This window comes from Carica papaya, chromosome 3 (genome assembly GCF_054855325.1).
Source record: "Carica papaya isolate Zhongbai chromosome 3, ASM5485532v1, whole genome shotgun sequence".
Lineage (NCBI taxonomy): Eukaryota > Viridiplantae > Streptophyta > Magnoliopsida > Brassicales > Caricaceae > Carica > Carica papaya.
The window spans coordinates 34,458,348-34,560,255 of NC_142311.1; the positions used below are offsets into that span (position 1 = coordinate 34,458,348).

The 101,908-nt window shown below is 34.6% G+C and overlaps 5 protein-coding genes and 1 pseudogene across 8 annotated transcripts; 2 read left to right on the forward strand and 4 right to left on the reverse strand.

The window, feature by feature from the left end:
• Window positions 1-10,112: 10,112 nt before the first annotated feature.
• LOC110818180 (protein AGENET DOMAIN (AGD)-CONTAINING P1-like) lies at window positions 10,113-13,552 on the reverse strand (annotated as a pseudogene).
• Window positions 13,553-40,520: 26,968 nt separating this feature from the next.
• On the reverse strand, window positions 40,521-44,211 carry LOC110814743 (protein AGENET DOMAIN (AGD)-CONTAINING P1-like). Its single transcript, XM_022042299.2, has 3 exons — window positions 43,799-44,211; window positions 43,581-43,632; window positions 40,521-40,943 (listed from the first exon to the last, which is right to left on the reverse strand). Exons 1-3 carry the CDS (start codon window positions 44,209-44,211, stop codon window positions 40,521-40,523), a joined length of 888 nt encoding a protein of 295 aa, XP_021897991.2.
• Window positions 44,212-63,085: 18,874 nt separating this feature from the next.
• On the reverse strand, window positions 63,086-63,556 carry LOC148268599 (protein AGENET DOMAIN (AGD)-CONTAINING P1-like). The gene has a single exon (XM_088216110.1). It carries the CDS (start codon window positions 63,554-63,556, stop codon window positions 63,086-63,088), a length of 471 nt encoding a protein of 156 aa, XP_088072236.1.
• Window positions 63,557-67,949: 4,393 nt separating this feature from the next.
• On the forward strand, window positions 67,950-69,192 carry LOC110814835 (Heavy metal transport/detoxification superfamily protein). Its single transcript, XM_022042420.2, has 3 exons — window positions 67,950-68,153; window positions 68,422-68,497; window positions 68,594-69,192. Exons 1-3 carry the CDS (start codon window positions 68,145-68,147, stop codon window positions 68,944-68,946), a joined length of 438 nt encoding a protein of 145 aa, XP_021898112.2. The 5' UTR covers window positions 67,950-68,144; the 3' UTR covers window positions 68,947-69,192.
• Window positions 69,193-71,877: 2,685 nt separating this feature from the next.
• MAX2 (RNI-like superfamily protein) lies at window positions 71,878-74,455 on the forward strand. The gene has a single exon (XM_022042339.2). The coding sequence runs from the start codon at window positions 72,197-72,199 to the stop codon at window positions 74,282-74,284; it is 2,088 nt and encodes a 695-aa protein (XP_021898031.2). The 5' UTR covers window positions 71,878-72,196; the 3' UTR covers window positions 74,285-74,455.
• Window positions 74,456-74,463: 8 nt separating this feature from the next.
• LOC110814742 (Mitogen activated protein kinase kinase kinase-like protein) lies at window positions 74,464-91,059 on the reverse strand. 4 transcript variants are annotated; one of them, XM_088216741.1, is made up of 17 exons: window positions 90,802-91,059; window positions 89,096-89,500; window positions 87,601-87,804; window positions 86,310-86,507; window positions 85,898-86,157; window positions 84,641-84,760; window positions 84,380-84,469; window positions 84,042-84,137; window positions 81,955-82,041; window positions 80,875-80,995; window positions 79,870-80,170; window positions 78,432-78,555; window positions 78,284-78,303; window positions 77,972-78,128; window positions 75,045-75,333; window positions 74,875-74,947; window positions 74,464-74,761 (listed from the first exon to the last, which is right to left on the reverse strand). In XM_088216741.1, exons 2-17 carry the CDS (start codon window positions 89,345-89,347, stop codon window positions 74,679-74,681), a joined length of 2,475 nt encoding a protein of 824 aa, XP_088072867.1. In that variant the 5' UTR covers window positions 89,348-89,500; window positions 90,802-91,059; the 3' UTR covers window positions 74,464-74,678. The 4 variants fall into 4 exon arrangements, with proteins under 4 accessions (XP_088072867.1, XP_088072866.1, XP_088072869.1 ...); XM_088216740.1 differs by having other exon boundaries at window positions 81,955-82,047; XM_088216743.1 differs by lacking the exon at window positions 84,380-84,469.
• Between the last annotated feature and the right edge of the window lie 10,849 nt (window positions 91,060-101,908).

The window sequence follows — 101,908 nt, forward strand, 5'->3', positions numbered from 1 at the left end:
TGTGACTTTATTCAACACCCTATAGCCGAGTCATAATCTCAGGGTCCCATTCCCTTTCTTTGCAAACGTGATCCAAGCACCCCCAAGGAGACACATTGTGTCAGATTAACTCACTATCCTACAATGTTTTGATTTATTTCTTCAGTTCTTCCATTTCTACACGACTCATACAGTAAGGAGCAACTGAAATAGGCTGGGTGTCAGACTGAAGGTCTATGGTGAACTCAACTTCCCTAATTGTCTGGGTAGTTCATCAGAAAATACATCTAGGAATTCCTGAACCACAGGGATCTCTTGAATGCAAACTTCTTTCTTAGGTTTGCCTAGTGTGATATTCTTACTGGGTTAGTGTAGCTCACTCTTTTATTAACTATTTTAGATCAAGAAGACCAAGATCCAGATCCTGATCAGCAAGAGAGTTGTGAGTAGTTTACCTCCCGGACTCCCTTCAAGTGCTCGTGGAGGTTAACCCCCTAGAACCACTATAGTAGGGACATTCCAATAGCCCTATTGGGCATTCTAATTTACTATATAAGGAATGAAAACCCTAACTATATCGTCTGCTTCCGCAATTAAAATATAAATTTATTTCCTTTTAGTTTTCGGGCCTTTACAATCCAAGAGGCATGTTTAAACCCTAAATAAATACTCACTACAAAAGAAATAATTAACCTTAAATACTGTTCGAATTAAAATAAAAATAAAGCAATCTCCTTGTAAATCTCTCACTGTTCAAGAGAGGGATTCTGATTATTCTGATCTGGAAAAAAATGAATAATGCATAGAGTGAGTTTAATATGCTCAGTAACCGTATAAGTACCAACAAATAATAGGATAATCCATCTAATTTGGTAGAAAATATAAAACAAATGACAGAGAGAGTTTAAAAACACTTTTCTTTTTAATTTCGAAAACACATATTTCTACATCCTAACTCATTCACTAAACATTCTAAATCAATCTATTTAATAAACATTCAGAATTCATAATTTCAGTATTATAACTCAGGGCATAAACAATTAAGTAAACATTAAAATTTAGTATTTCAGTATCACAATTTAAGCAGTAAATAATTCAGTAAACATCAATTTAGTATTTCAGTATCATAAACTTTATACATGAGTTTATATTCATTTTGATTGGTTTACGTCCTATTAAAAATAGTTTCATCGCATGATACTATTTTAGCCAGTATCAATGAGAGTAGTAAGGATCCCTCTGTACCTCATGGATACATCACAGTTCACAGTTCACAGTTCATTTCACAGTTCATAGTCACACATTACTTATCATTTAGCTATGTTTGGCTGAAACCGTATCCATGGGTAGGGTTCACCACAGTCACATGCCAAATTGGCCACATACACGCACCCACCCCTCATTGATAATGATTAAATGAGTTTTTAAAGTCATTTCTTTATTTTCACTCTGTAATAAATTGTTTAAATTTGTTATTTAATTATTCTTATAACCACATCACACATACTATACATACTCATCAAACTAGTGTCCTTTATGTATCCTTAATATCTTAACAGTTCATACAATGATAAGCAGCACATATAAGAATTCAATTACCAAATAGAGTATAACAATTCATTAGTAAATTCAATAATAAACATAAAAAAATACAAAAATTAATAATAAAATTCTATGAGAATCCTACACTAATTTATAATTTAATGATAAATTTACTAATTATTAGACGCCATAATTTTGATTTCTTAAACATACTAAACTACATTTATAAGCATTTCTACACATGCCTAATTTTTGCCTAGATCTCCTTCATGAAATTATTCACAAGATGCAAAATCAACTTGTTTCAGTGATATTCGTCTCGAGTTCGTAGTGAACTAGGCATCTCCTAACTTTGAATACTCGTTTACATCCGCAAACGTAGTCCAAAGAGGCCTTAGCTTACCCAACCTCTTACCATAGCCTACCGATGCTACCACATATAACCTTATCATAGGTTTATCAATTTTCATCTCCAAAGCTAAGCTCCTGTAAGAAAATGACAGCAAAAAGGCAAGCAACAACAAATGAAACTCAAAGAATAATAATCACAAAGTGACAGCTAGAAGACAATCAAAAAGAAATATGCAAATAGATTCAGAAAAAAAAAATGAACTTAAAAAACGATGAAGAAGAGAAGATTAACGTCACCCAAATTTGTAAGAGATCCACTTTTCTTCAACCCAATCGAGATGAAATCTCAACTTCTCAATATTAGAGGAAAGGATCCTCCCTCTAGTGGTAGTAAAATGCACAACATACTCAGACCCTGTCTTTTTGGTGATAGTTCCACTCCACCAGCCATCATTGTCAAAGGTGTTAATTTTTTCGCCCAGAGATAAATGTTTAATCAGGAAAGGAACCACTAGCGACTTCGACCTAATCTTGTTGATGGTGAACATCTCTTTCAAGGGTCCTAACTTGTCATCCTTGATCAGATTCTTGTACTCCACAATGTACATAGTTTTGTTGATATTCTTAGACACTGTTGCTTCGTAATAGGAGCCAAGGTAACCCTGCTCTCCATTTCTCACTTCAATTTTGTCTTCTCTCTTGAATTTCATTTTTCCTAAAAATCTAGGAAAAAGTTTGAATTTTTTGGATTTTATAGCTGTTAGGGTAGGTGGAATTATACATATGCAAAATTTCATGGTGGTTTTCTCGATAGATATGCAAAAATTCTTAGTCGTCTTTCCTAATATGCCAACTATTGATGATTTCTTTCCAAAAATATGCTAATTAATCCATTGAATTATATTGTTATTTTAAAAATTTTTAAGTTATTTGATATAATATTAATAAATTTAAATGTAAAAAACTTGATAATTAATGAATTTAATATTAATAGATGTGATATTGCGAATGTATTGTGATATTTCGAGTATGATTGTGATTTAAAAGGAGAACAAAAATTAGTTTATAAGAGTGAGGATTAGATTATGTTTTGTGTGATGATTTGTTTTGTTGTGTATTTTGATGTGATGCTTGTTTGACATTTTTTTTAATGATCAAAATTATTATATATTATATATTGCATGAATGTATATACGTAAGTCTCCATTATAGAATCTTTTTTCTTACTGACTTCGTAAAGCTCACCCCAATTCACCCCCATCCAGGTCATAGGAGAAGAGAAACAAGTCCAAATCAGTAGAAGATGGTGAAGAAAACCTTGTTAGTTTCTATTTTAGATTTATAAATTAATTTAGATGTCTTAATTATTTGTAAACAAATAATTATTCTATCACAAGGAATGTATATTAAAGTGTAGTTTCACTGCATATTTAATACTTATATGTTCCACTAGTTGGAAATATTGTGTTAACGTCCATACCCATCGACATCGGGGTTCGGGGTGTTACAATAATTACGTTTGATTATCTAATTATCATAGACACAGTGGTCTAATGGCTAATATTTTTGTACTTCATTTTAAAATCATAAGTTTAAATTCACTAAAAATATAGAATTTACCATTTTGTAAGTGTATTATGTGTTGCTAATAGTCGATCTATAATACTTTATACAAATAGGTTAAATATTTAAATTATTATTATATTAGTGAAGCTATAATGAGTGAGTTAGATTTATTTCCAATGAGTCATTACATATTCGAATAAAAAATATATTATATAACAATTAGATTCCCTTAATTGGAGTAGTCATAATGAAACAAAAATCTAATATAACCTTCTTTTTTTTATTACAAGAGAGACAAAGGCCTAAAGTACATAAGAGTTTTTCATGCACATTCGAGGCCAAGAGTCACCTATGATATCATTCAAGTGAAGGTGTTGGAGATCACTAAGCACCCAAACATGTTGATGGAGACCTAGCTGTAAGGAGAAACCAGCATTCACCAATAGGTTTCTGCATTTGTTCCCTTCACGGTAAGTGTGTTGAATACGGACACACCAATCATGTCGAAACAAGTTCTTGATTTCTAAAGAAGGGCAGTATGCGCATTAGTGCAATGATCTTCCTTGGTAAGCAGACGTATAGCTAGAGAGATATCCATTTCAAAGATAATGTTTCGGTGCCCGGTCTCTAAGCAAGTTGAAGACTGCCAAAGGCCCCCTAAAGCTCCACCTATAAAATTGAACAACTACCAATCTTTCTGCTAAAGCTCTCCAAGCAAACCCCATCCTCATCTCTGATTAGGCCACCACAGCAGGAGAGGTTTATGGTAGCATGATATGCTCTATCTGTGTTCACTTTGACCCACCTTGTGGGGGGTTTTTACCAAGCAATAAGGTCCTCAGATCTGCAAGTCATACTTGGAAGAAAAAAGAGATTCATAGAGTTAGACATAAAAGTATAATCATACATGAGAGATACCTCCTTAGCTAGCTCGTTGACACTACTACCACTCCCCTAGAAGATAGAGTTATTTCAATGATTCCAAAGTTTCTAACAAGTCAGGCCAAAGGTCAATCTCCAATCCTGAAATTTCTTACACTAGGACCATCAATTCTTGATATTCAATATGAACCAATCATTCGCAGCACCACCAAAAAAGGTTATTTGGGCTTCAGGAAGAATGATTCTTAACCAAAGTAGTTTAGCCATGCTACACTTACGGAGGACATGGTCCAAATCTTCAATAGGATTGCCATATATACTATATCCCACATTTTAGGTCATATATAACTGGCATCTCTTCCAATTCATGAAGAGTTTTCCCTTCGCTACCAGCCAAAATAAGGTGTGCACACGTTAGGCTCCTAGATAATGCCAAATTTCTCTCCATATTCACTCCTCTAGGTGTCAATGCTCACTCTCTAGAAGGCCATAAGCAGAGCTAATAAAGAAATTTTCTGAGCTCGTCATAACCCAATAGTAAGAAATTGGGATGTTATCATCCTTAGGAGTTTGTACCGTAGCCATCTGGAGCAGCGTACCCATTGGTAATACATGGTGTAGGACCTCCCAATCCCACTAGCCAGATAATATAACATAATCTGTAGCAGCCCCGGAAATTTAAAATGGAATTTATATTCAAAAATATCAAATGCGGAAGCGAGATCAAAATTTCAGTTAACATCCCTTACACGAAAACAAAAAACGTGCTCAAAATATAAAAGATTAAACTAACAAAAAAAAGAAACTTGAAAGTAAAGCTATGAGTATGACTATGGAGTCTCTAGGCATCCCCTTCGTCGTCCTCCTGCGGAACGGGCTCGGGAACCATGTCTTCCTGATCTGAAATGATTAAATAAGGAATGAGCTACACTATCCCAGTAAGGACATCACGATATCTCACCGTCACGGAGGTAAAGGTGGGTAGAAAACACAAAAGACCAATGGAGCATGATTTACGACAAATCCTTTTATTAATAATAAAACCTTTACCATCCACTTACCTCGGTGGAATTTATAAAACAATATACGAAAGCAATAACATTATCATAATCATGGAATCATATAAACTGTAAAACATAACACTTATCACGCCTTTTGTAATTCAATCATTATACAACATATCTTTTCCTCATTTACCAGCCTACTAGTATCCGTGGGGGTCCATAGGGGTCCCGCTACCCGTTAACCTTTAACATTCGTCATCAGATTCCAGGGCCGTCCCCATACCCCGTCCGGTATGGGCGCCAAAATCATAAACCTCAATACCCCGTCCGGTATGAGGGTGAAATGGGCCGTCCCCATACCCCGTCCGGTATGGGCGCCAAAATCATAAACCTCAATACCCCGTCCGGTATGAGGGTGAAACGGGCCATCCCCATACCCCGTCCGGTATGGGCGCCAAAACACATAAGATCTCCATACCCCGTCCGGTATGGGAGACCACAATCCCGGTAGGGTTCCCTACGGACCCGGTCCGTCCACCATCTCCCAGGATATCTAGTCAGGCTGAACATATTATACAATTTCCATTTACATAATCTTTCATTCTCCTTTTCCCTCAGTCAGCATTATCAATCACATACAAACAAGCAAAACGATAATTTATGCCAAACAGACAACATACAGCATCAATATCCCGGTCATTCAATCCATAATCAATAAAACAGTAAAATATGCACACGAAACTATAAAATGAAAACATCGAACCTCATGCTGCATTTAAAACTGTAAAACAGGCCAAATAACAGTTAACCGACAAACACACTAGACTCGGGCTCCATTAGCGACCTTAAGCAATTTCACACATTCGTTGATTCATGAAATACCGTTTTATCATTTATTGGACTTTAAAACCGTGATAGGAAATAGGGGAGGGGTCCTTACTCGTTTCGGGATCCGAACACGGCTTCACAGTGTGCTTGCAGGCTGTCCCTAATTTTTCCTGAATTTCCTCGGGGAACTGAAACGCACTACTGGTACCTGTACATGTTCCAAAAAAAATCCCAAATTAGGCCCAGGGCCCCTTTCGGCCCAAATCGCAACTCCGGCACGGCGGCTCCGCCGTGCTCCGGCGACGGTGCCGCCGCTGGCGGCGGCGATTCACCTCGGATTGGCTGTTTTCGGTCGTTTCCGGCCGAATTCGGCCACACTCGCATCGGTCCCTGCGAGAAAACAACCCTAGGGCCCTCGGGGGGCCAAAAAATCACAAAAAAATGGACCTTACCGGCGGCGGCGCTCTCGGGTGCGGCAGCTCTCCAGCGAGGTTTGTGTTTTGGTGATTCGGCTCCGGTCAACCTGTAGAGAAAAAAATGGTGATCACGGTGATATAAAAATTGCATCAAACAGAGGCCGGGAAGGGCCTCATCGGAGGCAAAAACCGAGAAGGGGCGCGGCGGCGCCGCTGGGCTTCGGCCGTGTATTCCGGCCATTTGGCTGGGGTTTTGGCTCCGATTTGGCCACAGGAGGAATCAGCGTGGAAAAACGAGTCGGGGTTACGAAATTTACCTCGATCGGCGGTCGGAAATTCCTCCGGTGCGGCGGCGGGTGGCGGCGGCCGGCTTCTGGTTCGTCTTCTCCGGCGAGCGGCACGCGGCTAGGGTTTGTGGTCTGGTGTGGGGGTTCTATTTATAACCCTTTGCCTTTTGATCTCAGCCGTCCATTTTGTTTTAATCTGGGTCGTCCGTTTTTGATTAAATCTGGGTCGTCCGTGCGTTTAAATCTGGGCCGTCCGATCACACGCTTGATCTGGGCCGTCCGATCGCGCCTACGCGGATCGCCAACGTGGCCCTTTTTGGAACGACATGGTCTTGCCATGTGGCAGGTCCCGGTTGGCCGGGACTGCTGACCGAGCCTGCTGACGTGGCTGCCGACGTGGCCCCTTTTTTTTTTTTTTTCGGCCCCTTTCCGGGCGCTACATAATCCCTGACACACTTCTAAAGTTCTTGCTCCTCAATAGGTGTGTAAGCTAGTAGCTTAAGCAGCCTCATATCTACTAATCAGTAGTCCTCCCAAAACTTAACATTTTTTTCAGAACCAATGGACCATTTGATGCCAACTTAGAGATCCGTCCAAAGATGGTTAAGGTTGTGCCAAAGATGAGAGGCTGGCCCATTAGACTTGTAGCTCCAGGATAACCTTGGCCATTTATACTTGTGGGTGAGAACCTGAACTCAAAGAAAACTAGGCTTAACAACCATTGCAAAGCCCAATTTCATCAGAATGGCTTTGTTCTGGTTGTAGGTAGATCGAAGACCACTCCTTCACAAGGCATACACATTTCCTCTCAATTAACCATGCTAGTTTTTCTATTACCATTTACCTAGCCCCAAACAAAATTTCTGACCACCAAGTCAATCTAATTGCACAAAGCTTTAGGTAAGGTCGTGGTCTGCATGACATATGTAGAGATGGTCAAAAGAACATACTAAAATCATACTAATGAAATTAAAAAATGGATTCATATTGCTTCATTGTATATTTCATCACTATTATAGAGGATCAATTAGTTACTATATATACTACATAGGCATATGTACTTATCAATGGTTCCCTATGCACAAGAATATGAAACGACATACATGGGTACCTTAAAACACTACTACCCCCCGAACACGGAATGGTCATGGCATGCAGATCACACTGATTTCTCATACACCCGAACACAAAACAACATTTTTGGGTGCATAGTTATCACTTTGCCAATACACCCCAACACGGAACGATATGTATATATACACTAAAGTCTAGTATAATGCATGTGCTTTTAGAACAACCAATTTTCATAATGAGTGATGCACATATATGAAAATCACATTTAGAAAAAAAATATAATAACATTTATGTCGAAGTAAAACTTTAACAAATACTCACTTAGCACATACGAAAGAACAAATTAAATATTTTTCAAACATATATAAGGTATAATATCACAAAATCTACTTATACTTTTTTATACTGAAAATACGTAAAATACTTCAAATCTACGTAAGTTAATGAATCCATATTACCTACTTACCTTAGGTCCTTGGCAATCATACTTTAAATACTTCATTTTATCTATCGCTTTATTTATCCACTTAGATAGAATCTCCCCTTATATTGCTTCAATTTCCTTGTAGAACACATAATCTCAATTGTGACATAGTTCCAATTTCATTTATGATCTTTTCCTCTAAAAAATTTGACAGAGTTTCGAGATAATTTTGGTCACTTTTTTCTCACGGTTTATAACCTCCTTTTGACTGTGAGGATTTTTTCCTCTTCTCTTTCTTTTTCTTTTTTCTCATAATTTCAATAGAGTTTTTTCAACATTTTTATCTAAAAAACCTCACCTCTATGCTTCTCACTATTTCTCTCCCATCCATAATTTTCCTTCCTCCATTCCCCCATCTCCTATTTATAGGAGTGGGAGCCATGAGAGAAAGTTTGTCACCCTTCCACCATGCTACTTCATCTAACAGGTTATCACTTTTCATATGTCACTTCATCTAAAAGAATTACCACTTTTCACATGTCATTTCATCTAAAATATTATCATTTTTCACACGCTACTTTATCTAAAAGGTTACAACTTTTCACATGCTACTTCATTTAAAAGGTCACCACCTTTCATCATGCCACCTCATCTAAAAGGCTCCTACCTTTTTTTATGCTTCCTCATGTTTATTCTAATTTTTTCCACACCTTTCCACTTGTTTTCCCATTGCTATCCATCATTTAGCTATTTGCTATCTAAATTTGATCTGAAATGGAGCCTAATAGACTCCCTTAGGCCCACCTAAGCTCATAAGACCAAAATAGCAAGTATCAACTTCTCCACATGTCTCTTAGTTTTCTTTCCATTTAACTCTAAAATATGTCTTTAACCTTATTATATATTTTCAAACTCATATAAATGCTAAATTAAATATATCAAACACAAGAAATTAATTCGGGAGTATTTCTGAGCTATCACATTCTCAACTATTGTTATAATCAAATCTCCAATTTCTTGGTAGTTAAGGATAACATCAAGAATTGACCTATAATAATTGTTTCAATAAAAAGAGTTTTTAAATTGATTTTTTTACTTTTAATGATGAAAAAAAGTCATTGGACATCAAAAGAGATATAAATTCTTAAAGGGTGTTTGAGACTTCAACTATGTCTAATAATATTATATCTGGATTATGATGAATAAAAGGTTGAAATTTTTCAACATTTCCTGAAGTCTTTAAAATTTTAACTAAAAAATATTTATTCATATGTGACATAATAATAACCATAATTATTTTAATATGTTCAAAAAATGAAAAAATACATTTAAAAAAATTGAACCTGAAAAACGATGAAGAAGAAAAGATTAAAAATACCCAAACTTGGTAAAGACCTATTTTTCTTCAACCTAATCCAAATGAATCCTCAACTTCTCAGTATTAGGGAAAGTGATGGTTTGTGTGCATTGTGGAGTACAAAAATCTAATAAAGGGTGATGGGTAAGGACCTTTGAGAGAGATTATCGGCATTAACGAGATTAGGTCATTTCTTTCCTAGCCAGAGATTTATCTCCGGGTGATAAAGTTGACGCCTTTAACAATGATTGTTGGTGGAGCGAAACTATTAAGGAAATTGGTAATTCCGCTCCACCAACCATCATTGTCAAAGGCATCAACTTTATTGCCCGGAGATAAATCTCCAGCCAAGAAAGGAATGACCATTGGCCTCAACCTAATCTCATTGATGCTGGTAATCTCTCAGAGGTCCTGAACCATCATCTTGATCAAATTCTTATACTCCATACTGTACATAGTTTTTCTTATCTTCTTGGACAATGTTGCTTCATAATAGGAGCCCAGGAAACCTTCCTCTCAGTTGCTCCATTCGATTTCGTCTCCTCTTTTAAATTTCATTTTTCTCGAAAATCTAGGGAAAAGTTTGGATTTTTTGGATGATTTACTTTTGGGTTTGCAGTATTTTGTAGTTGTTTTGAAGATGGATATGGGAAGTGTAGCATACAGTGGGATATAGCTGTTAGGGAAGGTCGCATTACACACATGCAAAATTCCAAGGTGATAGTCTGGATAGATATGCCAAATTTCCTTTTTTTTTCTTTCCTAATATGACTAGTTTCAATGTTTTGTTTCCAAAGTTATACTTACTAATGCATTAAGTTATATATCTAATTCTAATTTTAATATTAATAAATAATAAATTCAAATGTAAAAAGACTTGGTAATCTATTAATAAATTTAATATTAATTGATAATTTTGTCTTTTTTCCTTATAAAACATCTTAAATTTTCGAATTATAATTTACTATAAAAATAAATATTTTTCTTTTTTTCACCCGACAATTTACTTCTTTTAATTTTTTCTTTTTTAATATTCCATTAAAAAAAGAAAAGTATCACTATTTTTTCTGTCCACATTCATTTCCTTCATTTTTCTTCTTCTTTTAACTCCATTTCCTTATTAGTGTGACTTCATGATATTTTCTTTTATAGAGATCTTTTACCTAAGAAAGATATATTTGTTTTAACATTAAATTTTTGCCATTTATTTTTTATATAGATACATATATAGTTAGACTTACTAATTCTTGTTTTAAAATTTTTTAATCATAATTATTTTCATTTGTGATTAAAAAAAATTGTACTATTCAATTGTACTATATTATAAACATTATTTATTAAGTAGAAGAATTTATGAAATTGAAGCATGTTGAAATAGAACATACACATTAAAATATAAGATAAATTGAAGTATGTTACAATTTTCTTGCAATATTTTAATTTTAACAGAAGAAAAAAAATTATTTAAGTCTTATTTGGCCAACATATCAAGCAAAAAACTTGCGAACAAAATGAAAAGAAAAAAGAAAACAAATGGAAATTCTTTCATGCATACACTCAAAGCACAAAATGTTTTTAAAAAATCTAAAATTTTTGCCTTAAAAAATCCAAAAATATATAATTTGCCATTTTATAGGTGTATTATGTACTTGAGGTAGCCAAACTCTCATCTTGAGTCTTGATCATATACACATCATATAATGATAAAATAATTTATAGAAATATCTCGAGTTATAAATCTTAAAATAATAAAAACACTTCTCTTACATATTTAGTTCAAAATATCTAATATCCATGAGGCATGTCTAAACTCTAAATAAATACTTACTATAAAAGAAATAATTAACCTTAAATAATGTTTGAATTAAAATAAAAATAAAGCGATCTCCTATCAAATTTCTCACTGTTCAGGAGTGGGATTCTGATTATTCTGATATGGAAAAAAAATTAATAATGAATAGGGTGAGTTTAATATGCTCAGTAACCATGTAAGTACCAACAAATAATAGGATAATCCATACAAGTTGGTAGAAAATATAAAACAACTGACAAAGAAAGTTTAAAAACACTTTTCTTTTTAATTCTGAAAACACATGGTATCTAAATCCTAATTCATTCACTAAACATTCTAAATCGGTTTATTTAATAAACATTCAGAATTCATTATTTCAGTATTATAACTCAGGGCATAAATAGTTAAGTAAACATTAAAATTCAGTATTTTATTATCACAAATTAAGCAATAAATAATTCAGTAAACATCAATTTAGTATTTTAGTATCGTAAATGTTAGACATAAGTTTATATTCATTTTTATTGGTTTACATCCTATTAAAAATAGTTTCATCGCATGATACTATTTTCGCCGATATCAACAAGAGCAATAAGGATCCCGATCTACCTTTTGGATACATCACAGTTCATTTCATAGTTCACAGTCATATATTACTTATTACTTAGCTATGACTAGCTAAAACTGTATCTATGGGTAGGGTTCACCACAGTCACATGCTAAATTGGCCACATACACACACCCACCCCTCATTGAAAATGATTAAATGAGTTTTCAAAATCTTTTAATATTATTTCTTTATTTTCACTCTGTGATAAATTTTTTAAATTTGTTCTTAAATTATTCTTATACCCACATCACACATACTATACATACTTATCAAATTTTTAAATTTGTTCTTTAATTATTCTTATACCCACATCACACATACTATACATACTTATCAAATTTTTAAATTTGTTCTTTAATTATTCTTATACCCACATCACACATACTATACATACTTATCAAAATAGTGCCCTTTATGTATCCTTAATATCTGAACTATTCATATAATGATAAGCAGCACATATAAGAATTCATTTACCAAATAGAGTATAGTGAATCATTAGTAAATTCAATAATAAAAATAAAAATAAAAACACAAAAATCAATAATAAAATTCTGTTAGAATCCTACACTAATTTATAATTTAATAATAAACTTTTTATTTATTAGATGCCATAATTTTAATTTCTTAGACATACTAAACTATATTTGTTAGCACTTACACACTTGCCTAATTTTTGCCTAGATCTCCGTCACGAAATTATTCACGAGATGCAAAATCAACTTGTTACAGTGATATTCGTCTCGAGTTCGTAGTGAACTAGGCATCTCCTAACTTTGAATACTCGTTTACATATGCAAACGTAGTCCAAAGAGGCCTTAGCTTACCCAAACCTCTTACCATAGCCTACCAATGCTGCCACATACAACCTGATCCTAGGTTTACCAGTTTTCATCTGCAAAGCTAGGCTCCTGCAAGAAAATGATAGTAGAAAGGCAAGCAACAGCAAATGAAACTCAAAGAATAATAATCGCAAAGTGACAGCTAAAAGACTATCGAAAAGAAACGAAGAGAAGATTAAAGTTACCCAAACTTGGAAGAGACCCACTTTTCTTCAACCCAGTCGAGATGAAATCTCAACTTCTCAATACTAGAGGAAGGGATCGTCTCTCCAGTGGTAGGAAAATGCATAACATACTCAGACCCTATCTTTTTGGTGATAGTTCCACTCCACCAGCCATCATTGTCAAAGGCGTCAATTTTGTCGCCCGGAGATAAATCTTTAATCGGGAAAGGAACCACTAGCAGCTTCGGCCTGATCTCGTTGATGGTGAGCATCTCTTTTAACGGTCCTGACTCGTCATCCTTTATCAGATTCTTGTACTCCACAATGTACATAGTTTTGTTGATCTCCTTGGACACTATTGCTTCGTAATAGGAGCCCAGGTAACCCTGCTCTCCGTTGCCCACGTCGATTTCGTCTCCTCTCCTTATTTTCATTTTTCCTGAAATTTTGAGGAAAAGTTTGGATTTTTTCGATGATTTGCTTATGAGTTTTGTAGGATTTTATAGTTGTTAGGGTAGGTGGCATTATACATATGCAAAATTTCAAGGTGATTTTCTGGATAAATATGCCAACATTTCTAGTCGTCTTTCCTAATATGCCAACTACTGATGATTTCTTTCCAAAATTATGCTAATTAATCCATTGAATCTTATTATTATTTAGAAAATTTGTAAGTTATTTAACATAATAAATAATAAAATTAAATGTAAAAAGACTTGATAATTAATGAATTTAATATTAATAGGTAGCTTTGTCTTTTTTTCCCCATAAAACCTCTTAATTTTTTCAAATTTTAATTACTATAGAAATATATATATTTCTTGTTTTCACCCAATAATTTATTACTTTTTAAATTTTTCCTTTTTTTATATCCAGCCAAAAACCAAAAAAAAATAAAGAAAGATATCACCATTCTTTTCCATCATTCATCTTCTTTAATTTTCTTCTCCTTTAACTCCATTTCCTTACTTGTGTGACCTCATGAGATTTTTTGTTTGTTTATAGAGATATTTTTACTTAATAAAGATAGATTTGTTTTAACATTAAATTTTTGTCCTTTATGTTGTATATATGTGTATACAAAGTTAGATTTAGTAACCTCTTATTTTTAAATTTTTAATAACAAACTTTATTGTATTTATGGTTTAAAAAATTATATTGATATCCTCGTACTATATTATACTTTAACATTTTTTATTAAATATAATAATTCTATGGAATTGAAGTACCTCGAAGTATGACCTACATAATAAAATATAAGATAACTTATTTTATCTTGTTAGCTTAATAACCGATTACATTTCATGCTACAATTTAATTTCCTTTATTTCAACATAACTAAAACTTAAAACTCATTTCAAGATACAAAATTTTCTTATTTTAAAAGGGAAAGAAAAAGTTATATGTATCTTATATATTCATCTGAGACAAGCTTCGTCTACAATCTTCGAAGCATGGGCTTGTCGGGAGGTGTTAAGGATATCTATCTTCCGCTAACTACCCTCTCTATGCTTATCCTATATCAGCTTATAGTTATCATGTATACGTTATCTCTTATCTTATAGCTATCCATCTCATGTAGCACATTATATATTATATAAATCATAATGAGAATACAACATTGACACTTTTTCCCAAACCTGTGTAAACATAACACTTAGTTGTTAAGAATAACATCAATTGTAACGGCCCCGGAATTTTGAAATGAAATATGTGTATTAAAAAGGGCAAATGCAGAAGTGGAATAAAAATTTAATTAACATCCCTTACACTAAAACAAAAAACGTGCTCAAAGTATAAAAGAACAAACTAACTAAAAGAGAAACTCGGAAATAAAAGCTATAAATATAACTACGGAGTCTTCAGGCGTCCCCTTCGCCGTCTTCCTGTGGAACGGGCTTGGGAATAATGTCTTCCTGATCTGAAATGATTAAATAAGGAATGAGCTACACCAGCCCAGTAAAGACATCACACTATCTCACCGTCACGGAGGTAAAGGTGGGTAGAAAACACAAAAAGACCAATGGAGCATAATTTACAATAAACTCGTTTATTAACATAAAAACCTTTACTATCCACTTACCTCGGTGAAATTCATAAAACAATATACGAAAGCAGTAACATTATCATTATCATGAAATCATATGAGCTGTATAACATAATACTTATCACACATTTGCAATTCAATCATTACACAACATATTTTTCCTCATTTACCAGCCTACTAGTATCCATGAGGATCCATAGGGGTCCTGCTACCCGTGAACCCTTAACACTTGTAATCAGATTCCAAGGTCGTCCTCATACCCCATCCGGTATGGGTGCCAAAACTATAAACCTCAATACCCCGTCCGGTATGAGGGTGAAATGGGCCGTCCCCATACCCCGTCCTGTATGGGCGCCAATGAGAGACCACAATCCTGGTAGGGTTCCCTACGGACCCGGTCCGTCCACCATCTCCCAGGATATCTAGTCAGGCTGACCACATTATACAATTATCAATTTATATAACCTTTTATTCCCCTTTTTCCTCAGTCAGCATCATCAAATCACACACAAACAAGCAAACCAGTAATTTATGCCAAACAAGACAACAGACAACATCAGGTTCTCAGTCATTCAACCCATAATCAATAAAACAGTGATATATGCACACGAAACTATGAAATGAAAACATCAGACCTCATACTGTATTTAAAACCGTAAAATAGGCGAAAAACAGCTAACAGACAAACACACCAGACTCGGGCTCCATTAGCGACCTTAAACAATTTCACACATCTGCTGATTCATGAAATACCGTTTTATCATTTATTGAACTTTAATATTGTGATAAGAAATAAGGTGAGGGGTCCTTACTTGTTTCAGGGTCCGAATACGGCTCTACAGTGCGCCTGCAGGCTGTCCCTAATTTTCCTGAATTTTTTCTGGGGAACTGAAACGTACTACTGGTACCTGCACGTGTCTCAAAAAATCCCAAATTAGACCCAGGGCCCCTTTTGGCTAATATCGCAATTCCAGCACGGCGGCTCCACCGTGCTCCGGCGAGGGCGCCGCCGCAAGCGGCAGCGATTCGCCTCGGGTAAGCCATTTTCGGCCGTTTTCGGCCGAATTCGGCCACACTTGCATCGGTCCCTGTGATAAAACAACCCTAGGGCCCTCGGGGGGCCAAAAAATTACGAAAAACCGAAGCTTACCGGCGGCGGTGCTCTCGGGTGCGGCGGCTCTCCGGCGAGCTTCGTGTTTTGGTGATTTGGCTCCGATCAACCTGTAGAGAAAAGAATGGTGATCACGGTGATATAAAAATTGTATCAAACGGAGGCCGGGAAGGGCCTCATCGGAGGCAAAAACTGAGGAGGGGCGCGGCGGTGCCCTTGGATTTCGGCTGTGTTTTTCGGCCGTTTGGCCGGTGGTTTGGCTCTGATTTGGCCATAGGCGGACTCAGCGTCGAAAAACGAGCAAGGGGGAGAAAAATTACCTCGATCGGCGATCGGAAACTTCCCCAGTGCGGTGGCGGGTGGCGGCAGCTGGCTCCTCTGGCTTCTGGTTCTTCTTCTCCGGCGAGCACTGGCGGCTAGGGTTTCTTTGGTCAGGTGTGGGTGGGGGTATTTATACCCTTTGCCTTTTAATCTTGACCGTCCATCAAGATTGAATCTGGGCCGTTTGATCACGATTTAATTGAGATTAAATCTGGACCGTTCATCACGATGCAATCTGGGCCGTCCGTGCAGGTGAATCTGGGCCGTCTGTGCGCGTGAGTCTGGGCCGTCCGTGCGCACGTTTGATCTGGGCCGTCCGTGCGCGCGGGAACGGATCTGGGCCGTCCGGTCGCGCGCACGCGGATCGCCCTCGTGGCCCGTCCCCTGGTCAGCGTGTCCTTGCCACGCGGCGCGTCCTGGTTTGCCGGGGCTGCTGACCGGGCCGCTGACGTGGCTGCTGACGTGGCACAACTTTTCTAAATTACGTTTTGACCCCCGGTTTCCGATTTTCTTTTCAAAAATACCCCCAGAATCCAAATTTTCACCCCTTTTTTCCAAAATCAATTTCAATTAAATCCAAATAATATTTTTACCCAATTTTATCATTATAATTATTTTTATTTTCATTGAATTAAATTAAATTAAATTAAATTAAATAAAAATCCAAATAAAAAAATAAAAATAAATAAATAAAGTATTTATTTTCATTTGGGTGTTACACACGCACCCCTCTCTTGTTGATAACGGTTAAATGAGTTTTCAAAGTCTTTTAATATTATTTCTTTATTTTTACTCTGTAATAAATTTTCAAAATTTATTATTTAATTATTCTTATACCCACATCACACATACTATATATACTCATCAAACTAGTGTCCTTTATGTAACCTTAATATCCTAACAGTTGATACCATGACAACTAACACATATAAGAATTTAGTTACCAAATAGAGTATAGCGATTCATCAGTAAATTCAGTAATAAATATAAAAAAACACAAAAATCAATAATAAAATTCTGTCAGAATCCTGCATTAATTTATGATTTAATAATAAATTTATTAATTATTAGATGCCATAATTTTAATTTCTTAAACCTACTAAATTACATTTATAAGCACTTACACACTTACCTAATTTCTATCTAGATCTGTTTCATGAAATTATTCACGAAATGCAAACTTAACTTGTTGCAGTGATATTCGTCTTGAGTTAGTAGTAAACTAGGCATCTCCTAATTTTAAATACCCGTACTAAAACTTAACCCACATTTTAAATTAGGTAGCCAATTTACCATTATTAAAATTTTATTAAACTTAAATCCTAAAACATAAAGCACGTCACGGTTTTGAACTCACCTACCCGAATTGAGTGTCAGGACTTACAGTGCACAACCACAGAAAGACCGTGTGCCTCTGCACACATTGTTGCCTGACGGTCACATGCTGCCGCCGAATCGCCATTCACCGTCATCGGAACCACCATTCGCCACCGCAAACTGACTAGAACTCTTCGTATAACACACCACGCACTCAAACCAAACAGAAATATGGTGGAATCACACTGAAAAACGGTGTGGATGTGCAAAATTGCACAATGGTAGTTGTGCTCTGATCATCTTCTCTGGCATTACTCCGTCGTGCGCAGCTCCTCTTCTGGCTCATATACGCACAGGGTGAAGTCACTTCGACCATCATACGCTTTTGTCGTGATACGCATCACATAGTTCATATCTACCGCGACTCTCTCTCTATCTATCTATCTATCTCTCTCTCTCTTGTACATTGTATCTCAGTTTCCATAAAATGATTTTATAATTCACTTACTACTAGCATATTCTTCAAAGCTAGAATATCTGATATTGGTTTTTCAAGGAAAAAAAATACTTTTAAATAGCAACCCATATACAAAAACTTAATGATCTATATAGTATAATTCGTATATGAAAATTTAACAAATTACAATGATATTAATATTATTGATTTTCATATTTGAATCACTTTCATTTTAGTTTGAATTTCTCTACAATTTTATTTCCTACTTTTATTTCATTCTATTGTTAGTCCTAATAATACATAAGTACCAACAAATGCTTAAAATCTATTTAGCTAAAATATACTCTAAGATACCAGGAGGTTAAGACAAACAAGAATGTTTATTCATTCTATAAAACACTCATGTTATATAGACATCTACATGACTTATTAAACATTGTTTTTCTTTTTACATATGAATAAAATTTACTATAAATATTCTTTTAATTAAATCTGAGACCCTAACATCCACATGATTATTATTGTTACAATTCTATGATTGTGATTTGATTTTGTCAACCCATGTTTCCTCTATATTTCTAATCACTCTCTAATTATATTAAATCAAGTTAATATTATAATTATAATTTCTAATTATCATATCAAATTTTTATAACTATTGCATATATCACAAAAAAATCCAAAATTTCATGAATTCGTATTATAGGAGAGAGAAATGCACAAGAACAACAATACATTTTCGACACATGTTACCCAACTATTGTCGTAGTTGAATCTCCTCCTTAATCGTTGAGAATAACATCAAAAACTAATCTATAATAATTGTCTCAATAAAAAAATTAAATTGATTGTTTTTACTTTAAATGATGAAAAATGGTCATGTAAGTTAAAGAGATCTAAATTCTTAAAGGGTGTATACGACTTTAACTGTCTAATAATCTTATATATAGATCGTGATTCATAGATTATAGAAAAATTCGCACATTTCTTAAAATCTTTAAAAATTCAACTAAAAAATATTTATTCATATTTAATGTTATAATAACGACAGAGAAAACAATAATAATAACGTCAATTATAATAACAATAATAATAATAAACCCGTAAATTGGTAATTTTTTGACCATTTTCATATATATATATATGTGTGTGTGTATATATATATAAACCTTATCTCCTAAACATTATTTAAAGAAGTCTAAGAGACCTTAGCTTACCCACCCTCTTACCCTAGCCTACCGATCCTACCACATATAACCTGATCTTATGTTTACCAGTTTATACCTGCAAACCTAAGCTCAAGCAAGAAAATGACAGCAGAAAGGCAAGCAACAGCGAATGAAACTCAAAGAAAAATAATCACAAAATCACAGCTAAAAACTATCAAACAGAAATGCAAAAAATAGACGAAAAAAAAAAACAAAATTGAACTTGAAAAACGATGAAGAAGATAAGATAAAAAATACCCAAACTTGGTAGAGACCCATTTTTCATCAACCCAGTCCAGATGAATCCACAACTTCTCAGTATCAGGGAAAGTGATGATCTCTCCAGTGGTGTGAAAATACACAACATATCCAGAATCTTTCTTTTCACAAATAGTCCCACTCCACCAACCATCATTGTTATAGGAGTCAAACGTTATCGTCTGGAGATAAATCTTCAGCTAGGAAAAGAACCACCGGCGGCCTCGGCCTTATCGCGTTGATGTCGATAATCTCTCTCAGAGGTCCTGACCCATCATCCTTGATCAAATTCTTATACTCCACAATGTACATAGTTTTGCTAATCTTCCTGGACACTGTTGCTTCATAATAGGAGCCCAGGTAACCGTGCTCCGCTGCTCACTTTGATTTCGTCTCCTCTATTGATTTTTATTTTTCTTGAAAATCTGAGGAAAAGTCTGGATGATTTGCTTATGAGTTTATAGGATTTTATAGCTGTTAGGGTAGGTGGCATTATACATACACAAAATTTCAAGGTGATTTTCTGGATAAATATGCCAAATTCCTAGTCGTCTTTCCTAATATGCCAAGTATTGATGATTTCTTTCCAAAATTATGCTAATTAATCTATTGAATCTTATTATTATTTAGAAAATTTGTAAGTTATTTAATATAATAAATAATAAATTTAAATGTAAAAAGATTTGATAATTAATGAATTTAATATTAATAGATAGCTTTGTCTTTTTTTCCCCCATAAAACATCTTAATTTTTCAAATTATAATTACTATAAAAATAGATATATTTCTTGTTTTCACCCAATAATTTATTTTTTATTTTTTATTTTTTCCTTTTTTATATCCAGCAAAAAATAAAGAAAAATATCACCATTCTTTTCCATCATTCATCTTCTTTAATTTTCTTCTCCTTCAACTCCATTTCCTTACTTGTGTGACCTCATGTGATTTTCTGTTTGTTTAAAGAGATACTTTTACTTAATAAAAACAGATTTGATTTAACATTAAATTTTTGTCATTTATGTTGTATATATGTATATACATAGTTAGATTTAGTAACCTCTTATTTTTAAATTTGTGTGACCTCATGGGCTTGCTGGGGGGTGTTAAGGATATCTATCTTCTACTTATGCTTATCGTGTAACAGTTTATAGTTATCATGTATATGTTATCTCCTAACTTATAGTTATTCATCTCATGTATTGTATTATGTATTATACAAATCATAATGAGAATACAACATTGACACTTTTTCCCAGATCTTTGTAAGCATAACACTTCAATCGGGAAAGGAACCACTGGCGGCTTCAGCCTGATCTCGTTGATGGTGAGCATCTCTTTTAAGGGTTCTGACCTATCATCCTTTATCAGATTCTTGTATTTCACAATATACAGTTTTGTTGAGCTTCCTGGTCACTGTTGCTTCTGGGTTCGCAGGATTTTATAATGGTTTTGAAGACAGATTTGGAAGTAGAGTGTGCAGTGGGATGTACGTAGCTGTTAGGGTAGGGGCCGTTATAGACATGCAAAATTTAAAGTCAGAATTTCTGGATAGATATGCCAAGTTTTGATTTTTTTTAATATAAAATTATACTAATTAATCCGTTGAATTATATAATTAATTTAAAAAATTTTAAGTTTTTAAATATTAATAAATAATAAATTTAAATATAAAAATATCACTATTAAATTTCATAATAATAGATAATTTTTCTTTTTTTATATTCTGACAAAAAAAAGAAAAATATCACTATTTTTTTGTCCGCACTCATTTCCTTCATTTTCTTCTCCTTTAACTCCAATTCCTTATTAGTGTTACCTCCCGAGATTTTCTATTTGTTTTACTATTTATTTTAGCATTAAATTCTTGACATTTAAATTTTATACATATACATATATAGTTAGATTTATTAATCCCTTATTTTTAAATTTGTTTTCATTTTCTTTTTGTATTTATGATTAGAAAAGTATACTATATCGTCGTACTATATTATAAATATTATTTAAGTCTTATTTGGCCAACATATCAAGCAAAGCAATTGCTAACAAAATGAAACTATTTCATTTATAGACTCAAACTCCAAAATATTAAAAAAAAATATTCAAAGTTTTTGCCTTCAAAACTTTTAACTAATTATTTGAGGTCTTTACATAGAAAACTTTTGATTGAACTCTTCAATCAAGACTTATCTTCTTAAAATTAATTATCTTATAAATTAAACTGTAAAGTTTACTTAGATATTGTAACGGTTCGGAACTTAAAAGAAAATAAAATCATAAATTGAATGCGGAAGTAGAATGATAAAATTACGGTTTACATTCCTTACACAATAATTTAGAATGCCCAAGAGAGTTACAAGAATGTCTCTTCTAAACGAAATTACGAAAATCAAGGAAATAAACAAAACGCCAATAACTGAGTATTCTATGACGGCCTTTACTAGCTTTTGAAGGGAGTTCGGGTGGTGAACTATAACGCCCCGAAATTTTGAAATGAAATATGTGTATTAAAAATGTCAAATGCGGAAGCGTAATAAAAATTTGATTAACATCCCTTACACTAAAATCAAAAACGTGCTCAAAGTATAAAAGAACAAACTAACTAAAAGAGAAACTCGAAAATAAAGCTATAAATATAATTACGGAGTCTTCAGGCGTCCCATTCGCCATCTTTCTGCGGAACGGACTCGGGAACAATGTCTTCCTGATCTGAAATTATTAAATAAGGAATGAGCTACACCACCCCAGTAAAGACATCACGCTATCTCATCGTCACGGAGGTAAAGATGGGTAGAAAACACAAAAAGACCAATGGAGCATAATTTACAACAAATTCTTTTATCAATAATAAAATCCTTTACTATCCACATACCTCGGTGAAATTCATAAAACAATATACGAAAGCAATAACATTATCATCATCATGAACTCATGTGAGCTGTATAACATGATACTTATCACGCCTTTTGTAATTCAATCATTACACAACATATTTTTCCTCGTTTACCAGCCTACTAGTATCCATGGGGATCCATAGGGGTCCCACTACCCGTGAACCTTTAACACTTGTAATCAGATTCCAGGGCCGTCCCCATACCCCGTCCGGTATGGGCGCCAAAACTATAAACCTCAATACTCCGTCCGGTATGAGGGTGAAACGGGCCGTCCCCATACCCCATCCGGTATGGGCGCCAAAACACATAAGGTCTCCATACCACGTCTGGTATGAGAGACCACAATCCCGGTAGGGTTCCCTACGGACCCGGTCCGTCCACCATCTCCCAAGATATCTAGTCAGGCTGACCACATTATGCAATTATCAATTCACATAACCTTTTATCCCTTTTTCTTTGGTCAGCATCATCAATTCACACACAAACAAGCAAACCAGTAATTTATGCCAAACAAGACAACATACAACATCGGGTTCTCAGTCATTCAACTCATAATCAATAAAACAGTAATATATGCACATGAAACTATGAAATAAAAACATCAGACCTCATACTGCATTTAAAACCGTAAAATAGGTCAAACAACAGCTAACCAACAAACACACCAGACTCGGGCTCCATTAGCGACCTTAAACAATTTCAGACATCTGTTGATTCATGAAATACCGTTTTATCATTTATTGAACTTTAATACCGTGATAGAAAATAGGGTGAGGGGTCCTTACTTGTTTCGGGGTCCAAATACGGCTCTACAATGCGCCTGCAAGCTGTCCTTAATTTTTTCTGAATTTTTCTCGGGGAACTGAAACGCACTACTGGTACATGCACGTCTCCCAAAAAATCCCAAATTAGACCCAGGGCCCCTTTCGGCCAATATCGCAATTCTGGCACGCCGGCTCTGCCGTGCTCCGGCGACTACGCCGCTGCTTGCGGCGACGATTCGCCTCGAGTTGGCCGTTTTCGGCCGAATTCGGCCACACTTGCATCGCTCCCTGTGATAAAACAACCATAGGGCCCTCGGGTGGCCAAAAAATTACGAAAAACCGAAGCTTACCGGCGGCGGTGCCCTCGGGTGCGGCGGCTCTCCGGCGAGGTTCGTGTTTTGGTGATTTGACTCCGATCAACCTGTAGAGAAAAGAATGGTGATCACGGTGATATAAAAATTGTATCAAACGGAGGCCGGGAAGGGCCTCATCGGAGGCAAAAACTGAGGAGGGGCGCGGCAGCGCCGCTGGGTTTCGGCCGTATTTTCCGGCCGTTTGGCCAGGATTTTGGCTCCGATTTGGCCACAGGAAAACTCAGCATTGAAAAACGAGACAGGGGTATGAAATTTACCTCGATCTGCCGTCGGAAAACTCCCCGGTACAGCGGCGGGTGGCAGCGGCTGGCTCCTCCGGTGTCTGGTTCGTCTTCTCCGGCGAAGGCAAGCGGCTAGGGTTTTTGTGGTCAGGTGTGGGGGTTCTATTTATACCCTTTTGCCTTTTGATCACAGCAGTCCATTTTGATTAAATTTGGACCGTCCGTGTGCGATTGAATCTGGGCCGTCCGTGCGCGTGCATCTGGGCCGTCCGTGCGCTTGCATCTGGACCGTCCGTGCGCGCGGGGACGCATCTGGGCCGTTCGATCGCGCACACAGGGATCGCCCACGTGGCCCGTTCCCGGGTCGACGTGGTCTTGCCACGCGGCAGGTCCTGGTTGGCCAGGGCTGCTGACTGGGCCGCTGACGTGGCTGCTGACGTGGCGCTGACGGGGCATAATTTTTTTAAATTGCGTTTTGACCCCCGGTTTCCGATTTTCTTTTCAAAAATACCCCCAGAATCCAAATTTTCACCCCTTTTTTCCCAAAATCAATTTCAATTAAATCCAAATAATATTTTTACCCAATTTTACAATTATTATTATTTTTATTATTATTATTATTATATTTTTTAAAAATTATAAATTAAACTAAATAAATAAAATAAATAAAAATTAAAATTAATAAAAATAATAATAATAATGCTAAAATTATTGGGTGTTACATGAACTTATTCACAACCCTCTTGTTGATCGGGATCTAGATCTTGATTATGTTCATCTAAAATAGTTAATAAAATGGTAAGCTATACTAAGCAAATAAGAATATCACACTACCCACCGATATAAAAACTGAATGTTGGTAAAAATCATATAAACAACCAATGGAGCTCTTGATTTAAGTAAATTCATTTATCATAAAGAAAAACCATTAATTGCATATATTTACTGTTGCGAAATTTTTAAAATCGACCTATACAAATATAATAATTCAAATAACATTCTAATATCATTTTCAACTGAGCAATAGCAATAACCTTCCATTTTTATTTACCTATTGGTATCCTTGAGAGCCCATAGGGATGTTCCACTACGCGTGAACCTATATCCAACATTGTCAACTAACTGGTCGTTCCCAAACCCTATCCGGTATAAGTGTCAAAAATATTATCCCTCAATACCCCTCTGATATAAGGATGAATCGGGCCATCTCCATACCCCGTCCGGTATGAGCACCAAAATTACCATTCCTCGATACTCCGTCCAGTATGAGTCAACGTTCACGGTAGGGTTCCCTATGTACCCGGTCTATCCATCATCTCTCAAGATATCTAGTAAGGTTACCATTCATTAATTCACATGACCAATCGATTTTCTATTTGCATATCAATTATCAATTTCACAAATCAACCGTAAATCACATAAGACAATCAATATATATATATATATCCAGGAGGCACAATTGAATCATTTAATAATTTCAGTATATCATCATTTATTTAAAGCTACAAATTCAACAATCAATTAAACAAGACAATAAATAAATGACTAACCAGTTTTCGACTCCATTTGTAACATGTAATTATTCTCAAAGTTTTCTAAATTACACAAAATACCATATTACCGATTATTAAGCTTCAATTCCATAACAGAGAATAAGGTGAGGGATTCTTACCCGAATCGGTATCCAAAATACCGAACTTTCTACTGCTCCTACTGGCAGTCTCTAGGTTTCCTAAATTTTCTTGCAGAGATTAAAACACGCTTCACGTACCTAAAAATACCCAAAATAAAATAAAAATTCAGTGTTAAAAATAATTTTTGGCCAATTTTAGAATTCCGGCACGGTGGCACACCGTGCTTTGGCGACGACGCCATCGTGCTCCAGCGATGGCACCTCCGCCTGCGACAGCGGTTTGCCTCGACTTGGCTGTTTTCGGCCAGTTTTGATGGTTTCGGCTAGTTTTATACCCCTCCCTACAAAAAAAACACATTAGGAGGCCTCAGTTGGTCGAAAAATCAAAATATGAAAACCTATCGACGGCAGAATTTTTCGGTGCGGCGGCTTCACTAGCTCACCTTCGCGGCTAGACATTTTTCTTCGGTCAACCTAGAGTAAACAAAACGGTGAACACAATGGTGGATAAATTGCACGAAACGGGAAAATGGATAGGGGCTCATTAGAAGTGGTTTTGGGTTTTTCCTGCTGCAGTGCCATCGGGCTTTGCTCTTAATTTTTGACTCATCCGTTGTTCCTTTTTCTCCAATTTGGCCACGGGAGTGCTTGGAATCAAATTTTGAGCAGATAGGAGAATTTTTACCGTTTTTAGTGATCGGAGGTGGCTCCAGTGCGGCGACAGGCGGCGATCAGGTCCCTTCTCCAGTGACTGGTTCTTCTTCTCCGGTCGGAGGCTGGTAGATAGGGTTTGGGTTCGGTGTGATGCGAGATATTTATACTCGTCACACTTAGATCTGGGTTATTCATCGCGTTTGATCTCGACCATCCGATCACGTTCAAAGAGAAAATGAATCTGGACCATTCATCGTAATTTGATCTCAACCGTCTGATCGTGTTTAAAGAGGGAACAAATTTGGATCGTTAATCGTATTTAATCGCGACTGTCTGATCGTGCTTGAGGAGGAAACGGATCTGGACCGTCCATGCACGCGAGGATGCATCCAGGCCGTCCGATCGCAGGCACACGGGTTGCCAGTGTGGCCTTCTGGGTGACACCGATTCAGCGTGCCTTGTCATGTGGCACGCTCCGGTTCGTTAGTACTGCTGACTAGGCGGTCCTACGTGGCGTAATTTTTTTTAATTGCGTTTTAAACTTTAATTTTTTATTTTGCTTTCAAAAACACCCTCCGACCCCAAATTTTCACTCCTTTTTCTCGAAATTATTTTTAATTTTATCCTCAATCCATTTTTTTTCCTAATTTCACATTAAATAAAAATTTATTAATTTCAAAATTATATTTTTATATATTTTTTTAAATTTTAAAATTAATGCAGGACTAAATTTCGAGCCCGAGTATTACAACTCTCCTCCCTAAAAAAAATTTAGTCCCTCAAATTTGTCTCTCTCTCACTCAATCAAACAGTTAGGGACACTGGGCTCTGAAGTCTGATTCTAGCACCTATATGGCCTCTCTCTGTGTGTGATTCTACCATAGGATCTTAACAAAGAGAATTTTTTGATTGCGGAGTACTCTACTCTTTCGGTCCACAATACCCACTAGTACCTCCTCATAAGACAAATCCTCCTGGAGTGAAAGGGGCTCGTGGGCCAAGATATGAAAGGGGTCCTAGTTGTACTTGCGTAACATGGACACATGAAACACATTATGGACTCTGCATAGTTCTGGAGGTAGTATCAGTCTGTAGGCGGCGGTACCAATTCTGTCTAAGATTTTAAATTACCTAATAAATCGAGAATTTAGTTTCTTTTTATTGTCAAACCTACTAATTCTCTTGAAATAAGTGACCTTAAGAAACACTCGATCACCTTTCTCAAATTCTAAATCCCTCCTCCAGGTGTCTGCATAGCTCTTATGCCTGCTCTGAGCTATCTGAATGTTCTTCCTGATCTTAACTATTTTGGTTGTAGTCTCCTCCACCAGATTTGGGTTGAATAATTTTTTATCAACCACCTCTTTTTAACAGATTGGTGATCTGCATTGGTGGTCATATAACGCCTTGTATGGAGCCATATCAATACTTGCTTGGTAGCTGTTATTATAGGTGAACTCTATTAAGGGTAAATGATCATCCCAATGGCCCCCAGAGTTAAAAACACAAGCTCAGAGCATATCCTCCAGTGTGCAAATTATCCTTTCTGATTGTCCATCGGTCTGAGGGTAAAATGCAGTACTAAGAGACAGTTTCATTCCCATGACTTGCTGAAAACTAGACCAGAATCAAGAAGTGAACCTAGGGTCCGCGTCAAATACTACTATCACTAGCACTCTATATAACCTGACTATCTCTCATATATAAATTCTTGGTAGCTTGTCCAAGGGGTCGATCATCTTGATGGCCAAGAAGCGAGAAAACTTGGTGAGTCAGTCAACAATTATCCAAATAGCATCATGTCTCGATAGTACCCTAGGCAATCCTATCACGAAATCTATTGTGATATATTCTCACTTCCACTCCATAATTAGTAATGGCTGAAGTAGCCCACCTGAGCGTTGATGCTCTGCCTTGACTTACTAACACACCAGACACTTGGAAATAAGTCAGCCACCTCTCTTTTCATCTTGTTCCACCAAAATCGAAGTCGCATATTTTGATACATCTTAGTGCTTATGGGATATATGGCAAACTTTGAGCTATGAGTCTCTATCATGATGTCCCTTTTTAACTGACTGTCACATGAAACACACACCCTATCTTGATATATGAGCAACCCATCGGCAGAGACTCAAAATTCTGAATTTACTCCTTGTTCTGCATCTTTTCTGAGGGCTGCTAGGGATGAATCGGCGGATTGAGCTTCCTTTATTCTTTAAATCAACTCTGGTTGAACAGTCAGGTGGGCCAAGCATGTAACTCTCTTCAGGTCCTGAAGTCGTACCTGTTGTGCGGCCCCTATTACCGTGCATTCTGAAACTATTAGGTGAACTAATATACCTGCATTTTTTTACTGAGTGCGTCGGCTACCACATTGCCCTTACCCGAGTGATACAAGATATTGCAATCGTAGTCCTTGAGGAGTTCTATCTATTGTCTCTTATGCATGTTGAGATCCTTTTAAGTGAATATATGTTTCAAACTCTTATGCTCAGTATAGATCTGAAAGGTCTCTCCATACAAATAATGGCACCAAATCAGCAAGGCGTAGATAATCGCGACAAATTCTAAGTCATGGGTGGGATAGTTTTTCTCATGACTCTTTAACTGCTTGGACCCATAAGCTATGACTTCCCATGCTGCATCATAATATAACCCAACCCTAGGTAGGAGGCATCACTATAAACTATATATCTACTTGTCCCACTTGGCAAGGCCAACACGGGTGCAGTTGTCAACCACTTCTTTAGTTCTGAAAAGCTCTTTTCACAGTTCTCATTTCACTCAAGCTTGACGTTCTTCTTTGTGAGTCAAGTCAAATGAGCAGCTAGGCTAGAAAATCCTTCCACAAACTTGCGGTAATAACCTATCATTCCCAGAAAGCTACAAATCTCCTTGATCGAGGTCAATTTCTCCTAACCAAGCATGTCTCAACTTTTTCAAGGTTCCTTGATACTCTGTCCCTTGATATGATGTGCCCTAGGAAGGTAGTCTACTCGAGTCAGAACCCACACTTACTCAACTTTGCATACAACTTCTTTTCTCTAAGAATCTGCAAAACCTGAGTCAGATAGTGAGTGTATTCCTCTCTGTTTTTTGAATAGACCAGGATATCATCTATAAATACAATGATAAATTGATTCAAAAATTATCTGAAAACCCTGTTCATCAAATCCATAAAGATGGCTGGTGTATTGGTTAGTCTAAATGGCATGACCAGGAACCTATAGTTTCCGTACTAAGTTTGGAAAGTTGTTTTGGGAATGTCTTCTGTCTTGATCTTTACCTTATGGTAACTTGAACGCAAGTCAATTTTGGAGAAGACTTGGGTACCCTGCAACTGATCAAAAAGGTCATCGATCTTGGGGAGGGGGTACTTGTTCTTGATCGTTACCATGTTCAGTCCCCTGTAGTCAATAAATAACCTTAACGTCTCATGCCCCTTCCTTGCAAATGTGACTCCAGCACCCTAAGGGGACACACTATGTCAGATGAACTCACTATATTGCAGTTCATTGATCTGTTTCCTCAACTCTTCCATCCCAACATGGCTCATGTAGTAAGGGGCAACCGAGATAGGATGGCTGTCTGGCTGAAGATCTATGGTGAATTCAACTTCTCTATCCACAGGCAGTCTGGGTAGTTCATCTGCAAATACATCCGGAAAGTCTCAGACTACTGAAATCTCTCGAACATAAATTTCTTTCTTAGGTTTGCCTAGTTAGAGAAAACAGCCAAGTAAAAGCACTTGCTAATAGGAAAATTACCATGAGGGAATGATATTTAAAGAATTTTATTAATTTATAAATAACTCTTCATTAGGATGGTTGAATACAAGTTTCTTGTGAAAATAATCTACAGTGGCGTGATACGCCGCTAGTTAGTTCATTACTAGGATTACATTAAAGTCCCCCATGTCAATCTCTATTAGGTCCACACTTAATTTTATATCTTCTATATCTATGATACAGGCTTTATATATAACATCCCCTGGTAGTCTCCTACTCCCATAATAGACACAAAAAATACAGAATCAAGTCTTTCAGGTAATACATTCAAGTTTGGTGTAAAAGCATGTGAAACAAATAAATGTGAGGCACTAGTATCAATCAAAATATGCGTAAGAAGATTACAGATAGTGTACGTACCCTTTATCATGTCTGAGTTGGCTTTTACATCTTGCTGAGTGAGGTTGTAAGCCCTGCCCTAGGTAGGAGGTTTGGCCTAGTTCTAATTTCTCGGGTACTTTCTCGCATAATCTTGGGCACTCCCATGTATATGGCAAGTATTGTTGATACCGCATCCTATTACTAGAATCTAAGGAGGAGCCTGAGTCACTGGTCTAGGTCTCTTATTCTGCTGAACAGGTGCAGTGGGTTCTAGTCTGCAGTGTGAAACTAAGGGCCTGAGGTTCCCTACTGCTGGAGGAAAAATGTGAAGGTTTCTTTCCACTAGTGTGCCTTGTCCAGAAAGATCGAGTAAGTACTGAGCTCGAACATATACAGTTGCTGTCTAATCTCATGACGGAGGCCCCACTCAAACTTTTTTGCCTTTCTGCTTTCATTCATCATGCTCTCAGGGGAATATCGGCCCAACTCTAGGAACTTTCGGGCATAATCTGACATAGTCATATCACCCTGGACCAGGTGTGCAAACTCTATTTTCATCAGATGTCGGAGATACTCAGGGAGGTACTCTACATTGAAGGCCATCAGGAACTGTTTTCAAGTGACTGGAATGGGCAGGGTGGCCTGCTTGAGTTGCCACTAGCGACTTGTCTCTCCTACCAGCATGTAGGTGGCAAGTATGATTCTCTGTTCGGGAACCACCCCAGGAATCGTGAAAGCCCATCTCTGTCCCAGCTAACCAGTACTCGACCTCTTTAAAGGGGGATGTCCCTGCAAAAGTAAATGGGCTTAATCTTTTGTACCTCTCAATGTAGCATGGGTCCATCATGGGTAGAACTGGGTCCTGTGGAAGAGGGACTGGATTGTGCTACAGAAAGACCGGATGGCCCTATGGTGGTACTAGATGATACGGTGGAGGCACCAGATTGTACTGTGGCAGTGTCGGGTGATGCGGTTAGGGCACCAGACCATATTGTGGTGGTGCCGGATAGTACTATAGAGGAGCAGAGTCATACCGGGGTGGCTTAAGATCCTCCCACTGCAGGGATGGCTCAAATTGTGGTAGCGGGAGAGGGTCTGGTAGCTCCCTCATTTCCTCCTGAGCCTGCTGGGAAACGATGAGTCTCTCCAGCATTTCAAATAGTTGGTCAACATCTTCTCGAAGTGAACTCTCCCAAGCTACTCATTTTAGTTGGGGTCTTCCTCTCTTCATCTATTTGTACCTACATTTCACAAGGAATGGTAGAGTGATAATCTATTTTTTTTATGTTTCCTAAGGTTTTTGTATAAGGAATGGTTCCGAGGAACTGGACTCTGATACCAACTGTAATGGCCTAGAACTTAAAAGAAAATAAAATCATAAATTGAATATGAAAGCGGAATGATAGAGTTAGGATTTACATTCCTTACACAATAATTTAGAATACCTAATAGGGTTACAGGAATATCTCTTCCAAAATAAATTACGAAAATTAAAGAAATAAATAAAACGCCAATAACTGAGTATTCTAGGACGGCCTTCACTAGCTTTTAAAGGGAGTCCAGGTAGTGAACTTATTCACAACCTTCTTGTTGATCGAGATCTGGATCTTGGTCTTTTTTATCTAAAATAGATAATGAAAGAGTGAGCTACATTAACCAAGTAAGAATATCACACTACTCACTGATACAGAAACTGAAAGTTGGTAAAAATCATATAAATAACCAATGAAACTCTTGATTTAAGTAAATTCATTTATCATAAGAAAAAATCATTTATTGCATATATTTACTGTTGCGAGATTTCCAAAATCGACCTATAGAGATACAGTAATTCAAATAACATTTTAACCTCATTTTCAACTGAGTAATAACAGTAACTTTTCCTTTTTATTTACCTATTAATATCCTTGGGGGCCCATAGAGATGTTCCACTACGCGTGAACTCATATCCAACATTGTCAACTAACCGGCCATCCCCATACCCCGTCCGGTATGAGCGCCAAAAATACCATCTCTCAATACTCTATCCGGTATGAACGCCAAAAATACCATTTCTCAATACCCGGTCCGGTATGAGGCAACGTTCATGGTAGGGTTCACTATGTATCGAGTCTGTCCACTATCTCGCAGGATATCCAGTAAGGCTACCATTCATTAATCCACATGACCAATCAATTTTTCGTTTGCATATCAATTACCAATTTTACAAATTAACCATAAATCATGCAAGACAAGCAATATATATATCTAGGAGGCACAATTGAATCATTTAACCAATTCAATATATTATCATGTATTTAAAACTGTAAATTCAATAATTAATTAAACAAGACAACAAATAAATGACTAACCGGTTTCTGACTCCATTGGTAACCTGTAATTATTCTCAAAGTTTTCTAAATTATACAAAATACCATATTACCATTTATTAAGCTTCAATTTCATAACAGAGAATAAGGTGAGAGATTCTTATTCGAATCGGTGTTCGAAATACCGAACTTTCTACTGCGCCTACTGGTGGTCCTCGAGTTTCCTGAATTTTTCTACGGAGATTAAAACACGTTTTATGTACCTAAAAATATCTCATAAAATACAAAATTAGTGTTAAAAATCTTTTTCAGCCAATTTTGGAATTCCAGCACGGCGACACCGTTGTGCTCCAGCGATGGCACTGCCGCCCGCGACGATGGTTTGCCTCGGTTTGGCCATTTTCAGGAAGTTTTTGCTGGTTTTGGTTGGTTTTATACCCATCCCTGTGAGAAAACATGTTAGGGGACCTCGGTTGGATGAAAAAAATCAAAATACGAAAACCTACCAACGGCAGGATTTTTCAATGCAGCGGCTCCGCCGGCTCACCTTCACGGCTGAGCATTTTTCTTCGGTCAACCTGTAGACAACAGAACGGTGAAGACAATGGTGAAAAAATTGTATAAAATAGGAAACATGAAGGGGCTCATCGGAGGTAGTTTCGGGTTTTTCCTACGGTGGCGCCGCGTTTTGCCTGCAATTTTCGGCTCATTCGTCATTCCTTTTATTCTGATTTGGTCATGGGGGTGCTCGAAATTAAATTTCGAGTGGATAGAAAAAATTTTACCTCTTTTGGCGGTCGAAGGTGGCTCCAGTGCGGCGGCGGGCGACGGTTGGCTCCCTTTTCCGGCGACTGGTTCTTCTTCTCCGACGAGAGGCTGGTGGCTAGGGTTTGGGTTCGATGTGATGCGAGATATTTATACCCGTCTCAGTTAGATATGGACCGTTCATCTCATTTGATCTCGACCATTCGATCACGTTTAAAGAAAAAATAAATATGGACCATTCATCACGATTTGATCTTGACCATCCAATCACATTTAAAGAGAGAAAGAATCTGAACTATTCATCGCGTTTAATCGCGACCATCCTATTGCACCTGAGGAGAGAACAGATCCGGACCATCCACACGCGCGAGAACGCATCTGAGCCGTCCGATCGCAGGTACGCATATTGCCAGCATTACCTCCTGCATGGCACCGAGTCAGCGTGCCTTGCCACGCGGTGCGCTCTAGTTCATCGAGACTGCTGACTGGGCAATTTTCTTAATTGCGTTTTAACCTCCTGTTTCTGATTTTTCTTTCAAAAACACCTTCCGAACCCAAATTTTCACCTTTTTTTTTCAAAATTATTTTCAATTTCATCCTCAACCCATATTTTTTCCTAATTTTCTATTAAATAAAAATTTATTAATTTTAAATTTATATTTTTATATATTTTTAAAAAATTTAAATTTAATTCCATGCCAAATTTTGAGTACGGGTATTACAGATATATTAAGCACATATGTGCTACCAGTAGCTGACCTATAATACTTGATACAAAAAGGTTGAAGATTTAACTTATTATTATATTGATGAAGTTACAGTGAATAAGTTAGGTTTAATCCCAATTAATCATAACATATCTAAATGAAAGAAACATCATGTAACAATTAGATTCTCTTAATTTAAGTAGTCACAATAGAATAAAAATCCACTCTAAATTTTTTATTTCTCAAAAAAAAAATTCAAATATCTCATTAACATTAAATTTACTAATCAATCGTACATATTAACATTACAGTTTGACGAACTATATTTGTTAACATATACTAATTTTCTGTGGTTTACCAGCCAATTTCCTCACCTTCTAGGAACACAGTTTCCATCAATCATTCTGTAAAACAACAATGAAGAACAAATTTAGGTTAGACAAATTAGTATAGAAATAGACAATGAAAATTCAGATCCCAAATTGAAGAAACAAGCAAATACAAAACCTTTCAATTGAAGGTAATAGAATGATTATCTCTATTCCTCAATTATAGAGTAGTAAATTTTAGCTCAGTTTCTATAAAATTATTTTTTAATTCACTTACTACTAGCATATTCTTCAAAACTAGAATGATATTGATATTGGTTTTTTTTATTAAAAAAATACTATTAAACAGTAACCCGTATACAAAAGCTTTATGATTTATAAAGTATAACTCATATATGAAAATTTTACAAATCAGAATTATATTAATATTATTGATTTTTTGCATTTGAATTGAATTTCTCTGAAATTTTAATTCCTACTTTTATTTCATTCTATTGTTAGTCATGATAATATACAAGTACTAGCAAATATTTAAAATCTGCCGAGTTAAAACATACTGTAAAACACCTAGAGGTCAAGGCAAACAAGAATGTTTATTTATACTGTAAAACACTCATGTTATATAGACATCTACATGTCTGAATTAACATTATTTTTATTATTATTTATGAATAAAACTTATTATAAACATTCTTTCAATTAAATCAAGTGCTTAACAACCACATAATTATGATTGTGATAATTCTATGATTATGATTAGTGGTTGTGTCAATCCATATTATTCCCTCTATATTTCTAATCACTCACTAACTATATTAAACTAATTTAATATTATGATTAAAATTTTTAATTCTCGTATCAAATCTTAACACTATAAAAGCTAACTATTGCATATATCACAAAAAATCCTAAAATACATAAATTCATGTCATAGGAGACAAATGCACAAGAATAACAATACCTTTTGCACATATGTTAGACAACTACTATCGTAGTCGAATCTTCACTTGTTTCTCAGTTGGTAAGGATAACATCAATAACTGGTCTCCAATAGTTATCTCAACTAAAGAAGCTTTTTATTTTAAATGACAAAAAAATATCATCGTATGTTAAAGTAATCTAAATTTTTAAAGGATTTATAAGAGTTCAAGTATATCTAATAATGTTCGATCTAGATTGTGATTGATAGATGGTAGAAATATTGTGACATTTTTTGAAGTCTTTTAAAGTTTAAATTAAAAACTATTTATTCATATGTGATAGTAATAATAACAACAAAAACAGCAGTAATAATTACAACAATTATTATATCCATACCAACAATAATAGTGGTATTAGAGATTAATAACTCTACCAACCCTTAAATAAGTAATTTCTTATCATTTTCATTTATATGTATATATATAAACCTTCTCTTCTAAACATTAATTGAAGTAGTTCAAGAGGCCTTAGTTTGTCCATCCTCTTACCCTAGCAACATACAACCTAATCTTAGGTTCACCAGCTTATATCTGCAAAGCTAAGCTCAAGCAAGAAAATGATAGTAGAAAGGTAAGCAACAACAAATGAAACTCAAAGAAAATAACCACAAAATCACATATAAAAAACCATCAAAAAGTAATGCGAAAATACGTGAAAAAGAAAAGGAAAAATTGAACTTGAAAAACAATGAAGACAAGATTGAAAATACCCAAACTTGGGAGAGACCCATTTTTCATCAATCCAATCCAGATGCATCCTCAATTTCTCAGTATCAGGGACAGTGACGGTCTCTCCAGTGGTATGAAAATGCACAACATACCCTAACCCTTTCTTTTCGCAGATGGTCCCAATCCACCAACCATCATTGTCGAAGGCGTCAACTTTATCGCCTGGAGATAAATCTTCAGTCGGAAAAGGAATGACGGGCGGCTTAGGCCTGATCTCATTGATGGCGGTAATCTCTGTCAGAGGTCCTGACCCATCATCTTCTATCAAATTCTTGTACTCCACAAGGCACGTAGTTTTGCTGATCTTCATAGCCACTGTTCCTTCATAATAGGAACCCAGGTAACCCTCCTCTCTGCTGCTCACTTCGATCTCGTCTCCTATCTTGAATTTCATTTTTCTTTAAAATCTAGGGAAATTTTTGGATTTTTTTTTTTGAGGATTTGCTTCTGGGTTTACAGAATTTTATAGCTATTAGGTAAGGTGGCATTATACATATGCAAAATTTTGACTCGATTTTCTCGATAGATATGAGAAAATTCTTAGTCGTCTTTTCCTAATATGCCAACTTTTGATGATTTTTTTTTAAAATTATACTAATTAATTCATTGAATTATATAGTTATTTTGAAAAATTTTAAGTCCTTTAATATTAATAAATAATAAATTCAAATGTAAAAAGACTTGGTAATCTACTAATGGATTTACATTTTGTCTTTTCGTTCCTTATAAAACATCTTAACTTTCCAAATTATAATTTACTATAAAAGTAGATATATTTCTTTTTTTCACCCAATAATTTATTTCTTTTAATCTTTCCACCATTCATCTTCTTTATTTTTCTTCTCCTTTAATTTCGTTTCCTTACTTGTGTGACCTCATGACATTTTCTGTTTGTTTATAGAGATTTTTTACCTAATAAAGAAATATTTGTTTTAACATTAAACTTTTGCCATTTATGTTGCATATATGTATATACATAGTTAGATTTAGTAACCTCTTATTTTTAAATTTTTTAATCATAAATTTTATTGTATTTATGGTTTAAAAAATTTTATTATATTCCTACTATACTATATTTTAAAATTATTTATTAAATATAAAAATTTCATGCAATTGAAGTAAGTCAAAGTAGGACTTACATAATAAAATATAAGATAAATTATTTTATCTTGTATTATAATTTAACTTCCACTATTTTAGCATAAACCAAACTTAAAACTCATTTCAAGTCACAAAATTTTCTTACAAGATTATAATCTTAACAGAAAAAATAATAAATTTTATACACTCGAAACACAAAATATTTTAAAAAAATCCAAAGTTCTTGCCTTCAAAAATTTCAATCAAGACTTATCTTCTTAAAATTAATTATCGTATAAATTAAATCTTAGAATTTACTTGATATATTAAACACAATTTTCGCATTTACTCAAAACTTAAAAAAGTAAGTTAATGTTTGTGACCAATTACATTTGATTATCATAGACAAAGTGGCCTAATGGTTAATATTTTTGTACTTTATTTGAAAATTATAAGTTCAAATTCACTGAAAATATAGAATATTCCATTTTATAAGTGTATTATATGCTACTGGTAGCCGACCTATAATATTTGATACAAAGAGGTTAAATATTTAAATTATTATTATATTAATGAAGCTACAATGAGCAAGTTAGATTTATTTCCAATGAGTCATGACATATTCGAACAAAAAAAAATATTGTATAACAATTAGATTCCCTTAATTGGAGTAGTCACAATGAAATAAAAATCTGATCTAACCTTTCTGTTTGTAAATAAAAAAGTTCAATTATCTTATTCACATTAAATTTACCAATGAATCACAGTGATTAACATTACAATTCGACGAACTATATCTGTTAACATGTACTAACTTCTTGTGGTTTACTAGTCAATTCCATCACTTTCTAAGAATTCGATTTCTTCCAATCACTCTAGTTCGTCCACTTGGTCCAGGGGAACATGACTGTGTCAGAATATACTCGTAAGTTCCTGTAGTTGGGCCGATACTCCCCTGAGACATTGTTGGATGAGGGCAGAAAGGGTAGGAGATTCCAGTGGGGCCTCCACCCAAAGATCAGACAGCATTTATTTGTACTGGAGCTCAAGATCTATTCGGCTGTTCTAGCCAAGGCACAGCTGGTGGAGAGGAGCTTCCACACCCTCCCTCAGGCAGGAGGGAACCTCAGACCCTTAACTCCACCTCGCAGACCAGCACCTACTGTGGCTGTCCAACAAAACAAGAGGCCCAGGCCAGTGATCCAGGCTCCCCCTCAAGCTCTAGTGGTAGGACGTGGTAAGATCTATCAGCATTGCGGCAGGGATCACGGGGACCGATCCTGCTACCTCCTCAACAACACCTCTCTCTCTCTCTCTCTCTCTCTCTCTCTCTCTCTCTCTCTCTCTCTCTCTCTCTCTCTCTCTCTCTCTCTCTCTCTCTCTCTCTCTCTCTCTTATTCTCTCTCTCCACAGTCTCTTTTTCTCTCTATTCGTGCTCGGGATCCCCCTCTCACACTATGACTCATTTTTTTAGGCGAGACCTAAGAGAGTCCCGCACGTTTCGCACTCCTTTTTTCGGTCCAATGTTAATCTTAGCTTCTTCTTCTTCATCCTCCTCAGCTTCCAAAGGTGTACACGCCTCTGCTTGTTTTGTTTTTTTTTTCTTTTTTTTTTTCTGATACCAGATTGGTTGGCCCCTATCTACCTAGGCCAAGGTGTTACATGTAATAACTAAATTTTCTTAATTGAAGTAGTTATAATGGAACAAAAGTGCGATTTATCCTTTTTAATTTGTTAAAAAAAGTATAGTTATCTCACTAACATGAAATTTATTAATGAATCACCCTGATTAATATTACAATTTTATGAACTATATTTGTTAACTTATACTAATTTTCTGTGGTTTACTAGCCAATTCCATCACCTTCTAAGAACTTAATTTCCTTTAATCACCCTGTAAAACAACAATGAAGAAAAAAATTACACAAGTTAGTATAGAAAATAAATAATGAAAATTCAAATCCCAAATTATAGAAACAAGGAAAGACAAACCTTTTAGTTGAAGGTAATAGAATGGTTATCTCCATTCCTCAATCACAGTTTCCAATATACATACATAGTATATTGTATCTCAGTTTCTATTAAATGCTTTTATAATTCACTTACTATTATCATATTCTTCAAAGCTAGAATATCTTATATTGGTTTTTCAAGAAAAGAAATATACTTTTAAATAGCAATTCATTTACAAAAACTTAACAATCTATATAGTATAACTCGTATATGAAAATTTTACAAATTATAATGATATTAATATTATTGATTTTTCATATTTGAATCACTTTCATTTTAGTTTGAGTTTCTCTAAAATTTTATTTCCTACTTTTATTTCATTCTATTGTTAGTCATGATAATACAGAAATGCCAACAAATGCTTAAAATTTGTTTAGCTAAAATATACTTTAAGATATCAGGAGGTTAAGACACACAAGAATGTTTATTCATTCTATAAAACACTCATGTTATATAAACATCTACATGACTTATTTAACATTGTTTTTACTATTACTTATGAATAAAACTTACTATAAATATTGTTACAATCCTATGATTGTGATTTGGTTTTGTCAACCCATGTTTCCTCTATATTTCTAATCACTCTCTAATTATATTAAATCAATTTAGTATTATAATTATAATTTCTAATTTCTAATTCTCATATCAAATTTTTATAGCTATTGCATATATCACAAAAAATCCAAAAATTCATGAATTCATATTGTAGGAGAGAGAAATGCACACGAACAACAATACATTTTCAACATATGTTACTCAACTATTGTCATAGTTGAATCTCCACCTTCTTAATCGTTAGAAATAACATCAACAACTAACCTATAATAATTGTTTCAATAAAAAAATTAAATTCATTTTGTTTTACTTTAAATGATGAAAAATGGTCATGTAAGTTAAAGAGATCTAAATTCTTAAAGGGTGTATAAGACTTTAACTATATCTAATAATCTTATATATAGATCGTGATTCATAAATTATAGAAATATTTGCTCATTTCTTAAGATCTTTAAAGATCTTGGTAGAGACCCATTTTTCATCAACCCAATCCAGATAAATTCTCAACTTCTCAGTATCAGTGAAAGTAATGGTCTCTTCAGTGGTGTGAAAATGCACAACATATCAAGACTCTTTCTTTTCGTAGATAATCCCACTCCACCAACCATCATTGTCATAGGAGTCAACTTTATCGCCTAGAGATAAATCTCCAACCGAGAAAGGAACCACCGGTAGCCTCGGCCTAATCTCGTTGATGTCAATAATCTCTCTCAGAGGTCGTGACCCATCATTCTTGATCAGATTCTTATACTCCACAATGTACATAGTTTTGTTGATCTTCTTGGACACTGTTGCTTCGTAATAGGAGCCTAGGTAACCCTGTTCTCTGCTGCTCACTTCGATTTTGTCTCCTTTCTTGAATTTCATTTTTTCTGAAAATATGAGGAAAACATTGAATTTCAAGGTAATTTTCTCGATAGATATGCCAAAATTCCTAGTCATCTTTCCTAATATGCCAACTATTGATGATTTCTTTCCAAACTTATGCTAATTAATCCATTGAATCATATTATTATTTAGAAAATTTTTAAGTTATTTAATATAATAAATAATAAATTTAAATGTAAAAAGACTTGATAATTAATGAATTTAATATTAATAGATAACTTTGTCTTTTTTTCCCTATAAAACATCTTAATTTTTCAAATTATAATTACTATAAAAATATATATTTCTTGTTTTCACCCAATAATTTATTATTTTTTTAATTTTTCCTTTTTTATATCCAGCAAAAAAAAATGAAAAATATCACCTTCTTTTCCACCATTCATCTTCTTTAATTTTCTTCTCCTTTAAGTCCATTTCCTTACTTGTGTGGCCTCATGAGATTTTCTGTTTGTTTATGGAGACATTTTTACTTTATAAAGACAGATTTGTTTTAACATTAAATTTTTGTCCTTTATATTGTATATATGTGTATACATAGTTAGATTTGGTAACTTCTTATTTTTAAATTTTTTAATAATAAATTTTATTGTATTTATGGTATAAAAAATTATATTGATATTGCCCTACTCTATTATACTAGTATAACGTTATTTATTAAATATAATAATTCTATGTTACCTCGAAACACGACCTGCATAATAAAATATAAGATAAATTATTTTATCTTATTAGCTTAATAACCGATTATATTTCATGTTACAATTTAACTTCCTCTGTTTCAATATAACTTAGACTTAAAACTCATTTCAAGATATAAAATTTTCTTATTTTAACAGAAAAAAAAAAAATTATCTGTGTCTTATTTGGCCAACATATCAAGCGAAGCACTTGCTAACCAAAAAAAAAAAAGCAAACAAATGGAACTCGAAATTTGTCACTTTATAAGTATATTGTGTACTGATGGTATCTGATATATAATAGTTTATACAAAAATATTAAATATGTAATTTATTATTATGTTAATAGAGTTACAGTGAATAAGTTAGGTTTAATTCTAATTGATCATTATATATTTAAACGAAAAAAAAACATGTAACAATTAAATTTTTTTAATTAGAGTAGTCAAAATGGAACAAAAGGCCGATCTAACTTTTTTACTTTTCATAAGAATAGTTCAATTATCTCATTAACATTAAATTTGTTAATGAATCACATTGATTAACATTACAATTCCACGAACTACAATTGCTAGCATGTTCTAATTTTCTGTGGTTTACCAGTCAATTCCATCACCTTCAATAAACTCAATTTCCTTCAATCACTCTGTAAAACAACAACGAAAAAAAAAAAAATTAGGATAGACAAGTTAGTATAGAAAATACATTATGAAAATTCATATCCCAAATTGAAGAAAAAGCAAATACAAACATTTCAATTGAAGCTAATAAAATGATTATCTCTAGTCCTCAATCACAAAATATATATATATATATACACACACACACATATGTAAAATTTTCTCTATTCCTCATATATATATATATATATATGAGTATATTTTATTTCAGTTTCCATAAAATTCTTTTTTAATTCACTTACTACAATCATATTCTACAAAGCTAGACTGATATTAATATTAATTTTTTTCAAAAGAAAAAAAACAAGTAACAGCCACATGTATACGAAAATGTTACCATTTATATAGTATAACCCATATATGAAAATTTTACGAAGCAGAATTATATTAATATTATCGACTTTCGCATTTGAGTCACATTCATTTTAGCTTGAATGTCTCTAAAATTTTAATTTGTTATTTTTATTTTATTCTATTGTTAGTCATGATAATATATAAGTATCAGCAAATATTTAAAACCTGCTTACCTAAAATATAGTGTAAAACACCAAGACATCAAGCATACAAGAATATTTTATAAATATTTTTTTCAGTTTAATCGAATGCTTAACAACTTCTTGATTATGATTGTAATAATTTTATGATTATGATTCATGATTGTGTCAAGGCATTGTTGTTTTCGCCGTATTTCTAATCACCAACTAGCTATATTAAATCATTTTAAAGTTATAATTAAAATTTCTAATCCTCGTATCAAATTTTATACCATAAAAACTTAACTATTGCATATATTACAAAAATTCTAAGATTCGTAAATTCTGTGTCGTAGGAGAGAAATGCACAAAAATAACAATATATTTTGCACATTTGTTGCTCAATTATTGTCATAGTCGAATCTTCACTTTCTCATTTGCTAAGGATAACATCAGCAAATTATTTCCATAATTGTCTCAAGTGAAGAAGTTTTTTAAATGGATTGTTGTTACTTTAAACAATGGAAAAATACCACCTTTTGTTAAAGAGAAAAATTCTTAAAGAGTTTATAAAACTTCAACTATATCTAATAACGTTATGTTTATATTATGATGCATAAATATTAAAATTTTTCGAATATCTTTTAAAATCTTTAAAGTTTCAACTAAAGAATGTTTATTCTTATATAATAATAGTAATAACAACAACAACAATAGTAATGATAATAACGATAATTATTATAATAATAGAAACAATAATAGTGATAGTAAAAAATAAATAACTCTTCTAACCCTTATGTCGATAATTTCTAACCATTTTCATATATATATATAACTTTCTGTCCTAAACATCAGTAAAAATAGTTTAGGAGGCCTTAGCTTACCCACTTTCTTACCCTAGCCTACCAATCCTATCACATATAACCTGATCTTACGTTTACCGTTTATATCAGCAAAGCTAAGCTCAAGCAAGAAAATGACAGCAGAAATGCAAGCAACGACGAATGGAACTCAAAGAATAAAAAAGTCACAGCTAAAAAACTACCAAACATAAATGCGAAAATAGATTTTTTAAAAAAAGCTCGGAACTTGAAAAACGATGAAGAAGAGAAAATTATAAATACCCAAAGTTGGCAGAGACCCATTTTCCTTCAACCCAGTCCAGATGAATTCTCAACTTCTCAGTATTAGGGAAAGTCATGGTCTCTCCAGTGGTATGAAAATGCACAACATACCCAAAACCTTTCTTTTCACAGATAGTTCCACGCCACCAACCATCATAATCAAAGGCGTCGACCTTATCACCTGGAGACAAATCTTCAACCGGAAAAGGAACCATCGGCGGCCTCGGCCTGATCTCACCTATGTCGATAACCTCTCTCAGAGGTCTTGACCCATCTTCTTCAACCAAAGTTTTGTACTCCACAACAAACATAGATTTGCTGATCTTCTTGGCCACTCTTGCTTCATAATAGGAGCCTAGATAACCCTGCTCTCCGCTGCTCACTTCGATTTCGTCTCCTCTTTTGAAATTCATTTTGTTCTTGAAAATCTAGGGCAAAGTTTGGATTTTTTGGATGATTTGCTTCTGAGTTTCCATGATTTTGTAGTGGTTTAGAAGATGGATTTGGAAAGTGGAGCGTACAGTGGGATGCATCTGTTAAGATAGGGCATTATACACATGCAAAATTTCAAGTCAATTTTCTGTATAGATATGACGAAATTCAAAGTCTGTCAGTCTTAATATGCCAAGTTTTGATATTTTCTTTTCAAAATTTATACTAATTAATCCGTTAAATTACACCATTAACTTTAATTTTTTTTAATTTTAATAAATTATAAATGTAAATGTGAAAAGACTTGATAAATCTACTAATAAATTTAATATTAATAGATAATTTTTCCCTTATAAAACATTTTAGATTTTTCAAATTATGATTTACTATAAAAGCATATATTTTTTTACCCAATAATTAATTTCTTTTTTATATTCCAGCAAATATATATATATATATATATATATCACCATTTTTTCTGTCCACATTCATTTCCTTGTGTGCTCTCATGAAATTTTCTGTATGTTTACAGATATCTTTTAACCTTATAAATACAGATTTGTCTTAACATTAAACTTTTGCCATTTATGTTGTGTATATACATGTATAGTTAGAATAAATATTCTCTTATTTTTAAGTTTTCTAATCATAAATTTCTTTTCTGTTTAAATTTAAAAAATTATATTATATCATCTTACTGTAATTTAAATATTATTTATTCAATAAAAAAGTTTCATGCAATTGAATTACGTCCAAGTAAAACCTACACAATAAATATAAGATAAAATAATTTTATCTTATTTATTTAACCACTATATTACAATGTAATTTTCTTTATTTTAACATCATTCAAACTTAAAATTCATATTAAGACAAAATTTTCTTACAAGATTATAATTTTAACAGAAAAAAAATATCAAGCAAAGCAATCTAACAAAATGAAAAAAAGAACAAATAAATAAAAGTTCTTACATATATGCATTCAAAGTCCAAAAATATTAGAAGAAAAAAACAAAGTTTTTGCCTTCAAAACTTTTGATTGAACTCTTCAATCAAGACATCTTCTTAAAATTAATTCTCTTATAAATTTAACCTTAAAATTTACTTGGGTACATTAAACACATAATTTATATACTTACTCAAAACTTAGAGAAAACATTATGTTAAGTTAATGTGTTTGACCAATTAAGTTTGATTAACTAATTACCATCAATACAATAGTTTAATGATTAAAGTTTTTATACCTCATTTGAATATCATAAGTTTAAACTTACTAAAAATATAATTCGTCACTTTATAAGTATATTGCATGTTGATGGTAGTCGATTTATAATATTTGATTCAATGAAATTAATGATTTAACTTATTAGTGGATTGTCAAAATTATAATAAGTAAGTTAGACTTAATCTTAACAAGTCAGAATGTATCATAATAGAATGTATATTTTGAGATAATTAGATTCACTTAATTAAAGTAGTCACAACGGAATAAAAGTTCAGTCTAATCTTTTTATTTCGTTAAAAAAAAAAATATTTTGATTATCTCATTAACATTAAATTTACTAATGAATCACATTTATTAACATTATACACTTACTGAAAACTTAGAGAAAAAATTATATTAAGTTAATGTGTTTGACCAATTAAGTTTTTGTACCTCATTTGAATGTCATAAGTCTAAACTTACTAAAAATGTAACGACCCCGGAAATGTGAAAATGAAATGAGTATTTAAACACATAAAATGCGGAAGCGAGATCAAAATTTCAGTTAACATCCCTTACACGAAAACCAAAAACGTACTTAAAATATAAAAGATTAAACTAACTAAAAGAGAAACTCGAAAATAAAACTATGAGTATGACTACAGAATCTCTAAGCATCCCCTTCGTCGTCCTCCTGCGGAACGGGCTCGGGAACCATGTCTTCCTGATCTGAAATGGTTAAATAAGGAGTGAGCTACACTAACCCAGTAAGAACATCACGATATCTCACCGTCACGGAGGTAAAGGTGGGTAGAAAAACACAAAAGACCAATGGAGCATGATTTACAACAAATCCTTTTATTCATGATAAAACCTTTACCATCCACTTACCTCGGTGGAATTCATGAAATAATATAAGAAAACAATAACATTATCACAATCATGGAATAATATAAGCTGTAAAACATAGCACTTATCACGCCTTTTGTAATTCAATCATTATACCACATATCCTTTTCTCATTTACCAGCCTACTAGTATCCATGGGGGTCCATAGGGGTCCCGCTACCCGTTAACCTTTAACATTCATAATCAGTTTCCAGGGCCGTCCCCATACCCCGTCCGGTATGGGCGCCAAAACCATAAACCTCAATACCCCGTCCGGTATGAGGGTGAAACGGGCCGTCCCCATACCCCGTCCGGTATGGGCGCCAAACCATAAGATCTCCATACCTCGTCCGGCATGTGAGACCACAATCCCGGTAGGGTTCCCTACGGACCCGGTCCGTCCACCATCTCTCAGGATATCTCGTCAGGCTGACTCCATCATACAATTATCAGTCTACACAATCTTTCATTTTCCTTTTTCTCAATAAGCATCATCAATTCATATTTAAACAAGCAAATCGTAATTCATGCCAAACAGACAACATACAGTATCAGTTCTTCAGTCTTTCAACCCATAATTAATAAAACAGTAATATATGCACTCGAAACTATAAAATGAATAAATCAAACCTCATAATGCATTTAAAGCTGTAAAACAGGCCAAATAACAGTAAATCATCAATCACACTAGACTTGGGCTCCATTAGCAACCTTAAGCAATTTCACACATGCGTTAATTCAAGAGATACCGTTTTATCATTTTGAACTTTAATACCGTGATAGGAAATAGGATGAGGGGTCCTTACTCGTTTCGGGGTCCGAACACGGCTTTGCAGTGCGCTTGCAGGCTATCCCTAATTTTTCCTGAATTTTCCTCGGGGAACTGAAACGCACTACTGGTATATGCACGTGTTCCAAAAAAATCCCAAATTAGGCCCAGGGCCCCTTTCGGCCCAAATCGCAACTCCGGCACGGCGGCTCCGCCGTGCTCCGGCGACGGCGCCGCCGCTGGCGGCGGCGAGTCGCCTCGGGTTGGCTGTTTTCGGCCGTTTCTGGCCGAATTCGGCCACACTCGCATCGGTCCCTGTGAGAAAACAACCCTAGAGCCCTCAGGGGGCCAAAAAATCACGGAAAAACGGAACTTACCGGCGGCGGCGCTCTCGGGTGCGGCGGCTCTCCGGCGAGGTTCGTGTTTTGGTGATTCGGCTCCGGTCAACCTGTAGAGAAAAGAATGGTGATCACGATGATATAAAAATTGCATCAAACGGAGGCCGGGAAAGGTCTCATCGGAGGCAAAAACCGAGAGGGGGCGCGGCGGCGCCGCTGGCCTTTGGCTGCTTATTCCGGCCGGCCACAAGAGGAATCAGCGTGGAAAAACGAGTCGGGGGTATGAAATTTACCTCGATCGGCGGTCGAAAATTTCCCCGGCGCGGCGGCGGGTGGCGGCGGCCGGCTTCTGGTTTGTCTTCTCCGGCGAGCGGCAGGCGGCTAGGGTTTGTGGTCTGGTGTGGGGGTTCTATTTATAACCCCTTGCCTTTTGATCTCAACCGTTCATTTTGTTTTAATCTGGGCCGTTCGTTTTTGATTGAATCTGAGCTGTCCGATCTCACCCACGCGGATCGCCAACGTGGCCCCTTTTCGGAGCGACGTGGTCTTGCCACGTGGCAGGCCCCGGTTCGTTTTTTTTTTTTTTTTTTTTCCTCCTTCTCGGTCCGGGCGCTACAAACAATATGTGATTCGTCACGTTAGTGGTATATTGCATGTTGATGATAGTCGGTTTATAATGTTTGATTCAATGATATTAATGATTTAATTTATTAGTGGGTTGTCGAAGTTATAATATGTAAGTTAGACTTAATCTCAATAAGTCAGAATGTATCATAATAGAACTCATGTCTTGCGATAATTAAATTCACTTAATTAAAGTAGTCACAACGAGATTAAAGTTCGGTCTAATCGTTTTATTTTGTCAAAAAAAAATATTTTGATTATCTCATTAACATTAAATTTACTAGTGAATCACATTTATTAACATTATACACTTACTCAAAAATTAGAGAAAAAATTATATTAAGTTAATGTGTTTGACCAATTAAGTTTTTATATCTCATTTGAATGTCATAAGTTTAAACTTACTAAAAATATATAATTCGTCACTTTATAGGTGTATTGCATGTTGATGATAGTCGGTTTATAATATTTGATTCAATAAAATTAATAATTTAATTTATTAGTGTATTGTCGAAGTTATAATAAGTAAGTTAGACTTAATCTCAATAAATCAGAATGTATCATAATAGAATGCATATCTTACGATAATTAAATTCACTTAATTAAAGTAGTCACAACGGAATAAAAGTTCGGTCTAATATTTTTATTTGTCAAAAAAAATATTTTGATTATCTCATTAACATTAAATTTACTAATTAATCACATTTATTAACATTACAATTTAATTAACTATATTTATTAATTGATTGTTCTTTGGCAGTACACACACATTATTTTATATCCATATACATGTAAATAGTTTAGATATTAATGTAGATAGCTTCACAATGTTTATACTAATAAAAAGTTGTTGGTTCTTTGATTATTTATTTGCAAGAAAAAAATCAACCTTAAGTCCTAAACGCTAAAAAAAATTCTTCATTAATTCTAAAACCTTTACTGAACATGACGTTTAATAAACTCAACAAGTAAGAATCTAATTATTTACAATTTCTTCTTATCCTGATTACTTAAATTGTTGAGTTTATTACGCGTCATGTATTCAAATTATAATAGTTAATAAACTCATTGGATATGATTCTTAGAATATAGATATGATTATATTCTACTTCATACTAATACACCTTTATGAAAGCATATACACTTTGAGTCAATACAATAAATTTGTCTTCAAATAATGACACATACAAACATTAGTATTAGATAAACACTCTTTGTGAATTATTTATCCATTATAATTCTATCTAGATTCGATGGTATTTAAGTCACAATAATCTTTTGAATGTCATCTTGATAAATTATAAACTCTCTCCCTAGATAATTGATATATTATAGCAATCGATCAATAAAGTACATAAATAGTATATAAAGAAATAGTCTTTTTTAAATTAAATTAACAAGTATAATATTTTATCATACGAAGTTTACTTAGGCTAACATATGATAAATTTTTTTTCTAAACAATAAATAAGTATATTTATCAATTAAAATATATATATACACATATATCAATCATAAGATAATAAAAAAAGTAACATACAAATAAAAATACATACAAAAAATATAATTAAACTCGAATTTATAACCTCTTATTACGTAATAAATTATAATTAGTATTATTAAAGGTAGGTTTGAAGAGAGAATAATAGTGTATGACTTTAATTATTGAGGTAAATATGAGGAGCTTCAAACAAGATCTGTCCCGACCGCAAGAATTCAATTATCAAATTCTTTAACGTCGTGGTTGAAATTTGAAAGTCATGGTCTCTCCAGTGGTATGAAAATGCACAACATACCCATACCCTTTCTTTTCACAGATAGTTCCACGCCACCAACCATCATAATCAAAGGCATCAACCATATCACCTGGAGACAAATCTTCAGCCGGAAAAGAAACCACCGGCGATCTCGGCCTGATCTTGCCTATGTCGATAACCTCTCTCAGAGGTCTTGACCCATCTTCTTCAACAAAAGTCTTGTACTCCACAACAAACATAGTTTTGTTGATCTTCTTAGCCACTCTTACTTCATAATAGGAGCCTAGATAACCCTGCTCTCCGCTGCTCACTTTGATTCGTCTCCTCTTTTGAAATTCATTTTGTTCTTGAAAATCTAGTGCAAAGTTTGGATTTTTTTTATGATTTGCTTCTGGGTTTCCATGATTTTGTAGTGGTTTTGAAGATGGATTTGGAAAGTGGAGCGTACAGTGGGATGTATCTGTTAAGATAGGGCATTATGCACATGCAAAGTTTCAAGTCAATTTTCTGTATAGATATGACGGAATTCAAAGTCTGTCAGTCCTAATAAGCCAAGTTTTGATATTTTCTTTTCAAAATTTTTACTAATTAATCCGTTAAATTACACCATTAACTTTAATTTTTTTAATTTTGATAAATTATAAATTTAAATGTGAAAAGACTTGATAAATCTACTAATAAATTTAATATTAATAGATAATTTTTTCCTTATAAAACATTTTAGATTTTTCAAATTATGATTTACTATAAAAGCAGATATTTTTTTACCCAATAATTAATTTCTTTTTTATATTCCAGCAAATATATATATATATATCACCATTTTTTCTGTCCACATTCATTTCCTTGTGTGCTCTCATGAAATTTTTTGTATGTTTATAGATATCTTTTTACCTTATAAATACAGATTTGTCTTAACATTAAACTTTTGCCATATATGTTGTGTACATATACATGTATAGTTAGAATAAATATTCTTTTATTTTTAAATTTTCTAATCATAAATTTTTTTTTGTTTAAGTTTAAAAAATTACATTATATCATCATACTATAATTTAAATATTATTTATTCAATAAAAAAGTTTCATGCAATTGAATTACGTTCGAAGTAAAACCTATACAATAAATAGAAAATAAAATTATTTTATCTTATTTATTTAACCACTATATTAAAATGTAATTTTCTTTATTTTAACATCATTCAAAATAAAAATTCATATCAAGACAAAATTTTCTTACAAGATTACAATTTTAACAGGAAAAAAAAAGCATATCAAGCAAAGCACTCACTAAAAAAATGAAAAAAAAAAAGACAATAAATAAAAATTCTTACATACATGCATTCAAAGTCAAAAAATATTAGAAAAAAAAATAATGTTTTTGCCTTCAAAACTTTTGATTGAACTCTTCAATCAAGACATCTTCTTAAAATTAATTCTCTTATAAATTAAACCTTAAAATTTACTTGGGTACATTGAACACATAATTTATACACTTACTCAAAATTTAGAGAAAACATTATGTTAAGTTAATGTGTTTGACCAATTAAGTTTGATTATCTAATTACCATTAATACAGTAGTTTAATGATTAAAGTTTTTATACCTCATTTGAATGTTATAAGTTTAAACTTACTAAAAATATATAATTCGTCTCTTTATAGGTGTATTGTATGTTGATGGTGTCAATTTATAATGTCTAATTTAATGAAATTAATGATTTAACTTATTAGTCGGTTGTCGAAGTTATAATAAATAAGTTAGACTTAATCTCAACAAATCATAATGTATCATAATAGAATGCATATCTTGCAATAATTAGATTCACTTAATTAAAGTAGTCACAACGGAATAAAAGTTCAATCTTGTAGCACCCGGAAAGGAGGAGGAAAAAAAAAAAAAAAAAAAAAAAAAAAAAAAAGGGGGGGCCACGTCAGCAGCCACGTCAGCAGCCGCGTCAGCAGCCACGTCAGCAGTCCCGGCCAACCAGGGCCTGCCACGTGGCAAGATCGCGTCACTCCGAAGGGAGCCACGTTGGAGATCCGCGTGGGTGCGATCCGACGGCCCAGATCAATCACGCGATCGGACGGCCCAGATTCAAACGCACGGACGGCCCAGATTCAATCAAAAACGAACGGCCCAGATTAAAACGAAATGAACGGCTGTGATCAAAAGGCAAGGGGTTATAAATAGAACCTCCACACCAGACCAAAAACCCTAGCCGCCAGCCGCTCGCCGGAGAAGACGAACCAGAGGCCGACCGCCGCCACCCGCCGCCACTCGCCGCCGCACCGGGGAAATTTCCGACCGCCGATTGAGGTAAATTTCATACCCCCGACTCGTTTTTCCCCGCTGATTCCTCCTATGGCCAAATCGAGGCCGAAATCCTGGCCAAACGGCCGGAATACGCGGCCGAAGCCCAGCGGCGCCGCCGCGCCCCCTCTCGGTTTTTGCCTCCGACGAGGCCCTTCCCGGCCTCCGTTCGATGCAATTTTTATATCACCGTGATCACCATTCTTTTCTCTACAGGTTGACCGGAGCCGAATCACCAAAACACGAACCTCGCCGGAGAGCCGCTGCACCCGAGAGCGCCGCCGCCGGTAAGCTCCGTTTTTCCGTGATTTTTTGGCCCCCCGAGGGCCCTAGGGTTGTTTTCTGACAAGGACCAATGCGAGTGTGGCCGAATTCGGCCGAAAACAGTCAACCCGAGGCGACTCGCCGCCGCCAGCGGCGGCGCCGTCGCCGGAGCACGGCGGAGCCGCCGTGCCGGAGTTGCGATTTGGTCCGAAAGGGGCCCTGGGCCTAATTTGGATTTTTTTTGGAACACGTGCAGGTACTGTTAGTGTGTTTCAGTTCCCCGGGAAAAATTCAGGGAAAATTAGGGACGGCCTGCAGGCGCACTGTGAATCGTATTCGGATCTCGAAAACAAGTAAGGACCCCTCACCCTATTTCCTATCACGGTATTAAAGTTCAAAATAATAAAATGGTATTCTTGAATTAACGCATGTGTGAAATTGCTTAAGGTTGCTAATGGAGCCCGAGTCTAGTGTGATTGATGATTTACTGTTATTTGGCCTGTTTTACAGCTTTAAATGCATTATGGGGTTTGATGTGTTCATTTTATAGTTTCGAATGCATATATTACTGTTTTATTAATTATGGGTTGAATGACTGAAGAAGTGATATTGTATGTTGTCTGTTCGGCATGAATTATGATTTGCTTGTTTAAATGTGAATTGATGATGCTTATTGAGGAAAAGTGAAATGAAACATTGTATAGACTGATAATTGTATGATGGGGTCAGCCTGACTAGATATCCTGGGAGATGGTGGACGGACCGGGTCCGTAGGGAACCCTACCGGGATTGTGGTCTCACATGCCGGACGGGGTATGGAGATCTTATGGTTTTGGCGCCCATACCGGACGGAGTATGGGGACGGCCCGTTTCACCCTCATACCGGACGGGGTATTGAGGTTTATGGTTTTGGCGCCCATACCGGACGGGGTATGGGGACGGCCCGTTTCACCCTCATACCGGACGGGGTAATGAGGTTCATGGTTTTGGCGCCCATACCGGACGGGGTATGGGGACGGCCCTGGAAACTGATTATGAATGTTAAAGGTTAACGGGTAGCGGGACCCCTAGGGACCCCCATGGATACTAGTAGGCTGGTAAATGAGAAAAGGATATGTTGTATAATGATTGAATTACAAAAGGCGTGATAAGTGCTATGTTTTACAGCTTATATTATTCCATGATTGTGATAATGTTATTATTTTTCTTATATTGTTTTCATAAATTCCACCGAGGTAAGTGGATGGTAAAGGTTTTCATGTTAATAAACGAGTTTATTGTAAATTATGCTCCATTGGTCTTTTTGTGTTTTTCTACCCACCTTTACCTCCGTGACGGTGAGATATCGTGATGTTCTTACTGGGCTAGTGTAGCTCACTCCTTAATTAACCATTTCAGATCAGGAAGACATGGTTCCCGAGCCCGTTCCGCAGGAGGACGACGAAGGGGATGCCTAGAGACTCTGTAGTCATACGCATAGTTTATTTTCGAGTTTTCTTTCTTAGTTAGTTTAACCTTTTATATTTTAAGTACGTTTTTTTGGTTTTTCGTGTAAGGGATGTTAACTGAAATTTTGATCTCGCTTCCGCATTCGATATATTTAAATACTCGTTTCATTTTAATATTTTCCGGGGACGTTACAGTTGGTATCAGAGCCGCATTTCCTCGGACCCATCCCTTACACTATAGTCCTTTAAAAAAAAAATACTCACCGATGGGTCGTTACTCAACCATTCCTTGTAAATGCAGGTACACAGAAATGAGGAGAGGAAGGCCCCCACTAAACCGAGCGGCCCAAGATAATTCGCTTCGGGAGGATTTGGACAGATTATATGAGATGGTGGAAGCTCTCGTAGCTGCCCAGCGAAGGCAAGAGGAGAGAAGGGAGTTACCCGGACCTCCTCCGCTAGCGCAGGTTGAGCCCCCGTTACAGCAGGCTGATCCCGAGCCACCCCGGCAGGAGCCTGTTCCTCCACAGTACCACCCGGCACCACAGCCGCGGTACGACCCGGTACCACAGCCACAGTACCAACAGGTACCGCCACAGCATATTCCAGTGCCCCCACCCCATCAGCAGGCGCCACCACAGGGTCCCCCAGTTCACCCTCAGCCGGCCCCAGTTCCTTTACCTCGGGACCCCGCTCCCTCCTTGATCGACCCCGGCTTCATAGAGAGGTACAGGAGACTGAACCCTTCTACTTTTTCAGGGGGATCCTCTTTCGAAGAGGCCCAATACTGGCTGGCGGAGACTGAGAGAGCATTTGAGACCTTGGGAGTAATTCCTGAGCAGAGGGCTGCCATTGCCTCCTACATGCTGGTAGGGGAAGCAGTACGCTGGTGGGAGCTCAAGCGGGCCACCTTGCCTGTACCAGTTACTTGGGAGCAGTTCCTAGCGGCTTTCCATGCGGAGTATCTCCCTAAGCACATCCAACATTTAAAGGAAATTGAATTTGCTCAGTTGGTCCAGGGTAATATGACAGTGTCGGAGTATGCCCGCAAGTTCCTGGAGCTGGGTCGACATGCCCCGGAGACATTGTTGGATGAGGGCCGAAAGGCCAGGAAATTCCAGTGGGGTCTCCGCCCGGAGATCAGACAGCACTTGTTGGTGATGGAGCTCGAGACATATTCGGCAGTCCTGGCAAAGGCGCAGATCATAGAAAGGAGCTTCGACACCCGCCCTCAGCTAACGGGAAGTTCCCGACCTTCAGCCCCGCTCCGCAGGCCAGCGCCTACCATGCCGGTCCAACCCAGTAAGAGACCCAGGCCTGCCGTTCAGGGCCCTCCTCAGGTTATGGGGGCAGCTCGTGGGAAGATCTGCCAGTACTGCGGTAGGGATCATGGGGACCGACCCTGCTACCGCCTCAACAACACCTGTCGCATATGCGGCAGTGCCCAGCACTATGCGAGGGAGTGCCCTAGGAACCAGAATCAAGGGAGGCCTCCAATCCAGGGCAGAGTTTACAACCTTACCCAGAAGGATGCCGATGCAGACCCGGACGTGGTACATGGTATGTATACTATCTCTGGCCACATTGCTCATATTTTGTTTGATACTGGTGCATCACATTCTTTTATTTCACATGTTCTTGCTTCCAAAATTTGTGTATCACCTGATAGACTAGATTCATTATTGTTTGTATCTACCGCTGGGGGGGAGACATTACTAGGAGAGGTTGTCTACAGGGCATGTGCCGTGGAGATAGCAGATAGGAAATTGAGGGTAGACCTGATAGGGTTAGACACAGGAGATTTTGATGTAATCCTAGGAATGGATTGGCTGGCGGCGTATCACGCCACCATAGACTGCTTTAATAAAAAGATTGTATTTAATCCTCCCAACGAGGAGCCATTTACAAGTTAATAAAATTATTCGGTACTGATTCTCCCTAATGACAAATTCTTTTCTTCTTAATTCCCAGTGCGTTGATATTGTATTTTCCCTAACTAGGTAAACCCAAGAAGGAAGTTTGTATCCAAGAGATTCCAGTAGTCCGAGACTTTCCAGACGTATTTCCGGATGAACTGCCCGGTCTACCAGGGGACAGAGAGGTCGAGTTCACCATAGACTTACAGCCAGGAACCCAACCCATCTCGGTAGCTCCTTACCGAATGAGCCGCATCGAAATGGAAGAGCTAAGGAAACAAATCACTGAGCTACAAAACAGTGGCTTCATTAGACACAGCATTTCCCCATGGGGTGCCGGGGTTACTTTTGCAAGGAAAGGAGATGGAACGTTGAGGCTGTGTATTGATTATAGAAGGATAAACAAGGTAACAATTAAAAACAAGTACCCTCTCCCCCGGATTGATGACCTTTTCGATCAGTTGCAGGGTGCACAGGTCTTTTCTAAAATAGATCTACGATCAGGTTACCATCAGGTAAAAGTGAGAGCAGAAGACATCCCCAAGACGGCATTCCGAACCAGGTACGGACACTATGAGTTCCTGGTTATGCCGTTTGGGCTAACCAACGCCCCGGCCATCTTTATGGATCTAATGAACAGAATCTTCAGAGAGTTCTTGGATAAATTTGTCATCGTGTTCATCGATGATATCTTAGTCTACTCAAAAAGTAGAGAAGAACATGCTCATCATCTTGCCCAAGTCCTCCAGGTACTCAGGGAAAAGAAGTTGTATGCAAAGTTGAGCAAGTGTGGATTTTGGCTCGAGCAAACCGCCTTCCTAGGACATGTTATATCGAAGGAAGGGGTGTCGGTGAACCCCGAAAAGGTTGAAGCGGTACTTGGTTGGAAAAGGCTGACAACAGTTAAGGAAATTCGCAGTTTCCTAGGGATGGCGGGTTATTACCGCCGGTTTGTCGAAGGGTTCTCCAGTCTAGCGGCCCCTCTAACCCGACTCACAAAGAAGAATGCAAAGTTTGATTGGAATGAGAACTGCGAAATGAGTTTTTCAGAATTGAAGAAGCGACTGACTACTGCACCCGTGCTGGCTCTACCGAGTGGATCAGGAGGGTATACAGTTTATAGTGATGCCTCCTATCTGGGCCTGGGTTGTGTCCTGATGCAGCATGGAAAGGTTATAGCATATGGGTCTAGACAGCTAAAGAATCATGAGAAGAACTATCCTACCCATGACTTGGAGCTTGCCGCAATCATACACGCCTTGAAAATCTGGCGCCATTATTTGTATGGAGAGACCTTTCAGATCTACACCGATCATAAGAGTTTGAAGCACATCTTCACTCAGAAGGATCTCAACATGCGTCAGAGAAGGTGGATGGAACTCCTCAAGGACTATGATTGCGACATCCTATACCATCCAGGTAAGGGCAACGTAGTAGCCGATGCCCTCAGTAGGAAGAGTGCAGGCACCCTAGCCCATCTGATGGTTTCGGAATGCAGGTCCATTGGGGCTACGCAGCAGGTTCGACTGCAAGATCTGAAGAGGGCCACATGTTTGAGCCACCTAGCAGTCCAACCCGAGTTAATCCAAAGAATAAAGGAAGCCCAGTCAATCGACCCCGCCCTAGTAAACCGCAAGAAGGATGCAGAACAAGGAGTGAACTCAGAATTTCAGATCTCTGCCGACGGATTGATTCGTTTCAAGGACAGAATGTGTGTCCCAGACGACAATGAATTAAAAAGAGACATCATGACAGAGTCCCATAGTTCAAGGTTCGCCATGCATCCAGGAAGTACAAAAATGTACCAAACTATGCGACCCCGATTCTGGTGGAATGGGATGAAGAGAGATATAGCCGACTTTGTATCTAAGTGCTTGGTATGTCAGCAGGTCAAGGCAGAACATCAACGCCCAGGGGGGTTGCTTCAGCCTTTACCGATTCCAGAATGGAAGTGGGAACACATCACCATGGACTTCGTATCGGGACTACCCAAGGCACGATCGGGACACGATGCCATATGGGTAATTGTTGATCGACTCACTAAGTCTTCCCACTTCCTGGCCATCAGAATGACTGATTCGTTAGACAAGTTGGCAAGAATGTATGTCCGGGAAATAGTCAGACTGCATGGGGTCCCAGTAACAGTGGTGTCCGACAGGGATCCCAGATTCACTTCTCGGTTCTGGAATAGTTTCCAGCAAGCTATGGGAACAAAGCTGTCCCTTAGTACTGCCTTCCACCCCCAAACCGATGGACAGTCAGAGAGGACAATCCGTACGCTGGAGGATATGCTCCGAGCTTGTGTCCTTGACTCCGGAGGCCATTGGGACGACCATCTACCCCTGATAGAGTTTGCCTACAACAACAGTTACCAAGCAAGCATCGGCATGGCCCCATACGAGGCGCTATACGGTCGTCCGTGCAGGTCACCGATTTGTTGGGAGGAAGTGGGCGATAGAAGATTGTTTGGCCCGGATTTGGTGGAAGAAACCACGTCCAAGATAGTTAAGATCAAGAAGAACATCCAGACGGCTCAGAGTAGGCAAAAGAGCTATGCTGATACCCGGAGGAGAGACCTGGCCTTTGAGAAAGGTGACCGGGTGTTTCTTAAAGTCACCCCCTTCAAGGGAATTAGTAGGTTCGGCAGAAGGGGAAAATTAAACCCCAGATACATTGGACCCTTTGAAATCTTAGACAAGATTGGTACCACTGCCTACAGACTTGCACTGCCCCCTGAGCTCTCCCGGGTTCACAATGTGTTTCATGTATCTATGCTGCGCAAGTACAATCCGGACCCTTCTCATGTCGTGGCTCATGAACCGCTTTCTCTCCGAGAGGACTTGTCTTATGAAGAAGTACCGGTCAGTATCACGGACAGAGAAAGCAGAACACTCCGTAACCGGGAAATATCATTTGTAAAAGTCTTGTGGCAGAACCACACGCCTAGGGAGGCGACTTGGGAGCTGGAATCAGAATTTAGGGCCCAATATCCTCATCTGTTTGATCAAGAGTAATGAGGCAAATTTGGGGACCAAATTTCTTTATGGGGGGGAGAGTTGTAGCACCCGGAAAGGAGGAGGAAAAAAAAAAAAAAAAAAAAAAAAAAAAAAAAGGGGGGGGGCCACGTCAGCAGCCACGTCAGCAGCCGCGTCAGCAGCCACGTCAGCAGTCCCGGCCAACCAGGGCCTGCCACGTGGCAAGATCGCGTCACTCCGAAGGGAGCCACGTTGGCGATCCGCGTGGGTGCGATCCGACGGCCCAGATCAATCACGCGATCGGACGGCCCAGATTCAAACGCACGGACGGCCCAGATTCAATCAAAAACGAACGGCCCAGATTAAAACGAAATGAACGGCTGTGATCAAAAGGCAAGGGGTTATAAATAGAACCTCCACACCAGACCAAAAACCCTAGCCGCCAGCCGCTCGCCGGAGAAGACGAACCAGAGGCCGACCGCCGCCACCCGCCGCCACTCGCCGCCGCACCGGGGAAATTTCCGACCGCCGATTGAGGTAAATTTCATACCCCCGACTCGTTTTTCCCCGCTGATTCCTCCTATGGCCAAATCGAGGCCGAAATCCTGGCCAAACGGCCGGAATACGCGGCCGAAGCCCAGCGGCGCCGCCGCGCCCCCTCTCGGTTTTTGCCTCCGACGAGGCCCTTCCCGGCCTCCGTTCGATGCAATTTTTATATCACCGTGATCACCATTCTTTTCTCTACAGGTTGACCGGAGCCGAATCACCAAAACATGAACCTCGCCGGAGAGCCGCTGCACCCGAGAGCGCCGCCGCCGGTAAGCTCCGTTTTTCCGTGATTTTTTGGCCCCCCGAGGGCCCTAGGGTTGTTTTCTGACAAGGACCAATGCGAGTGTGGCCGAATTCGGCCGAAAACAGTCAACCCGAGGCGACTCGCCGCCGCCAGCGGCGGCGCCGTCGCCGGAGCACGGCGGAGCCGCCGTGCCGGAGTTGCGATTTGGTCCGAAAGGGGCCCTGGGCCTAATTTGGATTTTTTTTGGAACACGTGCAGGTACTGTTAGTGTGTTTCAGTTCCCCGGGAAAAATTCAGGGAAAATTAGGGACGGCCTGCAGGCGCACTGTGAATCGTATTCGGATCTCGAAAACAAGTAAGGACCCCTCACCCTATTTCCTATCACGGTATTAAAGTTCAAAATAATAAAATGGTATTCTTGAATTAACGCATGTGTGAAATTGCTTAAGGTTGCTAATGGAGCCCGAGTCTAGTGTGATTGATGATTTACTGTTATTTGGCCTGTTTTACAGCTTTAAATGCATTATGGGGTTTGATGTGTTCATTTTATAGTTTCGAATGCATATATTACTGTTTTATTAATTATGGGTTGAATGACTGAAGAAGTGATATTGTATGTTGTCTGTTCGGCATGAATTATGATTTGCTTGTTTAAATGTGAATTGATGATGCTTATTGAGGAAAAGTGAAATGAAACATTGTATAGACTGATAATTGTATGATGGGGTCAGCCTGACTAGATATCCTGGGAGATGGTGGACGGACCGGGTCCGTAGGGAACCCTACCGGGATTGTGGTCTCACATGCCGGACGGGGTATGGAGATCTTATGGTTTTGGCGCCCATACCGGACGGGGTATGGGGACGGCCCGTTTCACCCTCATACCGGACGGGGTATTGAGGTTTATGGTTTTGGCGCCCATACCGGACGGGGTATGGGGACGGCCCGTTTCACCCTCATACCGGACGGGGTAATGAGGTTCATGGTTTTGGCGCCCATACCGGACGGGGTATGGGGACGGCCCTGGAAACTGATTATGAATGTTAAAGGTTAACGGGTAGCGGGACCCCTAGGGACCCCCATGGATACTAGTAGGCTGGTAAATGAGAAAAGGATATGTTGTATAATGATTGAATTACAAAAGGCGTGATAAGTGCTATGTTTTACAGCTTATATTATTCCATGATTGTGATAATGTTATTATTTTTCTTATATTGTTTTCATAAATTCCACCGAGGTAAGTGGATGGTAAAGGTTTTCATGTTAATAAACGAGTTTATTGTAAATTATGCTCTATTGGTCTTTTTGTGTTTTTCTACCCACCTTTACCTCCGTGACGGTGAGATATCGTGATGTTCTTACTGGGCTAGTGTAGCTCACTCCTTAATTAACCATTTCAGATCAGGAAGACATGGTTCCCGAGCCCGTTCCGCAGGAGGACGACGAAGGGGATGCCTAGAGACTCTGTAGTCATACGCATAGTTTATTTTCGAGTTTTCTTTCTTAGTTAGTTTAACCTTTTATATTTTAAGTACGTTTTTTTGGTTTTTCGTGTAAGGGATGTTAACTGAAATTTTGATCTCGCTTCCGCATTCGATATATTTAAATACTCGTTTCATTTTAATATTTTCCGGGGACGTTACAAATCTAATCTTTTTATTTTGTAAAAAAAATATTTTAATTATCTCATTAACATTAAATTTACTAATGAATCACATTTATTAACATTATACACTTACTGAAAAATTAGAGGAAAAATTATATTAAGTTAATGTGTTTGACCAATTAAGTTTTTGTATCTCATTTGAATGTCATAGGTCTAAACTTACTAAAAATATATAATTCGTCACTTTATAGGTGTATTGCATGTTGATGATAGTCGGTTTATAATGTTTGATTCAATGAAATTAATGATTTAACTTATTAGTGGGTTGTCGAAGTTATAATATGTAAGTTAGACTTAATCTCAATAAGTCAGAATGTATCATAATAGAACGCATATCTTGCGATAATTAAATTCACTTAATTAAAGTAGTCACAACGAAATAAAAGTCCAGTCTAATCGTTTTATTTTGTCAAAAAAAATATTTTGATTATCTCATTAACATTTACTAGTGAATCACATTTATTAACATTATACATTTACTCAAAACTTAGAGAAAAATTTATATTAAGTTAATGTGTTTGACCAATTAAGTTTTTATATCTCATTTGAATGTCATAAGTTTAAACTTACTAAAAATATATAATTCGTCACTTTATAGGTGTATTGTATGTTGATGATAGTCGGTTTATAATATTTGATTCAATAAAATTAATAATTTAATTTATTAGTGTATTGTCGAAGTTATAATAAGTAAGTTAGACTTAATCTCAATAAGTCAGAATGTATCATAATAGAATGCATATCTTATGATAATTAAATTCACTTAATTAAAGTAGTCACAACGGAATAAAAGTTCGGTTTAATCTTTTTATTTGTCAAAAAAAATATTTTGATTATCTCATTAACATTAAATTTACTAATTAATCACATTTATTAACATTACAATTTAATTAACTATATTTATTAATTGATTGTTCTTTGGCAGTACACACGCATTATTTTATATCCATATACATGTAAATAGTTTAGATATTAATGTAGATAGCTTCACAATGTTTATACTAATAAAAAGTTGTTAGTTCTTTGATTATTTATTTGCAAGAAAAAAATCAACCTTAAGTCCTAAACGCTAAAAAAAAATTCTTCATTAATTCTAAAACCTTTACTGAAAATTTTGAGTTTATTACATGTCAAGTAAGAATCTAATTATTTACAATTTCTTCTTATCCTGATTACTTAAATTGTTGAGTTTATTACGCGTCATGTATTCAAATTATAATAGTTAATAAACTCATTGGATATGATTCTTAGAATATAGATATGATTATATTCTACTTCATACTAATACACCTTTATGAAAGCATATACACTTTGAGTCAATACAATAAATTTGTCTTCAAATAATGACACATACAAACATTAGTATTAGATAAACACTCTTTGTGAATTATTTATTTATTATAATTCTATCTAGATTCAATGGTATTTAAGTCACAATAATCTTTTGAATGTCATCTTGATAAATTATAAACTCTCTCCCTAGATAATTGATATATTATAGCAATCGATCAATAAAGTACATAAATAGTATATAAAGAAATAGTCTTTTTTAAATTAAATTAACAAGTATAATATTTTATCATACGAAGTTTACTTAGGCTAACATATGATAAATTTTTTTTCTAAACAATAAATAAGTATATTTATCAATTAAAAAATATATATATATACACATATATCAATCATAAGATAATAAAAAAAGTAACATACAAATAAAAATACATACAAAAAATATAATTAAACTCGAATTTATAACCTCTTATTACGTAATAAATTATAATTAGTATTATTAAAGGTAGGTTTGAAGAGAGAATAATAGTGTATGACTTTAATTATTGAGGTAAATATGAGGAGCTTCAAACAAGATCTGTCCCAACCGCAAGAATTCAATTATCAAATTCTTTAACGTCGTGGTTGAAATTTGAAAGTCATGGTCTCTCCAGTAGTATGAAAATGCACAACATACCCATACCCTTTCTTTTCACAGATAGTTCCACGCCACCAACCATCATAATCAAAGGCATCAACCATATCACCTGGAGACAAATCTTCAGCCGGAAAAGGAACCACCGGCGGTCTCGGCCTGATCTTGCCTATGTCGATAACCTCTCTCAGAGGTCTTGACCCATCTTCTTCAACAAAAGTCTTGTACTCCACAACAAACATAGTTTTGTTGATTTTCTTGGCCACTCTTACTTCGTAATAGGAGCCTAGATAACCCTGCTCTCCGTTGCTCACTTTGATTCGTCTCCTCTTTTGAAATTCATTTTGTTCTTGAAAATCTAGTGCAAAGTTTGGATTTTTTGGATGATTTGCTTCTGGGTTTCCATGATTTTGTAGTGGTTTTGAAGATGGATTTGGAAAGTGGAGCATACAGTGGGATGTATCTGTTAAGATAGGGCATTATACACATGCAAAGTTTCAAGTCAATTTTCTGTATAGATATGACGAAATTCAAAGTCTGTCAGTCCTAATATGCCAAGTTTTGATATTTTCTTTTCAAAATTTATACTAATTAATCCGTTAAATTACACCATTAACTTTAATTTTTTTAATTTTGATAAATTATAAATTTAAATGTGAAAAGACTTGATAAATCTACTAATAAATTTAATATTAATAGATAATTTTTTCCTTATAAAACATTTTAGATTTTTCAAATTATGATTTACTATAAAAGCAGATATTTTTTTACCCAATAATTAATTTCTTTTTTATATTCCAGCAAATATATATATATATATCACCATTTTTTCTGTCCACATTCATTTCCTTGTGTGCTCTCATGAAATTTTTTGTATGTTTATAGATATCTTTTTACCTTATAAATACAGATTTGTCTTAACATTAAATTTTTGCCATATATGTTGTGTACATATACATGTATAGTTAGAATAAATATTCTTTTATTTTTAAATTTTCTAATCATAAATTTTTTTTTTGTTTAAGTTTAAAAAATACATTATATCATCGTACTATAATTTAAATATTATTTATTCAATAAAAAAGTTTCATGCAATTGAATTACGTTCGAAGTAAAACCTATACAATAAATAGAAAATAAAATTATTTTATCTTATTTATTTAACCACTATATTACAATGTAATTTTCTTTATTTTAACATCATTCAAAATTAAAATTCATATCAAGACAAAATTTTCTTACAAGATTACAATTTTAACAGGAAAAAAAAACATATCAAGCAAAGCACTCACTAAAAAAATGAAAAAAAAAAAGACAATAAATAAAAGTTCTTACATACATGCATTCAAAGTCAAAAAATATTAGAAAAAAAAAAATAAAACAATGTTTTTGCCTTCAAAACTTTTGATTGAACTCTTCAATCAAGACCTCTTCTTAAAATTAATTCTCTTATAAATTAAACCTTAAAATTTACTTGGGTACATTGAACACATAATTTATACACTTACTCAAAATTTAGAGAAAACATTATGTTAAGTTAATGTGTTTGACCAATTAAGTTTGATTATCTAATTACCATTAATACAGTAGTTTAATGATTAAAGTTTTTATACCTCATTTGAATGTTATAAGTTTAAACTTACTAAAAATATATAATTCGTCTCTTTATAGGTGTATTGCATATTGATGGTAGTCGAGTTATAATGTTTGATTTAATGAAATTAATGATTTAACTTATTAGTAGGTTGTTGAAGTTATAATAAGTAAGTTAGACTTAATTTTAACAAGTCGGAATGTATCATAATAGAATGTATATCTTGCGATAATTAGATTTACATAATTAAAGTAATTATAACGGAATAAAAGTTCGGTCTAATCTTTTTATTTTGTCAAAAAAAAAATATTTTGATTATCTCATTAACATTAAATTTACTAGTGAATCACATTTATTAACATTATACACTTACTGAAAACTTAGAGAACAAAATTATATTAAATTAATGTGTTTGACCAACTAAGTTTTTGTACCTCATTTGAATGTCATAAGTCTAAACTTACTAAAAATATATAATTCGTCACTTTATAGGTGTATTGCATGTTGATGATAGTCGGTTTATAATGTTTGATTCAATAAAATTAATGATTTAACTTATTTGGGTTGTTGAAATTATAATAAGTAAGTTAGACTTAATCTCAATAAGTCAGAATGTATCATAATAGAACGCATATCTTGCGATAATTAAATTCACTTAATTAAAGTAGTCACAACAAAATAAAAGTTCGGTTTAATCGTTTTATTTTGTCAAAAAAAATATTTTGATTATCTCATTAACATTAAATTTACTAGTGAATCACATTTATTAACATTATACACTTACTCAAAATTTAGAGAAAAAATTATATTAAATTAATGTGTTTGACCAACTAAGTTTTTGTACCTCATTTGAATGTCATAAGTCTAAACTTACTAAAAATATATAATTCGTCACTTTATAGGTGTACTGCATGTTGATGATAGTCGGTTTATAATATTTGATTCAATGAAATTAATGATTTAACTTATTAGTGGGTTGTCGAAGTTATAATATGTAAGTTAGACTTAATCTCAATATGTCATAACGTATCATAATAGAATGCATATTTTGTGATAATTAAATTCACTTAATTAAAGTAGTTACAACGGAATAAAAGTTCAGTCTAATTTTTTTATTTTGTCAAAAAAAAATATTTTGATTATCTTATTAACATTAAATTTACTAGTGAATCACATTTATTAACATTATACCTGAATCGGACATATTTCTCTGTTAATTCCTATTTGATTTATTTTACAATTTAAATACATTATGGTATCTGATTTATTTATTCTATGATCTTGAATGCATGAATCACCGTTTACTTCACTACTGCTTGATTTTATAAATCTAAGATATGCTTGCCTTGTTGGATACGCGTTACTTGTTTAAGTATTCATGTTTGAATGGGTAATGGAGACTAAAAAAAATAGAAAATGGGTGTGAATTGATAATTGGATAAGATGATAATCTCACTAGATATCCTAAGAGATGGTGGACGAACCGGGTCTATAAGAAACCCTACCGGGAATGTTGTCTCATACCAAACGGAGTATGAAGACTTTAAATGTTTTGGCACTCATACCGGATAGGGTATGAGGACGGCCCGCTTTACCCTCATACCAGATGGGGTATTGAGATTTATTGTTTGGTGCCATACCGGATAGAGTATGGGGACGACCCTGGAAATTAAGTTTGTTAAGGGAATGGTTCACGTGTAGCGGGGACCCCTATGGATCCCCATAGATACTAGTAGGCTGATGAAAAGGGGGCAACTGTTGTTTGATGATTGAAATATAAAAGTATGACATGTGTTATGTTACAGATTTTGTATGAATTCATGATATCTATGATGTTATTATTTCCATGGATCGTATTTTTTTATAAATCTCACTGAGGTAAGTGGACGGTAAATGGTTTGATTATTGATAAATGAATTTATTTAAAACTTATACTCCATTGGTTGTTTTTGATTTTCTACCAACATTTACTTCTGTGACGGTGAATAGTGTGATGCCCTTATTGGGTTAGTGTAACTCATTCCTTATTTAACCATTTCATATCAAAAGGAGTAGGTTCCTAAGCCCGACCCACAAGAAGACGGTGAGTAGATCCTAGACGTCTTATAGTTTTCTTTATACTTCTTTCATTTCTAGCATTTCTTTTAGAAAACTTATTTTTTGATATTGTTTAGTATTTTTAAGTTATTATGTAAGAGATATTAACTTAAATTTTTTATTTTGCTTCCGCACTCAGATTATTATATATATTTCTTTTTTAATTTCCAGAGCCGTTACATAAACACACTTTGTGAATTATTTATCCATTATAATTCTATCTAGATTCAATAGTATTTAAGTCACAATAATCTTTTGAATGTCATCTTGATAAATTATAAACTCTTTCCCTAGATGATTGATATATTATAGCAATCGATCAATAAAGTACATAAATAATATATAAAAAAAATAGTCTTTTTAAATTAAATTTACAAGTATAATATTTTATCATACGAAGCTTACTTAAACTAACGTATGATAAAAAAAAAAATTTCTAAAACAATAAATAAGTATATTTATCTATTAAATTATATAACATACACATATCAATCATAAAATAATAAAAAATAGCATACAAATAAAAATATATTAAAAAAATATAATTAAACTCGAATTTATAATCTTTTATTACATAATAAATTATAATTAGTATTATTAAAGGTAGGTTTGAAGAGAAAATAATAGTGTATGACTTTAATTATTGAGGAAAATATGAGGAGCTTCAAACAAGATCCGTCCCAACCGCAAGAATTCAATTCTCAAATTCTTATAAGGTCGTGGTTGAAATTTGAGTGGGTAGACATGTGAAATGATATTTTATAAAACTAATATTAAAAAATAATTAGTATAATTAAAATAAGCAAGTAATTATTAGTATTAATTAATGCTTGATACTATCCATGCACATGGAAGATGGAGTACGTATCAATTATTTCATGTCTTAATAATTACAATACATATATATATACCATAATTTAAGAAAATAATAATAATATATTTTGACTTAATTTAAATTAATAAATTAAAATTCAATATGGGATGGGTAAGGTGAATGTCCATGCAAGCAAATTAACGTCTGCTAAAGCATTGCTTCGAGATCTCAGACTCTGTTCAACACTCAAAGAAAAAGTCGGTGCAATAAGCCAATATTATATTATATAAACTCACCAAAATATAACTCTATGTATATATATATTAGAAAGAGAAAGAGAGAGAGCAGCACCTAATATATATACATATATCTGTATTCACGTTCATATCATCTTCAAAACCGCATATACATATATATATATATATATATCAAAAATCCCTTTCAGAATTCGGTACCTCACTCCGTTTAAGCTTCAACTTCAGACCAATATCTTCTCTGGATTTCTGGAAGCCTTTCGAGATTCAAGATCAAAATGACGTCGGTAAGCAATTTCTTTATCTTGACGGGTTATTTTGCTTTTGGACTAAAACCATATACATATATATATATGTACGTACAGTTGTTTCTGATACTGCTAAAAGTTCACTAGATACATACAAATATATATGTACAGTCGTTTCTGATACTGCTAAAAAGTTCACTAGACAAATTTATGTATATAAATATATGTATGTATATATATATGATTCTTATAATCCTATTACTAAGTCTTGAGGTATAAACACGGATCATATATATAATTTCATCAGATCACTGAAATGCGAGTGCATATGGACTGTCCCGGTTGCGAGAACAAAGTAAAGACTGCTCTACAAAACCTCAAAGGTAAAACCTACTTAATTAAATATTTAACTTTAGTAATTTAGGGGGTTTTTTTGTGCATGAAAACATTATTATGGTTATTTATTTGTATGTACACAGGGGTGGACAGTGTTGAAATCGATATGGGACTGCAGAAGGTGACGGTGACCGGATGGGCAGAGAAGAAGAAGGTACTAAAGACGGTTCGAAAGACTGGACGGAGGGCAGAATTGTGGCAATTGCCCTATAATCCCCACCACCACCACTACAATCAACAACAGTGTATAACTGGCCAAAACCCTAATAACCATTACTTTGCTCCTCAACCTTCTTCATCTTACAATTACTACAAGCATGGATATGATAGTAGTGATGTTTCTTATCATGGCCAACCTCTTCATTCTTCCATTTTTGATCACCAAACAGGCTCCAAATTCAGTGATGAAAATCCCCATGCTTGCTCTATCATGTAATAGATAAATGATACACAACTATATATATATATATATATATATATATATTATACACGTGGACAGGTGTGATCAATCTAAACTATCACTTTGTTGGGGGATATTTTATGGATTGTGACTAATCTATGTATTTTGTGGGCTGTGTTTGTGATTTTGTATGCCTCTTTGAATTCAACAGTCGAATTCGGATTTGGTTGTATTTTTGGGCTTAACTTATTTCTACTATTGAAATTAAGATTTATGCTATGTTGGAAATGAATTTTGAAGGTTTGGAGAATTAATTTAGAAATTTATAGTTAGAATATGTATACAATAAAATTCATAAATTTTTATAAAATTCATTTATTAATTTATGCCGATCGTGTAAATTTTATTTAAACCATAAAAATTTACCTTAAATAGAATTATGTGCATCCCAAATTGAACTAATAGATTTTATATTCCATAAATTTTGATTTTAAAATACATATTTGTTGAGATTTTATATGAATTTAATACAGAATCAAAGTATTTAATAATCTCGAAATGTCTCTTAAAAATAAACCGGCTACACTTAGTTAATCCAAAAATTTAAATGATCAAAAGCACTCAAGCAAATTAGTTAAACTAATGATTTAAGGTCCTCTGGCCCTTAAGAAAGTTTGCATGACCCAAAGTCATCTAAGTCATTCATCCACAGGTATCTCTTTCAGACACGATTGTGCTATAAGATGTACAAGCCATAAATAGTTTTACCTAATGATAACTTTTGGATCATAACATCATAGAGTCTCGTGATCAAAGCTATTCTAATTATATAATTAAAAACTATTATTTATAGATTTTTAATTAGACACCATTTAACTTGTGGTAAATTAACTCGAATAAAAAAGCACTTTTTGGTAATTACATGAAGATCATTTTGGTCTTTTTCTTCTCTTCCATGAGCTTTATAAATAAAGCTCTCCATCATCTTCTTTGGAAGACAAAAGAACATGTTCAAACTATAGCTAATTGTCTAATCATTATCTTTTTTAGTATTCTTTAACACATTCTAAACCTACAAGACCTATTTAGATTTGGGATATCAATAATTATTTTGTCTTATTTATTGATTTAATTTAAAGTCAGTTACTATTGCTTTAATTATTGCATTGACTATGTTTTTCTAATATAGGTCCAAATACGTCACTCATCTTCAAAGTTACATGTAATTAAATTTTTAAGGTTCTATGATTCGGTCGAATCAACTAAACCTCTCTATTAATAAAAAATATCATTTTTTTTGTTTATTTATTTGAGTATTTATGATGACGGATATTATTCATCTTATGTATAATGAGTATGAATATTGTGTATTCTTTATGTGGCTCATCAACATAAATGTTCCTTTTATTGTATATATGCGTGATGCATGTCGTATGACTGGATATCTAGCCATGTATTTATCATGATTAAGTTGACTTTAATAATTGGAGCAGTTCAAGATATCTAAAATTTTTCTTAAGTTGTACTCGATTTTTGAACTCTTAACTAGGATGATTTTTCAATCCTCTTTAAGAGATCAAGCTATATAATTTTTTTCTCGAGTTCTATCTAGGTGGTGATTCTCCTTGTTCTTAATACTTGCTTTGTACTCTCTACGACATGGAACTTAACATCATCATCGTAGGCTAAAAGCTTCATGTGCATGTGATACCTTGTTGTCATTTTATGAACTTCATTAACTAATAAAATATATAAATTGATGCAAAATGAATGGATTAAATTATGAAACCTCATGATAAAAGACTTGGCACTTTTAAAACTTGGAAAGAGGAACTAACCCAAAGACAATGAACAAGAGCACTAACTTTTTATTAAAAATGTTAGAGTCTTAAGATCTTTCTTGTAACATATGTAGTTTTTAAAACTTTCATTGGGATAAATAGTTGAATCCTTTACGAGGATTTCATAATTATATAATTAATGAGGTCCTAAATTTTACATGGATGGCAACTTTTTATAATTTTTCTAACTAGCATGCAAGTTTTTTATATATTTTTATAGTATCGAATGTAACAGTATCATAATCGTCAAAAGATTAGGATATAAATAAAAGTTTGCATCTTTATTAAGCTTATAAGTAGCATGCAGAAGTCTAGATGGATAAATCATGTTCTCAACGTGTGAACAAATCCCTCTTTACAATTATAATTGTGAAAATCTAGTAATTCAATATGGCATTTTATTATCACGTATCTTGAGTCATTGTTTATTGATTATTAAATTTATCAATCGTATAATAATATTACTCTGTAATCTCGTCTAGTAGATCTTCTTGAATTCTTTTTAATTGCAGATAATATTGTACATAAATCATTATGTTTAATCATATAAATTTTTCAAAATTAATGATCGCTTACACATCACACTCAATACGTCTTATATAAGCTTATTTGGATAAAAGTATTATTGAATATGCTTCATCTCTACTCTATTTTTCAACTAGTTACTAATACATCATTTTTACTATCAAGTAAGTTCATGTTTAATCTACAAGTTTTTATACTTTAGAATCAAAAATTAATTTTTTAGTAAAAGTTACTTTTGAAATAAAATAGTATAGAGTTTGGTAAAAGTAAAAAATATTTTCATAAATTAAAAAATAGACTTTTAGCTTCTAATATTTGCCTTCTTATCATTTAAAAACTCTTCAAAATTTTATTAAATATATAAATTGGTGTATGATAATTTAATTTATTTAAAAATAGGTGTTATTAACATTTTTTAAGGCATCAATTTACTACATATTAAAAAATAATTTTTTATTTTTTATTTATTCAATTAAATTATCAACAATATATTTAATAAAATAAATAAAAGTAGATTTTTTAAAAAAAAAAAATGAGAGGGGGAGCGTAGGAATACGTGTGGTGAGTTTTGTTTGCGTGGTAGGAAACGGATCATCTCAGAAAAATGTTGGTGCAAAAAGCAAATGCATTTTGGATAAACAGTTGATTGCCCTTTTCCATCACCATTCCCCCACTCTCACTATTCCACTCTCCTTCTCACGCGCCTCTCAACCCCTAAAATTTCAACAAAAGGTGTGAAAATTTTCAACACAGACTACTGTGATAAGTAATACGTCGTCGTCACGTGGGTCTCCATTCCACGACAAAATCTTCATCCCTTACCCATTCCTCCTCCTCCATGGCTCTACCTCCCTTTCTTCTTCTTCCTTTTCTCAGTCTCTAAACCTCTTGATTATCCCCCACAACCTGTACTCACAGCTATGGCGAACAATATCTCCGATGCCGCTGCTACAACCACGATAAACGAGCTTCCCGATGTGATTTTATTACACATATTTTCGATGGTTACTGATACCAGAAGCCGGAATTCTCTGGCTCTGGTTTGCCGGAAATTCATGGCACTTGAAAGGGCAACGCGCTACTCTCTCACGCTCCGGGGAAACGCGCGGGACCTTTTCTTGATCCCCAATTGTTTCAGATCTGTGACCCACTTGGACCTCTCTGTTCTTTCCCCATGGGGCCACTCTCTACTCTCTTCTCCTTCCTCCGATCCTCACCTTCTCGCTTACCGCCTCAAGGTTGCCTTCCCTGCCGTAACCTCCCTCACCGTTTACTCCCGATCTCCCTCTACTCTCCAGTACCTTCTTCCCCAATGGCCTCGTTTGCGCCGCCTCAAGCTGATCCGGTGGCATCAGCGATCCCAAACTGATATCGGCGACGACTTCATTCCCATCTTCGAGCACTGCCAATCTCTTGAATATCTAGATCTTTCCTCTTTCTATTACTGGACTGAAGATTTACCTCCCGTTCTCCAAGCATATCCCGCTATATCGGCGTCGCTTACACACTTGGATCTGCTGACCGCGTCCTTGTCGGAGGGATTCAAGGCGAACGAGATTAGCGACATAGCTCGTGCTTGTCCCAATCTGAACAAGTTTCTTGTAGCCTGTATATTCGACCCGAGGTACATTGGATTTGTCGGGGACGAGACTTTGATGGCCATAGCGAGTAACTGCCAAAAATTGTCGGTTCTCCATTTGGTGGATACATCTTCGTTGTCCAAGGTGAGAGGAAATCCGGAGAGCGAGCAGTTAACGTCAGAGGAGGCGAGGATTACCGGAGCAACGCTGGTGGAGTTTTTCTCAAGCTTGCCTCTGCTTGAGGAACTGGTTTTGGACGTTGCGAAGAACGTGAGGGAGAGTGGGTTTGCATTGGAGGCTTTGAATTCAAAATGCAAGAAGTTGAGGGTGCTTAAATTAGGGCAATTCCATGGGATCTGCTCGGCCAGTGAGTGGCAGCTCGCTGGAGTTGCCTTGTGTGGGAATTTGAAATCTTTGTCTATAAAGAATTCATGGGACTTGACGGATATGGGGTTGGTGGCTATAGGCAGAGGGTGTTGTAAGTTGGCTAAGTTTGAAGTTGAAGGGTGTAAGATGATTACTGTGAATGGGTTAAGGACTATGGCTTCATTACTCCGGAACACACTGGTGGAGGTGAAGATTTCCTGCTGCAAGAATCTTGATGCTTCTTCGTCTCTGCGTGCTGTGGAGCCAATTCGTGATCGGATTCAGCGACTGCATATTGATTGTGTGTGGGATGGGCTGAAAGAGGGAGGTGAGGTGGGTCAATCCAGTTACGATGGAATTAAAGACGGAGATTGGAGCAACAAGAATAAGAGATCGAAGTACGCATTGGACGAAGATTGCTCCTATGTTCATCGCAATGGTAATGGTTTTTGGTGCAAGAGATGGGATAAGCTGAGTTACCTGTCTCTTTGGATTAATGTTGGTGACCTCCTGGCTCCATTGCCCATGGCAGGTTTGGAGAATTGTCCTGTTTTAGCGGAGATTTGTATAAAAGTTGAGGGAGATTGCAAGGATCGCCACAAACCATCAGAACCTGCCTTTGGATTGAGCTGCCTTGTGCGATACCCTATGCTTTCGAAAATGAAGTTGGATTGTGGCGACACTATAGGCTATGCACTCACTGCACCATCAGGGCAAATGGACCTCAGCTTGTGGGAGAGGTTCATCTTGAGAGGGATTAAGAATTTGAGCCTCAATGAACTTCATTACTGGCCGCCTCAAGACAGGGATGTAAACCAAAGGAGTCTATCGCTGCCAGCAGCTGGCTTGCTTGCTGAATGTCTCACCCTGAGAACGCTTTTCATTTATGGTACTGCTCATGAGCATTTCATGATGTTCCTGCTTAGGATTACCAATCTCAGGAATGTGCAGCTGAGAGAGGAGTACTATCCAGCTCCGGATAATGATATGAGTACAGAGATGAGAGTTGAGTCATGCAGCCGCTTTGAGGATGCATTGAATATGAGGCAGATACCGGATTGAACCTAGTGAATTATCAAATCTTTCTTCATTGTCAGCTCAATAATGAAGTCTGGGAGTCCTAGTGCAAAAATTGTAAAAATGTAAAATATCCTGTTTCTGCTGTACCCATATTGTAATTTCTCCATCTCATTCCATACTGACAAAAGCAGCTAATAATTTTGCATTCTTGAAGAGTTGGATTAGATGAATCAATGAGATTAAACCCTAGTTTCACTTTTTTTTTTTTATTTGGTTGCACAAAGAAATGGAGTTGCTCCCATTGAAAAGAAAACTGAGAGATGAAACATTCTATGTTTTTACAATGATTGGGAAAAGCATGATGGTTTACAAACTTATGAAGCCGAGAACATATTGTAACACCTCTACCATGTTTTCTATACACAACGGATCCGCCTTAGCAGAGCGAATACTCGCAGTCGAGCAAACGGGAAAGTATCTCTTCACAGCTTGGCCGTTCTTGCGGTTCTGCCCAACAATCTACAGTGAAAAGGTAGTGAGATGAAGATTAGCCTCATAAAAATACACTTTATAAGAGAACATGCATAAAAATAATTCATTTAGCCCTCGGCAAATCTAGAACTTTGATAAACCTGCAATTAGCCTGCCAAGTGGACCTTCGGGGATCTCTAGCCGGGATCCCTCATTTGCAACAGCATAAACCACCTGAAAAGCCAAAACAAAAGCTACACGTCTGGTTATTATCTATAAATGGATTTATCTCCTGAAATAATGAAATGACAACTCAAGTGTCTCAGCTTACCCTCTCTGGCGGCACCCCTTCCCATGGTCTGTTTAGGGTGCAGAGCTCCCACATGATCACCCCTAGGCTGAAAATGTCACATTTTTCTGTGAATGGCTCATTTCGAATAAGTTCAGGAGCCATCCACTCTGGAGTTCCTGCAGATGAGGAATCCTTCATGGTTGTGTCTGTCATTATTCTTGAGAGCCCAAAATCGCAAATCTTTACAGTCCAGTGCTTATTCACAAGGCAATTTGCACTTTTAAGATCTCGATGGATTATCTTCATACGGTGTATGCACATCAACCCCCTTTGTGGTCATTTGAAAATTCTAGTCAGTGTATATTAGAGATCCTTCAAGATGTTGATCAATTAAAATATGAGCTTCTTTGTATACCCATAAAACATACATTAAATCTACCATCTTGCTTTCCGAAATGCAAATTCAGCTATGCTGAAAACTTTTAATTTTTCCACGTATTCAAAGGTTTGAGACATTGCTTAAATAGTCTAATACCCTTAATACACAGATTAATTGACCTGATAGAACCCCATGTCCTAGAGCATCCAACTAGTGTAGCCATGCCTTTATGGGGGCAGCAGATATCATTCCCTTTGAGACAATCCTATCCAAAGTCCATTCTATTCCCCTTGTTGTCACTAGTAATATAGCCAACACAAGTAAAAATGCTTTAAATTCTTTTACCTTCTCTTATTGATTTATCTAACCAAAAAAACCATTCACAATTTCTAAAATGCTCTTTTTTTTTAACATGCTCCTCACATGAACCAATAGAAATAATCACACCATAGTTACCAGGAACATGGCATATTGTGGATCATGGTGTGGATATGAGAACAAGGCACTCGCTACGCTAATTAGAGTATGACATGATAGATATAATAGACTTGCTCTTAGGGATCCCAGATAAGTTATAAAATTGTAGTTCAGTTATAATTAATTAATTTAATTATACTAGTCACCATACCCTTCTGCTATTCTAATAAACATATTTCTCGTTTATTTAATTCTTGATGCTGCTCTAGTACTGCAACTACTGTTAGGTACTTAAAATTTATGAACATGCTCCCTAAACATTACCAACAGGAGGAATCAACGATAGTGTTACCAAGAACATGGCACATTGTGGATCAAGGTATAGGTACGAAAATGCGGTACATTGCTTGGCTAATTTAGCATATGACAAGTAGATATAATTGATTAGCTGTTTGGCATCCCAGTACATTGTAAAATTGTACTTGAGCTATAACTGACTAGTTTTTAGTTATTATGCTAGTTTACAATTCAAATAAACAGTTTTCTGGTTATTTTATTCTTTACTCTAGCTGCTGCTAAAGTAACTAAAATTTAGTTGACACTCCATAGCATAGCTATCATCACTTTATAGGTTTATTGCCACAAATATCTATATTGTTCCCTTACCTATTTTTAGTATAGCTAGATGACCTCTCTTCTAATTCCAATAAAAATTTAATTGTATAAGTAATTACAATGAACCACTATATACCATACTTTTTATTTAAGAAAAATTACAATAAACCACTAGAAAATTACAACTAATGGTATTTATACGAATTTTGTAATCAGAAACTCAGAAGTCAAACTAGTAATTTATTATCTTTGCTCTAGCGTGCTATTCACCACCTTTGATTCTTTAGTCTTTCAAAAAAAGTTCTATATGAAGGAAACAAATCAATTTCATTAACTGGCTCTACCCACTTTCCTAAAAAGTTTAACTACAAATGGAACTATTTAATGTTTCGAAACAAGAGGAAATAAAAATCAACACCCAAATAGCTTCCTCTGAAAAACACTTCATTAAATTTTCAACAGATCGCATTCTCAGAACATGAAAGAACCACAATATGGGTCTTAGGTGTCAGATTGTTTCAAAGTTGTCTACTTGAAGAGTTTCAGCTGAGGTCACAATTTTAATGACTGATGAAGGATATCTCCTTTTTTCTTAGAGAACTGAGGAAGGATATCTCTATGCTGCTTGTATGGGGTCGAATTTTAGGCATAGGGAAAGGGGCAAGGCTGTTAGAAAAGAACCCAAGAAGGGGTTCTCTTTGAAAACAGAAACTATGATAACAAGTTTCTGAAATACTTCAGGCCTGTCGCTAAGGACAACTTTCATGTCTTTACCCGGAAAATCATCAGGAAAACCTCTGCTCAATATAGAATAGATTTTCTTGCATAAGAAGCAATATGTCAGCTCAATCTTAGATAATCTTGTCCAGGAAAACAACAGTTTTAATGCAGCAATATGCATAAAAGTGCAGTATAATCTCCCTGCCTACTCTTATGATACAGCTGCACCCGAAGGTTGTGTGATGGCAGTGCTGAGCAGTAGTGCGGTACTTGTGGTTGTGCACTTCATTCAGGATGACGTTTGGGCATGGTAGAGCTTGAAAGGGAGTGGCTAGTCCTACACATCATAAGAATATTTTGACCTTCCAAAAAGTTCAGAATTTTTGGTTGAGGAACCTGTATTCTTATATCAGTAGTCATTTTTTGTGGAAAAGATGAGGATCTTTTGGATCCTACATATATTTAGACTCCTAATAGCTCAATGGTACCTATCTTTATAGAGCCGAAACCCATTGGTGCCTTGTTTATAATATTGTTCTGTTTCTATTATAACACGAGTATGATTTATGTTGGTCTAGTTCCAGGGAGGGAGAGTGAACCCTGTACTTATAAAATCAACAAAAAATACTAAAGACTAACCTCATTTTCATCTGCCCTAAAATCATTAATATAGGAGACAACAAGTTCAAGAATTAGGTGATGAAAAACAAAAAATCATCATATGAGGATCAATTGATTTTAGTTAGAAATTGAACAAGGAATAACCCTTGAGGTGTAACATAAGCAGAAATCCATGCTTGATTTAACACGAGGAAACAGTTCAGGCTTAACACACCTGCAAATGTCACGCAGCATCTTTAGTCTCCTGCGCCAACTAAGCTTCTTTTTCTGTCCACTCAAATGGATCAAATAGTAGAGTGATCCCATCTCCATGTATTCAGTAACCATTGACAAACGTGGAGGCCTCATGCATGCACCCAAAAACAAGATAACTGCAAAACCCAGCAGTCCCAAAATCAGCAACGGAGTAAATAAGCTAAATACTTCTAATTCATGGTTGTGTTTCTCGAGCTCTAGGAAAACTGAAAATACTATTCTATCTTGAAATCAATGAAATTTGTAACCGAAAGATGGCAGGAGAAAGTACCATTGGGATGTCGAAGGCGGCTGTGTGAAGACATGAATATGCAAACAAATATCACAGAATTAAGCAGTTCAAAGTGAGAACACAGATAAATAAAACTAAATAGAAAACATAAAATAGAAGATATATAAAATAGAAAATAGAAGGGTACCTAAGAATGGAAATCTCATTGCAGAAATCTTCCATATTTTCAGCAGTAAGATCTTGCTCTAAAAACACCTTGATGGCAACATCTGTTCCATTCCATATACCACGAAAAACTTCTCCAAAAAACCCTAGATATGAAACAAAATTATTTGTAAAACCCAATTAAAAGTAATCCATAAATTCATTATTAAGCAAATATATCAAAATGCTTTATACTAGACAATTTTCCTGCTACTATAAAATCAGTTTCTATCACCATTTCATTCTTTTTGCACAAAATATGAGTAATAAAGTACCCAAAAGCGGAGGGGACCAATTCACAACCATGGAAAGTAGCCAAAAGAAACCATGAAAAGATTTGAGTAAAACTATGCATTCATTCAGCTTCTAGGAATAAGCAGAAATGGATTGTTTTATCAGCATAATTATTAGACATACTGAACAAAGCAACTATATTACCATAATAGTTAAACTTCATGTTTGCGTACCCAGGTCAATTGCACAAGTCAAATCAAAGAACAGAATTGCTAGCTCAATCTTTGTTTGCACGAGGCTTGCATTGTTGCATCCACGGGATGCCAGTCAGATACATCACGCTTTAGGCTCATTTGTGGTGGCTAGATTTGTCATGCATGGGGAAAGGATGGAGACAACTTGCAAGACAAAATTCACGTCTGAGCCTCCAACAACAGTGATGGTCAGGTCATTTTTTCTCTTTGTTTTAATAAGTAAAATATTTTATTTTTGGTATTAACTAAAATACTAAATGCAGTTTTTATTTCTTATTTTTAATTTAATATATTAATTTATGTATTTTTATAATAGTTAAAAAGAATATTGAATTACATTGAATTTGATTTATTTATTTTATTTCTTCATAGGTTATGTATGCTTAAGAAACTCAAAGTAAAAATGAATGCGCACTATATAATTGCTTTTCTTTGGGGTTAGATTTAACACTCATAAGTACCTTACAGGTTTTCTGTAGGTTTCCTTTAAAAAAGGAGAAAAGAAAAAGGTTTTCGACAGGATTTCCTATATTGGGTCATTCCTCAGGGAGACTTCTGTAATTTTCTCTGAATTTTTTCAGAAGCCTGGTGCTTTTACGAGGACTTTGGATGCACTTAAATGCATAAGTTCATCCTAACTATAGGCCCTTCCCTCACTTAAAAGTGAAAAAGGAAAAATGTAAACAGTATGGTTAACTAACAATTGTAGCATGTTATGTACAGAATGCTTATAAACACCAGAAGATTATGATTAATGCATTCTATAATATAAACAATGAGTTGCAATGCCATAGCTGCAAACATCAACCAGGCAAGAACACTGGTACAGTAATGGAACTGCAGAAAATTGTAGACTATAATGCTTACTGATTGAAATATGGAAAATTGTTCCATTGTAATGATTCTGCAGAATATTACAGAGGATAGGCTTACCGATTCCAACTCGAGTCCCAACCGTCAATTCGGAGAAATCAATGTTCCACTCTTGGTATGGTAATAGAGGTTTATTCTGGAACATGGAAGATTCAAGAACTTTATTCCATGTCAAGACCAATTCATTATTTGTCGAATAATCTGAAGCTCCAGTTCTCTCAGAAGCTTGGCTCCTATAGCCATGTGGAGATGATGGCAATGACATTGCTTTTTGAGAATTTATTTGGTCCCTGGAAAGAGTATATAATGCAGACCTTCCACTCGAGATTTCATCATGACCACCAAGATGGAAATTTGACACCTATAATAGAATAAGAATTAATAAAGGTCATAAATCTAGGAAGAAGATGGATTAAATTTGGTTGGTACTTTAATTTCTAAACCAGAAGTATTTTGTGGAATTTAGATTGTAACTATTACTACATCTCATTTCTCCTAGAAAGGTAGTAGAATATCTGAACACCTAATATCTCACTGCTACGATTATGATTAGTAGGAGATAAACCGATAGGGAAAAAAGGAAGGAACCTGGATGAAGAAATAGAAAGAAGCTCTAGCAACACATGCACAAAGTTCATCAATACGAAAATGACATATTTATGAGCTGCGGCATCCTATTACTTTCCTGAACTCATTTTTGAAGTAGTAATAACAATAGTAATGGAGAAATAGAAAAATAGAAAAAGAACGAAACAAGAAACAATAGACTGTATCAACTAATCACCATGGTCAGATGGATCCCAAACTCACAATTGGAATCTCAGGCTATTGTTATATTTGAACTCCACATTTAAGCACAAATGTAAGACTGATGAATAGCAGTTACTTAACAACAGGATAACAAAAAATTCCAAAAAATTCAACCACCTGAGCAAACATAGAATAAGGCACATCTTTTCCAAGAAAAACAGAAAAGGCAATGATCTAGTTGACTATCATTGTGATAATATTCATGTACGTTCCAAAATAAAGAATGTGTTCAAGCATATGATAAGAATGGTTTACATTCTTTTGAAGATCACTGCTAGTATTTCCATCATTTGGAGAATGTACATATGAACTATCATCCCCTCGCTCTCGCAACAGACGATTTTGCTTCAATGTTTCATTCATTGCTCGCACAGCCCTGAAATGATTTATTAACATTCCGAGTAAATGCATAATTAAAAAAAGTATTCCCAAATCAATAAAATCCTCCAAATGGTCTTTCCTTCAATAAAAAAATATACAGATTACAAAAGACTAAACAAGGCTGTAAAATAATGGTGTCACAATTTTTTAACATACTTGCTAATATATTAGTTGTGAATATGTAGATAGACAATGGAAAATGCAATAGAAGTGGTCTCTTGCAATTTTCATTTGAGTTCTAGTCCATCTAGTCACCTATATTTTCATTTGAAAGAGGTGATATATACAGAACCAGAGTCGCTGTGCTTTGAAAATTCCTTGCTATTACCTTTACAGATTTTACAGGTGTGGCATGAAAAAAAAATGGAAAAACAAAGAAACTAAGAAATTCATATCGCAGTGGTAGATTTGAAATTCGAATTGCATATAACAGATCTGTTTTTGTGAATCAAAACCCACAAATTGAATCGAATCATAGATTCAGAATATAATTCACTAATTAAAATTTACTGTTATTTATATGTAACTGTTAAAGAAAGACAATTGAAAATTAAAATATTTTAATAAATTTATATTAATACTACACATTGTGATTGAGATTGTAAGATTCGGTTAACATTTATGACAGATTGTGATTTATTCATAAGGTTTCATTTTGTTACTAAATTGAATTGAACCCTAAGAATTGTGCATCTCTAAGATTCTAACAATAATGGATGAATCTTATCCAGAGAAGAATTTTTAAATGTTGAAAATTTTCCAGATAATAATAATTCAAACAGGAGATCTTAAATATAAACTATATAAAACCAAAACATTCAGACTACTTCACCTGGCAGAAAAGAAAAACGTTATAAAGAAAAAACAAGACAAGACAGTAAAAAGTAGTGTTGCAGGCGTATCGTCAGATAGACACATAAAAGTACATAAATTCATAATGGAACAAATATCAACCTTACGATGTCATCACCTATCTCTGGAGTAATGCTAATGCTTCTTCTTCTTATTCTTCGAGCTTCTGATGTTGAAGCACCATCTGACCTATAGCTTTGTCAAGAAAATTATGAGAAATCAGAATCGACAGTGAAAATGTAGCTTTCTTTAAGTAAAACACGTGCAACAACAATACAAAACCCAAACAACTTAAAATACATGAAGTGATTCATAATCACCATCTCTAGGCAAAACAAACATATAGACTTGCATATCAATGTAATCTAAACAGGTGTAACCAAGAAAAAAAAGAAAACAATATCTTCCAGAAATACAAAATTAAACCTAAATTACCTAACTAAACCAGCAATACAAGCTTCAAGGCCAGAATGATAATCCCTATCCACAACCAAGTAAATATGAAGCATGAATACCAAATACATTTGCATAGATATAAAAGGAAGTTGAGACCCAGCTACATCCATAAAGAATGTGCATGTGACTTCCAATTGTATTTGCTGGAGAAGAAATTCCACAATCAACAAGAAGTTAGTGATGCACACTGCAGATGGCATCTTTAACCAAATCTGAAGCAGATACTTAAGCTAAGCAGTGTTTTCATTGTAGGATTTCAAGCTAGGCTCATTAGACAGTAACGGGCAATAAGCAAATATGACATGGGAAAGTTAGGACAAGCCAGTAGGGAGATTGTCATAAAACATTATGCAACTTTCCCTCTCTTCCCAAGGATTACAAAAATCCAGCCACCTTCGCCAAAGAAGAAATTCCACAGTTAATAGGACGTTAGTCCAAGAGGTGCTAGCTTACACACTTTTTATAGTAAAATCCTCAAGCTACGCAGTGCTATGATTGTAGGCTTCCCAAAGAGGCTCACCAGACATTTTTTTTTTTAAATAAAAAGACTCACCAGACACTAATGCAGAATAAGCATATATTATGTGAAAATCAGAACAAGATGGTATTAGATTATCATGAAACAGCAAATCCATCAAGTTATATAGCACACCCATATCAATACATAATTTATGGGGAAAAAACGTTTGCAACACTCTCTTCATTTATACATGCATGTATTCATACATTAAGGACTTATATGTTGTTTAATTTAGTAATGTTTCTTAATACACTTCCAACTATTTGGTTAAAAAAAAAAAAGAAAAAGGGGACATGATGTAACAATAACTCAGCCATCTTGCCTTCGAGCCAAAAGATAAGCCATCAACTTAAGCATTCAAAATCTTGACATAAAAAGCTTTGAACTTATAAGCATTGTCCCACCATCTTTAAAATAAGAAAAAAATTGCTTATTTTTCTCTTCAAAAGATAGAAAAAGCTTTAATTGATAGGATTTTGGGGGAAAACTCAACATTACCTGCTACTAAAGACAGCTACTAAATTCTTTTTCTTTTTCAAAAAAAAAAAAATTGTCTACCAAAACAGAGGGAATTCTATGTACATCAGCGCACATTCTTAGGTCTACCAATTGTAAAACAACTGGATGCAAGAAAATTTAACCTCAATTAGAAATTTTCCACATCATATAGATACATATTTTTCCAAATCATGGGCTAATACAGGGTAATTTGTGATGCTTGATTTGAAACTTTTTAAGAAAAAATGAAAAGCATTCCCTGAAGCTTCTAAATGCACATTACTAAGGCCGCTAAAACGCAGAAATTGCATCTGACCTAGATTGTTCTTGAAGAAACTTTTTCTCTGGAGACTAGCATCACATCTGGATGAAGAAAGCAGGAAAACAACTAAAAAAAGGTCCCACCAAGATTTATTATTTGAAGATTTAGGCAAATCTAAACTTCTCTTTTTCTGGAACTCTTACTCTTTATTGATCTATAGACTGTAAACACAAACTTTAAGATCAAACAGGTAATTCAGAGAATAACCTACTCCACTCACTACAATCATCTGTCCCACCAGGGCATACAAGGAACAGGAATAATACACTCAACCATCACATCCTACAGACCAACGAGATAATAGAGGAGCCATTTTATGATAGACTGACTAATAATACAACAAAATCATATGAATTTTTTTCATATGCAATGAACAATAAGAAGGGGAAGAACCTTGAGGTAGCTACGTCATCAACGTAATCCCTTAGCAAATTCCTATCACCACTTAGCATGGACCGTCCACGTGCTCGAAATGATGGATGCTCTGGACTGCAAAACCAATAAAAATTGAAATAATGACTCTGAAAGACTTGGTAAAGTTAGAAGGGAAGGCTGCTACTGATCTGTAAAGAGAATACAGGAGAGGCAAAATAGTAGAAAAAATATTAAGTTATACTTGCACCCTAAAAACAAAATCTTGAGTCCAGAGTGAAAGGATAATTAAAGTTTAAAGAGGTATGGTTTTCCTTTTCTCACATGCAAATCCACAACCAAGAAGGAATAAGAAAAACCTCGAACTAGCAGTCCGCTGTTCGGCAATGGCCCTTCTCCGGCTACGTCGCCAAAATGTAGTTGCAATGTTGGGTTCACTATGTGATAAACTGAGGGAGTAAAAAAGAAATTCATCGAAAAAAACTTCCATTACACTTCAAAAATTTTCAATCAAAATCAATTTTTTCCTTAAAATGGAAAAGAGAATGAAAATCCGACAAAAACATGAAGTTCATCATAAAAGTCATATGGAACTTGTTGAAGTAATTATTATGTATTACCTTAATTTCCTATCAATAGAGGTGGTAGATCTCAACATCACATTCCGCAAGGAAGGACCTGATAAATTTGAAGATCCTTCTAATTTTCGATGAAACTGAAGGCTCTCATCTTTTTCAGCACTGTAACAATAAAAAAAATGACAACCCAGCTAGCTTTAAAAAGCAAGTATCGACAAAAGAAAAAAGAATAAAAAAAACAAAGTAGCATAGGGAACTAGCATCGGGAACAGATATTGAGGGACAGCAGTAAGGACAGCTGCCCCCACTAAAATCCAAAATAAAAAGGAAGAATATATGCCAGTTCTACATATATACCAGAGCTTTTAGTTAGATTAGATTTTTAATTTTTTTCCCTTACTTATTTGAAAAAGAACATAAGAATACTAGACATTGTGATATATAAAAGCATGAAGATACAGATATTACATAACCTTCCATCAGTTCCCAATCTAGATTTCTAAAAGTAATCAACAAAAAATAGACCAACAGATATCAATCATATAAACAAACTGAAGGGAAAAAACACAGCAACGAGAATTAAAAGTACGAGAACTGAAGAGATGTATCAGATTAATTTCATTAAGATTAAATTAATAGAAATTAGAAAAGACCATAAGCAGACATGCTCATTTAACTTTCCTTTGTCAAGACTTAAAAATGGAAATTGTGTTCGACTCGTTGACCCCAAAAAATCCACAATTACTCACACTCTCTCTCTTTTTCCCTTTCCTTTGATATTGCATTAAGCAAAAAGATGCAGTATTTAGATTGCTTAATATAGAATAATTTATTTGTTAAATTAATGAAACAATTTTGGAAGGAAATTGCATAAGACAAAGTTGTAAAAACAGTTAGAGATTCAGAAGAGTATTCGACAAATATTGTAAAGTTGTAAATTTGAGAAGATTATTATACTTTTTTATTATAAGCTTGGAAAATTGAATGAGAAACTGGACATGAAAAGAGATAAGAACAACATATTCTATTCCTAAGATAAAATATTGCGTCTTTTCAGAAACACACAAAAGATTTCTTTTAATTTCAATTATTTTAATTTCTTCATTGTCATAAATATGAGAAGTACATATTGACAAAACTTCTATATATTTTCAATATAATGATTCAAAAGTCAATTGCTTTTGATAAGTCTGCCACTCCACAAACAAAAAGTTCCAGGATCTGATCCTCTGCTGTGCAGAATAGGTTTAAAATTCATGAATGCTGGTTCAAAATGGCAGTCAAATAATACATGCTAACCTGTCAGTATCCATTCTCTCTGAATAGGCATATAAAGGACTGTTGGGCTCTAGTGGTGAATCACAGGAATCATTTTCTGCAGAATCACTCTCCCCTGCAGCTGAGATATGGGTCATAAATATAGCTTTAGTTGATCGCGGTCTCAGCTGACCAGGAACGCGCATAAGATCAACTAGTAGTTCCACCGAGTTTAACACAACTATCACAGACATATGTTTATACGAGTCTACACACTCAACAGCCCCGTCACTGGGCAAACCCTGACATAAGATCCAAAGCATTTTCCACCATTAGATAGAATTAATAACTTTTGGCGAAGAATTATATTTTCTTTTACTGCGCAAAAATATATATCATGTAGAATAAATAACAAACATGGAATAGTTCGACGAAAAAATTAAGTTGATCTTACCACCACAAGCCTACTTTCAAGCCCTACAGTATCAGCCAGAACTTTAAACAAGATGGCTCGAGGGCGGCAAGAACCATGTTTTATCTGCCCCAGCATTTGAACACCACGATTTTCAAACAAGTGAGAAGTTTCATCTAGTGCAGCTTTTGCTGGACTTGCTGGACTTTCCAGATTTTGTCGTTTATAAACATCAGAAACCTGTCAACAAAATTGCATGATTTTCAAATGAGAAACATTTTCCTGAGACTTGAAAGAAAAGTTACTAGACAGATCAAAGAAACATTTATCATAAATGTTTAATCCTCATTATGCAAGACCTTGATTTTTTTTTTTAATAAAGAAAAAAGTCCATGTCAGGTTTTCTAATCTATTATAACTATTCCAACTAAGAAAACCTAGTCGTCACGGAATGTTCCTTTCACCGGTATATGATGGTTTGTTTGGACAAATCCTAACTTGGTCACTCAATCTCACCAACAGATTAATGAGTAAGTCTCAGCTAAATCAAATATTATGAGTCGGTCACCGGTCATCTCATAATACACAGAAAAATCGTTAAGTTCTACATCCTCAGTGAAGCTCGAACTCATGGTAGTCAAGCAAAGTACAAAAATTATAACCACTAAATTATTGTGTATGTGGTTGCAAGATCATGGGTTTGGATAAAGAGAAGATCCAATAGGAAATTTTGATGTCTAATTAAACTAGTTTAGGCCACTGAGCAATTTTCAATTATTTAGTTTGAAGCCCCAGAGTAAACAGTCTTCTTTCTCCATATATTAAAAGCAATAATCAACTAAATTTTAAAAAAAAAAAAAAAGAATTAAGGAGCTATAGGTCACATTAATGATGCTAACAGGGTATAAAGATTCTATTTATGCAATATATTAAATTTCAGTTAGGTATAATTCAGACTTTTCAAGAGTTATCACTAGTCTGATCGTGGAAATGCTTCAAAGCAATACAATAAAAAAACTATTTTGGACCATTGAATAGCAGAGGCATGCACCTCGAAAGTCCACATCTAAAGGCACAAACATAAACCACGGGGATGAGTGCTTATCGAAACAAGAGATATGATTTAAACTACAAAACATTAAACTCCTCTGGCGCTAGATATTGCTTCTCTTTGTCAAACACAATTAAATCACAACAGAAAAACAAATCGATAATTCACTTAAGCAATAAAAGCAAGATTGACTATAGAAAAATAGGGAAGGTTGTACAGGTACAGGATACTTGCAATGAGCGAAACTAGAGAAAGAAATAAAAGTCATCAAATCATTCTCACCAGTCCAGCAATCTTTTTAATTACAGCAGCAGGATTTGAGTTCAATCCTTTAACCAATGTCACTATCAACTGCTTCAGCATGGATAGCTTTTTATCTTTCTCAGCATCAACAAGAATGACATCAGCTTTAAAACCCTCTTCTCCCAAAGCATGAAGCTCATCCAAAGTAGGAACACAATTAAAAAGCTCCTTAAGTCGTTTATCCTGGATATTTTACATGTTAACAAATTAATGAAACAAAGCCATACAAATAAGTTTGAAGTAAATAGCTAATTTACAAGGTTTAGGGGCATCATTACCAGCTAAAACATATATCAAATAAACAACATGGAACTAGAAAGATGACACTGCCGTGCAAAACTCAAAGATCACAATGACTAGAGAGCTGTATCCCTGCTAGTTCTGTCTATAAATAGGTCAAAGAAGGATAAAACCTGCTAGGACATATCACCAGATGGAACTACAAAGACAAAATCTAGAAGACACTTCATTAAACTTAGTTGCAAAGAATTAAACCAACTAACAGGAGTTTCTCTCTGAGGAAGGGATGTGCATTGAAATATGGATTCTAAGTAATAGCTGTGATGCCTCTCCGCCACATTTTTACAATCAACACCCATAAAAAAATAAAATGTGTATATGTTCGAGTTCTTTCTTGTAAGTATCTAACCAAAAACGAGTTCTTTCTTGTAAGTATCTAACCAAAAAAGCTATCTTAATAATAAAAATTGCATCATACAAGGATCATGACCACTATTTGAATGAGAACAAAAACTACAAAAAAAGCTTCCTGCTTAAATGTCATCTCTCCACGTGCACCCATTTTGCTCCTTAAGGTAACAACCAACTTGATGATTAGATTCAGGATCGGATCCAAACATTAGATCTCAAGAAAAGAAAAACAAATGCAAAAACATATCTAAAAATTTATGGAGAATGAAGTAAATAAAAAGGGTTGACTACCATTTTAGTCCCCAAGAACTATAGCCCCTATTACAAATTAGTACAATCAGATCCCTGAATAATCAAGTCTGTTTCAATCAAATTCTTTCTAGAACTAATCTACCACTAAGGTTTAAATCTATATTTTAACTTCAGTATCTAACTAAAAAGATCCAGAACTAATTTGTAATGACAGCTACAGTTCCAGAAAAATGGTTATTTACCTCAAATAGAAGTTACATCATACTTAGATAGTTTCTAATATTTTTTTCTTTATTAAACAGAGAAACGGGAAGGAATTAAAAGCATACTACAAGATGGGAAGAGAATCTATCACAAAGGATGAAAATTACAACAGCAGAAACCAATTGATAGCATAGAGTCAATCAACCCACTAACTACCCATCATCTTTGATTAGGGAGATAGTCTCCAAAAATAAATCTATAATTACATTAACTTATCGTCAGTAGACATCTGTTTCAATTTTCAAGTTCCAGCAGAAGCTATGACATCACTAAAACAAAAATCTACTAAATAAAATGTAATTCTCACCGGAATAACAGAGTAGAAACCGTTTGGAATTGGCTCAGAAAGCACTCCAGTACTCCATAGAATTTGCGATGCTCTTTGTGATGATAAAGCATCTTGTTCAAAGTTTCTATGTGATTTATTGTTCAATGTCTCTTCTTGGGAACCCAGAGAAACAGATCCCATTTTTTCAATAAAATCTGAAGGCCACCATGGTGCACTAGGAGGTCCCTGCTCTGTCGGTCCTGCCCCTGCATCATTTCGTGTCTCCTCCATGTCCTTAAGTGATTGGGACCCAAAACCATTTCGCCCAGGCTTCTTACCCCATAAAGGACCTTCTAAATTCAGAAAAAAATACTTATAAGGAAGCAAAATACAGAACCACAAACTTCTCTAATTCTCTCCTTTGTGGGCTGGAGGCCATCTGACCTACAAAAGCAGAGACATCTTGAACTTAATAAAGACACATGCTGTTCAAAAATAGCAATGATATAGAAATCAGAGGCTAAAGAGCGAGAAAATTAAATGTTGAAGCAATACAATGAGAAGTAGTATTCGTTTCCCCTTTCTACAAAATCTACCTTTAGCTACTAGGTACAACAATAAATAACAACAAAATGCAAACACAAACATGGTAATGCATTAACTGCAACAGAAACACAACATATTATATCGTGCATCTGCATAGGAAATTCTCAATGCATACACTGTTTAAATGCTACTATCAAAACTGCCGAGTGCTTATAAAGAATTACCATGTTTAACTGCATTAACTGCATCACAAGCACCACATATTTGCTTTATTGTGTTCTGCAAAGAAAATTCTCAATGCATACACCTACTACTATCAAGACTTCCCATTGTTTATAAAGAATTACCATGTCTAACTGCATTTTTGCCTTCTCTCTACTGAAGTTGATGAACAGACTAGTAAACCATCTAGACTGCCAGCAACTTTCATGCGAGCATTCATACACAGAAAAGTTAATAGTAGGGAACTTTTAATCAAAATAATATTATCACTGTAATCAAGAAAACATTTACATGCTATATGGAGGCAAAAAAGAAAGAAGCATATTTAGTTCCAAACAGGCTCACTGCATGTCAAATCTCAACCAGTGAAGCCTGCATAAAAGATGATAAATTATTAAGTATAGGTTCTGTAACATCCAACATCTGTTCATAAACAACGAAAGGTAGCAACTTTTCTGAAGACGGAGCCACCAAATTATAGAAGATGAGTATCACGATGCCAACTAGACCGGAGATCATAAATTCGAAAACGTAACTACAAACTCTTACGAAACATGAAATTATCACGAACATGTAATTCAATCAGTAATGACGAAAGAGAACCTTTTGTTTTGAAAGGTCGGTATCTATAAGACTTCAAAATGTGCGGAAGTTTAAAGCAAACGAAATCAGTTAAGAATACAGGAGCGGGATTCAGACCAAATTCCAAGATCGTAGGAGAAAACCTATTCCGATTAAAGTCATAATTCTATAGACACTTGCACCTGCGACACTTAAAATCAGCAAACCATTCCTAAACTACACTTAGATCCTAACTTCAACTCCAAATTTTAATCCTCAAAATCCAATACCGAAACAAAAGAAGCCCCAATCAAATACATTCGCCACAATCTAACTCAAAATTACAATAAAAATAGTTGAAATTCTAAATCATGAAGTCGAAAAACCTGATTGATCATAGAAGAAAAAGGTCTTACCACCAGCAGATCCGTACATTCGAATCGAAGCCAATCGCATTTGAATCTGAACTACTCCAGATACAAATCAGTTCATAGAATACAACACTCTTGTTCTAGACACAGAAAAAACTATCTATCTATATCGGAGAGAGAGAGAGAGAGAGAGAGAGAGAGAGAGAGAGAGGACGGGGTCGGGGAAGGTAGAGTGAGGAAGAGAGATACGAGAAAGACGGGAGAGAGAGAGAGAGAGAGAGAGGAGCGGAAAAATAAAAGAGCAATAAGAAATGCAAGAGAGAGCTATGTGTAATATATATATATATAGGTATATATATGTGATATATAAAAACAAGAATATGTAGATATATATGTATATATAGAAGGTGAAAGGGATATATATTGATAGGGGAAGAGGGAAGGGAGAAGGAGAGAAAGGGAGGGAGATTGATTCGATATTTTGGGTTAAAATTTAATTAATAATTATTATTAAAATTAAGAAGGTTATAATTTAATTAATAATAATTATTATAATTAAGCAGAAGAAATTAATTTGGGTTTTGGGTGAGTCACGTGCAGTGAGGGATCTGGGCTGGGGACCTCCCTCCGACAGCCAGCTGGCATTGGGTTGGGAGTTGGCTCACCAACACCCACACCTTCCTCCGCGTGATTCACCTCCAACCTCTCTTTTTTCTTTTAAAGCATACTTAATATATTGTAAATATTTTACTCTCTGATGCGAGTTCATATAATATTTGAGTCAAAATTTATTAATTATTTATAATTATTATTTATTTTTTTATTTTAAAAAATTTATTATATTATTATTGTCCCTCTCTTATTTATAATAATATAGATTTTAATCTCAAATTGTTTCTTACGTATTTATTATAATATTATATTATTATCGTTTTGAATTCTTTATTTTTTAAATTCACGTGTATATAATAAATTTGTTAAATAGAATAGATTTTTGCAATATATTTTTTAGCTGTTTATATATACTTAAAATAAAATTAAATAGTATAAAAGTTAAAAAATATATAAACTGATAGTATTTATCTTATAATATTTAATTTATTAATTATTTGTGGAATTACGACGATCAACTTTAATTACATCTTAATAGATATATTATATATTACATTTATGAACAAAAAAAATATTATATAACAGTCAGATTTATTTAATTTAAATAATTACAATCAATTAAAAATTTAACATAATTTTTTAATTATAAATAAAACTAAAAGTAAATACTATTATTTGAAAAAAATAATAATAATAAATTAAATTAAATATTTTTAGTCCATTCTTATTATTTTAACTAAAAGAATATAAATATTACAGAATATTTCTTTTATCCCTATACGTTATAATTTATTAATAAAAAATTAATTTACTTACCATAATTTTATTAATACATTAATTAATTAAGTATTTGTCTCTCGTTAAATTAGATATTATAAACTGCTGTAATCAGTCAATTATTTTTATAAAATAATAAATTTTATATTTTAAAATTATGATATTTAAGTATTAATATAATATTTTAATTAATATTATTATATTAATAGTATAGTATTTTTTTGATAGGTGAAATTATATGGTCAAAATGTCGTACCAAAATATATATATATAATAAGCAAAAATGTTGGGTTCAGGACAGCCATCCAGCCAGCAGGGTCGACCAGAAGGAGTCAATGAGCTGGAATCCAAGCACACGCACCCATGAGAAATATCTCACGTGTCTTATTTATACTTATTTTATTTATTTATTTTTAATAAAAAATTTATCTATATATTATATATTATAAATACGATATATTATTATTAACTCACACTAAATTAAAAATAAAATTTTGTACGTTTTTTAATTAAATCGGATTTAATTCAACTCAAATTTATAACTAAAAACGATAAATTGACACCTATATTTAAATATAATTACATACTAATACGAAAATAAATCTTATTAAATATATTTTTTGTTCGAAAAAAATAACTAAATAAAAATAAAATATAATAATTATCACCATAATAATTTTATTTATGTAGTTTAGTTAATAGAAAGTGTATATTTATTTATTAATATGTTTTATAGTCTATCAAAATAAATAAATTACATAATCCTCTTAAATTTTTTAGATTTTTGAAATAAGATTATATTTCTTATATAATTAATTATTTTCTTTCATGCTTAACATTATAACTATTTTTAATTAAAAATATAAGGATAAATTATATCTTGGTCTTTAAATTTATTTGATTATAATAAAATCTATTAGTTTGAAAAAATAAAATACAGATCTTATATTTTGAATTGACGTTACAATTCAATTAAATAAATTAATGTACGTTATCATTTTGTAATATTTTATTAATTAATTTTTAGCATACTTTTTTATAAGACACGATGGGATCTTAAGAGTATTTTTCTGTAATTATACAAATTTGCACTTTATAATAGTGGTACGAGGTGAAAAGTACAACATATATTTGTAGCTTAACTGTATACAAAAATACCAACACTTAGTATTTATGAATAAATAATGAAACTTATAGTGACATTGATGATTTTGTAAATGATATTAGAGCCGACCACCACCTATTATCATATTATATATATGAGTTATATTTAGATTAAACATAATTTTGCGTTAATTTTATTTGTTTATTCATATTTAACCTATCAATTATTATAACTTATATTAATATATAACATCAATTTGACTATTAACAATAACAATTATATTAGTAGTAAAAGAAGACAAACAATTATAAAGTTTGTAACACGTGTTATTAATTCAGCTACTGAGAATAGTAACTTTATTAATGGTAAAAAAAAAAATAGAAGTTACAAAGTTGATTCGCTAAGATTTGATGAAATTTATATTAAAAAGAAGTGCAAATAAATAAATAATAAGATAGAAAAAATTTCATGAATGAGATAGAGATAGAAACAACGACGAGTCGGGAATTAGTTTACAATAACTTGGAGAAAGTTAGAAGAAAAGCAATATGTTTCATTTTTCATTGAATTTTGTTAAAATCTTAATTATAATTTTGATATTTATAATTAACATAAATCTTGATTTTAATCTTTGTATTAATTTATATTAACAAAAAATTATTTAGGTTTCAAACATAAAAAGAGGTATTGTGTTTATATATCTATAAGAACATGGAGAAATGGATTAGTTTATAGGAATTTGGAAGAGAAATTAAAAAGGAATAGAAATTTGGTAATGGGCAGGCTTTGAGCTTTCATAAATATGGGCCTTAACATGGATTTAGATTTTAACTAAAAATAAATGGATTTTGGGCTTTAAATTATGGATTTTCCTTTTTTTTTTTAAAACAAAAATTGGATTTTAAGTTGAATTTTTATTAGCTTTGAATTTGAGTAAAAACAACTTATATTAAGCCCACACGATTGATTAGAAAATCTATCAATTTTCATAATTATTATATGAGATTTTTAGAATTAACTCAATAAAAAGATTATATGATATTATCTTATTTTTTGCCTAATGTGTTGCGCAAATAATGAACGAAAACTATAAAACCTAAATTTAAAATAAATAAATTTTATACTCAGTTGTAAAAAATAATGAAAACAAATGGCAATTAAATAATGAATATCAAAATTTAAGAAATTTAAATATTAATTTTAACATAAAAAAGTAATTAATTGATCAGCTTTATATAAAAGTCATAAATCAAATACATATAATACGTGATGAGTGTCCATCTTAGTGTTTTTTCTTTTAAAATTGAGGGAGATAGGGTTTTAAGAAAATGTTAGCCTAATTAAACATTAAATTGATACCTTAATCATTTTCACCTAGTGCTGACCACCCATATTAAGGTTTCGAATGCCACCTGCATTATTGGATTTTAGATACTCTTATTGTTAGTTGTTTGGATTTTAAAGGATAGGTCAGCGCTATCTAGACTAGAAGGAGCAGTGATATGATCACTCGTACCATGTACAAAGTTATTTATTCTCCTCCATATAAGCTAAGTTATGGTAGCAAATGTAGATCTCCAACTCACAATTCTATGACTATTCATTTTCCTCTAGATGTTTCAATTATCCATCTATTAAAAGAAAGAGAGAAGAATATGTTTAAAAAAAACTTTAAAATCAATTAACTCTTCCCAAACTTATTTTGAGGTGGGACCGTCTCTAAAAACATGCAAAAGGCTCTCATTATCCTAATTTCACCCTGGACACTGGTCACCCTATGCAAGGTATCTTCTATTTCTTTCTACGTTAGTCATTAAGCTTTTAAAGACAAGAAGCCAAAAGAAGCGACAGGCACGTTCAGAGACTAACAACGCCAGACAATCATCCAACGACTACAAAGTCAAATATTATTCTTATATGTGAACTAATTTTGTAATAACCAGGCCCAAGGGAGAGAAGGGAGCCTAGGCCTAAGCTAGGAAAAAAAAGGAGACAAATAAACCATAGCAGAAGAAGAAAGAGGAGGAGGAAAAGAAGGAGGAAGAAGGGGGCATAGCGTGTGGCACTTGCGGCTAGAAAGGATGACTGGTGCGCAGTGTTGGGCGCGTGGCGCGCGTTGCCGAATAAGAAGAATAGAAGAAAAAGAAGAAAAATAAGAAGAATAAATGAAGAAGAATAAGGAGAAGGAGAAGGAGGAAGGAAATAGGGCGTGCGGTGCGCGCAGCCAGAAAGGCAAAATTACGCACGGTCCTGAGCGCACAGTGCACGGTTCTGAACTCGCAGTGCACGATGTTGGGCACGGGGTGTGCAACGGATGGTGTTGGGCACTCAGCGAGTGGCGAGTGGTGTTGGGCGCACGACACATGGTGCTAGGCGCACGGCGCGCGATGCACGGTGTATGTTGCTGAGGAAGAAGAAGCAAAGCGCATGTTGGGTGGACTTGATCTGCGTGAAGCAGACCATGACACAGCGTTCCAAATCCATTCAAAGATCTATGCAATGCCAAAAATTAGAGAACTGGAGAGAGAGACTGAAACTACACTCTTTCAGATAAAAAATCAGAGTTCGACACCGATTTTGGTAAATTTTCTTCTACCTTACATTCGGTTATTACTTTAAATTAAATCCTTAATCATGTATATGAAAATTTTAGGGAAATTGAAAACACGAAACTAAAAATAGAGGCGACTGTATGGAACCAAATTCGTGCGAAAGCTTTGCTATTTCTTTTTTTGTTAGAGATACTGGTAATAATTAAGTTAGTTTTTATTCGGGAATTTCATGTTTTCATAACATGATTTATTGATTTCAAAATGATTAATTTAAAAGTTTGATGGATGATTTAAGTGTTGTCCCGAAAGGTATTTTGCAAAGTTTTATATGTATATGAGTGAGTGTGTATTGAGTGTTAGTGTGGTATAGGGTATATGTATAATAATATGGATACAGACATGTCGTGTATGAATGAATAGATAAAAATGTAGTATACATAGGCTGCTATTTGTTTAAGTATAAGATTCCATGTATAAAAAGTAAATGGATTCTAAGGCATGTTTATGTATGTAGCTATATATATATATATATATATATATATATGAGTATGTAATATGTTGATTCATACGAAACTGTATGAAAATGTAAACAGATATATATGTATGTTGGTATGAGCATAAGTAGTCCTATGCATTGAATCCGTATGTGTGTAGGTATAAAATAATGTAGGGAGTTACGTAGGTGTAGAAATGCTTTATATCCATATTTGAAGTGGGAATATAGTTGTATGAATTTTGTATTAGTATAAGTGGTTTATGCATGTTAAATCATAATTAGATGAAATATGTATATTGTAAGAAAGTATATATATATATATATGTACATACTTAGAATAGGTTTATGGTTAAATATACTAGTAACAATGTAAATTTAAGTAAACAATGTGTGTAGATATGGATTGTTGTTGTTTGTTGCTTACATAGTACTTTGGGTGTATGTTTAATACGATATAAACTGTATATGTTGGACATACATGTATGCATGTGATTGTTTGCTCAAATGATTTTGTGTGAGTAATTTTTTGTTATGTATACTCGTTATGAGTGGAATGAGTGTGCATCTCAATTGTGTAAATAAGTGTGAGAGAGTGATAAGATTGGTTGTTGGTTGTGTGAGTGATAATATAAATTGATACCATTGTTGAATGTAAATTTTTCTTCAAAAATATAAATATAATAATATTTGGTAGAAAAAGAATAAAATATCAAGAATGTTTGAGTTTCTGAAATTGTGATATAAAATAAAAACAATCTTTGAAGAAGAAAAAGCTTACCAGGTATCATGAGAGAGAGTATACGGACTTGGTATATAGGACCCTACCGTGGATGAGTACTCAGTCGTACAGGATTGGGAAGTCTCATACCAAACGAAGTTATAACTTGATTTAATTACGCTCATATTGGATGAAGTATTGAGACGGTCTATAATTGTGGTGCCCATTACCGGATGGGGTATGGGGACTGCTGATGAACAGTAAAAGAAATATTTATACATTTGCGTGTAGCGGGGATCCCTATAGGCCCCCAGTAATACCGGTAAGAAAAATAACAATATATAATAGAAATGGAGATGATCTAGATACGTATCTGATGTGGTTGATAGTATTTATGAGCGAAATGAAATTATCTTAGTACGAATCCAATACAATACGATGATATTTATAAATGAGAATAATATGCATGGTACCAACATATAAATATGTTAGAATCGGTAATGAAAATGATGTGATTCTTGATTGTTTCTTTTATTATATTTGCAATAATGATGATGACTAAGGTTGTCTTGCAAATTAGATTATATGAATATGAAATTTGCATTGGTTTTATCAAGCTTGTATGAATGTATGTTTACATATTTCTGCTTTGAATACTACTTTATTCTTATTGAGTCCGTGAAACTCACTCCAATTCACACACCACCCCTTTCCCCCAGCGTGTAGATTAGTTCAGGTCATAAGGGAGTTCAAGATTAAAAGAAGAATTCGAAGAATCCTTTAACTACCTTGGACGCTTATTGTAACGTATATATGAATGTATTATTATTATTAGATTTTGAAAGATTGTTGTGAGCCTCATAAATTATGATTATGTATAAGGGATGCATTGTTGATTTATGGAGATCAACATAATGTTGCAACAAAATTTATCACGTTCATATGTGAGGTGATGCTTTTTTTTCTCTAAAGTATTCGGGTCGTTACAATTGATATCAGAACCGCATTTCTCGGAACTATTCCTTGTATCATGAGGTATAGGGTTATTGTGAGGTTTGAAGTAAAAAAGAAATCAGGTAATATACATCTTAGAAGATTTTTTTGAAACTTCCTCCGAAAACATGGGAAAGCAAAATTATAAGTTTGGAAATTTAAGGAGATAGAAGTTGCATAAGTTGGAATGTGATAAGTCTAGGAAATAAAAGGTTAGAGCTCCACTCCAAAGCTAAGTGGGAATGGTGTATATGTAAACTTATTAGAGCTTAAACTTCTATTGAAAAGTTGATCCAATAAAAGCAAAATAATAAAGTAAAATTTTGGGGGAGGAATTAAATTTCCCCTCAAGTTTGGAAAAGGGGACCAAAGAGTTTATTATTGCTAATTGTGTCATGACCTATATCAAGATCATGAAATAATAAAGAGCTTGGAGGTTTAGACCATTCTTTTGTCTTAAAAAGCTTCAATATAATCTCAATTACTTAATTACTTGTCTTTTGGATATTATTGAGTTTTCGTAATAGATAATTATTTTACGAGGCGAGGCAGTTTTTAACCTCCTATTTTCCTTATCAGTGCTTTTGTAAACACTTAGGTTATTGATGCTCTAATACTACTATCTCTAGCAATAGACATTACTAGAGATATTTTAGTTAATGGATAATTTACCTTTAATTGATTCCTTACGAAATAGAAGAGCCTTTAGAGACCAAGAATAAAGATATATCCCAAAAAAAAAGTAGACGCATAAGCAATATTTTAAAAGACCAAATAATGATCCGATATTTTGATGCCTTTTAAAACTGCCCACAAAATTTCCTTTAGGAAAAGCGGATATCTTGCTTGTTTTGAATTCCCATCAAGGTTCCATATTGCAACTCATGTACCTTGTGGATGAAAGTATCTTGAGATATGAAATAAATCAGGTACCTGGTTAATATATATATATATATATATTAAATGAGATATAGTACACCTTATTAGTATTCATATTCTTGAAAGTCTTTATTCCTCCTAAATTAAGTTCTAAGGAAGAAGATGATGTCTTAGGGACATGTTATGACCTAAATCATTGATAATATAAAAATAAATCTGGAATATAATTCTTTCATGCCAAAAGGGAACACAAAAATGGATGCAACATACCAAGATAAACCCTTAAAGCCAACACTATCAGCGTAGCGCAACAGAAGTGTGTTGTGGACCCATGAACCATAACACATGAAAGTTTTCTCTCAAATGGACAAAGAGAAATTATTGGTGGGATAAATGTGAGATTTATGCCCTAGGACTATATTTATGAACGATCACACAAAAACTGTGAAAACCAAAAGGGTATAATACCTTATCTCAAAAGAACAAAAGAAGAAAAAGTTTTATCATTAATAGCAAGGTTATTAAATAAACTCCCGCATAAGGAACTGATAATGACTATCAATAATAACTACAGATTCTTTAAATCACCAAGTACACTCAAGAGGGCTTTTAGAAAAACTAATCGTAGATTCACTGCCCTACAAGACTGACATCATATTAGGATATAAAAAAAGAAAAAAAAAGAACCTTTCTGAAAGCAAAATTCTTAAACATAGTACGATTATTAGTAAAACTCAGATGACCTGAAGTAAGAACTAACCCAACCAAATCTTCATTTGCTAGTAGCCATAATGGTCTGTTCTCAACACATAATGAAACATTTTAAGAAAAAGGGTACATCTGAATGGAAACTCTTATTGAAGGACCTTGTCCCTCCTAAATTAAATTCCTAAAGAGAGAATATCTCTGCCAATATGTTTTAACAATAAAATCCTTAGTGTGAATATCGATCGCATATCGTTTCCTTATTTTGAAATTGGAATGTGAAACTTGTACATTATACAAATATATCAGATAGACCCGCAAAGTAGGCACTCCCAAATTAAAATTTAAACACATAAAATAATTGTTTTTTCAAATCAACAAGGAATAAATGAGAATATGACAAACCCATGGATCATATCTCAGGGTCATGCCTAAGAGTAATCACTTGCAATATTTAGAAGCAGTGTAGTATTTAACCCCGGGAGGATTAGAATAGGTAGATAATATAATCAATCTTAGCCAACCATTATATGACCCTTATATCAAATACTTCTCATGATTCTATATAAGAAATATAAATTTCATAATTGTTTACGTAAAAAAAAAAAAGAGGAAGCTTTGATGCTAGAACATTTTCAAAATCTCCAAGGGTAATTTAAAAGGTCATAAAATAAATGATTTTCACTTAAGGATATCAACCTTGAGAGAATGTAAACATACCATAGTGTTTGGGTTATTTAGATAATTAGGAACACATTGTTGTGAGGAATAGAGAATGCAAGATTTATTAAGAGACTCTTTGGAATAATGACCAAACATGTCATGATCCTTCCAATGATAAATGGTAACAATAATCACTCAAGTTGTAATTTGAAGATATTAGACAATTATGAAATTGAGAAACCCAACATAAACCAATATAATATTCCTTCATACAGATAAAATACGATCACACTACCATTTTGTTGAAGAAGCCACTAGGAAGTTAGAACGGTTAATAATTCACAAACTTCTGGTAAGATCAAATTTAAAGGACCAAATTTTTATGAGGGAAGATTGTAATAACCAGGGCCAAAGGAGAGAAGGGAGCCCAGGCCAAGGCCAGGGAAAAAATAAAGGGAGACAAATAAACCCTAGCAACAGAAGAAGGAGGAGGAGGAAAAGAATGAGGAAGAAGGGGGCATGGTGCGCAGCGCCTGCGACCGAAAAGAATGTCGGGTGCATAGTGTTGGGCGCGTGGCGCGTGCTACCGAAGAAGAAGAATAATAAAAAAAGAGGAAGGAGAAAGAGAAAGAGAAGAATGAAGAAAGTAGGGCGTGCGATGCACGCGGTGCTGAGTGCACGACGCGTGATGTTGAACTCGCAGCGTGCAATGATGGGCACGCGGCACACATCGCACGGTTCTGGTACGCGACCCGCAACGTGCAATGTTGGGCGCGCGACGTATGGTGTTGGGCGCACGACACGTGATGCGTGTTGCTTAGCGTGTTGTGCCGAGTGCGCGATGCATGTTGCTAAGGCAGAAGAAGCAAAGTGCGTGTTGGGTGGACTTGATCTGCGTGAAGCAGACCATGACGCGGTGTTCCAGATCTGTCTAAAGATCTGTTCGATGCCAAAAATCAGGGAACTAGAGAAAGAGATTAAAACCGCACTCTTTCGAATAAAAAGCCCGAATTAAACACCGATTTTGGTAAATTTTTTTCTACTTTACATTCGGTTATTACTTTAAATTAAATCCTTAATTATGTGTATGGAAATTTTAGGAAAATTGGGAATATAAAACTGAAAAGGGAGGCGATTGTATAGAACCAAAGTCATGCGAAAGCTTTGCTATTTCTTCTTTCATTGGAGATCCTGATAAGAATTAAGTTAGTTTTCATTCGGAGATTTCATGTTTTCATAAAATAATTTATTGATTTTAAAATTATTAATTTAAAAGTTTGATGGATGATTTAAATGTTGTCCTGAAAGGTGTTTTGTAAAGTTTTTTTATGTATGTGAGTGAGTGTGTATTGAGCATCAGTGTTGTATAGGATATATGTATAATAATATAGATACAGACATGTCGTACATGAATGAATAGGTAAAGATGTAGTATGCATAGGCTGCTGTTTGTTTAACGTATAGGATTCTATGTATTATTATTATGAAATTTTGAAAGATTGTTGTGAGTCTCATGAATTATGATTTCATACAAGAGATATATTGTTAATTTATGGAGATCAATATAATATTACAGAAAAATTCATCAGATTCACATGTGAGGTGACACTTTTTTCTCTCCAGAATATTTTGATCGCTACAAATTATATGCT

Coding starts and splice junctions, on each gene's coding strand:
- LOC110814743 (XM_022042299.2), bottom strand. CDS start 44,211: ATGAATTTCAAAAGAGGAGACGAAATCGAAGTGAGCAGCGGAGAGCAG. Junction 43,633..43,798: donor TGGGTCTCTGCCAACTTTGG/GTATTTATAATT, acceptor GCTTGAGCTTAG/CTTTGCTGATATAAACGGTA. Junction 40,944..43,580: donor GGTTATATGTGATAGGATTG/GTAGGCTAGGGT, acceptor TGGATTAATTAG/CATAAGTTTGGAAAGAAATC.
- LOC148268599 (XM_088216110.1), bottom strand. CDS start 63,556: ATGCTCCACTTTCCAAATCCATCTTCAAAACCACTACAAAATCATGGA.
- MAX2 (XM_022042339.2), top strand. CDS start 72,197: ATGGCGAACAATATCTCCGATGCCGCTGCTACAACCACGATAAACGAG.
- LOC110814835 (XM_022042420.2), top strand. Junction 68,498..68,593: donor TGCTCTACAAAACCTCAAAG/GTAAAACCTACT, acceptor GTATGTACACAG/GGGTGGACAGTGTTGAAATC.
- LOC110814742 (XM_088216740.1), bottom strand. CDS start 89,347: ATGGAGGAGACACGAAATGATGCAGGGGCAGGACCGACAGAGCAGGGA. Junction 82,048..84,041: donor GATGACGTAGCTACCTCAAG/GTTCTTCCCCTT, acceptor TTCTTGACAAAG/CTATAGGTCAGATGGTGCTT. Junction 80,171..80,874: donor GCAGTGATCTTCAAAAGAAT/GTAAACCATTCT, acceptor ATTCTATTATAG/GTGTCAAATTTCCATCTTGG.